Genomic DNA, 144,179 nt, shown 5'->3' with positions numbered 1-144,179 from the left:
CAATTCCTATCCTTGCCGCTAGATGGGGGCTTTATTCATTCCATTTCTGACCCGATCTAATGACCGGAAATAGCCTGTGGATTTTCATTTTCATTCACTAATACTGTAACAAATTTAGACAACCATAGTTATCAAACTAGACATGAAAATGAATTGGACTTCTGCCCCATCCCCTCTTTTCAAAATATGTGAAGAATAGTAGTGAATTTTCAGCATTTCAAGCATACAACAAACTTCTCACTGATATTTAAAAAAAAAAAATAATAATTGGTAGTCTTACAAGATCAACTTGATGAACTAAACAAGAAAATTGAAAAGTATGGCATGAGAATCAGCGCAAAGAAAAGCAACAGGAGAACGACAAGGAAAAGCCATTGTGAATATTGGTGGTCAAAACCTTGAAATTGTGGACAGTTTAAAATACCTAGGGAGTGAATTAATGCAGAATACAAGGGTGGGCATTGTTCATGGTGTGGGTTACTGTAGTCACATCCTAGTATATGAACCATGGGCAACAGCTGAGTGGCCGAGTAAGTAGTCCTGAGAGTCGGGATACCAGTTATTATGAAATTGGAGTGAGCATCTTGGGTATATTCCGAGTCATGGCCTCTCTTGTGCTCGGGCGGCTTAGACTAGACAATCCACCGGTGGTCCTTAACGCGTTAGAGGAGAGATCCTCACTGGGACTGTGACAGTAGGGTAGCTTCTTGCTTCACAGAATTTTTACCAAGCACTCTCGGAACATTTTAAGCAAGCCTCGGACCTAATGGAGGCAAGGAGCTCCTTGGAAACAACTTGGCAAACAAAATTAAATTCGATGGAGAGCTATCAATATTAATGTGGCTTATGGAAGAAAGAACTGACCGAGTCAGCAAAGAGGATGCATCTGGATGTGTTAGGAGTTAATAATATTCAGGTAAGATGAGATAACTAGAGCCCCGCGCGGATATACAAAATATTATCTGCATCCGCGAATGGTTATCTGCAGATATTGTAAATATTTAACTACAGTATATTACACTCAAGGGATTGAAACGGTAAAATCTGTTAACATAATACAATAGGTGTGATACCAGGCACCAGACCCCCCTACAGTCGGAGTTTTATGAGGAATTTTCTCTCGTGACAGCTATCGATGTATTGACCTTTGTTCCTTACATTAATTGCAGGCTGGAGCCTGTTAGGCTTAGGTCAGATTTGCGGCTTTATGGTCTTAAGGCTCTTTGTATATAACCATTCTCCCATACCACTCTCAAGGTCACCTAACCACAAACAAAAATAAAAGTATGCCTGAGTGAAAATCAATAAACTACATTATTTATAAATTATCAGCAAAATTATCTGCACTGCCATACAGTTTCCACCCGCCAAGACACTACCTTTGCGGATATCCATATCCGTGTAGGGCTGTAGAGATAACAAGGAAGAGATAGGAGATTACAAACTGCACTTCACGGGTGTTAAAAAGGGAAGGGCAGAGTGTGGGGTAGGACTGTTCATCAGGAATACTATTGCATGCAACATAGTTTCTGTAGGGTATGTAAATGAGCAAATGATGTGAGAAAATTTAGCAGTTTGAAGAATTAATACGAGAATTGTCTCAGACTATTCACTATGTGAAGGTGCAGATGAGGATGACAAGTCTTATGAAGCACTGAGTGACCTCGTAGTCAGGATCAACAGCAAAGGTAGAATAGTGCTAATGGGCGTTCAATGCGAGAGTTGGCAATAGAACTCAAGGATAAAAAAGGGTGATTGGTAAATGTGGGTAAGATAAGGAAACTAATAGGAATGGGGAGAGTTTGCTGGACTTCTATACTAGTATGAGATTAGCAGTTATGAATACATTCTTTAAGCACCATTGCACATAGGAGGGTAGGGGCACCAGATCCATAATAGACTATATCATAACGGACTTTGAATTCAGGAACTCTGTTCAGAATGTGGTTTTCGGTGATACAGACCACTATCTGATCTGTAGTGAACTAAGTATCTCTAGACCTAGGATAGAAAAAGTAAAATTTGTAGACAAATAAGGGTAGAAAGTTTCCAGCACAAAGAAATTAGATTGAAGTACATGGATATGATTAGTGAAAAGTTCTAAACAATGGACAGCAAGAAGGTTCAGGATATAGAAAGAGAGAGAGTGGCATACAGGGATGCTGTATTAGAAACAGCAATGGAATGCCTAGGAACAGCAGTGTGTAAAGATGGAAAAGAGTAAACATCTTGGACAAATTATGAAGTGAGAGCAGCTTGTAAACATTAAAAAAAAAAAAGCGTATCAAAAATGGCTCCAAACAAGGACTGATGCAGACAGGGAATTGTACATAGATGAAATAAACAGAACGTAACAAATCGGTTTTGAATCCAAGAAGAAGTCGTGGGAAGATTTTGGTAATAACCTGGAAAGGCTAGGTCAAGCAGCAGGGAACGATTTCTGACAGTAATAATGAATCTAAAGGGAGGGGAAATGGAAATGAATAGGGTTTGGGGTAAATCAGGTGCACTCATAATAGATCCCAGGGAATCACTGGACAGATGGAAGGAATATTTTTAAAATCGTCTAAACATAAAAGGAAATCTTCCTGGTGATGTCACAAACAGCCAGGCTCATGGGGAGGAGGACAATGATGGCGATCACTTGAGGAAGTGGAAAGGATAGTAAATAAACTCCATTGTCATAAACCAGCAGGAATGGATGAAATTAGACCTGAAATGGTGAAGTTTAGTGGGAAGGGAGTGATGAAATGGGGTCATAGAATAATATTAGCAAGGAATCTCCTAATAGGACAAAAGCAGTAACTGCACTTATCTATAAGCAAGGGAACAGGAAGGATTGCAACAACTATCGAGGTATCACATTGATTGGTATACCAGGCAAGGTGTTCACTGGTTTGGAAGGGAGGGTGCAATCAGTGGTTGAGAGGAAGTTTGATGAAAACCAGTGTGGTTTCAGATCATATTTTCATTATACACCAGGGAACTGAAAAATAATGTGAGAGGAATAAACAATCAAGTTTGTTTTGTAGATCTAGAAAAGGCATATGACAGAGTACTGAGGGAAAAGATGATTGCTGTACTGAGGGATTACGGGATTAAGGGTTAGGTTATTAAAATCAATTAGAGGCATCTATGTTAAAGAAGAACACACCGAAGCAGTCAAAATCCTGAGAGGAGTAAGGCAGGAATGTATCTTGTCACCTATACTACTTAATTTGTATTGAGAATACATATTTAGAGAAGCCTTGGAAGATATAGAAGAAGGAATTTTGATAAATGGAGTGATTAAAGAACATCCAGAATGCTGATTATATGATGATACGATTGTGATACTATCCAAGTGCTACAATGACTAATGGATAGAATTGTAAGAGTCAGCAGCCAATACAGGCTAGAAATAAACCCCGCAGAGACAAAACTAATGGTTATAAGTAAGGAAAATATTTCCAGATTAAACTTGGTTATAAATCAAAAGAGTTTAGAAAGGGTAAAACAATATTTGTACCGTGGAAACATAATAAATGCAGAATGGGATTGCTCACAAGAAGTCAAGATATGCTTTGGAAAACCAAGAAGAGTGTTCCAGAAAATTAGTAATGTGTTTAAAAGCCACAATCTAACTTTAGGAACTAAAATCAGACTGTTCTTTTATATGGTGTAGGGACATGGACCTTAAATAAAAACACAGAGAAGAAGCTGGAGGCCTTTGACACATGGCTTTATAGGTGGATCCTGAGAATATCTTGGACCCAGAGGATGACGAATGTGGAGGTAATGAGAAGGATGAACACAACACCTCAGTTGATCAAGATAGTGAAATTCCGAAAGCTGCAATATCTGGGACACATCATGCGCAATACAGATAGATACGACCTACTCCAAAAAATACTGCAGGGGAAAATCAACAGCAAAAGAGGTCCTGGAAGAAGACGAATATCTTGACTTGACAATCTTAGAGGCTGGTGAAATATGTCATCAGCTGAACTGTTCCGTGCTGCCACAAACAAGACAAAAATAGCCATCATGATCGCCAACTTCTGAAACGGATAGGCATTGAGGGAAGAAGAAGAATGTTGACAATTGGGCTGCAGTGAGAATTGATAGTAGAAAGAGTTCCTGATTCAAGTTTCACTAAGGTGAAACTGTAGTAAAGCAGTGTGGCCTATGCTGATGGCTTGGTCTTAATGCAGATTGTTCAAAATGCCTGCATTCTAATATCATGCAACTTGAAAATAGGTGCAATGAATATGGTATGAAAATTAGCCTATTCAAGACTAAATTGATATCAGTAAGTAAGGAATCCAAGAGAACTGAATGTCGGATTGGGAATACAAAGTTCGAACAGATGGATAATTTCAAATATTTAGGATGCATCTTCTCACAGGATGCTAGTGTAGTAAATGAGATTAAATCAAAGAGCTGCAAAACTGATTCAGTGGGCTCGCAGTTGCGATCAACAGTGTTCTGTAAGAAGGACGTCAGCCCCTGAATAAAACTGTCTTTACATTGATCTGTTTTCAGACCAACTTTGCTTTATGGATGTGGAAGCTTATTCATAAGTTAGAAGTAACAGACATGAAAGCAGCGAGAATTATTGCTGGTACAAACCAGTCGGAACAATGGCGGGAGGGTTCACAATACGAAGAGCTGAAGGATAATTTATGAATTAACTCAATGGAAGAAGCTGTATGCTTCGGTGGTGAGGACCTGTGAGCCGAATGGAGGAGGATAAGTTACTTAGGAGAATAATTGCCTTTGTTATAAATGGTACCGTAACAAAAGTAGCATGTAAGCTTTGGGAAGGCATTCTTTCTGATTACATTAGATATGTTTGCAAAATTAATAACTGGTTCGATAGAAGGCAGTTCGGTTTTAAGAAAGGTTATTCCACTGAAGCTCAACTTGTAGGATTCCAGCAAGATACCGTATAGTAGATATCATGGATTCTGGAGGTCAAATGGACTGTATCGCGATTGACCAGTCTAAAGCATTTGATAGGGTAGATCATGGGAGACTACTGGCAAAAATGAGTGCAATTGGACTAGACAAAAGAGTGACTGAATGGGTTGCTATATTTCTAGAAAATAGATCTCAGAGAATTAGAGTAGGCAAAGCTTTATCTGACCCTGTAATAATTAAGAGGGGAATTCCTCAAGGCAGTATTATTGGACCTTTATGTTTTCTTATATATATACATATAAATGATTTGAGTAAAGGAGTGGAATCAGAGGTAAGGCTTTTTTCAGATGATGTTATTCTCTATAGAGTAATAAATAAGTTACAAGATTGTGAGCAACTGCAAAATGACCTCGATAATGTTGTGAGATGGACAGTAGGCAGTGGTATGATAATAAACGGGGTTAAAAGTCAGGTTGTGAGTTTCACAAATAGGAAAAGTCCTCTGAGTTTTAATTACTGCATTGGTGGGGTGAAAGTTCCTCTTGGGGATTATTGTAAGTATCTGGGTGTTAATATAAGGAAAGATCTTCATTGGGGTAATCACATAAATGGGATTGTAAATAAAGGATACAGATCTCTGCACATGGTTATGAGGGTGTTCAGAGGTTGTAGCAAGGATGTACAGGAGAGGGCTTATAAGTCTCTGGTAAGACCCCAACTAGAGTATGGTTCCAGTGTATGGGACCCTCACCAGGATTGCTTGATTTAAGAACTGGATAAAATCCAAAGAAAAGTAGCTTGATTTGTTCTGGGTGATTTCCGACAAAAAAATGTAGCGTTACAAGAATGTTGCAAAGTTTGGGCTGGGAAGAACTGGGAGAAAGGAGACGAGCTGCTCGACTGAGTGGTATGTTCCGAGCTATCAGCGGAGAAATGATGTGGAATGACATCAGTAGACGAATAAGTTTGAGTGGTGTCTTTAAAAGTAGGAAAGATCACAATATGAAGATAAAGTTGGGATACAAGAGGACAAACTGGGGCAAAATATGCATTTATAGGAAGGGGAGTTAGAGATTGGAATAACTTACCAAGGGAGATATTCAATAAATTTCCAATGTCATTGAAATCATTTAAGAAAAGTCTAGGAAAACAACAGGTAGGGAATCTGCCACCTGGGCGACTGCCCTAAATGCAGATCAGTATTGATTGATTGATTGATTGATTGATTGATTCATTCATTCATTCATTGGAGAAAGAATTGATAATTCTTAGACTCAGTTTCTAAGGATTTAAAGTAGTACCAGTGTATTTGGTCCGTTATTGGACATTACAAATTTTCCAGCTAACTCATTCCTGGTTGCCAGCGTTTTGCCCCAGTGTGCTAAGTTGGGCTCATCAGTTTGTACAAAGCACACCCACCAAGACGCATGACTGGTGTATACCGTGGAGGCCACTTAGAGCCACCGGCAATGCCAATGCACTATGAGAGAGCTTGTCTCATTTCCAAAAATTCGGAACAAATATTGGTTGGTAATGATCCCATTTGGTACGGCAAATGCTTTACCACGTCTTGCGATTTCATTCCTTCATTTTAAAAAAAATTTTTTTGCTTTACATCGCACGACACAGATAGGTATTATGACGATGATGGGACAGAAAAGGCCTAGGAGTGGGAGGGAATTGGCCGTGGCCTTCATTAAGGTGCAGCCCCAGCATTTGCCTGATGTGAAAATAGGAAACCACGGAAAACCATTTTAAGGCTGCTGACAGTGGGGGTTCGATTCGAACACTATCTCCCGGATGCAGGCTCACAGCTGCGCGACCCTAACCGCACGGCCAACTCGCCCGGTCCCTTCATATTTACACGTAATTCTACTTACATTCGCTATACAACGATAAATAGTTTCTGGTGCTAAAAAAAAAACGTACGTACGTGTATGAGGGTATAATAATACACCGCACCAAACCTCGGCTTTTCGGCTAAATTTGCTTAATCATAATTTCAACAATTAATTCCCTAAGGAATTTTCAAAAATTACGTAGCACAAGGGCTACACATGTCATTCAATGTATAATTAGTAACGAGACGCCGTGTGTCCTAATTTTATATTAAGCAGATTTTACCATCTGACCTACAGTGATAAATTACATTAACTAAAATGTCTCCATCACAAAGAAACCGTATGAACCGCTAGTCAATTAATCTCTTACTTCTAAATTATTGTCACCAAATCAACCTGTTGAAAATATATTTCAACATTTATGCAACGCCCTCAGCTTCATAGAGGTATCATTGGATTGTTGCTAGTGAGGGCGGAATCTTGCGCCGCCGCCATCATGCATCAACAAGGTTGTCACATGCTGCAACGAAAAATTCTTACTAACCGTAAAATATGCCCATTTTCAGAAAATATCCCTACAAAAATAGTCATTATTTCAGTATGAGTAAATACAGTAGAGACAATACGCGACACTGCGAGATATCGGAGAACAGCGATAAGAGCTGTATCTAGCGGAGTGACCTGAGAGTTACTGATTCTGTCATAAGGGCACGTGTATTTGTGAAGTTTTTGGGGTTATTTATGTGTTTGCATTAAGTTAAGTAAATAGTAGCATGTGTCATTCCTTTATATCTCCTGTCAATATGAGTGGAAAGATGTGTGCTGCGTTTGGCTGCAATAACTATGAAGTGCAGAAGAATTCGCGGTCTTTCTTCCGTTTCCCTCCTGACAAAAAAATGTAAGTAAATATTGTGTCTGCATATATATTCTTCAAGTGACACGGAATTTTTTTAATAGTAGGTACTTCCTAAATTCTGACCTGCGCGACCCATATTTTAAATGGCTTAAAATATAATAAGTTTATTTTATTGTATTAGTGCGGCAGGTAACCTTCAATGCCGTTGTTGTAGGTGTGACCTGTGGGTTTGGTTTAATTCATGAAAATGCATATGCATATGTGTGTGGCTGGTTGTGTTCCAAGTTACCCCATTTGGAATACCGTAATGCGTTGTCAAGCACCGAAGAAAATATGGGTGATTTAAGAAAAGTGATGATACCCTAATGTAGTGGCAAGTATTGCTTATAAGAATATTTTGAATGTTTTACGACTATATTTATAGATTTTATTTCTGTTAGTAGGCTTCAAGTTAAAAGGAAAATTGTCCAGCTCTTAGATGTAAATTCATTGAATCATGTGTGTGAGGAATGTGCCGATATTTTTATTGACAAGTCGGAAATCGCCCAGAACAAATCGAGCTGCTTTTCTTTGGATTTTTTCCAATTCTTGAATCAGGTACCGGTAATCCTGGTGAGGGTCCCATACACTGGAACCATACTCTAGTTGGGGTCTTACCAGAGACTTATATGCCCTCTCCTTTACATCCTTACTACAACCTCTGAACACCCTCATAACCATGTGCAGAGATCTGTACCCTTTATTTACAATCCCATTTATGTGATTACCCCAATGAAGGTCTTTCCTTATATTAACACCTAGATACTTACAATGATCCCCAAAAGGAACTTTCACCCCATCAACGCAGTAATTAAAACTGAGAGGACTTTTGCTATTTGTGAAACTCACAACCTGACTTTTAACCCCGTTTATCAACATACCATTGCCTGCTGTCCATCTCACAACATTATCGAGGTCACGCTGCAGTTGCTCAGAACTTATTTATTACTCTATACAGAATAACATCATCCGCAAAAAGCCTTACCTCTGATTCCACTCCTTTACTCATATCATTTATATATATAAGAAAACATAAAGGTCCGATAATACTGCCTTGAGGAATTCCCCTCTTAATTATTACAGGGTCAGATAAAGTTTCACCTACTCTAATTCTCTGAGATCTATTTTCTAGAAATATAGCAACCCATCCAGTCACTCTTTTGTTTAGTCCAATTGCACTCATTTTTGCCAGTAGTCTCCCATGATCCACCCTATCAAATGCTTTAGACAGGTCAATCGCGATACAGTCCATTTGACCTCCAGAATCCATGATATCTGCTATACGGTATCTTGCTGGAATCCTACAAGTTGAGCTTCAGTGGAATAACCTTTCCTAAAACCGAACTGCCTTCTATCGAGCTAGTTATTAATTTCACAAACATATCAATATAATCAGAAAGAATGCCTTCCCAAAGCTTACATACATCGCATGTCAAACTTACTGGCCTGTAATTTTCAGCTTTATGTCTATCACCCTTTTCTTTATACACAGGGGCTACTATAGCAACTCTCCATTCATCTGGTATAGCTCCTAGGACCAAACAATAATCAAATAAGTACCTCAGATATGGTACTATATCCTAACCCATTGTCTTTAGTATATCCCCAGAAATCTGATCAATTCCAGCCGCTTTTCTAGTTTTCAACTTTTGTTTCTTATTGTAAATGTCATTGTTATCATATGTAAATTTTAATACTTCATTGGCCTTAGTCTCCCCCTCTATCTCGACATTATCCTTGTAAGCAACAATCTTTACATACTGCTGACTGAATACTTCTGCCTTTTGAAGATCCTCACATACACACTCCCCTTGTTCATTAATTATTCCTGGAATGTCCTTTTTGGAACCTGTTTCTGCCTTAAAATACCTATACATACACTTCCATTTTTCACTAAAATTTGTATGACTTCAATTATGCTTGCCATCATGTTATCCTTAGCTGCCTTCTTTGCTAGATTCAATTTTCTAGTAAGTTCCTTCAATTTCTCCTTACTTCCACAGCCATTTCTAACTCTATTTCTTTCCAGTCTGCACCTCCTTCTTAGTCTCTTTATTTCTCTATTATAATAAGGTGGGTCTTTACCATTCCTTACCTCCCTTAAAGGTACAAACCTGTTTTTGCATTCCTCAACAATTTCTTTAAACCCATCCCAGAGTCTGTTTACATTTTTATTTACCGTTTTCCACCGATCATAGTTACTTTTTAGAAACTGCCTCATGCCTGCTTTATCATCCATATGGTACTGCCTAATAGTCCTACTTTTAAGATGGTGGTGGTGGTGATTATTGTTTTAAGAGGAAGTACAACTAGGCAACCATCCTCTATATAACACTAATCAGAAAGAAAAATGGAAGGGGTCCGACACTTCGAAAAATGAATGTATCGGCCAAAGGAAGAGAAGGGCCACGAAGGGCGTGAAAATGAAAGACTCCCTAGCCCTCGCAAACCTAATAGCGTCGGGGTCGGAAAAGAACAAGAGTTGACCAAGGAAGGTCGGATAGGATAGATGAAAGTGAGGAGCCTGACACAAGTAAGTGGAAGCAATGCCAGGACTCAGCTAAGGGCCCCGTGGTCGCCAACCCACGCTCCAAAGTTCAGAGCCCCTGGGGCCCCATTTAGTCGCCTCTTACGACAGGCAGGGGATACCGTGGGTGTTATTCTACCGCCCCCACCCACAGGGGGACTACTTTTAAGACCTTCCTTTCTATCACATTTATTTTTTACTACGACAAAAACAGCTTCATGACCACTAATACCATCTATTACTTCAGTTTCCCTATAAAGCTCATCTGGTTTTATCAGCACCACATCCAGGATATTTTTCCCTCTGGTTGGTTCCATAACTTTCTGAATCAGGTGTCCTTCCCATATTAACTTATTTGCAGGGGGCACTACGTGTAGGAGGGGGTTGTCCTTTTCCCCTGGCCTTCCATAGATACTGTAAAGGTTTATGGTAAATAAATAATGAATGAATGAATGAATTTGTTGGTCATGCTTCCTGTCGTTCGCATTTCCTTCCCAATTGACATCTGGCAAATTTAGATCTCCCGCTACAATCACATTTCTTTCCATGTCGTTTCCCACATAGCCGATTATCCTATCAAATAATTCCGAATCCGCGTCAGTGCTACCCTTTCCCGGTCTGTACACTCCAAATATATCAAGTTGCCTATTATCTTTAGAAATGAGCCTTACACCTAGAATTTCATGCGTCTCATCTTTAACTTTTTCGTAGCTTACAAATTCTTCTTTCACCAGAATGAATACTCCCCCTCCCTCCATTCCTATCCTATCTCTACGATACACACTCCAGTGCCGTGAGAAAATTTCTGCATCCATTATATCATTTCTCAGCCATGATTCAACTCCTAATACAATATCTGGTAAATATATATCTATTAAATTACTTAATTCTATTCCTTTCTTTACAATACTTCTCAAGTTCAACACTAACAATTTTATGTCATCCCTACTTGATTTCCAGTTCCCTGTTCCCTTATCACCGCTCCCTAGGCCACCCTGTTTCCCTCAATGTACCTCCCTATTACCCTTCCAAACAAATTTCCTAACTTATACGTACCACTGCGGTTTAAGTGAAGGCCATCAGAGCGCAGATCCCTATCTCATACCCACCCATTAGGATCTAGAAATGATCGAATTGAGGTTAATATTAGGTCGCTAGAATCAATGACAACGAGGATACGTGAATGATGTTGATCGACGAAATATCACTGTAATATTTGTCACAAATGGAAGATAGTAATTGCTTTTACTCAAATAAAGTCTCAAATCCCAGGTTGATTAAGAAATAATACGAAATATTTTATTTTAGAGAATACATACTTTACTGCCTTACAACTATTTCTGCTACGTCGCAGCGCTTCCGTGTGTGTTTTGTTTGTCCAACACTGTCGTCTGTGATGTCTTTGCTCACTGAAGTTCTTTGGTGTCGTTTTATTGATTTTTCTCATTCGATGTAATTTGATGGGGTGTCACTTCATGTGCATTAACTGATTCATTAAACGATTTATTGTTCCAGGGATCAAATTTTCCTTTAAATATATATATATATATATATATATATATATATATATATATATATCGGTCCAGGGATCATGCTATTTTTCAACAAAATACCCGCACTGCCATTCGCTAGAAGGAGATCTCGTTGATGCCGGCCCTGGACCTCAAGGAAAAAAAGAATAAAGAGTAAAAGCGCACAGATAACAAAAATGGCAGACATAGCCCTCCCATTCATCGGTGCCAGCCCTGGACCTCAAGAAAGGAGCAAAATACGGCGCAAGCAGCGGAATGCAACACCATGGACTCCTATTTACAGCCAGTAAAAACGTATACATATTTCTAGCTAGTAACGACGGTATGTCTTATTCAACCTGGGATTTGAGACTTTATTTGAGTAACTCAATGATTACCTTTCGTTTGTGACAAATATTACAGTGATATTTCGTGGATCAACATCGTTCACGTAACCAAAAGTCTGATGTTCCAACTGCTCAAGGTTTAGTTTACACTGGTGGTGTAGGTAATGCATGTGCTTTCTGCAAAGTAGAGACTCATGCTTCATCTCAATGCCAGCGGGTAAAAAATATGACTCTCGAAGAAAAGAACGGAGCATGCTTCAAGTGCTTCAAGGTTGGGCATGTTGCAAGATAATGTTACCCTCGCCTCTCCTGCAATGTGTGTAAGCGGCAACATTATCCCGTCATGTGTGATCTTCCAGAGAGGAAAGTTGAGAAAGAGTCACAGGGTTCACCTTAGTCTAGATCAGTAACTCATTTCTGCATTAATTCCTCGTATGTCTATCTTCAAACTGTCTTGGTTAAAATAATGCATGGATATAATCAGGAACTTGTGCGTGTCCTTCTGGACTCTGCTTCGCAGCGTTCTTACGTGAAAGAAGAACTGGCAGAGAGATTAGGTCATCAGGAGATTAGAAAAGTTACTATGGGCCATGCTGTGTTTGGTGGTATTACTGGGTCTCCTGTAGAGCATCGTGTATTTGAACTTGTTCTTCAGAATCTTGATAATTCCAATCAGTTAAGACTGACTGCTCTTAGCCAGCCTGTTACTTGCAGTCATGTTCCTCGCCTTACAGCAGAACACGTGATGCAACTGGGACTGTCACACCTACATGTGGGGAGAGATAAAGAAATAGAGATCCTTATCGGAGCAGATTTTCTAGGGTCAATTCTCTTGAATGAGCGTAGAATAGTGGGAGATTTGACGGCAATGTTGACTACATTAGGGTGGACGCTATTCGGCAGAAATCAGTGCTCAGGTTGTGATGAGAGAGAAGCGACACCTATTCTGCTGAATATAGAGAAAGTGAGTGACCTGCGGGAACTGGACGTTTTGGGGACAGAAGAGCCTATCTCTGAAAAGAAGAAATGTTAACTGGAAGAAGAACAAGACTAGATTTCCTGGAAACCGTACTGATAAAAGAAGATGGTAGGTACCTACGAAGTTCGACTTCCATGGCTGAAATATCATCTGCCCTTAGGTCCATCATACGAGACAGCAGAAAAGCGGGTAGAAATTACAAAGAGAAAGCTTGACAGCAACGGGCTCTTAGAAGAAAGTTTTTGAAGGCTGGCTTGATGAAGGGAAAATAGAAGAAATTCCGGGTGTGCAGGCTGGAATCTGTGGGCATTATCTTCCTCATCGACCTGTCATCAAGAATTCTGCAACAACACCAGTGAGGCCAGTCTTTGATGCTTCCGCGAGAATTGGTATAAATCATTCCCTCAACGATTGTCTAGAAAAGGGTCCCAATCTCATCAAACGAATTCCTTCTCTCCTCCTACAGTTTCAAAAAGAGTCAGTTGGGGTTATTGCTGATATCCGTAAGGAGTTTCTGCAAATTTCAATAGCACCAGAAGATAGAGATTTTTGAGATTTCTGTGAGGCAAGGAAGAAGTGAAAACCTATAGGCATAATCAAGTAGTTTTGGGAGTGATATCCAGCCCTTTTTTACTGGCAGCGGTGATTGACCATCTTCTAGATCAAGCCTTGCTAGATGCTCAAGATGAAAATAAAGTGACTGTTGGTATTATTAGACAACTTAAAGACAGTTTTTATGTTGATAATAGTGTGACAAGTGTCTCAAATAAGGAGGAGCTGGAACTATTTGTCAGTACTGCTCAAGAGGTTTGTCCCCAACACAAGGTTGAGCTCAGAGGTTGGGAGAGCACTGATACTTTGCTTGAAGATGATTGTAAGTTGTCACCCGTCCTTGGAATAATTTTGAATAGCAAGGAGGGTGTGCTTCGTTTGAATTGTGAGCCTCTGGAAAATATTTCACAAGAGAAGATAACTAAAAGGATAGTGCTGTCTACTATCCATCGGATTTATGATCCAATAGAATTTTCGGTACCCATTATGTTGCTGTCGAAACTTTTACTACAGTATAAAAATGAGGTCTCTTGGGACACGGAAATACCTTTGGAAATGAAAACCACATTTGGAAAATTGCTTTGTGAACTTCGAGAATTACATCAGTTGGAGATCCCCAGAAAATTCCCTGAGGTATATATAGAACGTAGCCTTCACGTCTTCTGAAAGTAGAGATGCATATACCGCAGTGGTATTTTTAAGTACGCATACGGAGTCATGAGTTGACGTCCAGCTCCTTCAAGCAAAATCAAGCGTAGCTAAAAATATTGTATTTTCCCCTGAAACAATCTCTGGTTTGAAAAGTATTGAGGTGGTTTGTCCCAAGATCATTAAATACAGTTGAAAATAAACTATTTGTTTTATGGAGCATTTTATGAAATTGTTCGGCGCGCATGACATCTGCAACACTTCACATGGGATATATTCCAGTAATGAGAACAAACGAGCATCTTTTAGTGCTGAAGATGAACGCCTCAGTTGGTTAATTAATGATTTTCTGTCATATATTAAGAAAATTCAAATGCATTCAGAGAAAGTAAAAAAAAAAAAGGTTCATGAGGGAAATGTATCAGGCATAGATCTTGACTACCCAATCCACTGTGGCCTGCATAAAATACTTCATAAGTATACATTTTCATTATGCAATGACGAGGAACCTAACAAGCGATGCCATCGAGCTCTTCTTCAGCTATCTAAGACTCCAAGCGGAATACAATGACATAGTTCGTGTGTCAAAAGAACAAACATACTGTAAAAGCTATTTAGTACGTATCTCTTCTCCAGTTCCTCAAAGTCCAACATTGTGTCTTATTCGTTTTCAAGATCGAGGAGCCCTCAGATACCGAAAATCATCGACTGTGGCACTTCTGCGGTGAACGACGGAATTTGTCACCTCCGCTAAGCAGTACTTGCCCCGAAGAGAGTTCCTAAAAGGTGTACGTTTTTTCCGAAAAACATGTTCAACAGCGAAATTAAGTGTAGAATGTGTAAAGACGACAAACCACCTCTTTTCCTACTATAAACATTTCTGAGACCTCTATTAGATAACATTGCTTCGAGCCAGTCAAGTAGAAGAGAGAAAGTTTCGAAACTTGATAAGAAGCCCCTCAAAAGGAAAGTTTTGAAACTTCAATGACATATCCAAGCCAATGCAGCACCGCTCTATAAATAAAGTACTGTCAATACTCGCAAAAACATTCAGTAACATTCAGTTACTTATTGACATGTACGGCCATGCGAATACAAGGGGACAATAATGCGATCCTAGCGGCTGAATGGTGAACTAGGATGGCACCCGTTTCCATGAGTGTAATTTGAAGGCCTTGTGATATAGCGTAGGCAACGGCTTTAGAAGCGACTGTCGAGGCCGGTATGAGGAGTGCAGCGAGTGATCCAGTCGGCCGTGATCATAAACAGGCAAGTGCAACCGTTGCCTACGAGATATACAACGCCGGGACATAGCTACTAATTTGCCGCTGAAAAGACGGCCTAACCCTGTTCACGGTTTGGGCGCTAGATATCAGGTTTCTGTTCTGCTCTTGGCGGACTTCAACATTGTGATGTGCTGATTTTATGCAGTTTATTGTGAGTATTGTTTCTGTCGGTGAATGTCCCTGAGGTTGAAAAGCATGGTGCACCGTTGAGTATCTCTATGTACTTCGTATACCACTAAAAAAAGAAAATGTGACGTTCCATAATTTGCCTTCTGAGTGTGGTTTAAAGGAGAAATGCAGGCAAGCTATTTCGAGACACGAGTATGTAGCTTGCATTTTAATACACCAGATTTCAGTGTAAGCATATCAATCAAGCGAATTCTTCCCAACGAAGATCCTCTGTTTTTAGTGTATATCCTGCTCACAAACAGAAAAGTGGCAAGCGCAGGAAAGACCAGCTCCCAGAAATGACGTATTGCCATCAAAATTTAGTAAAATTTCTGATTCAGATAACGATGAACATAGCATATCTTCAGCATATAACTATCCGACTCGTTTGGTGAATGGTCAGCGTACTTGCTTTCGGTCCAGAAGGTCCCGGGTTCGATTCCCAGCCGGGTCAGGGATTTTAACCTTCATTGGTTAATTCGAATGGCTCGGGGGCTGGGTGTTTGTGCTGTCCCTAACACCTCTGCAACTCACACACCACAATATAACACTATCCTCCAGCACAATAACACGCAGTTACCTACATGTGGCAGATGCCGCCCACCCTCACCGGAGGGTCTGCCTTACAAGGGCTGCACTTGGCTAGAAATAGCCACACGATATTATTATTAGCATATAACTGTTCTACGTCAGCCACAAACAAAAATGAAGTACAAGTCTCGTTTCTATGTCAAGGAATGGCTACAAGTATTTCTGTTAAATCTATATATACAGTATATTGATGGGATTTCAAATGCCAGATTACGGAAAACAGTATTTATATTGAGAAGCAGGATACGGTAATGAAATAAGAAAAATGCTTTAAGGTATTTGAACTTGACCAAAAAAGTAATAAAATAATGTTAGAAATGATCATTTAAGAGCGTTATTCCCGTGAGAACAAATTGAATCTTACGGGAAGAAAAAGTGAAATACGGAGAAACGACGCTAAAAATTTGCGTCTGGGATAGCAAAGCACTTACCGGCTACAGATTTGAGATCCTTGCACTGCCTAACTGTACCACATCAGATGATGCTGAAAAAATACATAGGATTTTCTAATGGCGAAATGGGCATAACAACGCTCTCCAAACAGCGGCTTCAATACTAAGGTCGCAAACATCATATGTATGGAGGAAAATATAGGATCGCTGAAAATTTATAAGATAGCGATTAAACCCAAAGTTATTTATGGACGCAATCTTGACCAGTTTATCGGATACACTGAGGCAGAATTAGGAAAATGGGAAGAAGTGACAAACTCGCTAACAGACTTCTGTGCTTCTTTCGTGAATTACTTATTTCGATTAAGCAAATTGTAAAATGCGTTCTAGGAGGTAAGGCATACAACTGCTCTTGGTCTATCTTTTATCTCACATCTGTTTGGTGTCTTCTAAAATTACTAGTTTTAATGCATTTTTATAGCTTTTTGTACTTGAACGTGTTGCAATGAGCGGGCGAGACAGCTCAGTAAAGAGAACTCTAGTGGCGTTGTTGGAAGTATCTCGAGGTCGACTTGATGCGACGCTCTAGTTAGCTCCTTGCCGGCCTTGACAATCGGGTCCACGCACTGTAATCAGAGTAGTTACACAGCTCGACACGTGGCGCTGGCGGCCTATCTGTTTGCGGTAAAAATGCATACTTCTTTATGGAAAAGATATTGACTTTGATTGCCGATTTATCGTAATTTAGAGTTATGGAGAATGTTGCGTAGGTTAATAATGTTAAAATGATTAATCTTAAAGGTTACTTTCGTAGATATTTGTCAAAATAATGTCGTGAAATGAAACTGCGGAAAGATGGAGTAGTCCAGATGACGTTTTGATATTGATCCTTATTGCCCATTTATCTTAATTTAGGGAATAAAGGAGTATGTTACATTGACTAATACTGTTAAAATGAATAATCCTAAAGGCTATTTCCATTGATATGTGCCAAAATAACGTCGTGAAATGAAACGGCGGAGATACGGAATAGTCCAACTGACGTTCCTTCACTGTGAGGAATAATAGTAATCGCTTATATTATCATAGCATTTAGATACATAGCAGAACTTACCACAATACTTTTGTCTTCTGGTGTTAACCTTGAGATTAAGAGTCATTGTTCAATTAGAGTTTTCAAATTCTTCAAGTGCTGCTCTCAGGAAGGGGGCTGGACAAATCATAAAAATCCTACTTTTTTCTATATTCGTTGTATGGATAACATAAGTATTTTGACTCAAACATTATAAAATTTCAATATATATATATATATATATCGTTTCAGATTACATTTCTTTCATATCTTTCACTAGAATTTTAAATACCGGGCGAGTTCGCCGTGCGGATTAGGGCGCGCAGCTGTGAGCTTGCATCCGGGAGATAGTGGGTTCGAACCCCACTGTCTGCATCCCTGAAGATGGTTTTCCGTGGTTTCCCATTTTCACATCAGGCTGTACCTTAATTAAGGCCATGGCCGATTCCTTCTCACTCCTAGCCATTTTCTATCACACCGTCGCTGTAAGACCTATCTGCTCCCTGTGGGTGGGGGCGGTAGAATAACACCCACGGTATCCCCTGCCTGTCGTAAGAGGCGACTAAAAGGGGCCCCATGGGCAATGAAGTTTGGAGCGTGGGTTGGCGACTACGGGGCCCTCAGCTGAGTCCTGGCATTGCTTCCACTTACTTGTGCCAGGCTCCACACTTTTATCTATCCTATCCGACCTCCCTTGGTAAACTCTTGTTCTTTTCAGACCCCGACGCTATTAGGTTTGCGAGGGCTAGGGAGTCTTTCATTTTCATGACCTTCGTAGCCCTTGTCTTCCTTTGGCCGATATCTTCATTTTTCGAAGTGTCGGAACCCTTCCATTATTTCACTCTGATTAGTGTTATATAGAGGATGGTTGCCTAGTTGTACTTCCTCTTAAAACAATAATCACCACCACCACCACCGTAAGACCTATCTGTGACGGTGTGACGTAAAACAAATAATAAAAACGAATAACAATTTTAAATACAAATTCAATGAGAGAAAAGTATGTTGAGTAAATGCTTTGTGAACTGTTCATTGTTCAGGTAATAACACTTCATACGTTGGCTTTACCGTCATAACAGTAATGGTTCTTACTTGTCAGTGTTTCAATTTTAAAGTTCAGATTATCTTGGATAAACATGTGTTGTGTTGCTGTCATATGGAAAATACGACTTCGCCTAAAGGATTATTCAATGAAAGAAAAATTAGGGGTAAAATTACCCGATTAGCGTGATTAGCTGCCACTCCCGGGAAGCCCGGGTTCGATTCCTGGCCCTGCAACGAAGTTCAAAAGTGGTACGAGGGCTGGAACGGGGTCTACTATACCTTGGGAGGTCAACTGAGTAGACGGGGGGCGGGAGGGGGGTGACGATTTCCACATCAGCCGTCCTCGAAGTGGTTTTCCATACTTCCCCACTTCTCCTCCAGGCAAATGCGGAGATGGTACCTAACTTTAGGCCACGGCCGCTTCCTTACCTCTTCCTTGTCTATCCCGTCCAATGTTCCCATCCCGAACACAAGGCCCCTGTTTGGCATAGCTGTTGCGGCCGCCTGAGCAAGGTACTGGTCACCCTTCCCACGTGTATCCCCGTCCCGAAGTCTCACGCTCCCGGACACTACCCTTGAGGTTGGATCGATCGCTGAGTCCGACGGAAAAGCCAACCCTGGGGTGGTAAACAGATGAAGAAGGAAAGAAAGAAGGAAAGAAAGAAAGAAAGAAAGAAAGAAAGACGATAAATGCCTGAAATAGAAACGGAAAACTAAAATGAAAGTGCTAACTGCTTTGAGCCACTCCATAGTTTTGTCTTGGTCTACAGGGAATTCATAAAATGATAGTAACCCTTTGCTCTTTTTTTCCTGTTCGAATTACAAAAAGGCACACAACAAAACGTATTCGAATATTTCAAAACACAGTTAAAGAAAAGCAAATCACTACACCATTAAAATAACGAATTAGCGCATACATTTAAATTCTTGTTTACTACGAAGTTACAGCGGGAGAACACTTTGAGCCACTCATTACATTTGTTCTTGTTGTTGCAGAAAATGTCTGCTCGAAGTACAAAAAGGCGCACAATAATGTCACAAATTCCGAGAGTTGTAAGCATAATTTAAAAAAAAAATATATCACCACACTTCACAATAAAATATTAAAGTCACTAGCGCATAACTATTAGCTCTCAATATTAAGCCAACAATCACCTCTTTGCGAACACATTTCCAACATTTAAGACAGCAAAACAATATATAAGTTGGTCATAACTGATTGATCATATTACACGGTAAAAATTTATGTCCCATTAAACTACAAATAAAAGTGATAAAAGAAGAAACATTAAATAGTGAATTGACTGTAAGTCTTTTTAAGAAGGTCCCCAGTTCCTTTTCCCAACTGAAGTGACTGAGCAATTAAGTGACATTGTGCTACGCTTATTTAACACACCAATGTCCCCATAGTAAGTGCTGTCGCAATGCAATTTGTTTGAGGACCCTTATATTCTAGAACGGACTGCAATATTGAACACTTGTTATACCCATCGCCTGTGGCAGTAAACTAAGTGCACATTCCCAGTGACTGTGTGAACCCTAAAACCTACCGAACTCGTGTATTTTGCTGCTCTAGTGACTGTGTGGTGGCATATTTATACCTGTGTAGATAGCTCTTTTGGAAGGGTCTACGATGATTTCTGGGGCTCCCCCTAATGAGGGGGGAGATGACACCCCAGCACTTCCACCATTTGACGAGTTCCCTCCTCTCCCAACCGCTGTAGTGAAACCTGCTCCCGTAGATAGTCAGATTAATGCTATGAACTCTGGAACCTTTGGCTTTATTTCAGAGATCCTCTAGCTTCTTAAATTAGTCACAAACTCTACAGCCATCCCTTCTCAAGTCACTACCCAATCTATAGTGACAAATTGTGAACCTACTATGACTAGCAAAGTTGCTAAAACTACCCCCTCCACCTCCGAGTGGAAAGTAGTCAAATCCAAATCCACCAGAAAGGCTATATTCTCCGGAAGTGTTAGAAGGACAACGTTACCAATCAGAAAAAATGCGCCCATTAAAATAAATAATGCTTTTTCAATTCTGCTGGGAGCAACCAACCGTGCGGTAATCAGCAATCCTCTTCTGCCAGGAGAGTACCTGGTAAGACAGAAGCGACTCCCGCTAGAAGTGAACCGGAGGCTGTGGCCTCAACTTCACAGTCCCGGGAACCCGAATCGGTCCCCAGTGAGGTCTCACCTATGGATGAAGAACCCATTTAGGTGGTCAGAAGAGGTAGGGTCCCCCCAGTTATTGTTTTCGACAAAGTTAATTTTTCCTGTGATACTAAATACCTTAAAGGTATTCTCAGTGGGGAGTTAATAGTAATCAGTCAACGTGATTGCTTAAAATATCACGCTGATAACATCGATAATTACAAGAAGTTGAAAACATACTTCGAAAATTCAACTGCTCCCCACGACACCCATCAGATACCCAACCTCAGACCAATAAATGTTATTATAAGAAATCTAACCGAGATCCGTCGATATTGACGATGTAAAACTGAACTAACATAATTAGGATATGTACCTATAGACGTGCACCAGTTCTCAAAAGGAGACGACAGTAAAAGAGTTATCAAACTCCCAGTATTCTGCCTGACACTTCCCCGGGGGGAATTCTCGTTGACGATTTACAGCGTGCGGTATATATGCGGCTGTAAAGTGAAAATTGAGGCGTTCAGAAGTGGTAATACCCCAGTACAATGTCATAAGTGCCAGCGGTTAGGCCACTCAGCTAACTATTGCTACATGCCTTTGAGGTGTGTAAAGTGTGGTTCCGCACATGCTCCAAATCAGTGTCCGCTTAAACCCGAGGAAAAGAGGTGCACTGTGTAAACTGTGGTGGCGATCATCCTGCCTCCTGGAAAGGATGTCAGTTATTTGTTAAGCAGATGGAGGCTAGGAAACAGAAATCACCTGCGCAAAACGCAGCATTATCCAGCAAGTTAGACAGGCTACTAGTGACTTTTCTTTTGCGAATGCTGCAGTAGGAGACGCCCCTCCTGCCTCCTCTGCTCCAGGAGTGACGATATGTGACTTCTCCGGTAGGTATACGAGAAATTTTGTCTTTATTAAGGGAACTTAACCTCCCCACGTTAGTTCTCATATTACGAGAAACGGCTATTAACCTCAGACAGTGTACCGATATATTTAGTAAAATGGAGGTACTATTTAAAGCCTTCATGAGTAATTATGTCTCAGAGTAGGCGACTGTCTGATTATGGACGCACTATATTGCGCCGTTCCCGCGTCCAGGCATGGACTCAAGAGATCCTGACTAGCTCTAAATTCAATTAATCTGGTGACTGAGTTCTACGGGTGTGAGTTCCATAATAGAAAGACGTCCAGGTCGATTAATGGTAGTTTCTAACTAACGCAGAAAGACATCTCTTACTCGTAACTAGTTAGATACCATATTCTTATTAACTCTTATAGAAATTGTCGTCGCTTGAAACTACTACAGTCTTACAACTAATTCTTATTCTAAGAACACAGAGAAAGAGTGTTTAGGTTTCACTATTCCATATTTATTTTAAATATTAAGTCAAATATTCAAGAAAATTATCTCAAATTTTTACCAATGAAGTCGTTCTTGAAATGAGTGACTCATTGTCAACCCTATAGTCTATATCCGTCAAGAACTTTCAGAAAAATTACATCTTCCGAATTCATCCTAAATAAATGTCTTCTCGGATCATATTATTTCCTTTCATAAGCCCATTAATCTCCAAAATCATAAATTATTAGCATAAATTCCATGTAACATCTGGGAAATTTTTGAAAAAGCTATGTTTTCCTTCGTATACAACTCACCTACAAAGCTGGGTGATAACAAAATAAATTAATGTGAATACAGATAATGGTATTTACATGTGCCATACTGGCAAGAAAATAAACATTAAAATCAAGTATACTAAGAATATAGGATCTATCCTCAAAGAAGAAAATAAAAATTGTATTAACTACTATTTACAGTATTTTTAGTGACACTCTCTTGAGAAAATAAAGAAACGCTAGTAGAATTGCCGATTTTTAATGTTCAGTCAAGAAATGGAGTTCAAGTTGTCTGAATCAATTATTCTGGGAATCAGCATTAGATTCTGTTAGTTACCACCTAATCCTTACTCTATAAACTGTCACATTACTCAATTTTCACTGACTGTTTGTCTAGATGCAGGTTTAGGACTCTCAATGAGGCTATCACCAAGCTCTTCTTCAGATTTGATTTGACAAGTACTCTCTTGTATGTTTTACATTTTAAACATTCACTTCTGCCTACTTAGTTGCCTCTTAGACGCTCATATTTCCTTGTGTCACACACCATGAGCCAAGCTACGTCCATTGTAAGTCGTAATCACCCTACAAGTAACATTATCGCAAGATTTAATTTATGAACTTAAGGTAATATGACCTTAGCTTATTGATTATCAGACTACGTGCGTACATGGTTGCAAAAAAAACAAAACAAAAAAAAACGTCCCCACACATATCATATGTAGCTATCATAACACATACTATCAACGGAAAATCTACATGGTCAGATGACACTATCTCCGACTAAAAAAATTAATTCTCTTTTGAAAATCTAGGTCACCAGTGATCAGCCTATAGGTTGAAATTTATCCAGAAATAAAGTTATACACCGTGAGAATTTTCAAGATCATCCTAAGTAAATCAGTGAAAGCTCAAATCTTATCTTGAGTACATATATGATTCTCTAGGTAATCCTAACATGGATGAAAAAAAAACATTGCACTACTCGTCTCGAGATCATATCCTAAGCTATGTACAATGCGTAAGATCCAGAATTATTACATGGAATTGGCGAGAATTCTGTGACACCCTCCGAAACATCATTTGAAATGACTAGATCTCATTTCGCACCACTATGACTATTTCTCTCTCGAAGAAAACAATAACTACCACCATCATAAATCATTAACATCCATATATCATATCTATGACGCGTTAATATACACATATTTCATATATAACAACTCTTTCACTTCATCATATGTAAATCACAACCTTAACTTACACATCAACGTGCCGTGACATTCATAAAATGCCTACTTTACTTACTACTGTCATAGTGCCAAATTTAACATGAACTTGGAATAGTCGACTGCCATATTCCTTCATAAAACACATCCTATATACGATCTCGAACTGATTGACATTGCTTAAATTAGGTCACACAGGTATTAATGCCAACTTCACGCATTACTCAACACTGGTAATAATAATAACTCTCGCTGTCTCTCCTCACATATCACTGGAAAACATTACGATCGCACAATCACTTGGTGACCACGCCTACAAGTGGAATTAACATACCATATGGATGAATACCTACTTCCAATCACATCAGCCATACGTTTATCCACGCACCGTCTTAGCACAAAACAACCATCAACATGCAATAAAAGAAATAATATACTCTTACTTACGAAAACGACTTAGGTAATGGACTTAGCTTTGCTCAAGATGGTCTCGATGTTTCCTCATCTCCGGTCATCTGAGATTAGGATCTCGTCATCTGGTTCCTCCACAAGTGGTCGGGTACATCGTAGCTTCTCAACACTGATCACAGGTCATCCGGGACAGCTAACATCGTATCGCCTCATCAGGACCCAAGCAGCATCGCCTTGCTTCCTTACAGACCCATGGTGAAGACTCGTGCGTATGAAACAGAACAATAATAGAATATTTTATTCATTGCTGACATCTTCCAATTAATATATCTCTTGCGTTGCTCAGATGGCATAGATTTCGTTGGGGTACAGTTGATCCAATAAACTAGTTCAAAATCGGCTAAGACAGATGTTCTGTATATATTCCAATTTGAAAATAAATTTCTTTCCGCTATCTTTTTATTGGCGTAAATGCACTCAACAACTGGTCAGTAGGTGTCCTTCAACATTAAACAGTATCGGGAAAATTTTATTGAGGACCTGCGCCACTTCGTGACGTAGTTCTACTGTAGGCTATTTATCTCTTCTTTTTGCGTATTTAATCTCCCGCGCAGCGTTTAAATCTTGATATCAGCAGATTGGCGTGTAGTCGCAAATTATCTTTCGTTTCCAATTTATAGTATTTAGCTCCGCTGGATAATCCCTTTCAAATCTAGTCTTGCGTCTTCTTAACACATCGAAGTCAGATTATATAATAAGTGATGAGCATTTTTTTCTTGAATAATGGTTTTAAATAATGTCCATTTGTCATTTTTTCTGCGCCTTCTATACGCGGTCATTTCCGTAACCGACCGACGAAAAGACTTACATTTCGGCCCGTACTGACGTTAAATGCATTTTATTTGACATTTTGATCGCAGAGACTCCATCTTTGTTACTACAGCTCTTAAAAAGAACTGTGAAACGGCACATTAACTTCCCCTACGTTGAAAGAAATATATGGCTTGCTATATATTTATTATATTCGCCTTCCTTCTTATAATGGGACTTTTCACTGTTCTTTATAAGTTCTCATTTATATTATTACTCCTTTCTTCGGAACAATCTGTTCATTCATGATGTAAGTGGCTTCAATCAACACCTCCTAGATAATAAGGCCTAACAACAGCGTAGTGACGTCACGCTACGGAGGCGATGGCAATGCAGAGAAACGCGGAACATAGTTAAACACAGACATGAATTTAATATTTTTTGCCAATGGAATAATTTATTTACTAACAAATAGCGTTTCAAATTTGAAGGGCATTGAATTATACTGTCGTTATTACCGTATTTTAGTGACTTTGCCATTAAAGATAAACAGCAGACAGTTGTAAAACACGACAGCATTTTGCAATGTTAACTCACTTAGGCCGAATTGCTAACATCACAACAGAATGTTACAAACATATTTCAATTTAAATAGGTATCACGTGATCTTAAAAGAAAACTAGCACGTATAATATTAGCATAGGCCTAACATCTAAGCTGATGTAGCATCACTGGCAGTATTTGCACATGAGCCTACAATGTTTCCTCTCTTGAAGTTCATGTATGGTTTAATGAGAATTTCACCTGCCATCGATGTTACTAATTTGTAATTCTGTTCGAAACCTTTATGTATTCCAGAAAGTATGTAAGTTTCTAACCTAATATTGGACTACCATTCGGACTGGAGCCTACTCTTTTAAAAGTATTGACATATTGTGGCAACATTAAATTGCTACTGTCTCATAAATTTGTAAAAATCGCACGGCGCAACAGCCCTGAAGGGCTTGGCCTTGATCCTACTCAGCCCGAAGGCCTGCAGATTACGAGGTGTCTTGGGTTCCGCATGACGAATCCTTTCAGCCGTTATTCTTGGCTTTCTAGACCTGGGCCGCTATCTCACCGTCAGATAGCTCGCAAATGTAAACACGCAGGCTGAGTGGACCTCAAACCAGACCTCAGATCTAGGTAAAAATCCCTGACTTGGCCTGGAATCGAACCGGGGCCTCCGGGCAAGAGGCAGATATTATATCCCCTCACCACGGGGTCGGCCATAAATTTGTAAACATGAGGAGATATCAGACAGAAGGTTGAACAAATAACAAGAAAATCATGCACATACTCCTTTATGAACTAAGAAATGTTTTAACTATGGCTATTAAATTAACTGTGGGGACATCATCCTCGGTGTCCAATTCACCAACTAGGACTAGAATTAACTTATTTATTGAATCTTTCTACACATTGTTACACTCATTCCTTGTGATGCAGCTATGATGTTTTGTAACTAAAGAATATACCGCATTTATATTAGTAATATTGTCCACATATACATTAGAAATATTTTTACTTTAATAAAACCCGTTTAGAATAAAGGCCATATCTTATAAGATGATTACATATGCCATGCAGTATGGTTGCCTTGATGTATCGACGTACAGAAAAATTACTTACGTTCCCTTCATCACAGTACAACAACCATCAGGTAACAACGTGCTTATTGTACTTTTCAGCTGTGTTGAAATTCTGTGTATGAGATATGTACTATCTTCAATGGCTCTGTTTATTGCTCCTTTCTATTCTACATTTTTGCCTGGTTCTTTTAACTACTCCTCTTCCAAGACCATGATTGTCAGAGACAGCAGTGGCTTATATCTTTTCCAACTGCTCATCATATTTATAGTCACATTCTGGCAGGATCAGAACCAGTTACTTCCCATAAAATATCACCGACTTTGAAATGTCTGTGGCATACCTGTAAAATAATGTATCACCGTGAGCGAAATTCGTGCATTTACAGAGTGAATCGGCCTACACCAGCAGCTCCTGTAGGTGGTATGTTTTAATGCGTATAATAATAATAATAATAATAATAATAATAATAATAATAATAATAATAATAATAATAATAATAATAATAATAATAATAATAATACCGTTGAAATAATGTATCCCATGATTGTGATCTAACATAACCTTATATCATTAAAGAGTAAATATGCCTACATATCACCAGCTGTTGCGTGTAGTTAAATACGTCAAAGGCCTATACTCATTATGATTGTGTGAGAATGTAATAATAATAGTTACTCACCATTGAGTTATTAGTAAATCTGTAGTCTTTTCTTGGAATTGCACGTAAACATATCTGCCGCATAACCTCGTCTTTCGTAAACTTAATGCATGCACTTCGTTATCACTGCCGGAAGTATCCTTAAAGTTGAGTACGCAACACATCAGTACCATTACGTACAACGGTATTAACAATTGGCACCATTAAACGAATTAAAACTCTTCAAATTTCAGCGTTACATGGCCAAACTCATTGCTGTGTTATTACTGAAAAGGTTCAAGCTTGCCTCCCGATTTTGACGTCACAGTATATTCCCAGAACAGTTGTGAGGCCTTATATATCTAGGAGGTGTTGCTTCAATCTATACTTCTTTGCTTCGTCATCACATGAGATGGTCTGCCACTTCTCTATTCCTTGAAATATAACTTGATGTTTGCACTGTTATGTACTCCTTTACTGTTTCCATTTAAGTCGTGAATTTCGTATGCATTATTTCTGAATGAACGGTTGATCATAAATGGTCCTTCGAATAAATGCAAGAATTTCGCGAAGATTTTGTTCGTTACACTGGAAATTGCGGGTTTCTTTATTAATACAAGGTCGCCTTTCTTCAACTCAGGTTTGAATTTCTTATGCTGTACTCTCCTTAACCTTCTCTGTGCTTTCTACAATGTTTTCATCTGCCAAAGATATCTCTCCTTCCTCTGATTGAAAGTTTGGATGCTCTTCCGATGGTAAGTTTTCTTCTTCCGGTACCTCCTTGTTATCTATGATCATAATGTCTTCATTGATCTTAATCCGTTCTTGGTTTTCCCTGGTGTGTTCGTCAGATATAGGGAATCTTATTTCTTGTTTCTCCATATCGATCGTCATTCCAGTTACCGTCATGAAGTCTATTCCTAGTATAATATATTTAATTTTGTTCATGACGATGAATGGATGTTCAAAGTGTCTGTTTCCAATATTGATTTCCAAATATGTTTGTATATTGCATTCCACCGTTTTATCCGGAATTATACCTCTTATTTTAATTTTCGAAACTGGGATGGTTAATAATTTCATTCTTCTACTCATATCTTGGAATAATTCCTTCGAAAGCACACTGATGCTAGCCCCAGAATCAACTAGGCAACGTACCTTCAGCTCTCCAACTCTTGCTACGATAATAGGCAATTCATATTTTCTTTTCATGTGACGTACTGTCAAATCCTTTATCAGTTCTTCCGAATCGATTTCCCATGAATCAACCTGCGTTATGAAATAACTGTGAATTTTGGAATCCAATGCGTTCTTTATATTCTCAATCTCACCTTCTAATTCAAAATCGGCGGTTTTTTTTTACGTGCTACTTCCTCCCTCGGACATGACTATGGAATGATTCGGTGTAGAGGTAAAGTTGAACCACCTCCACTATCGTATATATTCCGTTTACTCAAGACCTAAAAGTCCTTTGCAACCAGCAGACTTGGACTTTTTACTAAATCAACAAGATAGGGTTCCGATAATAGTAGCCGGCGACCTCAATTTAAAGCACATAGACTTTAAATGTAGAACTACTAATCTAAAGGGAATGATTCCAGCTAGTTTTTTGCATGATAATAATGCTCTGATTTACACCTCTAATGAACCCACGTACTATCCGTGGTCATTAAGGTTAAAACCAGACATTCTAGACGTTGTTATGTGTAAAAATTATTACAACCCAATTGAGGTTAATGTACACCGAGTTCTAAATTCAGATCATACACCAATCATTTTTTAATCTTACGTGGACATATCAGAGAGCGCCTCTACCTCACGTCAGACCTGGTATTAATTTTGCTAGATATAATCGACATATCTATAAACATATTAATACCAGGCTCACTTTCGAGACTTAAGACAAAATAGACTTTGCCATTACTCATTTTATTCATAAAATGCGTAATGCAATACGACACGCAAAAACAATTACGGTGACAGGCTCAAAAACAAGAAATAATGAGCCGAAGTGGCAAGGCCAGTTAGGCAACTCCCATGACCCGGCTAACACAGGGATACCTCCACCTGATGCCAACAGAACAGGGTTTCACAACCAGTCATCAGACAACCAAACTCAGACACCAGATCTCCTTAAGGAATTGATCCAAATTAAAAATAATGTCAGAAAGCGCTGACAGAGATTTCGGGACCCTGCTGATAAAGAAGAATTCAAACAATTAAAGAAACTTGTACAGGCCAGACTACTTGAACGTAAGACTGAAAGATGGGAGTCGCTAACTGCGATCTTAACTAAGAGCGACAGTGACTTTTGGCGCGTCACTCGCTTCCTTAGAAGATCTAAAGCAACAAAACATGCTATTCATGGGCGTCATGGGCTAGCCTTCTCTCCATTGGGAAAAGCAGAGGCTTTCCCAGATACTTTAGAGAGTCAATTCACAGCCAATAGGGCTACGAACGACGAAGACATTGTTAACATTCATGACGATATTCTGCGAAATGTTTCGAGACTTAGAAGACAGTGGACAACGACCATGAACGAATTTGAGAAAATTATTCCTATGGAGATTAGACGGGTCATCAGACAACTACAAAAGGGCAAAGCCGCAGGCCCAGATAGTGTAACGACAGAGCACTTAAAACACTTTCCCTCTAATGCATTGAAATTTTTGGCAGATATTTTCAATGCTTGTATTCCCATTGGCTACTTCCCCAGTGAATGAGAAATAGCAAAGATAATAATGATCCCAAGACCGGAAAGGACCATCTTCTCCCTCAAAATTATAAACCCATCTCATTGCTGTCCCATATTTCAAAGATACTTGAGAGATGCCTCTTACGACGCCTCAGTTCTCACCTCAACAATCATGACATAATACGACACGAGCAGTTCGAGATAGAGGAGGAGACTAAGGCCAAAGAAGTAATAAAATGTACATATGATAACAATGACATTTACAATAAGATACAAAAGTTGAAAACTAGAAAAGCGGCTGGAATTGATCAGATTTCTGGGGATATACTAAAGACAATGGGTTGGGATATAGTACCATATCTGAAGTACTTATTTGATTATTGTTTGGTCGGAGGAGCTATACCAGATGAATGGAGAGTTGCTATAGTAGCCCCTGTGTATAAAGGAAAGGGTGATAGACATAAAGCTGAAAATTACAGACCAGCAAGTTTGACATGCATTGTATGTAAGTTTTGGGAAGGCATTCTTTCTGATTATATTAGACATGTTTGCGAAATTAATAACTGGTTCGATAGAAGGCAATTCGGTTTTAGGAAAGGTTATTCCACTGAAGCTCAACTTGTAGGATTCCAGCAAGATATAGCAGATATCTTGGATTCTGGAGGTCAAATGGACTGTATCGCGATTGACATGTCTAAAGCATTTGATAGGGTGGATCATGGGAGACTACTGGCAAAAATGAGTGCAATTGGACTAGACAAAAGAGTGACTGAATGGGTTGCTATATTTCTAGAAAATAGATCTCAGAGAATTAGGGTAGGTGAAGCTTTATCTGACCCTGTAATAATTAAGAGGGGAATTCCTCAAGGCAGTATTATCGGACCTTTATATTTTCTTATATGTATAAATGATATGAGTAAAGGAGTGGAATCGGAGGTAAGGCTTTTTGCGGATGATGTTATTCTCTATAGAGTGATAAATAAGTTACAAGATTGTGAGCAACTGCAGCGTGACCTCGAAAATGTTGTGAGATGGACAGCAGGCAATGGTATGATGATAAACGGGGTTAAAAGTCAGGTTGTGAGTTTCACAAATAGGAAAAGTCCTCTCAGTTTTAATTACTGCGTTGATGGGGTGAAAGTTCCTTTTGGGGATCATTGTAAGTATCTAGGTGTTAATATAAGGAAATATCTTCATTGGGGTAATCACATAAATGGGATTGTAAATAAAGGGTACAGATCTCTGCACATGGTTATGAGGGTGTTCAGGGGTTGTAGTAAGGATGTAAAGGAGAGGGCATATAAGTCTCTGGTAAGACCCCAACTAGAGTATGGTTCCAGTGTATGGGACCCTCACCAGGATTACCTGATTCAAGAACTGGAAAAAATCCAAAGAAAAGCAGCTCGATTTGTTCTGGATGATTTCCGACAAAAGAGTAGCGTTACAAAAATGTTGCAATGTTTGGGTTGGGAAGAATTGAGAGAAAGAAGAAGAGCTGGTAGACTAAGTGGTATGCTCCGAGCTGTCAACGGAGAGTTGGCGTGGAATGACATTAGTAGACGAATAAGTTTGAATGGCGTTTATAAAAGTAGGAAAGATCACAATATGAAGATAAAGTTGGAATACAAGAGGACAAACTGGGGCAAATATTCATTTATAGGAAGGGGAGTTAGGGATTGGAATAACTTACCAAGGGAGACGTTCAATAAATTTCCAATTTCTTTGAAATCATTTAGGAAAAGGCTAGGAAAGCAACAGATAGGGAATCTGCCACCTCGGCGACTGCCCTAAATGCAGATCAGTATTGATTGATTGATTGATTGATTGATTGATTGATTGATTGATTGATTGATTGATTGATTGAGGACAAAACTCAGTGCCCCGCTATAGGCACTACGACTGGTATACGACGTAACAATTGCCATAGACATCAGGCAGCCGATCCCGGCTGTATTCATGGACATCGAATACGCATTTGATACAGTGTGACATCCATTGTTGTTATATGAAATGCATTTTGATGCTATGTACCGCCTTACCTGACTCGAATGGTAGCCAGCTTCCTGGACAGAAGATCGTTCTTCGTGAATGTAGGTGGTGAGCGTTTCTCCATTCGCGGAGTGGAAGCGGAAGTACCCCAAGGCAGCACACTTTCACTGGTGCTATATAGCCTCATGGTGAACGATCTTCCAAGATTACCGCACGTACGTACAGCGCAATACGCAGACTATGTTGCACTTTACGTTATAGCTAAACGTCATCTGAGCTTTACATATTTATCTGAATATTTAAAACTCTTTGAGGACTGGTGCGATGTTAACCGAGTTAACGCGTCGAAGACGGTTGCTATGAACTTTACTAGACTCAAAATTGATCCCCGCCACTGACTTTTAACAATACCTCTCTGCCATGGCAACCCAGGACAAGATATTTGGGAATGACCCTGGATAGGAAACTTTTATGGAGAGATCATATTGCCCAGGCCATCGCTAGAGTGAAAGTCCGAATGTCCGCTCTGTACCCTCTCTTGAGAGACAGACATCTGCCTGTTCAACTCAAAAAGAGGATGTACCTAGCCTGCATTAGGCCTGTCTTAATGTTCGGCTGCGAAGCCTGGGGATATATCCCCAAGACATATATTAGAGCACTACAGGTCGTGCAAAACAGGGTCATATTCGTTATGACCAACTCTCCATGATTCACGGATCTATGAAGACTACACTCCTCCCTACAAACACCAACAATACGCTGGTTCATAGACAATACAGCTCTAGGTATATTAGGTCGTATCCCTGTCGGTACTCAAGATCGCGACATCAACATGATTAGAAGACTTTTCCAAATTTCAAAATTGCCTACTAGGCGTAAAACCCGAGAGCCGTGGCTAATGTATATAAGATAATACTGATGCGTGTTAAAGCAGGGGTTTTTCATTCCGATCATGTCTTTTATACATGATCGGATACGATTTCTCCCCGATAGCGAATATCTTTAAGGTCAGAAGAAACTTACCTTAGGGAGTTTCTCTGTCCGTAATTTTAAAAAAAATCAGATACATCCATGTAAAGGGACCAGGTTTATGTCCTGGGAAATGGAGAACTATATGTGAGATAAATAGAACATAAAACGATATAAATAAAACTGGAAATGCGGCAATTTGAGGTATACAGCTTCCTGTCAGTTAGTAGGAGGCCAGCGCTCCAGCGAGATTATTGTTAAACTTTCGAATTACAGCATTTTTGCTGGTCTTCACAAGCAATTGTCAAGGCCGGTATAAGGAGCGCAGCGAGGGATCCAGTCGGCCGTGGTTGCTCTATCTAGCTTAGATAGCAGCACTAATCAATCTGTTCCACTCGTAAGATGCCTGCTTTGTTGTGTGCATATCAATTTCTTCTTTCCTATAAAAACACTATCTTACGCACTGCTTCTTCCCCCGTTTATTCAGTAAATTTTGATTGTTTATTTTTTGTCCCTTCTATCATTATCTCCCCTCCATCTTCTTTTTCCTCTTCTATTCCTGGTTCTTCGTTGACTGGCCCTCCTTTTAAGAAGCTACGTTTTGCTCTACGTGATTCTGGCGTCCAGATATATACAGACGGCTCAAAAAACTCTTCTGGCGTTGGAGCAGCGTTCTATATTGTCAATACCAATGTTGCTGAACTCTATCGTTTACCCAGTGACTTTTCTATCTACACTGCGGAAATTTTTGCTATTCGTCAAGCTCTCCTGTACATTAAGCATCATTCTATACCTAACGCAGCTATTTATACGGATTCCCTCAGTGCAGTTCAGTCGCTCAAGTCATCTCATCTTTCTTTTAACTGGTATTTGTATCATGTTAAAAGTCTCATTTATACTATGCATCAATCTGGGGTGGTTCTCACTTTTGTCTGGGTCCCTAGTCATATAGGTATCTATGGGAATGAACAGGCGGATTTATTCGCGAAGCGAGCTGTTCGTGATGGCAAATCCTTACTTAACCTTGCAGTTCCTCTACCCGATTTTTATCGAGTTCTTAAACATTATGCTTATGTTCAGTGGCAAGAAGATTGGACTAGATCAGCTTCTTATAAAGGTCGCTATTATTACAATATTCAGCCTTGTATTCCTCCCTATCCTTGGTATTTGAAGGGTAACTATTCTCGCCGTCACATTACCAACATTATTCGTCTTCGCTTTAACCATGCTCTTACTCCTCTGTATAAACATCGTTTTAACCTCGCCCCCCACTCCTCCTGTATATGTGGTACTCTGAGTGCTTATGTAAATCATTTATTATTCAAATGCCCTGTGTATGATTCTTTTCGTCCGGCTTTTATTTCTCGTCTTCTCAGTCTTCAGAAAGCTCTCCCCACCAATGTCTCCTGCTTGCTTACCGATATGTCTCCTGCTCTAATACATGCTATCAATCAATATTTGGATGACTCTCATCTTCATTTGTAAATTACTGTCTGTTTATTGTTCGCACCGTTACATACTCCTGCTTCCACTGTTTTTTGCTTCTACGCACTTCCTTTGTTATGTTGCGCGTTACTTAAGGTGTGTACATAGACCCGATGCTCAACTGTTCTTGAGACCTTCGTAGTGAAATTCATTGCGTGGGGCCTTCGTAGTGGACTAATTGCGTGTGATTTCGCATTATAAGTGTAATATCACGATAATAAGTGTAGTGGCTGGGTGAAATAATAGAGCCCATAACCTCTCCGACAACAACAACAACAACAATCTGTTCCACTGCCTGCTTATAAGCAGCCATCGGATGCAGATCAAGCAGGCAGTGATCTGTTCAGGTTTTCGCATGGCCAGCTGTGTCTGAGCTCTCAGGCTCATGTGCATGTGGTGGTATTTGACATTACACATCCTCTTTGTTTGACATTATTATGGACGCATGGTTTAAAGGCGTTAAAAGAGAGAGCAAAACTGTTAACCGTCCTTGTCCTTTTACAAAGAAGAAAGGTAAGGATTAACCTGCTTCTCACTGCTCGTTTGTTAGTATTTCCATTCTCTTTCGTTAAACATATATATTTATCTGTTATGACCACACCAAGGTGATATGCTGATTCCAAATATACCTTAGTTACTGAATTATGGCATTCATAAAACTGGGCCTTAGATATTTGTAAGTCAGCAGTATTTCGTGATGAAATATTGTCTTGGAGGCTGATTGCTCTACCATCGTACAGATGTTAGTATTAGATCGTTGTTTATTATGTAGCTACGTAAATTGGACGTTCCATTGAATGATCACTCAGGTGATTACTTAGAAACGGGTTGACTCTTAGAACATGAACATTTTTGTCAAATTTTCAGAAAATGGCATTTTACCGCTTGCGTCACCGGAATTTGTATTGTGCAGTATAATGTTCAAAATGTAATTCATAAAAACGTATATGTACAGTTGGTGAATTTTATTCGCTCCTTGCACATGCAAGTTACATATTCTAGAGAAAAGTACAAAATGAGGAAGTAGCGATTGTTGTAATATTAGTGGCCCCTTGTCACACATTCAAGGAAAAGTAAATATCAAATTGAACTGCAATAAACATATTTGTAAGACAGAAAAACAGTGGTTCGTGGTGTGGCCTACTGTAGTCACATCGTAGTTCTTGAACCATGGGCAACGGCTTAGTGGCCTAATAAGTGGTCCTGATAGTTGAGATACCAGTTGCAATTGAATAGGAGTGAGCATAATGGGCATATTCTAAGTCATGGCCCTCCTTGTGCTCAGGCTGCTAGGACTATAAAATCCATCGATGGTCCCTAACCCGTCAGACAAGAGATCCTCTCTGGGACTGGACTGTATGTAAGTAGGGTAGCATCTTGCTTCACAGAATTTTTTACTGAGCACTCCTGGAACGTATTAGCCTGTCTGGTGGCCTTGATTGTTTTTTTTTTTTTTTTTTTTTGCTAGGGGCTTTACGTCGCACCGACACAGATAGGTCTTATGGCGACGATGGGATACGAAAGGCCTAGGAGTTGGAAGGAAGCGGCCGTGGCCTTAATTAAGGTACAGCCCCAGCATTTGCCTGGTGTGAAAATGGGAAACCACGGAAAACCATCTTCAGGGCTGCCGATAGTGGGATTCGAACCTACTATCTCCCGGATGCAAGCTCACAGCCGCGCGCCTCTACACGCACGGCCAACTCGCCCGGTGCCTTGATTGTTAAGGCGCTGAAGTCTAAACAGGGTATCCAGTATTCGGGAGATCGTAGTTTCGAACCCCACTGTCGGCAGCTCTGAAGATGGTTTTCCGTGGTTTCCCATTTTCACACCAGGCAAATGCTGGGGCTGTACCTTAAGGCCACGGCCGCTTCCTTCCCACTCCCAGCCCTTCCCTGTCCCATCGTCGCCATAAGACCTATCTGTGTCTGTGTGACATAAAGCCAAAAAAAAGTCTAAACGGTCTGACACCAAGGTTAGCCGGTTTGAGTCCCGTTGGTTGAAAAAAATTTCACCATCAAAATGTGGTGGTGTTATACAATTTCTAATCACTAGATTGCGTGCCAAAAGCCTGGATTAAATTCCAAACCTTTCCGCAGTGCTCATGTGGAGTGAGGGCATATGACGCTGTTGATGGTGATTTGTCCATCGGATGGAGACGTTAAGCCTTGAGCAGACCCCTTGGTGCTATTCAACAGGAGTAGGCTATGTGCTGGCACCAGGTTTCACCCTCTCCCTACTATCATATATCACGTCATTCATTTCATCTCATTAACTCCTCTGATGAGGTTGACGTCAGGAAGGGCTTCCGGTCATAAAAACTTGCCACGACAGATTCGTCTCGCCTCACACCCGACCCCGTAGGGAAACGGAACAAGGGTTGGACGAACAACAAGAAAACTCTTGGAACATATTAAGCAAGCCTTGGATCTATGGGAATAACTGAGTCCCACTTCCATTTGACAGGCAAGGACTCTTTGGAAACAACTAGGCGAACAAATTAGAATTCAATGGAGGGCTATCAATATTAATAGACCTTGTGGAAGAAAGAAAGAAAGAAAGTAGAACTTTTTATGAACTCTGAAGCCATCTCTTTTCAGTTTCAACTCAGCTAATGTATAACTAATTTTTTCTTCAGTCTGCTGAAACTAAGTTTGAGTAAATAAATTTATTAACTAACTGAAAGAGAAAACATGTGGTAACAATTAGTTTTGGCAGATTGACAAGCCTAACAGTTATTTTTTTTTTTAATTAAAAAAGTAGAACATGCTTAGTCAGCAAGTAGAATGAATCCGGATGTTTTAGGTGTTAATGATATTTGGATAAGGGGAGATAACGAGGAAGAGATAGGAGATAAGTGTTCTTGACCGGTGTTAAAAAGAGAAGGGCAGAGGGTGGGGTAGGACTGTTCATCAGGAAAACTATTTCATGCATTGGTTTCTGTTAGGCAAGTAAATGAGCGAATGATGTGGGTAGATTTGTCAATTGGAGGAATTAGGACAAGAATTGTCTGAGTCTATTCACCTTGTGAGGGTGCAGACGAGGAGGAAATTTGTAAGTTTTATGAAACGCTGCGCTTCATAATAGTCAGGGTCGATAGCAAGGATAGGGTAGTGCTAATGGGCAATTTCAATGCAAGAGTTGGAAATAGAACTGAAGAGTATGAGAAAGTGACTGGTAACTGTGGGTAAGAAATGGAAGCTAATATGAATGGGAAGCATTTACAACTTTTATTATAATTTGGATCCACCTTATTCAATACATAAAAACTGTTGTTTAGATGAAATTACAACATATATTTCAATCAGAACTAGTTTCGACAGCCTTTTTTTTTTTTTTTTTTTTTTGGCGTCATCATCAGCTGATATAGGTTCTTGGAAAAATTGGCAATCACAATTTTAAACCATATTAACAACCTAAAACTGTGTTACAATTATACTGTCTCAAAGTCCATATTTTCTACAAGTCCGAGACTTGCGAGTCTTAAACCTTAAATTGGTGAAAACATAATATATAAACCGGTTTGCTCACTAATAAAATAACGTGGATTTAAAAGTATGCTTAAGGAAATAGATAAAATTAGACTTGAAATGGTGAAATATCGTGGGAAGGCAGGTTTGAAATGGCTTCAAAGAGTAATAAGAATAGCATGGATTATAATTATAATAAATTATAATAAAAGTTGTAATCTTGGTTCAATACGGACAAACAGTGAAATTTATTAACTTAACTGGGAAGCATTTATTGGACTTCTGTGCTACTATGGAATTGGCAGCTATGAATACATTCTTCAGGCATAAGGCTATTCACCGCTACACATGGGAGGATAGAGGCACCAGATGTTCGGGTATTCTGGAGATTTTTTTGATGATAAAGACCACTATCTGATGTGTAGTGAAGTATCTCTTAGGGCTAGGATAAAGAAAGTGAAATCTGTCTGCAGACTATTAACCTTTTAAGTGCTGAGTTAGCAGTTGACTGTTTGGCACCTCAGTGCTGAGTTTTTTCATTTGTAGGTGAGAAAAGTATTTAGAAGCCTTAATTTTTAACTTATCAATCAGGTTATTAGCTTAAAATGTTTATAAATGTTTGTTCTTTATAAATCTAATTGTAAATGAAAAATCCTACACTTATGTTCAATATTATTTTGAGTTCTCGTGCACCGTCTATATATGGGCGTAGCAATGCTGGACCGGCCGCGTCAACCCGTCTATAGGCGGGCGTAGCACTCATCGGGTTAAAGGTAGAAAATCTCTGGGATGAGAAACTTCAACAGAAGTACATGGACATGATTAGTGAAAAGTTCCAACCTAGAAAGGACTGTGTAAAGATGGAGGAATAAAAAACCCCATTTTGGTGGAATAACAAAGTGAGAGCGTTTGTAAACGAACAAAGGCGTACCAGAAATGGCTCCAAACAAGGACTGATGTAGACAGGGAATTGTATGTACATGAAAGAAACAGAGTGAAACAAATAATTTTATTGTTGAATCAAAGAAGTCATGGGAAGATTTCAGTAAAAACTTGGATAAGCTAAGTCAAGAGGCAGGGAAACCTTTCTGGATAGTAATAAAGAATTTTGGAAAGGGAAGTCAAAAAGGGAATGAATAGTGTTTTGGATAAATCAGATGAACTCATAATAGATCCCTGGGAATCACTGGACAGGTGGAAGGAATATTTTGAAAATCTTCTCACCATAAAAGGAAATCTTTCCGGTGATGTCACGAACAGCCACACTCACAGGGAGGAGGACAATGATGTTGGTGAAAGTATGCTTAAGGAAATAGATGAAATTAGACTTGAAATGGTGAAATATAGTGGGAAGGCAGGTTTGAAATGGCTTCAAAGAGTATTAATAGCATGGAATATTAGTCAGCTACCTTGTTAATTCATGAAAGCAGTAATAATTGCACTGAAGTATAAGCCAGTGAACAGGAAGGATGGTAACACCTATGAAGTTACTTGATTGATCAGTATACCAGACAGTGTTCACTGGTATTTTGGAAGGGAGGGTGCGATCAGTGGTTGAGAGTAAGTTGGATGATGAGAGGGGCTGTCAGCATCAGATTTTCAGTATACCAGATAATTGAAAAATGCTATAAGAGGAATAGACCTTTATGTTTCATAGATCTAGAGCAGGCATATGCCAGAGAACTAAGGGAAAAGACTGGGGAACTACCATCAGTCAATCATTTAAGTCTATCGCCCAGGTGGCAGATGGGATTAAGGGTGGATTATTAAATGCATTCAAAGGCATTAATGTTGATAATTGGGCTACAGTGAGAATTGATGGTAGATTGAGTTCATGGTTCAAGGTACTTTCAGGGGTTAGACAAGGTTGTAATCTTTCACCTTTGTTGTTTATAGATTATATGAATCTGCTGAAAGGAAGTGGCAGAAAGGGATTCAGTTGGATGGAAATGTAGCAAGCAGTTTGACCAATAAGGCACTTTTTAAAATGTGGTTGTAGTCAGCTTGTGCTGTGCTGCAAGGTACAGTGAGTTTCTCTCATCGGCTGGCCGGCAGATGTGCCCAACTTATCTGTCTCTCGTTGACTCATCATTCCTCACTCCGTGGTATAGTAAGAAGGACAGTACTTCGCTCACTTTATCCGTGCATGACATGAGATAACAATTAAAATGAAGAAAATAAGAATTAAGAAATTTAGTAATTAAGAATTAAGAAAATAAGCTCGTACCTTATGACAGGAGATGTTGGAAATGTCCTCGTCCGGCATCCACACATTTCTGGCATTGTCTTAGGAACTCTGATCCACACGCATAAGTTTGTTTTCTGTAATTGACGCTATTTCACTCTGGATATGTTCTTTCATTTCCTCCAACGTGTGAGTGTTTCATGCATACACTTTATTTTTCAAGTTCCCCCATAATTAAAAGTCACAAACAGTTAAATCTGGATTATGTGATGGCCATAAGTCCATATTAATAACACGGTCTTCAAAAATGTCCCCAGTTAAGCTTAATGTGTCATTAGCTGTTTGTGCAGTGGCATAGTCTTGCTGAAAATATCCATTTCTACAGTCATTGTCAGTCAATTTATCAAAAAATGGTTTTAGTATATAGTATTATCCCTGTATCTTTGTGCATTAATTGCGCTCTGAAAAGAGATAGGTCCTATAATTCAGTATCCATTCACTGCGCACCATACTCCTATTCGTTCAGCATGTAGAAGAATTACATGTTACAAATCTCATGTTATGGTCCGTATTGAAATGTAGTTAAAAGTCAAAGAATAATACTAGATTATAAATTCCACCTGTTCAATACATAAGATTTAAAAAAAATTAAATTTAAGAAATAGATCTTAACATATTAGGTACAGGACATGTTTTGCCCATAAATAAAAAAGTTCTTATGTATTGAATAGGTGGATTTTATAATCTAGTATTATTCTTTGACTTTTATGCAGAAGAATTTCTTATGTATGATGGTGGTTTTCTGTACTCCAATATGTTATTCTGTGTCGAAACATACTCATGTAAATGGAACCATGCTTCTTCAGAGAAAAATATTAAGCGTGGATCAATTATTTCATCACGAACATTTCACATCATTCAATTACAAAAACGTATATGCTTATCATGATCACGTGGATGCAGTTCATGTACTACAGTTACCTTGCATGGTTTCAATTTTAACGTTTTTGTAGCCCGTGATGCTGAGCTCTTCGAAACGCTGACTTCTTGTCCAAGTCGTCTGCAGGATTTTGTTGGCGTATGTTCTAATCTTTCTGTGATTTCATTTATTTTTTCCTTGTTAATACATGGTTTTTAAAACTTCGCTTTCTTCGTGTAAAGAACCAGTTCCTCTCAATTTCTTTACAAGTTTCCGCACAGTCTCTATGTGGAGGGTGTACATCAGGAAATTGTGTGTTACAAATTGCTTAACGACTTCCCTGCAAGATTCTGCGTTTACATAATTATTGTACATAAATACCCTTACCTCTGCTGTGTACACAGGTGGAGGCATTATGAGAATTATACCCCAGAGTAACACTTCACAACTCAAGAACATTTGGAGCAACAGGTGAACAGTTAATATCCGTTCTAGGCACGGACCTGAACTGCGAAGTGTGGGAATTCCTGTGCTATCACTGCACTGTGTAATGGGAAGTGATGAGTCAACAGGAGGAAGATAAGCTGGGTGCACCTACCTGCCAACCGATGAGAGAAACTCGCTGTATATGAGGATATGTTTTCTCCAAATGTACTAAAACTAACAATGGGTCCAACAGCTACTATTAAGTAAAGCCTAGATATGTATGCTCATAAATGTATTTTATTTTTGTTTGATTTTCATTATTATTTTACCAAGATTACATGTAATATTATTTTTAACAAGGTGCAGACCCTGTCAACAGTCATGGAGGAGGAAGTTAACTTTATCAAGTGTGAACCTCCTTGGCTTCCAGATGATGAAGAGACTCAGCTTGAGGTAAAAATACTTGGGTGGATTTTTAAAATAAATAGTGGACAGTGTATTACTTTGCATCCATAAAGGCTTGGTTAGATAGAACATAGTCTACCATAGTTAGAAGAGCGTGCACCTGTGATACACATTCTATCTTCCTTGCCAGATAGACGGTGGCTTGGCTCTATGGTCTGTGGGCAGCTATCTCAACTTTTGTTTGAAGACAGTTGAATCTGTTCATGCAAAAAGGGCCTCAGTCCACTTTTTATGAAAATGACATTTTTATGTCAGCATTTTGAACAATCCTAAATGGATGCATTCATGCTGATAAGGCTGTAATCTGGTTTCAAGGTAGTCAGTAAACGAGGAGTCGACCAACAACTATTCAAGGCAAAAGGCCCTCAGTCACAGACTGCCTTTTCCCCATAAAGCGAAGTTGCAGCTATCTAGGTAATTTTTGCACAAGGGGCCTCAGTTCAAAGACTCAGAAAAGTTGAGAGCTTACAATAATCAATAATTGTAACACTGAAACATATTTATTGTATTGATTAACATTTTAAAATTCATGTTTGTGTTAATCTTGACATTTCACTTTTGTTTGTTTTGTTTGTGATTTTTGCAGAAGGGGCCTCTGTCCAGTGACTTTTACAGCCTTTAAATGGAAAATGACGTAGCTGAACATCGTGTTCTTACACAATCCATAACGAGCTGTAACTTACCTACTGCACTCATTTTAAATGTAATTCGGGTGGTGTATTATTTTAATTTTATGGTTTTCCCCAAAAAGGTGCTACTTTGGACTTAGGCCCTTTCTGCATGAAGAGATTCAGTTGTAATGTCGTGGCATGGATACGGGAAAGCTTATAGAAGTATTGGGAGCTACACTGTCTGACAAAAAAATGTTAAGCACATAGGAGTGGTTGAAAGTTAATGAAACTACATATGCTGAAAGACCATGTGTCTTTATTGAACTGATTACAATATGGGATAAAAGAGACAAGGCCATTGGCAGTTACAGTTGGAATGTTGGTACCAGGTCAGTAGGGTGTCGCACTCCTCTTGGCAGCAATGCGTGCCCTTATGCTGCCAAAAGGTATGGTCAAATGTTCCACCTTTACAATACTAAAAGTTTTTATTTAATTATTTAAATAACATTTAAAAAATAACGGAACATGTTTCATCTACCTTGTAGACATCATCAGCCGAAAAGTTTTAAGATTAAGCACGAAGGACAAGGACAAAAACACATTAAAAAATAATAATTCAGACGCCGAATGCGTCGGTTAAAATGTTTAAGAATGTGCTGGAATGTTCTGAGCACAACACTTGAATGCTGTTAAAAGCGAAATTAAAATATTGTGCACATGAGATGGTTCAATAAAATTGGTATTAGTCCTTCTTAACTTGATGATGCTGTGTTGACATACAGTTTGCCGATGCGTCGGTAAAAACTTGTTGATATGGAGCACAATGTTTAGTTCCAGTAGAGTGAAGACGATTGATAAACATGTTAAGCATGAGCAAGGATTCCAGTAAAATGATATTGAGTTCGTCTTATTGGCGTGATGATGTTGACAATCTATATATATAAAATAAGAGTTTTGTCTGTACATTGCTCAGAATTTGAAAAGAATGGTATTTCTGTATCGGACATGTCCGTAGTAACAAGGAACTGCACTTTTCAGTAATGTCTGTCTGTATGTATGTATGTATGTATGTATGTATGTATGTATGTACACGCATCACTAGAAAACGGCTGAAGAGAATTAAATGAAAATCGGTGTGTGAAGTCGGGGGTTGAGCCTCTACAATCTAGGCTATAAATAATTTTACTCACGCTGAGTGAAATGGTAGTTTAGGGGAAGGCCTAAAATATAATTCTCAAATATTTATATTATCAATGGTCCTATTGATAATTACTGCATAACTAAAGTTATATAGAATTAAATTTCCTATCATTTATGTCATACATTGTTACCGTACCGGCTTTGATAACACAGATATTCAAGAATTTATATTTTTGTTGCTATCAACTCCAAGCCACTAGAAAATGGGTTAACAGAATTTAATCAAAATCGGTATATAGAGTCGGGGAATAAGAAACTACAGTCTAAGTTATAAACAATTTTATTCACCCTGGATGAAATTGTAGTTTAGGGGAAGGATCCTAAATTTTAATTTTTAAATACCAATATTATTGGTCCTATTGAAATGTACTACATAACAAAAGTTACAGAAAATACAATTACCGATCATTTATGTGTTATTCACTTTAAGCGTACCGACTATGATATCAGTGGTATTTCGGAGTCATAAGAAAACTAAATGTGAAGGTCTACAATATCGAAAGCGCATAACATTGATCAACAATAACATTACATTGACCATTGTTTGTTGTGATGTTCTTTGTCTCTTACGCTGCTGCTCAACTCTGATAGACGGGATTACTGCTGCGTACCGAGTATAACAGCCTGACTGAATATTGGCGGGAAATAGCTGGGGAGTTAGAAAACTTTCTTCTTTAGCATGTTATTCCTCTGGTTCATACATTTTCTGATACCATACTGCTGGTACGTAACACACTGGTGCATCATAGTATTCCAGCTATTTGATCCCCACTCTGACGCACCGTTTTGAATGAGCAGTGTGCAGAGTAGTATGACCTGATCTACAATAACAATTTAGGCATATCCCAAATTATAGCACCACAACTCACTAAATTTAATGAAAATCGGTAGGTAAAGTCTTGGAATAAGTCGCTGCAATCTAGGCCATAAATAATTGTATTCACGCTCAGTGAAATGGTAGTTTAGGGGAAGGCCTAAAATTTATTTTTCAAATATTTGTGTTCTTACTGGTCCTATCGACAAATGTCTTCTACATTTTTACCGTAACACACTGGTGCATCATAGTATTCCAGCTATTTGATCCCTACTCTGAGGCACTGATTGGAATGAGCAGTGTGCATATTTAACGGAATAATGGCAGAGGAGTGCTCACGGCTGTCTGCGGTCAAATCATTCCAGCACTGGAACTTTGGACTGTTAGATCGGCACTGTATTACTGTGAGAAGATGTGCAGTTTTTCGTTTGATCGAGTATTTTATATGATAACATTGCTTTTAATCGCTACAATCCCACTGACGTTTTTGTAATAGCGTAAGTTGACTTCAGTTGGGAAAACCACAAAGAGAGTCTTTCTGAGAATCCCGTGGCGAAGCACGGGTACATCAGCTAGTTCTTGATAAAAAAGTAGGCTGAATATCTGATCGTGATTCCATAAGTGGAATGTGCAGTGGAATGTCCTACAACGAGAATCACGGCTATTATTAATGTTAAAAGTAGGCAAGTTTATGAAGCATCTTGTAATACAAAAAAAGAATGAATGAAAATAAAATGGGCACATCTGATTACTTACGTTCTCGCCTATCCAAGAATGGCTAGCTCAGTGTGTATGGATGTTTATGGCTGACTGGAGGCAAATTGTGGAGGCCGTGTGTGATGGAAGCTGGTGTGAGGGGAGAGTAGGGGAAGGCTGGAACCAATAGGCGGAAAGCGACTGCGTGGAGGCTTGTGAAAAGGTTTGTCAAAATAGGAACTGTTCAGCAATGCCTCGAAAATTATGTTCACAGTTTCTGAAATTTCATTCAAATTGTAAGCAGGATTGCATTTTTGGTGTATATTAATAAAGATGTTTTCTAAAACATTGAGCAAATTGCCCTTGTTATGAAAATAAAGAATTTTTAAGTCCTGCTCTATGGAGGTGAATGAATGATTGGACTCTGTTATATGAGTGCTCATGGCAGAGTATTTTTTGTGCTTGGCGGCGTTGACATGTTCTTTATATTTAATTAAAAAGCTTCTTCCGGTTTGCCCAATGTAGCTCGTGGAATATTGGTTGCAATTTAACTTATATACACCTGATTTGTTGTATTTATTCACAATGTTATTGATTTTATGTTGGTTATAAAAAAATTAGTATTGTTGTTGACTGTTTTAAAGGCAATATCGATATTATGTTTCTTAAGAATATTGGTGATTTCGTAAATCTTTTTATTGGTGTAAATTAATGTGGCGTAGTTATGTTTTCTTTTTTGTTTCTCTGAGAAGAGTTGAACTGGATTTGTTAACAATTTTGTTGACTATCCTATCTATGAAATGCCTGCCAAAACGGTTTATTCCCGCTATTAAGTAGATGGTATTGAGTTCTTTTTTACGATTTCCGTCAGATAAAGGGACGTGAAAAGCTCTGTGAATTAAGCTATAAAAGGTTGTTCTTTTTTGAGAGTCCAGATGCATCGAATCTTGATGAATGGTATTTACGGTTTGGGTGGGCTTTCTAAAGATAGTATAAGAAAATTTGTTGGAGCTATTGTTAATAGTAATATCTAAAAAGTTTAAAGAATTATTGATTTCGACTTTGGAAGTAAACTTGATCCATGGATCGACCGCATTTAACTGTTCATTAGTGGTGATGTGATCTATTATGGCAAACATATCGTCAACATAGTGTGTCCAGAGCGCAATACCTTTAATTTTATTATGAATTTGGGAGTTTTCCAAAGGGTCTAAATAAATTTCTGCCGGGCTGAGTGGCTCAGACGGTTAAGGCGCTGGCCTTCTAACCCCAACTTGGCAGGTTTGATCCTGGCTCAGTCCGGTGGTATTTGAAGGTGCTCAAATACGACAGCCCCGTGTCGGTAGATTTACTGGCACGTAAAAGAACTCCTGCGGGACTAAATTCTGGCACCTCGGCGTCTCCGAAGACCTTGAAAAGTAGTTAGTGGGACGTAAAGCAAATAACATTATTATTAATAAATTTCTGCCATTATTCCTGAAGACTGTCCTGCTTGTAAATTTTTCCATTGAAAGTGAAATAGTTGTTGGAAGTTACAAATTCTAAAATATTTAAGAACTCTTCTATTTCCTGTGTGCTTAATTTACTGTGTTTTCGAAAATTGTCCTTGATGATCTTTAAAGTTTTTTTGACCGGTATATTAGAATACATTTTTTTAATGTCAAAAGAGTACATTATTTGTTGTTGTTGTTTTTGTAACACTAGGTTTTTAGTCAAATTACAAAATTTTATGGTTTTCAAACTCGTAGTGTTTTTTCAAAACGTTGTGGTTAAATTTGGAGGTTTTGTAAGTTGGGCTGTTCCTATAGTTAACTATGGGTCTTACGGGAATATCTGTTTTATGGACTTTAGGCAATGCTTTGGCCGTAGGAATACTGGGGTTCATATTGATTAGTTTCTGAGAATCATGTTCACTGAGAATGAAGGATGTTTGTTTCAATATTTGTTTCAAGTTACTTTGAATATTATTAGTTGGATCTTTCTTCATCAGTTTAAATGAATTTTTCGAAAGAAATGTTTCGGTTTTTTGCACATACTGTAGGTCTCTTTGTACATGATAACTGTAGCATTGCCCTTGTCCGCTTTTGTGACTATCGGGTCATTCTCATTGATTTTTTGTTTTAAAGAATCACTGGCTTTTTTAGGGAATAATGGAGCTGTGGATTTGTTGATTTCAATTAGGTTCTAGAGTTTTTTACGAACTTTGAATCTAATTTCTGTTTGATTGTCAACTGGCAATTTTTGTATAGCATTTTCAGCTTCAGCAGTAATGGCAATAGCATCTTTTAATTTAAAGGCAGTAGGCCAATTAAATTTAGGGCCTTTTTCCAAGATGTTGATATCTGAAGTGCTAATTTGGGTATCAGAAAGATTTATAACAGGGTCATGGAACTTCAAGTCTCCTGAGTCGGATTTGTTAATATGCCTATTGTGTGGAGGCGGATTTTTACTAGAATTATTACGCATGAGTGTGTTGAATTTGTTGTCTGGAGTGGTCTGTTTTTTGGTAATAACATTTTCTATTTTCGTAAATGCAAATTTCTGAAAAGAATCCCATTCTAAAGGGGTTAGGGTGGACGAAGCAACCAGATGTGCTTCATATAATTTAGTGTTCCTGTATAGGAACTTGATTTCATTTCTAATCCATAGTGAATTAGACTTAAACTGGGTTTTTCTGTGCCAAAAAGAAGTATTGTTCTTGTTTTGATTAAACTTCAAGAAATTAGGTATAAGTTCATTATGTAAACATTTCTGATGTCTACAAGGTAGATGAAACATGTTCCGTCATTTTTTAAATGTTATTTAAATAATTAAATAAAAAAACTTTTAGTATTGTAAAGGTGGAACATTTGACCATTCCTTTTAAGTATACGTACGGCAATACTCACTTTATAATGAAATTCATTTTATGCAACCCTTATGCTGTTCGGAATGGTGTCGGACAGCTTTTGGATCCTCTCCTGAGGTAAGTTCGTCCATAGTTGTTGCAGCTGTCCCTCCAGATCCCGCAGGTTGGTACTGGGACAGAGCCCCCTTCCAATGTCATCCCACATGTGCTCAATGATGGATAGGTCTGGGATCTTGCTGGCCACGGGAGGACCTCAACATGCTCTAGGCATTCCATAGCCACATGTGCTGTGTGTTTACGTGCATTATCTTCTTGGAACACTGTCCCAGGGAGCTGTGCCATAAAGGGGAGGACGTGCGGACGCAGAATGTCTGTGCCGTATAAAGGTGTACAAATTTTACTTCAGGCTTGCCTGCCCCAAGCTGCTCTGCAACAAGCAAAGCAGCTTAGCTTGAGCGTCAGCGAAGCAAGAGTGCACGCGTACTGAGCACGCTAGTCATAGCAAACCAAAACCTGGGTTTCCCTAAGCCTGACAGATTGCCTGGGACCCGTTCGGACTGCCGGACTTGAGAAGAGCGAACGTGAAGTTTGCTATCGATGCGACGTGAATGTGCCGTTATATGTTAGTGTAGTTATGTATTGCGTCGAGTGCAGCTCTGTTGTAGTTAGAGGTGCAACCAGCAGGAAAATGAACAAATCAACCGTAAAGGAAATCGAAGAAAAATTCAAAAGGAGTGAATTTATTCTAGCAATAAAACAGGGCTCAAGTCTAGCATGGGAAAAATGCTCATGTGTTTATAAACAGGTATCAAATAAGCCAGTAGGTTACTCGCAATGCAATTTTTACAAAAAGCTACTCAACACCCATTCAGGGACCATAAGTATGTTGTGACATGTCTGCAAATTTGACCCAAATTTCCCACAATCTAAAAATATTCTGAAAGAGGACAAGGACTTGGTGACTGACAAGTGCGTGGAAATGTGCGCCAAGGACTTGAGACCGTTTACAACTATGGAGGGTGAAGGAATTTGAAATTTAGGGCAAACGCTGATAGAAATGGGCAAAAAGCATGGCTCGGTGGATATTAAAAATGTTATACCCTCTCGAGTCACAGTTGCTAGGAAGGTACAAACCTTCGTGGACAAAGTGCGCAGTAAAACGCTTCCCCGATATAGTACATGCTATTACATCTGGTATCTGTGCGAGTACCACCGACCTGAGGACAGATAATTACAAGGGTGTGCACTATATGTCTGTCACAATCCACTATATAAATGCAGATTGGTCTCTCAATAAGTATGTATTAATGTGTTTGGTCTTCCCTGACTGTCCAAAAACTTGTGAAGATATTCGCAGTGAATTGGAAGATCGTTTGAAAGGACATGACGTTTCTCATGAAGATGTTTGCAAAATTACATTTGTAACAGACCAGGCAAGCAATATTGTTAAGGCCCCCAGCATATACAAGCGTCTTCCATGCATGGCTCATATTATTAATACGGTCATGAAGCATGTTCTGAACGAACCCTTTTTGAAATAAAGCGTTCCTAATATGTTAGCTGTTATCCATTCAATGAAATCTCTGGTTTCGTACTTTAAGAGAAGAGGCTTGTTTGTGAGGTTACAATCATCTTTGAAACCGCAAGTTTCCACTCGTTGGAACAGCTATTTTGACATGCTGCAATCAGTTCACTACCAAAAAGATGCTGTGAGAACTATTTTAGAGAAGGAGGGTGCCTCTGATAAAATGCTCGATTATGATCAGGACATTACTGGCCTGCTTATAACATTTCTTAAGCCATTTAAGGAAGCCAAAATTGATCTTGAGGGTTATGAGGAGCCGACTTTGCATCTGGTCCTTCCGTAGTTTTATGCCTTAAAAGCTCATTGTACTCTATAGGATGAAGATAAACAGGTAATATTTCATTTCTTACAAATTTTAATTGTAATTTTAATGCGATATTTAAGTGTAAACATGTTTTCATACTATATGAATTTTCAATACTTGAAGCTTTTGAAACAAACCGGTGCTGTCTTCCTGGAGCAGAAAATGGAAGTCACTATATTACACAAAATTGCAACATTTTAGGTGCTTAAATATCGCACATTACAGAAACTAAATGCAGGAGAATAAATGTCTGTTTTTGAGGCAGCTCCACAAATGAGTGCTGAAGGTAAGATTCTGTGGTTATTTCTTTATTATTATTATTATTATTATTATTATTATTATTATTATTATTATTATTATTATACCTATGCAAATTAGATGTTTTTAATATTCAAACATTAGCATAAAATATCAATAACTTGGCCATATATATTTTCAGAACAGCTATTCAATGAAAATATACAAGAAGTCCCATCTTCTTCAAATGAAGAAAATTCAGTGCAACGTAAGGAAGCGAAATTTGACGATAGGGCGGAAAATTCGCCAATGATACATGATGAGGTCAGCAGGTACTTGCAAGAAGGGTTTATTAGTGACGAAAATATACTGCAGTGGTGGAAAAATAATTCACACTTGCCTGTGTAGCTAACAGTGCTTAACATTCCCGCTAGGAGTGCCTCCAGCGAGAGGGTCTTCAGCTGCTCGGGAAATTTAATCAGCGAAAAACGTCCCCGTCTTGATTCGCAAATACTTAATGACCTCATAGTAATACACACAAACGATAATGTGACCATGCATTAAATATTGGTATGCAGTATGCACAGTATGAGGCTACCACAAAATAAGATAAAAGTGATAAAATTACACTTCTAAGCTGATTAGGTTTATAATTATTTCTTTTGGTTTTGTGGAGAAGGGGTTCCTAAATTATTAAATGTATTTAAAAAAGTGACCTATAAAATTAATTTTTAAAGATATTTATGACCGGTACCTACATTATGTATATCTTTGCTTCTAATTTTCTCGAATAATAAATAATACATTATATTCATTGTCATATTTCCATCAAGTGTCATAATGTATACTTAAATATTCAAATATTTTTTTCAGAGAACCTACTTTTTATTAAGTAACTATTTTTGACAGAGAGAAATATTAAATGTTAATTAGTTACATAAGACGTCTGAATTACGAAATAAATTTAAACATAACTTCGTAATGATTAACATAGTACTAAATAACCACATAAAATAACATTTGTGTTGACGAATCCTATATAAATTTTGGCATGTAACAACCCCTTTCCTGCCTGCATTCACGCGAGTCTCATATCAGCACAATCAATGAGCAAACATGGATTAATGCAGCAGGAAGAAGAAAGCAAGCAAGCAAGCAAGCTAACCTGAAGCCTGCCCAAGTTGGGCTGAGCTTGACCTGGCCAGGAGTGCAGCAGCCTGCCTGTACTGTTGTTTACGTGCGGCTAGCTTGCTTGCCTGCTCTCCAGGCAAGCATGGGCAAGTTAAATGCGGAGTTTGTACACCTCTAGTGCCGTATTGTTATGCTGTCAAATTCTGCCAAAGCACTATTACAGGTGACCTAAACGCATATCCTATGGCTCCCCACACCATGATGACAGGGATTACGCCTGTGTCTCTTCCCACAATTTGGGCACGATCTGCCCTTGACGCCGCCAAACTCGCACACGACGGTCATGGATGGTATGGAGAAGCAGGACCCGATGCAACGCAGTTGTCCTCTGACCATGCCTCCCGGGCAAGGCACCACTCCAAACGCAGGTGTTGATGTTATGGTGTCAATGGCAACCGACGCATGGGTGGTAGGACCCCAGTCCGGCTTACGTAAGTCGTCGAGACACTGTGCGGGAACTCGCAGGATGTTGTCGAGTCTCCAGTACACGTTCGCCGATGGCAGGGATCCCGCAATGCTTGGCGCACCATACAACGGTCCTTCCTCGGCGTGGTGTTTCTTGGTCGACCCGAACCTGCATGATGCGTTTGGATGCCCTCATATACCCATTGAGTCTAACATCAGGCTACTGTGACATCTGAATGGCCCACATGCCTGGCAGTTGCACGATACAACCAACCAGCCTCTTGCAGTCCCACAATGAGGCGTCTGTCAAATGCTGTCACTTGGTGGATAGGCTGTCTAAAGCGTCTGCGAGGCATTGCGGGTGTGCTTCGTACTGTACGTAGTCCTCTCCACACATCTTGCTTAACTGTCTGACTCACCGCAGCTGACTGGTAACAACTTATCAACAACAGGATGGTGTCATCACGAATGCACTTGGTGGGTGTTCTACACATGACAGATCATTGTAAATCTAATCATTTATTCACACATCAAAGGTATGCATGTATACCAAAATGGGATAATATTGGACCACTCCTTCTGGTTGCTTAACTTTTTGTCAGGCCGTGTATATTTTCTTTTATAATACAGGTCATCAGGACTACAACAATTTTGTGAAAAAACACAGAGGCATGGAAAGACATCAGTACAAGGATGATCAAAGTAAAGAAATACTTCTCATTTTATATTTGAATGTGTTTGCACAGTGTAAATTCTTAAAGCTCTCTAAACATGTGAAAGTAACTGAAGAACTGGTCTTCATTAGTTTCGAGTTCGTAGTAGTTAGTGCAGTGACATAACACGCTGCCTCCATTCCTTTACCTAGGCCCTTTACGGCATAGAGTACTGTCAGGGCTGCCAACAAGTGGTGATACTTCCTATGAGAGCCATAGGCTGTTCCTAATCAAGCTTTAACTTAACACTGTTACTAACAGTGGTTTCTGTTGAACCAGAATGTAACCTGTCATTAACAGTAATCATTGGAATCATTAGAGGAGGGCCTATGACCTCCTAGAGACATTATGAGAGTAAAACTTTGCTAACTGGTTTAAAAAAAAAAAAAAGGCAGAAAAGCAAACATGGCCCAGCTCTGCAGCTCACATGACACCACCATGTGCTACACATGGCTGCCAGCTTAGGAACTTAGGTCAGGCTAGTGACAAGACCGTTAATCTGGATTAGTTAGGTCCAGCTAGTGACAAAACCATTAGTCTGGATTGTTCCAGCTAGTGACAAGACCATTGGGTTACATTGGTTAGGTCCTGCTAGTGACAAGACCATTAGTCTGTATTGCTTATATCCAGCTAGTGACAAGACAATTAGGCTGGGTTGATTATGTCCAGCTAGTGACAAGACCATTGGGTTACATTGGTTAGGTCTGGCTAGTGACAAGACCATTGGGTTACATTGGTTAGGTCTGGCTAGTGGCAAGACCATTAGCCTGTATTGCTTATATCCAGCTAGTGACAAGACCATTAGGCTTCGTTGATTAGGTCCGGCTAGTGACAAGGCCATTGGGCTGCATTGGTTAGGTCTGGCTAGTGACAAGACCATTGGGCTGGATTGGTTAGGTCCAGTTAGTGACAAGACCATTGGGCTGGGTTGGTTAGGTCTGGCTATTGACAAGACCATTCGGTTGGATTGGTTAGGTGCGGCTAGTGACAAGACCATTGGATAGTTATGTCGTGGGTACTGCTACTATATCCAACACTCACCATGACACATTACTTTCAAACTCTGCAGTTTCATTATTTTCACGGAATGTGGTAGCAGTGGGCTGCATGTGGGGTAAGCCCTATCGATGACAATAGGAACTACTCTGCAGCCAATAGGAACACAGGAAACGGCCGCATTTCAGTGATTGACATAGTGTCGGTTTTAATTTTTCTATATAAGTAAGAATACTTCTAGAGGTGGGTTTGATGGGTTTTTGGTAAGCAGAAAGGAAAGGTCTCTCCTCTCATCTTCTTTAGGTATCGTTCTGTATCATTTTTGCATGATTTTGTTCTTCCTAAAAATTCAAACAGGGTAGTAAAGTGTAACCATTATGACTAACACTGCAGTTAGTACATTGTGCTGGCAGCCATGCAAAATTCATCATTCACCACCGCCCTGAACGGAGAACTGCAGAATGAGGAGAGAGCGATAGGGAAGTTGGCGTATGTCAGTGTTGGGGCAGATATCTTATAAGCGATCAGTTCAATATTCGCAGGTATTTCAAGATGGGCATTGCGACAACTACATATTTACAGAAACTTACAACAATAAAAATCTTCCACCTTTTTGAAACTGGTGGAAGATTTTTATTGTTGTAAGTTTCTGTAAATAGGATTTGATATGGAAAATGAAGCTGATTTCTTGCAACTACATATTTATTCTGCAAACTAAGAGGTTCTTCAGTCTGTTGAATCTAGTTCAAAATCATATCTTCTTCAGGTATAACATGTTACTAAATGTTTTCTATTTCAGGTATTTCCTAATTTTATTTACAATGTTAAAAAAGAGAGCTAAGAGGTTCCACCTATTCATTACACTGATATACAGTTGCACAAACTTATGTTCAACATGTTAAATTCAGGACTGGATTCGACACATATTTGGTGCCATCATCAGCCAATTAAAAGAGCAGGGCAAAAAGTATGCAATTATCAACACACATAACACAAAATATATGACAATGTTCACATTGTGTTATGTGTGTTGATAATTGTATACTCTTTGCCCTGCTCTTTCAATCGGCTGATGATGGCACCAAATGTGTGTCGAAACTGGTCCCAAATTAAACATGTATGTCAGTGTATTGAATAGGTGGAACCTCTTAACTCTCTTTTTAACATTGTGATTCTCATTTCAATACGGAATAATTATGGAGTTTCTAACTTTAAATCGTTTTATTTATCCTGAATTAACCCCTGTGGGTGGGGGGGGGGGGGCGCAGACAATGAATACACACACAGTATCCCCTGCCTGTCGTAAGACACGATACTTGCGATTAGTACCACCATGTGGGGAACACCACGGGACTGGGCATTGCCTGTGGTTAGTACCATCGTGTGTATCCCACCAAGGCGGGGTGTGGGCACTCAGCTGCGCGGACTAATGTCCATGGGAGAAAAGGTGCTGTACACTACGCTGGAATGTGTCAGTTCTCCTGTGCTCAGAATGGGTTTGTGTTATCTGTGAGTAGTATCACTATTTGTAAAACACCATGCATCTACATTGCCTCTGATTAGTACCACTATGTGAGGAACATCATGGTTTGGCCGTTGCCCATGATTAGTACTATTCTAGCTGCCTCTGTGGATCAGCGGTAGAGTGTCGGCCTCCGGATCCCAAGATAGCGGGTTCAAACCCGGCAGAGGTAGTCGGATTTTTGAAGGGCGGAAAAAAGTCCATTCGACACTCCATGTCGTACGATGTCGGCATGTAAAAGATCTCTGGTGACACATTTGGTGTTTACCCGACAAAATTCATTAAATTTCAGCCATAGACGCCCAAGAGAGTTTCGGTTTACTCGGTCTGCCATCTAGTGGGGGCCTAGAGTAAAACGGAACGTCGAAATTGACGAGCAGACAGCCAGATGGCGTCAAATTGAAATGTCTGCACACGGTAGCTGAGGCCATACGATTATTATTAGTACTATTATGGGAAGAATAGCGTGGGTCAGCGTTACCTGAGAGTAGCACTATTATATGAGGAATACCATGCATCTGTATTGCTTGTGGGTGGTACCATAATGTGTGATATGCCGTGGGTTTGCATTGCCTGTGATTAGTATCACCAGGCGAGCAGCACCAAGAGTGTAGCAGACATGCGATTAGTTCCACTATGTGAGGAACAGTGTGGGAATACCGGCACCCGTGATTAGTCCCACTATGTGAGGAGGAACACCATGGGTCTGCATTGCTTGTAAGTGGTGCCCTTATGTGAGGAACACCACGGGTCTGTGTTGCCTGTGGTTAGCACCACCATGCAACGAACACCATTAGTCTACGTTACCTGTGGTTAGTACCACTATAGGCAGAACACCATGGTTCTGCTCTACCACTGATTAGTATTATTAGGAGGGGCCTATGACCTGGATTTTGGATCCCTTTTTATAACGAGCATCATCTCAGAAGTGAATTGGATCTACTGATTGTTTTAGATCCATGGTCATTTTTTCATCATCATTCATTTTATATTTGTCAGTGGATACATTTTAAAGTTTTAATTATTGTGTCATTTCGTTGCACCTTGCATCATTAAGGGCGATGACCTAGCTGTTAGGCCCCTTTAAACAGCAATCAACATCATCATCATATCTTGAATTACTTTTGATAGACTGAAGAACCTCATCGTTGTAGGTTAACCGAGTCAAAACTAGAAAGAAATGGCTTCCACTAAAACAAACTTCTGGTCATATTTTCTCCAATCAGAATAGCAATAGCAGTTCTTGTTTATCTCAATTACATATTTTGAAAAAAATGCACAGCACAACAAACTTGAACGTGAACTTGTCCGTATACTCGGCCTTTGGCTGCCACTGGTAGGTCGCTCTCTATATGGGCGTCCTAGAGGGTGATTTCCCTTCTCAGGCCATTCTCACCTCCTCCTTTCAGCGCCATGTGGAAGAACAGCCAGCGTCGTTTACTGAGAGGTATTGTAAACTAAATAAATCCAGTTCAACCCTTTTCTTCTAAAGTATAACAACTACGTCCATACTCATGATTTCGTCCAAGCAGCGGGCTTGCAAAAAATCAGGCAATGGATGAGGGGACCTGCTGAAAATAAAACTCTGCAAGCAGTAGGCGAGGGTACCTGCTGAAAATAAAACTCCTTATGAAAAATTATACATACGCACACCCTCGTGGTGTTTCTTAGGTCAATATGGGTGCATAATACATTTTGGACAATTTCTCTTTACACTTGTTTGGTACTTCCGTATTCCAGACAAGGTTTCTTACACTCTAGTAGAATTCATTTCTCTGTGTCAGCTTTGTATTTTGCATTAATTCACTCCCTAGCTATTTGAAAGTTTCTTTCTATCACATTTAGTTTTTTTTTTTTTAACTATACAACTAAAACAACTTCATTATCACTTATACCCAGGGCTGAATTTAACTACTGTAATGTCCCCTGGGCCCAAATAATTTTACTTCCTTAAACTTTATAAGGCAAAATTGCAATTACGTGTACTATTATTTTAATATAATGAATAAAGTAATACAGTAGAATGCCACCAAGGTAAAATATCAAACATTAATGCAATTAAATAATAATAATAATACCAACTGTGTTGGTAGTTACAATATTATTACAGACACCTTTCACGTAAGCAGAACGAAAATTCCATTATTCATGTTGGAAGGTTTCGCTTTTGAATACTGCAAAAGTGCGTGCCTTCTAAAAAGTAGTTTTCAGACTATCAGAGATTTAAAATTTTGCCGCCCTGGTCCCAGGCCCATAAAGCCCATGCCTAAATACGACTCTGCTTACACTAGAGTCTCGTTAATCCGAATCCCCTTAATCCGAAAGTCCGGTTAATCCGAACTAAAATATTCAATTTTTTAAAAAAATCTCCTTGTTATAGAATGAAGATTTACTTGCATTTTATTAGTCATATTTTACTAGAATAACTTAATGTTATGTAAGGAGACAAGTTGTAGACTAGTTTTAGTCGTTTTTCCCTCTACGGCTTCTTAACTACCCTACTCTAATTTTTACAGTGTTTTATTAATGAAACTGCTAAAGAATGGACATTTAAAATTACAGTATGTACTGTATTGTAGAAACTATTTTCCTCACACGGTTGAGGTGCTGGCCTTCTGACCCCAACTTGGCAGGTTCGATCCTGTCCGGTGGTATTTGAAGGTGCTCAAATACTTCAGCCTCGTGTAATAGATTTACTGGCATGTAAAAGAAATCCTGCGGGAGAAAATCCTGGCACCTAGGCGTCTCCGGAAACCATGAAAGTATTTAGTGGGACGAAAAAACAATAACATTATTATTAGAAAATATTCTCCAGTTAATACGAAAATTTCGTAATCCGAACAGACTCCGGCCCCAATTAGTTCGAATTAACGAGACTCCACTGTATATGGTATATCGCATCAAATCAAATCAAAATCTCTTTATTTGCAAATGAGGTGTCTACCTCGGTGGCAAATGGTACACTAAAATACATTATTGTCAAGCACTAAATATTAAATTAACAAGAGAAGAAAATTTTCCTATAATACAATATTATACAATTTACGCTAACAATGTTTTCTATTAAACACACAGCTCATCCTTAATAAATTTATATTGTTTACAAAATTCTACTTATATCTCCTGTACTACTTACAAATATAGTCAACTGATATACAGTATGTGGAATTACTTCAAATGATACTATACAACTGATATAAGATTAATATTTACATTGCATTTATTTATTTACCTTTTTTTTTTTTACCCGTTCTGGATCCTAAGTAGCATAACGACCTGCTGCGTCTTAACCTGAGCCCCTTTTGCCACCACTTTTCAGAGTTCCTGAAGGGCCTTCACAGCTACCGTAGCAGTCCCAGGGCCCTCAAAGTCCCCACTGTACTTCACCCTTACAGGCAGTCCCCTACTTTGGCTGTCCAAACTCCTTAGACCAGGGGATGGAATTAATTTATTCACACACATTTTTTTTATTTACAATAACCTGCACTGGTCGAATGCCCTCTAACACTTCATTTATTTTCTCTGTTGCTGTTTATTCTCTTCTTGAATATCTGTACAGATTTTGGAAAAGGTTCAAACACTACCCCTGGTAAACTGTTCCACTCCTTCACACCCTTCCCAATAAATGAAAATTTACCCCAATCGCTTCTGCTAAAATTCCTTCTAATTTTATATTTGTGGTCAGTCCTGCCGATATAATTATTTTCCAACTGAAGCTTCTCACGGATATCTCTCCATGCTTCTTCTCCTGTATAGGCTCTATATAATCCTATGTCTAGTTTTCTCCCTTCTCTTAAAGTTTCCCACCCAAGTTCCTTTAACATTTCTGATACACTACTCTTTTTCCTGAAATCCCCTGTTACAAATCTTGCTGCTTTCCTCTGCACACTATCTATTTCTTTTATTAGGTATTCTTGGTGAGGATCCCAAACACTGTTTGCATATTCCAATAATGGACGAACCATACTCAAGTAACTTTTTTCTTTTAATTCTTTGTTGCATCCTTTAAGTAGCCTCATTATGACATGTAACGATCTGTATGCTTTCCCAACAATGTCATCAATATGACCCTTCCAGTGCAAATTACTTTCAAATCTCACACCTAAGTATTTGCACTTGCCATCTTTTGGGATAACTACCTCATCCAAAGTGTATTCAAATTCAGTTTTAAAGCTCCTGTTTGTAAAAGTTGTAACAGTTGATTTGCCTCCATTAACCTTCATATTATTTTCTTCAACCCATTGTTGGATACTTTCAAGGTCCCTTTGTAATTCTGAACAATCCTCAATGTTGTTTATTTCCCTATAAACAATTATGTCATCTGCATACAATCTTATTTTTTATGTTATATTGTTCCCAAAATCATTTGCGTATATTAAGAAAAGTAACGGACCGGTTATACTACCCTGTGCAATTCCCTTCCAAACTTTCTCTTCCTGAGATACATTATTTCCTACTTTGACTTTCTGAACCCTTGAATTTAGAAATGTTTTTATCCAACGTGTAACCCTTACGTCCAATCCTATTCCCTCCAATTTCTTTAATAATTTTCCATGTTCCACTCTATCAAAGGCTTTGGAAAGATCTATGGCTATGCAATCTAACTGCCCTCCTGAATCCAACTGATCTGATATGTCCTGCTGAAATCCCACCAGTTGTGCCTCACAAGAAAATTTCTTTCTAAATCCATACTGGCTCCTCATGAACCAATTTTTATCATCACATATCCCTCTGATGTACTTTGCTATTAAAGTCTCCAGTATTTTACAAACTATACTGGTCAGGCTGATTAGTCTGTAGTTGTCTGGTTTCCTTTTATCACCATTTCCTTTATAAATTGGTATTATTATAGATTCCTTCCATTCCTTTGGTATTACACTATTATTTATGACATAGTCAAAGAGAAATTTTAAATAAGGCACTATGTACCACCCCATTGTCTTTAATACCTCCCCAGTAATTTGATAACTTCCTGCTGCTTTTCCTTGCTGAAGCAGTTGGATTTCTCTGAAAATATCTTCATTTGTGAATGAGAAGCTTCTTGTTTCCCTCTGTCTCTCTCCCTCTCTATCTTCTGTTTTGGATTCCAACTCTTGATAATCATCTACTGAATCTCTAAATTCCCTTCTAAATAGGTTTGCTTTCTCAGTATCTGTTTAATAGTGTTCACCCCCTTCTCCCCAGGGCTGAATTTAACTACTGTAATGTCCCCTGGGCCCAAATAATTTGGTCAGTTGGTTTTATCAGCACCACATCTAGAATATTGTTCCCTCTAATTGGTTCCATTGTCAGTCGGTAACAGTCATTTATTTGTGTTTCACAGGAATGTAGTGAGGAAGAATATCAAGCATCGGATGACCCCATTTGCTTTGAAAATAAAGATCTAAGAGAAGACTTCTGCACTGGTAGAGGAGCTAATGTTGAATGCTTGAACATAAAGGAGGATCCAGAGGCATTCATTAATGACAAAACCTCTGTAGGAGATTCAGATTGTGAACCTGTAGGTGTAAAATTAGCTACCAAGAAGACAGAGGATGGAAAATATTTACAGAGCTCCAGGCCTGAAGAAGTAAGCTCTTTATGGAACTCAGGTGAAAATATATTCCTTCCTAAATACAGCAGGGCACCTGGAGCTTTTTTACTCTTATTTACAGAGTTATAGATCATACAACAAAGTTCTTTCTCATATTTAAGTTTGTCCCAGTTTACAGATAAAACTTTAAGAGTGATTAATGAAACATATCTTCATTTGCAGAATATCGAAGAATCAGAAGAAGATGAAGAGGAGGAGAAAGAAGAAAGTGGTGGTGGTGGTGGTGGTGATGATGATGATGATGATGAAGAAGTTAGTTTGGGAGTAGAAGTTATTTTGGAGGAAGGTTTATCGTAAGTATAATACTTCCATTTTGATTAAATTATTCTCTATCTCAGCCTTACCCTGTGTCATACTGGGTCCGTACTAGCTTCTCTAATTCTCACCATCTAGTGTACCCGCCCCTACCCAAAAAGGCTCCGGCAAGATATTTACAGGGTGTTAACGGGTGGAAAATATAATAAAATAGGCGCTTATCTAACATTACCTTAATGGCATACAGGGTAGGAGAAACGGGGCATACTTAACTACAATGAGAACACATTCAAATTAAAATTTAAATTAATACAACCGGTTTATTAAACCTTGATGATGATGGGGATGATGCATCTATATTCACAAATGAATTACATTAATTATTAACAATTGTTGTGGATTATTTATTGCTTTGTAGTCGTGTGTGTGATAGATCCGAGTATTGTTTATCACAAAGCGATTTGACGTGACATGAACGGAAACATTTACCATAAACACTGAGGCTATATGACATTATTGACAAATGAAATAAACATTCATGCAACAAGTCTGAGCGATCCCTATTCTAAAAGCACACAATTACTTCCCAACGAAATACCATGAAAGAAATTATACAAATGTGGAACAAACACCCAGGTTTGAACCGACCCTCACTGGAATAAAATTTGCCGTGCCAATGGCGTAGAACCATCGCTGACGCTAATTATATTCACAACATGTCACATAAAACAACATAAAGAATCACATATTATATACAATAAACACGTGAGGCACCCCATTCTTCATTTTAGCATTATGAAATACCAATGCCTGCATAGAGAACTGAACTGATGACCCCTGGGATGAAAATATGGCACTGAAATCCCTAGCTAAATTATACTCAAATGAGTAACAATAGTAATCTAACAAATACTAGTACCAATCACCGTGTCATTTGTCAGTGAATACTTCATTCTGGCGTGTTGAATATTTCCCATTATTAGCCGATTCATACAGGCCTTCTTTTCTTAGCTCAAAGCCCCTTCCTATAGAGGCGGACACACACAAAAAACACGTCTGTTTGCAAGGTCGAGCGCTTCAACCCCCTACCACGGGCGGTCAATAGCCTTGCCCTCCACAGGCATAACAAGCCATTTCTTTAAACAAACCACCTCGTCCCGAGGTACGTTCACAATAAACTGAGGTCTATTCCTCATTAAGCAAATTGCATCGGCTTCCAATAAATCACCTCGATTCAACACATATATTTTTCATGGCCCAACCATGACTTTGAATATCACACCTATCTTACAACACATCGGTTTTTATAATGCCAATATTTGTATGATTACTACCATCACTGTTATTATTATTATTATTATTATTATTATTATTATTATTATTATTATTTATTTTTTTCTTTGCGTTTAGGCCATCTGTGGACCACGGTGCTTGTGTTCTAGCTGTGTTTTTGTCGTCGTCTGCCCCTTTTAGCATACTGGATTGTGTTCTTAGTGGCCTCTTGAGCCTTCCTGTTGGCCCAGTATTCCTTCATTTTCTCGCTGAATTCTTTCCTGCGTTCCTCTGACCAATTCCCGGCTCCTTTGTGGCTAGCTGATGTAAGGGATGTTAGGAAAGGTTTAGTTTTGACCATTAAACGGTATGCATTTCTGTCAGTAATGGCGGCTTGATTAATATTAAGCTCTGCAAGATCTTTGTCCACTTGTTTGGTCCAGGGGAATCCAGTAGCTTTGCCTTTGTTAGCAACCTTGAAGATCTTATGGGATAATCTATTAGGATCCATTCTGTATAGGTGTCCATAGAAAGTCAGACGTTTTCTCCTGATGGCATCTATGAGGTTTTCTTGGTGCTGGTAGAGCTCATTGTTGGGTTTGTACCATCGCCTTCCATCTGGTAGGATCCTTGGCCCTATTATTCTTCTCTATTCTTCTCAGGAATTTCCGTTCTTGCACTTCCAGGGCTCTCAGTGGTTTTTTTTAAGTTAGGGATAGGCATTCTGCTGCGTAGAGGACTGATGGTCTGACTACTGCATTATAGTGTCTCAGTTTTACATTCTTTGATAAATGCTTTGAGGCATACAGTTTTCTGCAGGCATGGTAGGCCTTGTCTAATTTGATTCTCCTTTGTTCAAGAGCCATCGTTTCACTTAGGTCCTCCGATATCCACTCTCCGAGGTACTTCACATTTTTAGCTCTCTTGATGTGTTTTGTATCACTGACTCCCATTGTTGTAGGGGCATCTTTGATGTTGGTCATAAACTCGGTCTTTCCAATGTTGATCATGAGGCCCGCTTTAGCTGCTATAGAGTGCAGTGTTTGAAGCTACATAGTGGCCTCATGCATGTCGTTTGCTAATAAAGTAAGGTCATCAGCAAAGGCCAGGCATGCAATCCTCAGGTTTTCTGGTTTAAACCCCATTCTTAATCCGGTGTTCTCAGGTAATGACCTGGTCCATTCTCTTATGATCTTTTCCAGGACACAGTTAAATAATAGGCATGAGATACCATCTCCTTGCCTCACCCCTGTTTTGATTGTGAAGCTCTCTGATAATTGACCTCTAAACTTAACTTCGGAAGTGGTGTTGTGCAGGGTGACTTGCACCAACCTATTAATTTTTTAGTTTAGTCCCAGTTCTCTTAAGGTGGTGAAGAGTGTGATCCTATCCACGGACTCGTACGCCTTCTGGAAGTCGACAAAAGATAGCTACCCACTGTCGGCATCTTTTCTTGCTATATTGAAGGATGGTCTTCAGATTTTGTATCTGTTCAGCACAAGACCTTACAGTTCTGAACCCTGCTTGATATTCTCCTAATTCTTTATCCAGTTGTCTTGTTATGTGCTGTTCCAGAATCTTGGAAAAGACTTTATACGATACTGAAAGGAGTGATATTCCTCTATAGTTGCTGGGATTTGTTTTGCTTCCCTTCTTGTGGATTGGATGGATAACAGCTGATGTCCAATCATCTGGGAGCCTTTCCTTAGCCCATATGTCCAGGATTACTTTGTGTATGTGCCTGAATGTTGGCTCACCAGCTTGTTTCATCTTTACACTGTCTTCCTATGTGATTTACCTGGTAATTAGATCATACCGAATCATCACATGGAAACTTCCTCGTAATTACGATGTAATTAAATAACCCAGTGGCAATTAATTCATAATTAAACCCTGATCAATTTATGATTAACACATAATTAAATTCTACTTAAATCGTCACACGGTAATACAATATTGAATTAAATATTCACACGGTAATTAGCTCAATCAAATATTCACATTGTAATTAACTTCTAATTGCACTATAATTAACCCAATTAAATATTCACATGGTAATTAGCTCAGTTAAATATTCACACTGTAATTAACCCAATTAAATTGTAATTAAATTATGATAAACCTGATCAAATAATCCAGGTTAAATTGTAACACTCTTTAGCTAAATATTTCAAAGGAGGCCTGGGGTATCAATTCCTTATACATTTCTCGTGACTCTGGGACCTCACGTATAATACTTATATTACTTACCAGTCATGCATTTACTAATACTGAATCAACTACAACTTACCTTGAATTTACTAAAATACTAGTCTCCTGACTCATTAACTGACCACAAATCTCCCAAAATACTGCATGCAAACCTGTTAGACTATTGTTTCCCTTATTTACAATTAAATCACTCAGACCTGTTATTAATTAAATTAAATAAGAAATAAAAGCTACGTGCCCCATTTTGGCACTTCTACATTTAAATAAAGTTATTCCTAACATGATAGCGTCAGCTTATGATAAATAATTCCCGTCCCCTCTAATCAGGCCATATAAATATGAAAAATACTCATCTCCATCACTTGACGACACCTTGGTCAGCTCGGGAAATCCATTTCAGGTTTTACTGCTGACCCATTGGCACCAAGGCGATCACTGGCAGTTCCATTCCTCCTTCAAGCTGGAAGTCCATAGTTCCTGGTCAGTGAAGCCACTGGCAGTAATCCTGAGCACACAACACATCACTATTTATTTCAAAATCTGTTTAATTGCGTTCAGCGTGAACGTCCGGCCGCGATTTCGGATATTACTTCGTAATCCGCAGTTCAGTATCGAATTGCATGTACCTCTCAGCCACTCTACTTTTGTTACTACCCGACACAGTCGTGCCGTAGTAATAATAATAATATTACGATTCGCACTGAATGTTCGCGTCACGTCACTGTTTTTTTGAAAAGTTTAATCACTGGCGTCATGTACATCAAATCTATGCAATATTTACATGAATTACACTATTTCACTTGAAATTTAAGTTTTAAGTCACTTAAAGGATCAATGGGAGCTTAGTTAGACATAGCTCTGCCCTTAGTAAGCTGAGAGTTCCGAATGACCCGCTTCGCCCTTGGCAGTGCTTTTTACAAGGAGGCAATTTCTCCTACTCCAAATCTGCATATAGCCTATCCACGGCCCACTAGAGGTCAAATAGTACGACTATCACGTGACCAGTATTCACCTGATGTGATTGAGACATGTCCGTACGATTATTCTTCGTAGGATCTCCTGTAATTAATTAAAGTTTGTCCTGCTTCCCCTTCCATGCTAGGGTGAACTCCTGTGTCAAGGAGGTGTCTTGAGAATAACCAGATGGCCCCTGGTATTTTTCCACGCAGAAACAACACAGTATTCTTTCCCCATCTGAAAATTATCGAGCAAGAGGACATTAGACACTCTAAATAAATGTCCCAATTATAGTTATCTCTTTTAAATCAGAAGACGACTTCAGAATTCGGATTTCATTAATTTTTACATCGTGGATAATTAAGTTGGCTAGTCTGAATTAAAGATATTTTGTTTCGGAAAAGTTTACTTCCCCTCATTCTCTTAGTCGTGAGGAAGGGATGTCTTCTCTCGAGTTACGTCATGGTAAACCACCGATTGCAGACCCACCCGGGTCTAGATGGGCTTGACTTCTGCTGCAGGCCCCCGCTACACAAAGGAAGGTATTGCACAATAGATCACAAATAATGAAATCCTGTAGAATAAATTTAAAAGACTCATTTTACGTGTCTTAATGATATGGATATTAATTAGTTTCAGTTTTATTCCCTCAAAGATTATTGCGTCTGTAATTCCAAAGACCAGTATTAACCAAAGGTGCTCAGATCATGCCCCTGTCGGGTGCACTAGGTGCATCTCCAGTTTCCTTTCGTTTTCAGCCTTTCTCTCACAGGTCTTCCATTATCTTGTTTCTCCATCTCAACTTTGGCCTTCCTTGTTTTCTTCCACCATTTACCACCACATTTTGGACACTCTTCCCTGTGTATTCCTCCTCTCATCATTGCACATGACCATACCATCGCATTTGCCTTTCCTGAATTTTTTCTCCTAGCATCTCACTTTAACTGTATCTTTAATGCGTTAATTTCTTATTTTATCGTCTCTGGCGACTCCACACATACAGCATAACATCTGCATTTCTGCCACTTCCAACTGCTTTTCTTGGGCCTTTGTTATGGGCGATGCTTCTGCATTGCACATCATAGCTGGACACACTACTGTTTGTGCAACTCCCTTTCAGTCTGCAGTTCAGAGTACTCTGCTTATCGTTCTCCAGTTGGACCAGCCACATTGTATTCTGTGTTATATTTCATCCTCCTGCTCAATAGCCCTTTGTAAGCATGACACCAGGTACTTGCATTTAGGTACTGCTGGCAACTGCACTTCGTGGAGCACAACCCAAAGGCCCTCTTTCTTAGCAGTACTCGTTTATTCTGCCTTTACCCTACTAATTCTCATGCCTCTCACTTCTAAGGATTTTCTCCATTTCTCCAGCTCCCCTTCTAATTTATCTTTACTTTGAACACACAACACAACATTATCACCGAACAGCATGCATCAAGGTACTGGATTCAATTTGCACATTTACGTCCATAATCCTATTAATTAAACTACAGTAGAAGTTCGCTATAGCGAGTACGGTATATAACAAGAACTCCGTTATAGTGAGAACATTTTTCTGTCCCTTCAAAATTCCTATATTAAACTGTGTATCGTCCTTCGGTTACAGCGAGAACCCTATCACTGGCGCATCCGTTATTACGAGCGATTAGGCGCGCGCGATTTTTTCCGTTACCAATATTTATGCACCCCAGCGATGATATTGCATGTGATCGATTACCTTCGGCATCGTTTCCTCGCTATGTGCACTAGCGATTTCTCTCATCGAGATTCGAAGGCGATGCCGGAGTCGATTAGTAATATCCGTCGACAGTTGTTCCGTAAAGAAAATTCGAAATGAAAGAGAACATATTTTCATAATAAATGCGTAAATAACGTGTCCAATAACGGTTATCTCGTTTAAATTAAGGCTGACTAAACAACCGCTTAATTTTGAGGCTAAATACTGCAATTAAGTAAGAATGGGATACACCTTGAGATATGGAAGAGTGCTTAATTGATTTCAGAGGTTAGTTTATATTTTGTCGCGTCTGGTTAAATTACGGAAAGGCTATTATGAAAATTTATAGTGGGAAAGGTATAATTTCTCTACTGGCGCTTGAAGTGTGTTTTCATCATACGCATTGTACGGTTAAGTTAGGATACGTGACGCTGTTTGAATAAGAAAACTGAAACGTTTGCAACAAAATGCTATCGATCATCTTCGGTACGGTATAGTTTTCTCACTACCGGGCGAGTTGGCCGTGCGCGTAGAGGCGCGCGGCTGTGAGCTTGCATCCGGGCGATAGTAGGTTCGAATCCCACTATCGGCAGCCCTGAAAATGGTTTTCCGTGGTTTCCCATTTTCACACCAGGCAAATGCTGGGGCTGTACCTTAATTAAGGCCACGGCCGCTTCCTTCCAACTCCTAGGCCTTTCCTATCCCATCGTCGCCATAAGACCTATCTGTGTCGGTGCGACGTAAAGCCCATAGCAAAAAAAAAAAAAAAGTTTTCTCACTTTGTGCATTTGCGAGCTCTCTCGTTGACATTCAAAGGCAATGTTGGAGTTTATTAGTAATACCCATTGACTGCTGTTCTCTAAAGAAAATTCGAAATGAAAGAGGAAAACACGTTTTCGTAATAAATGCGTAAATAACGTGGTCGATAGCAGTTGTTAACTCGTTAAAAATAAAGACTGAAATAAACGATGTCGTAATTTTAATGTTATATATGGAAATTAAGTAAGAATGTGTTACACCTCAAGATATGGCAGAGTACATCACCGATTTCAGAGGATATTTCATACCTTCTCGTGTCTAGTTACGGCTATTTACACGTAATTTCTCTACATTCGTTTCAAATATGTTTTCATGGTAGGCTACATATAAGGTTAGGTGACGCTGTTTGAAGAAGAAAGCTGAGGTGTTTGCCACAGAAATCTCTAGAGTGATACCGTATTTCTCCGAATCCAAGACTTTTTTTTTTTTCTCAGAATCTCATGCGAAAACTCAAGGGGTGTTGCATTCACGGCCTAACAGTAAGTTAATGGATACCATTGGCAACTACCGCGGTAACCACGCTGCTGCTTTTCACACGCGCACAGAACTCGTTGACAATAAACGACCGCCTCTTTACTACCCATCGCTAGCTGCGACAACCAGTTGTACAGAGCCTGTGTGTTTCTCAAATCTGCAGAATGGCATCAAAGCATGCGACCCTTCGAATTCTTAGAAAAGCCATGGCTACTCAGTGGCAGAGTCATAACATGTCTATTGTACTTGACACTTAGTAAAATTAACTTTACAAAAGAAAAGGTCATCTCCATTCGAGATGACAACTTTTAGTTACAAGTAAGTCATATGAGTTTTCTTTTCGTACATCATTTTTAACTTGTTTTTGTTTTTCATCCACTCATATATTCCTTTTTTTCTCATTACAGATGTTATACACGTTTTATTCATAGTATTGACGGTCTCACTACACTCCTCAGCATAGTGTTTTCATTTTAACAGTCGTCGAGATCTATTATACGAGAGGACTTTGTACCTCAATGTGTTTTTAACTCGCTAATCATGATCACTGTCTCTTCATATCATTACGATTTTTAATTTGTTTGTATATTATTGTGCCCCGTGGTAGCACGGTCAGCAAATTATTTTCCCAGCGGCTCAGTTTCTTCTCAGGGTATCTATCAGTCAAGTAAAATCTGAGATTTTACATTAAGTTGCATTTTACGTGAGTTCAGAAGAATACCGGTCCACCGAAGACTTATCACCGAAGAATTAATTCACCTAAGAAAGTACCGACTGCCGAAAACCTCGAAAAATTCTTACCATGCATCAATTCAATCAATAAATTACTCAACAACTAACTTATAAACTAAGTGTAAGAGAAAGAATTTATAACACATTCGTTCTAGAAAAATAATATAATAATATTTATTTAAATAAAATATCGACCTATGAAAAAGTAGTGTGAATTTGGGTAGTATTTTTATGTTATTATACCTGAATAATAGTTCAGAGTCAGCGCTGGCTCAAATAAAATAAAAGTAATTGCAACGTTAAGCTATTTACACATATTCATACTCATATTCATGTTCATATTCATGTTGAGATTCATATCCCTGTTCATGTTAACATTCACATTCCGAAATGAGATCAGAATGAATCTTACTATTCACAATTGATCACTGAGCAATCACAATCCTCCATTGAAATACTTCATTAGGTTGACGAAAATACTGTCATGTTAATTATATTACTTATTCTCATCACATTCAAATCAATTACGTCTTAATAAAACGTTTAGTTTACCAGAATGAAGCACAGAAATAACTAAATAGATTAAAGTCAGAATGTAAATATAAATTTGAGCATATCTTTGGATATATGTCTCTGAAAATAAACCCTAGCTTAACTTTTAACTCATAAATCTGATCTCATAACTCTGCATACATAAATTTGAACTCATATTGTTTGGTCCTTCTTCTTAAATACGCTTCAGTAACAGCTTAGAGGCTAAGGCAATACTTCCCTAGTGCCTGTGACATCTGGCTCCTAGCCTACCATTTACCTATTCATTATATTTTTCAAGAAACGTCAATTCAAATAATCTCTGTGTCAAAAGAAACAAATTATCTAACTATGTATGCAGTTTCTGATCCACACACACACATCTATTCCAGGCTCAATGTGCTTTCCTTTTCTCATATTACATAATATTTCTCATCCTTGCAAGCTACTGAGTTCATATGGTCAGTCAGAATGAAAATAATACGCATTCATGTTTGGAAATGTGTGACCGCATCAAAGAATATCATGAATACATTTGGCCATGAACATAGTTAAATAATACATCAACGTACTCTCGTATTTAACATGCAGCATCCACAACTGTCATATGATTCTGTCACGAATCTCAATTCTATTATAGTACATATCAATCTTACCTCAATTAGGTCATCCACACGATGTGCTCTCTTTCACATACTCTTTTCATTTGACACGAAATCTCACCTCATATAAATGTAACATAGCGTTTCCTCAGCAAATAGCATTCTTATCCACACCGAAGCACATAAATAAACATCCACGTTTCAATATTCATAAATACATTCCGTCGAATAACCATATTACAACTTCATTTCAATACACAACTCTCACTTCATTTGCATAATCTCTACCACAAACATATCGCCGATTACTCTTATAATGCTATGCTAAGTATCTCAGAATTGCTTTTCTATTAAATGCATTTCAATAACCATGTATATTCAAATCCAAAACAGAGTTCAATGCCCTCATGTTACAGAGCAAAGAGTACGTTACTCAAATACATTCATATCTGACGTGTGTGCCAAATATGATGTAAACATTGTGCAAATTAATACGAGATCTATCGAAGTTCCACAATATCTGTTAACTCATTGCTATCAGCTCTTAATACAAACACTTCATTCATTTACTCATGCCACATTCTACTTATTCTGACCAAGTGCGGTAGCGGGTATATAATGTAATAAAAATCTATTCTACACTGCCATATTATATTATAGCCTTAAATATCTCACACTTCACTTGTATAATTCACTTGCATTCTTAATTAAACGGTCAATATTACCAACTAATCAGCACATGCCAAACTTAGAGTGCGCATGCAGATCAAGAAAACTACGCAACTAAAAAATTGTAAAGACTTAGCTCGTTTGACGTTATATCTGGTCCAGTTGTCGCTCCAGTGCTCGGATGTGGTTAGACCCGCGGTTGGAATCCGGGTCTGGTTATCCTCCGTCCTCCCGTTCAGAACCGCCTTCTGGTGGGTTGAGATCCTCCCTCATCATGGTCTGGACATCAGGTTGGACATCACCTTCCTCGTCATGTGCTGGTCGTTTGGTTGGGATGTACCTTTCCCCATTTCAGTCCATCTTGCATTTTTAGCAGGCACACATCATTTCAGTTCTGTAGGCAGCAAAGATATTCATTTTGGAGAAGGAATCTGTCATTATATTTTCCATTTTTACGATGATATCTCTTCAGTTGATATTCTTTTCCTTGTTCTTTGGGATGTAAATTTTTCTTTGGTCGGCATTAAGTTCTCCGTATATAAGAATTTATATATCAGCTTTTTCTGTAGAACTTGAAATTTACTCTCCTCCTTCTTGAATTGAGCTAGGATAGTTTTCTTCCCATTTGAAGTTATTTCTCCTCTGTTACAGTTGGTCCTTCTTTACCAAATGTAAGACGATTGTTCACGGGATCCTGCTAGATCTAGATCACCGTATTTTACTTAATTTTTTATTTCTCGGCTCTTCTTATATCGTCCGCTGGTGAATTATTCCGTCAGTTTTTGAACGACAATCCTTATTCTTAGATATTTTCTTAATTCTTATATATTCTTCCGATATGAAGCTCGTTTGGCAGATGCGTCTTCCCTCTTGCAATGCAAATTTTTAAGGTGCTATATTTAAAAAAAAAAAAAATCACCTTGACTCTCTACTGTCCCGTAGTGCCTTCCAAATTGGTTCATTCCGAGACGTGTGGCCTTCTATGACGTTGCACTATCTAGAAATTCATAGTATCTCATAGATCGCATGGGCCATGCCTTCCTACGCCGCCATTTTGCAAATGGTCTGCGAGATGCGAACGGGCACATTATGTAATCACTGTTTTACTACTGAAGATGGGCTTGAGATTAAGCTGAAACATGTATAGACTTTGCTTCTTCTAACAGATGACTTGACTTGTATTGATAGGAGGATTTTATAAATATTTTCTTTTGTAAAGTGATAACCGTCAATACGGAATGAGATTCATAACTTGCAATAGTAAAATTAAGGTTTATAGACAGCAGGAATTGTAAAGATACATGGAAAAGGTATTGCCGGCAAATTTTCAACGGGTTCTAGTCGATATTATGATGCCAATCATAAGTTAATGTTTATTAAATACACGTTAATGTAGAATAATTGTGCAGCCGCAAGAAAATACGGTATAGGCCTAACTAAAGCCAATATTTGACGTTAGCGTGAAGACAGAGAGCTAAAAAAATGCGTACTGTACAAAAAATGCATTCAGTGGTCCGCAACAAGGACGCTTTAAAGAAGTCGAAGATGAAATTGTGAGGTATGTGCATGAAAAACCCAAGGGCGGAATGGCCATACCGTGGCGCAGTAAACTCATTCGTTGACTTTCAACGTTCACGATTAGGCCAATACATCACTAGCCGCTGAATGTGGCCGAACCCGGCAAGCGAGACGTGCGTGTAGCGGCAGCCGGTTATATCTGACGCTGCGTAAAAGAAACAGTTTTATAAATAGCAAGAATAATTTCCTGATGGATCGTTGTATTGTAGAGACGCATGGAATAGGTATTGCCGGAAAATTTTCAACGAGTTCTCTTCGGTATTATGATGCCAATGTTGAGTTAATGGTCCTTAAACCCGCAGAAATAAATAATTGTGTAGCCGCCAAAAATAAAGAAATACGGCGTGACGAAAGTCAATGTTCGGCGTCTAAAAATAGTCTAAAAATGCGTAGGCCTACTGTAAGACAAGGCATTCATATGATTTTACAAACTTCTTTTGAGCCTGATTTAAAATTTTTAAAAGAAAATGTGGGGTTCATCCTGGATTCGGAGATATACGGTACTATATATTTTTCAGAATGAAATTAAACATACATTTTCACGTACTATCGGATTACGAAAAATAACAAACAAGTAAGCCGTAGTGTGGATATCATCTACGGAAACGCAAGTTTTGAACAAACTGATTGCCGTTTCATACCGATTTTAAAGTGCATGAAGGGTTTTCCGACTTTTATACAAAAATCGGATATAACGACAATCCGTTATAGCGAGTAAATTTTTCGCTGTTATGAATTCTCGCTATAACAGACTTCTACAGTATGTGCTGATGTCTGATCCGTGCTGTAAACCAATTCTTACTGGGAAACTCTGTCCTTTCTGTACTGCTCCTCACTTGTCACCACTCCTTCATACATAACCTTCAACAATCTTACATATTTTTCAGTTGATCGTTTCTGTTGAAGGAATGTCCATATCTCCCGTCAGGGGACCTAGTTATATGCCTTCTCAAGATCTATGAACACCATGTGAACGTCCTGCTGTACCTCACTGTAATCTTTCCACAAGCTGTCTCAGTGCAAAGATTTCATCAGTTTTTCTACATCTTGGCATAAACTCAGATTGTTCATCACTAATTACTGTCTCTAAACAAAGTCTTCTTTTAGGTGACCCTTTCCCATACTTTCAGTGTATGTGACATCAACTTAATCCCTCGATAATTACCATAGTATTGCACATTTCCTTTTCCTTTGTAGATTAAAACAAGAATGCTACTCTTCCACTCCTCCGATATTTTTTCTTGTTTGCATATCTTTCTCATTAAATCCCACAAGAGGTCAATCTCCTTCTCCCAAGATCTTCCACTTACTTGTGCCAGGCTCCTCGCTTTCATCTATCCTATCCGACCTCCCTTGGTCAACCCTTGTTCTTTTCCGACCCTGACGCTATTAGGTTTGCGAGGGCTAGGGAGTCTTTCATTTTCACGCCCTTCGTGGTCCCTGTCTTTCTTTGGCCGATACCTTCATTTTTCGAAGTGTCGGACCCCTTCCATTTTTTTCTCTCTGATTAGCGTTATATAGAGGATGGTTGCCTAGTTGTACTTCCTCTTAAAACAATAATCTCCACCACCACTCCCAAGATCTTCTTCCACACATCCACTAGTATCTGGTTGACTCCTTCCTCAGATTTCTCCCTCGGCTTTTCCTCATTTAGTAGTCTCGACGTACTCTTTCCATCTTTGTAGTATTCTTCCATTATCTTGTATCGCTATTCTTGCCTCATCCTTTGTTTTTATCTTTTTCACTGATGTGATATCTTTGGATGCCTTATTTTGTGCCTTAGCTGTTTGAATCAGCTGGTTGACTCCTTGATTTCTATCTAACTCTGTAGATGCTGTATCTACCAATTTTGCTTTCACCTTGGTCAGAGCTCTTTCTGCCTGTTTCTTTGCTAATATACATGCTTCTTTTTCTACCAAACAGACTGTTCTGTCTCATTCTTTTCTAGGTATCCTTCTTAATACATTGGAGATGGCCATATCTGAATGTGCTACCCTACAGAAATTGCTGGATATTTAGTGGTTTTTGACATTTTTTCAGTGCTAGGGAAAGCAAAGATCGTAATAACTTTTGGAGTATTTAAAAAGACCAAACCTTCCTCTACATGAAAATGAGTTTTAGTTATCATAATAATGCAGTAATTTGTAAATATAAATTTATGAAGATAATAAGTTCTACAAATGAAAAATATTCTGATGCAGCTATGGTTGCCAATTAGGTAAATATTTTGAAATTTGACAGATATTGAGGATCCATCTACTAAAACATACTAATACAGATTCTAAACTAAGTGGTCAGTTGGCAAGGATATCCTTGTTTATAACCAGTAATTTCTTTCCTGCCATTTGTTTCTTGACAACAGAGTTGCATTGAGTTGCTGCATTTTTTTAGGGAGCGGTATAAAACTACCGGTATAGTACAGAACCCACTTCACACCAATTTGAAATTAGCTTGTTATCGAAGTTTGCTTGCCTGAAGTGTCAGAATCGTCATGTTCACTTGGTGTGAAATTGTTATCCTCGCCCTCAGTTTCAGAATTTGTGCGGGACAAAATTTCAACATCCCGGTGTCTGTCAAGAACTAGCATTTAGGATGGATGTAAAACTCTTTTTATTCAGTGTAATTTAGATACAAAGGTAATTGGGACAACATACCAAAGGAAATGCAATTACTTTGTAATGAGCCTCTGGAGACCATGGGTCCCTTAAATACCAATAAATTCAGGAGGCATCCCCGAACAATCCCTGAAATTTCATCAGTAGGGTTCGGATTCACCCTGTATAGTTTGTCATTCATGATTTCTGCTGATAAAATACGTTATCTGTTCATAAAATTATCATACATCGAAAATAACTCTTGAGGAGGCTGACTTGCTGCCTAGTTACCTTTGTCTCCTTTGAAGTACTCCCTCCTCTATTAATACAATGCTCCCAGTGCCATTTCCATTTATGAAAGCAGTCCTGGTGGGCAACTTGAGGGATCTTGTGCAGTTCCGTCTGCGATTCCAATTTGATCTCTTCAGTTGAATGAAATCGTTCCTGGAAAGGTAAATTTCAGTTGGGAATAGAAAAAGTCTGCCAGGGCTACGTCATGTGAATAGGGTTGATGGGAAAGCACAGTTGTCTTTGTATTCATCAAAAATTCACAGATCAACAGAAGCGTGTTGGCTGGTGCATTGTCATGGTGGAGGCTTCAGGAATTATTTCTCTACAAGTCTGTCTCTTTGTCCTAACATTTTCTCCAAGACTTTGAGGTAATACCAATTTCTTGTTCTTCGAGGTACACTATCATATGCTTTTCCATACATCATAGGATATAAACTTCATGGTTTTGATCCATATTGAATTGCGATCACAATAATAAATAAACTTATGTCATAGTGGTTCACCTTTTCAATACTGTATTATGCAATGTTTACATTACATTTTCAATCTAGGAACTAGTTTCGGCCTTGGCTGGCCATCATCAGCCTTCATGCAAAACTCTACAAACATATCTAATAACTAAAACAAATGTACAAACACACACAAATGACGTTAATAAGTGTTTAAAATATCTGGGATGAACTGTGTGCACAACACGTAAAATATGACAAAATTAAAATCAGGCTCTAAAATTCTTAGATGAGTTGCATCCTGTTAAAATATTCCATTAGTGCTTGTTACTAAAATATGAAATTGCTGAAAAGTTTCTCTGTTGGAAATTGTCAATGGTTGAATCAAGGACAGCATACGAAGATGTGATTAAATAACTGGCATGTTCTTAAATTGCAGCTGGTAGAGATTCGTAATCTAAGAACGTGCCAGTTATTTCACACCAGGCAAATTCTATGGCTGTACCTTAATTAGGCCACGGCCGCTTCCTTCCCACTCCTGGGCCTTCCCTATCCCATCGTCACCATAAGACCATCTGTGTCGGTGCGATGTAAAGAAAAAAAGTGTAGAAGAAGAAAGTTTGTAATAATGTTATAAATAAATAATAATTTTGTCATTAGGAATTTTCCTGTAAAACTAACACTATAGTCCTTGGCATGCAAGTGTAGTCAATAAGGGAACAATCTAACTCTTTCTCCCCTATTAATACTGAAGCTAGTTATTTTCTGTAACTGTTGGGTTTGATTCAGTGTCGTTGACTGTACAGTTTAGGGACTCTACTTGCCAATATGACGTCTTACAGTAACTGTTCATCTCGCATATTGGCACTATGTAGTAATAATTTATTTTCGTGACTTGTGAGATTATACATACTGCCACTGCCATGTTTTGAAAATCACTAGTTACGCTTGCAAGTATAAGTAAAAAATATTTTCTTTTTTTTTTTCTGTAGGATTACAAATCTATTTGGATAATACCATATAAGTAGAATTGTGAAATGTTCAAATAATGCATTTAATAACGTTGTTGGTGTGAAATGAAGAATGCAGCATTTTATTAATACGGTTTTATTTCTTCCAATTCTTCATTGAGTGTTTATTGCAGAGAGAAGAAAACATTCATGCAAAAGGAAGGAAAGACATAAGTAAGTTCTGGAACTTTTCAAAATCACGCAAATAAAGATTAATTAAATAAACCGCATTTTTCAAGATGTTTCCCTCTTTTCAAGAATACGGTTGTAGTAATAGTAAAAAAAAATAAAGGCAGAAATGTATAACATTGAACTGAGTGAGGGTGGGAGAGTGTGTTTCTGTCCTTAATTCCTCACTGAGCTTGAAAACTGACTTTATTATGAATATCTTGATTTATTTCATAACTTTTATGATTTTCTTGGATAAAGGAACCTTCATTATTGATGCTTACATTGAAGTTTGTTATGGTTATGTCTGGTGACTTTTAATATGTAACTAGTCATGTTGGCAGCAGTGATGAGCCATTAAATAAAAAAAAAGAGAATAGTCGGCAATATGTGCATTTTTGTAACTAGTCTTGCGTGCCGAAGACCATAAAATAGAAACATCAAGTTGTATGTTTAAGACCCTCTCTGAAACCCCCTCTTGGTGATGTTTTTAAATGATATATAGATAAGATCCTACTCACCCTTATTCTAAACTTAAATACCTAGTCTCATGAAAATCCCCCACCTGTTTTTCTGTGATGCTGTGACAAACGGAGTGAAATAAACTGAACCCTGCCAGATATCCAGTACTCAGCCGACGGGTGCTCTGAAATGTGTGATTTAACACGTACAAGCATAATTTTCTGGAGACCTGTTTATCCTGCTGGCATAAAAATTAAGTATCAGGTTAATATTACAAACGTACAGACAGAATGCATATTTTACGTATATATACAGACTGTAACAAGGTATGGCCAAACTTTAAGGACATATTCCTCACATGCAGAGTATAAAATGTTATATGGACATGGGTCTGAAAATGCTTTATTTTCATGTTAACACGTTCCCTGCGGTAGTGAATTTTGATGACTTAATTTTATGTCGTATCAGCCCACTGGTGACCCGATGCTGCCTTTAGTTGTCGGTTCGGGTCACTGTTGACCTGATGAATTTGGCTTAGGTTAGTCACTGCTATGAAATCAAAGAAACAATGATTGGTGCATAGGTTGTGTGCATTATTGTTGAGGAGACATTCCGATGTATTTACCTCCGCGACAGTTTTTCTATTCAAGAAGTGCGTGACCCAGAAATGACCCCGGAATTAAATGTTAGTTTCTTATTCATTGATCTGTTTTTATGGGAATATGATAGGCGTATGGTAATTATTTTCATATTATGCTTAGTAACAAAATAATATCAGAAAACACGAGGTTGGACGTAAGGTCATCATCAGATACTGGAGAGAAATCTCCATCACTGTCATCACTTTGTTTCAAATCATGAGCAATTCGTCCGGGATCCAGTGCTGTCCTAAACCTCTTTCTTTTCCGTGCCATCGGTGAGTCCGATGTGAAGGCTCCATGCCTGAAAAAAAGGACGTAAACTTGCTTGTAAATGTTATCTGTGGAAGATAATAAACATATCAATGACTACCCCAATAAATAAAATTCTGAAAACTTACATCCGCTTACCTGAGAGCAATGTAGAAAGCAATAAGTTACACGAGATGTCAGAAGGGTAGTACTCCTCGTATTAAACAGCAATCTGCCATCTGAAGGCAGCAACATTGTAGGCTCATTCACCGTAACTATGCAAGCAATTTCCATGTAAAAATATAAGACAACAATCTGAACAATGGGCAACTCAAAGTGATATGGAGTAAGGTAAGTGTGTATTCTGCCCGAAGGCAGGTCCAACCCTCCGCAAAGACATGCCTGAGCCGGAGTTTATGTACGGTAAGCTGGCCAGTTCCTTTCTGCTCCTCCATTCCCTTACGCCCCACCAACAGCGCGTGTCAACCCATTCACTTCTTGACCACGCCCAATGTTGCTTAACTTCGGAGATCTCACGGGATCCGGTGTGTCAACGTGGCTACGGCCGTTGGCATATGAATGGAAGATGCAAAAATATTCCTTCAGGTCACTGGTGGGCCGATAGCAGTATGCCTCAATCCTTTACTTTAAAAGGAACACTATGTTGCCATTAGTTATCGGAAATTTGTAACTAGGACGTATAGTTCCGTTTCTATGAGTTTCAACTTGACAGTTACCTGGAATTTAAAGATAAAAATTTCATTGTTGCGTATTGAAAAGTATCACAGTTAAAATAAAATAATAAATAAAGAGGTTCAACCTATTCAATACAAAAGAATAAGAAATGCAGTGATTACATTCTTATTTAATAATAAGCAGAAGTGGTACCGGTTTCAACCCTAGTCCAGGTCATCATCATCCGATTAAAACATGAAAAACATTGCATAGGAAAAAGAAAATAAAAGATAAAGTTCAGTATGGCACTATGGTACACGCTGTTCAGAAAATTACGCACTGTTTCTTTTAAGTGACTTACATTTTACTTCTTCTGAATTTTACAGTGTCTACCTCCGTCATTTTTAGATCGCCTCTTCTACTGATCCGGAGTGAACTTGATCTTTTATTTTCTTTTTCCTATGCATTGTTTTTCATGTTTTAATCGGCTGATGATGACCTGGACTAGGGTCGAAACCGGTACCACTTCTACTTGTTATTAAATAAGAATGTAATCACTGCATTTCTTATTCTTTTGCATTGAATAGTTTGAACCTCTTTATTTATTATTTCAATTTTAACTGAGTTACCTGGGAGTCAGACATTGGTGTCAAATTGTTAAGAGTTCAAACAGCTGATTCACAACACGAACGGAAATGTATGTACTCGGGTATAAGTCCAGAATCGATTATTCTTTGTAGCAACATGTATAACTCGCATAAAATTTGAACCACGGAACCCAGCGATTAGAGGCTGGTGCACTGCCCCCTGAGCCATGGAGGCTCTGAGATGTATCCATACCAAATTTCAGCCCTATTGGTCCAGTTGTTTAGGTGTGATAGGATGAAAAAGAAACAAAACATCTCATTTTTTGCTATTTTGTGATTTTTTGCAGATAAAATATGTTCATTATTTTGAAATAAGAGAGTCGTGTGTCAATTCCCTCTCAGAATGTTAGTGCAATATTTCATGAAATTCCACTTGGTGGTTTAGACGTGATATTTCAGGAGGTGGACAGCCATACAGACAGCTTTTCATTTTTATTTGTGACGCTCTCTAGGACACCGTACCTTAAGTTGGAAAATCACATTTTTCTTTTCTTTTATGTTTTGATGGAAGATATGTTTGCGATCATTCTTGTGAAAACCAGAAGTCTCTAGCTTAAGGTGACACTCCTGTGATAAACAGATTATTTTACCTAATGCATGGATTTTCACAAAACTTTGTGGGAATGTCATCTACTGTACATAAAAGTAGAGATATCATGAACATTTCTTTCATATACAATTGATAGTTTTTCAAAAAAAAGTTTTAAAATTTTTAATTTCATTTTTTCATGAAATTTAATTATGTTAATGGAAATTTGTAATTAAAAAGCAGTATGTATCAATTTTTCTGTACATAATTTATATAAGAAGATATATCGTACTAAAGTTTGTGTGATTTTTATGTTCTGCAATCAAAAATTACACATGCAGATTTTGTAATATAGCTGTGATACATATACCATACAAATTTTGTTACATTTGGCAGAATATTATGAGAGAAAAATGGGATTTAAATGTAAAATTACATTTGGCGGGGGTAACTCTGGAAGCCTGACTCTTTTTCTCCTTCTACAAAGAACAGAAAATGATTCACCTGCATTTTGTTTTTCATGATGCAACTTTTCCTTTGTCGAAGTTATGGGAATTGTAATTTCTGTCATGTCGTGATTGTTGGTTATAGGTGCAGGACTTACATGGCTTGAAGTTGATGCGGCACTTTCCTGATGAGAACAATCTGATTCCAATAACATTTCATGACCTTTTGTCCCGGGTTTCTTCAATGGAAACTCGTGATCGGTAATAGATGATTCCCATCTCTTTCCTATCAAAAGTTCAGCAATTCATTGCTTAGCTAAGTCTGATGTATGTTTTTGCATGTTGTTTATTCTCATGGATACAAGCAATCAATTACTATGGCACACTATCTTTCAGTAATAATAGTATCTTAATACGCAACTACAAGAGGTTACTTGCGCACGTACTTCACAAAAGTTAACCGACTGGCTACCACCACAGAACTCACAAAAAAGATTAAACATGCAAGAATAACAAAACTTAGTTGTCGGCACTATTGTAGTACAATCAGGAATACACGCATACAATATTGCTCAACGACAGTCAAGTACTGAAATATTAGTCCGTAACAGGCTTTATAAATTCAGTCAGAAATATGGTAGATCTTACAGCTGGATTCTGTATAAATATATCAGGAGATGGGGGGCGGGGGTGCTGTTGGCCCATCCCATAGATGTGTAGTTGCAAAGAACAGGCACGTTTGATTGAATGGAAACATGACAACGACATCATTACCTAACAAAGCAGTTCAGTAGATGCCACACCAATTTCCGCTGTGTGAAGACTGACAGACAAAGCATTTTTTAAGTGATAAATTGTTTGAATTCAGCAGAATAACGTTGTGACAAGGTAGAAGAAACTCACTCCTTTCAATTTCAGTTATTAAAAAAATTTTTGCCAAAATGACCAAAATATTGATTTTTAACTCCGGAGTGTCATCTTAAAAACTAATCACTTTATGAAACTTTGAAGTCCCATTGTGACTTAAGGTATGGTTTTGTTACACTCGATTTCAAGGTTATTTTTAAGACTCTTGCCATATGGTCACGTGACTGTCACTCCTTTCATCACGTAGTACAAGGATCAGGCTAACAGATGACATTAAAATCGAAAAATCGATATTTCTCGCCCTTTCCACCTTTTTTCCTTGTAGCATAAAATTTTGTCATGCAGCTTAACGTATGGTTTCCTGGAGAGTGTCGCACATATAAATACGATGACACTGTGATCTCTTGTTCAAGCTACTGAAGAGAGCAAGGGTTGTTCCTGTACAGTTTCTGTTTTGTCCCTTGTAGCATAAAATTTTGTCATGCAGCTTAACATATGGTTTCCTGGAGAGCGTCGCACATATAGATAGGATGACACTTGTGATCTCTTGTTCAAGCTACTGAAGAGAGCAAGGGTTGTTCCTGTACAATTTCTGTTTTGAGGGTGCACCAAAGGTGATCATCACAAGCAAATTGCCTTCATTTAAATATATTACTCTAGTGTATTATATTACAGCTCTCCTCAGCATGGCTGCTTACTGCGTTGGTTACTTGGGACCTACTCCATCCCTTGAATTTCCCACCACAATTGGTTTGCATGTCTCGGTACATTTGACTACAATCGTTGTGGTATCAGAAGCTTCTCTTTTGCCTCAGCCATGTCCAGAATAAAATGCTATCAGTGGACATTTTGAAATCTTGTTCTGCTTCTTCCTCACAGTATCCCAATTCAGGGGTTGGCTGCAACAGCGAGTCTCCTCCATTCTTGTTTGCCTCTCGTGTCCATGTCCCAAAGTTATTTCTCCTCTGGGTTATCCATGATCTGGTATCACCACTTATCTTCTGTCTCCCTCTTTATCTCTTTTCTGTCACAGGTTTATCCCATGTCCTTTTCATGGCATCTCTGTCCTCCTTCCTTACAACATACAGTATCCATACCATATCAATCCATTTTCCTTTATCTTTCCTGTGATAATTGTCATAGTAGCTGTTCACCAAATACCTTCTTTCTCTCAGCGATACATTCCCCATTGTCCTTCTCTCCACCTCCTCCAGCTTGCTTTTATGCTCTCTAACATACTTTCCAAATCATCCTTCCTTATCTATCACTGATCAAGAAAATATTCACAACTATCTACTTGCTTTTTAGCATGTTTGTTCTTTTTCGTTTTCTAAAATTTTAATGTTGAAAACATTTCTTAGTAGACAAACTAGAGATCCCCATACTATGAAAAGCATAAAATTAAGCAATTTCCTCAATTATTCTGGAAGTTGAAGGGCTAAAAGGCGTGGAAAAGTTTCAAAGGTTTCTTGGATAGCTCTGTCAGACTAAAAATACAAATTTCGAAAATCGCTTCCGGCGTAAATGCAGTTCCGGAAAAGCAGCCTAAAATCACATGTTTCTGTACCTGTTTTCTTTTTGATTCAAATCCTAGCCAAATTAGCTTATTTACTTAATCCTCTCTGTAACATGTTCCTTGGTTCAATACCTTCAGGAGTTTTTTTTTTTTAAATCTCCACACCGAATGTAGTTAAAGAGCTCAAGTGGTGCTTAAGTGAAACAATGCATTGACTCACATTAGCACTTCTAGAGGTAGAAAAAGGCAAATTGCTAATCTAATCGACTGTATAACGAGATTAAGAAAAGTATGGTAATATTTAGGAATAAATAAAGAATATATTTTCATACTTTATTATATTTTATCTACCTAAAATTTGTAGGTCATATCCCTAGGATGGTTTTAACAATGAGTTGCTTGCCTGAAGGGCTGGAACTGTGGATTTTTGTATCCTTTCCCTTATCTGTTGGCTAACATTCATCTTTTCTGTCTACACTTTCACTCCCATCTTTCCAGCATTTTGGAATGCAGGTATTCTACTCCAATTTCAATTAACACTGCAATTATACAGAATGTGAGAAAGCATTCATACCAGTGATGTTTAGGGATAAGAACCGCGTAATATATACCTCCTAAAACATTTATGAAGGTGAAAGACAGTCCTTGTTCAATGCCAAATGATGTCGCTTGCTAACGAATCGTCTCCATTTCAGGGATCAACAGGGAGACCAATTTTCGAGCAGCACCTGCAGTAAGCACTCGGGTACATCAGATCCCTCATCTGAGGCTTGTTCTAGAAAATCAGCGGATTCAACAAAGGCAGTAAAGAAGTCCAGATGGGAATGTGATATCTGCTTCAGAACTTTTTCAAGACCTGGTAATCTTAAAAGGCACCTTGATGTTCACTCTGATGAGAGACCTATTAAATGTGAATATTGTTCCAAGGTCTTTACCCAAAAAGGTAGTTTGAAAAGACATCTTTTAACACATGGACAAAAGAAAGAGTATGTATGTTCAATTTGCTCTAAGGAATTCTGGGACACAAATAGACTGAAGCAGCATTTTATGATGCACACACAATATAAGAAACTGGAATGTAGCTATTGCGGAAAAGGATTTACATATCCTTGGAATCTGAGAAGTCATGAACAACTTCATGTAGAAGGAAAGAAATTTCAATGCCCATTGTGTTTAAAGTACTTTTCTACGCAAGGTACTTTGAAGGGACATCTTCTAGTTCATTCTGGTGATCGGAATTTCCAGTGTGCATTTTGTGCTAAGACTTTTGTTCGGAACTACCATTTGAAAATGCATGAAATTTGCCATACCGGGAACAAAGAATTTGAATGTTCCGTGTGTTCAAAGCGCTTTAGTCAAAGATGCCATTTGACGGCCCATTTGACATCGCATGATCCAAAGCCTGGTGTAAGAATAATGAAATTTGAGTGTAAAGAGTGCCCTAAGCGTTTTAGTAATAAGGGAGCTTTTAGAGTACATTTATTATCTCATACTGGCGAGCGTCAAGTTTCATGTCCTGTTTGCAATAAAATATTCCCCGTTAAAAAACGTCTCACTGAGCATTTGTTGATTCACAGTGGTGAGCGGAAATTTGGGTGTTCTATTTGTCCCAAACGATTCCTCACACGGTCTAAAATGAATACGCACATGAGGACTCATGACAAGCTGACCGTTGATTAAAGGAAGAAGGGAGTATCTTGCTATTGAGTGCATATTTACGATTCAGAATCTGAAGTTGATTCTGACTTGAGCTGTGGCGGAGCACAGGATGCAGGTCTTGTTATCCTCTAAGCATCATTGACGAGGTCTGCTGTATGGATCAGTGAACGCCACTTTCTTCTATTGGGTGCACGTGTTCAGGTCACCACTGATGACAGTGTTCAACCACCGCAACTTTGATCATTCACAGGGTCTTCATCCATCAACATTCAAGTAGTGTGCAGTTTTGCTGACTGTGTCAGCTGCTGCCCTTATGACATGTTCATACCAATAAAATCAGCACTTGTGCATCTTTCCATGAATTGGTACCTCCCCAATCTGCTGTCTGATTGATTACAGACATGACTCTGTATGGAAATTACCATTGTCTGCATTGTCTTTGTAGTATGGAGAGAATGTTCAGCTCTTTTCGAGGAGACCCAGCACTGGATGCTGTACAGTGCAACCGGTCTTACCATAGTCCAATAAATCTTCATATCATAGTCGTATTAAATTAATACTTATCTTCAAGTCGAACTTAAATCTGGACTCTATTCCAGAAACATTGCAAATAAGTTGTACTTAATAACGATATACTTTATAAAGTCTAACTTGATGAAAACTGAATTTATTGCAATTCATAGCCATTTAAGTGTTGCCTGCTTATTTGATGAAATAAGTTGAACTTCATCAAGTCAAGGGGACCCTTGTCTTATTTCACATCTTAACCTATAAAATAGATGACGATTTTGTGGAATTAGGAGGATAAATTCCGGTCTAGAAAGCCATGAATAATGGCAGAGATGATTTGTTGTTCTGACCACATGACATCTCATAATCTGCAGGCCTTCGGGCTGAGCTGCAGTCACTTGGCAGGCCAAGGCCCTTCATGGCTGTTGTGCGATGGGGGTAGGGGGCGGAGGAGGATAAATTAATGAAAGGCAAATCTTCACAGCGATACTTACAAATTATTATGGACCTTTTGAATTCAACAGTGAAGTGGAATTCAAAAGGAGGTTTCGTTTTCATAAAAACACAATGTTGGAGTTCATCCTACCGAAAGTGGAACCTGTTCTTGTAAAATAAAACCAACAAGGCTTGCCTCTTCCTTCACTATTGCAGTTTCTATGTAATGGAAATATTGCAGTTAAATATCGTATAATGAGATGCTGTTCGGTAAGGTCATGGTTTTTTAATACGGAAGTATATGCATACATTTCTCATTCATGTACTTCAGGTCAGTAATAACACTGAATGTGAAATAAAAGCCTCTTCTTGCTCGTTGAAAGACATACTGTATATTTTTCAAAATTAAGGAAATTTGGGTAAATATAGCCTAACTTTTTTAAAATCTTCATATTATGTGTAGTTGTTGAGGACATCTGATCACTTTTACAACCTACAGTATTGAGTATGCAGACTAAGATGTCAAGAATTCTTGCATTACACATAGGCCACCACTTAAAGATGCCATTCACACAGCAGGAGAAAGCAGCCAACCATTTACTTTTTGAGGAAATGACCCGAGGTCATAATCCCATCAACTCTTCTGTTCCTGGAGTGGAGGGAGTTATTGACTGCTCCTATACCCATTTTTTGCCACACAAAGTTTATGGACCACGCAATAGTATTGTGAAATGGAAAAGGCTATTTTTCTTTGACGCACAGTTATCTTCTAAGTTACATGTTCTTTGATTACCTTTAAAGTACTGTCTGACAAGTATTCATTCTCTCTTTCATTTAGGCATTTCTGAATCCAAAGGCAAATTTTTGGATATTGTATCAAGCTGGACTGGAGGTGAACACGATAGTACATTCAACTCTCGATTAACCGGGATAATGTAGAGTTCAAGCTTCCCAGATAAGTAAAATTGCGGTTAACCCGCAAAAAGTTAAAAATAAAACAGGCGTACTGAAAGTATAGTTAAAATGATAATAAATTATACTACTGGAGTCTCTTGAGCTCGCTGCTGTGAAACCACTCCAACATGCATTGGTGAAGCTCCTCAAACATTGGTTTCTTCATAGTTTTTCAGTTTGCCATACCACTGTTTGCGTCGGATAAACAAGCAAATGATAGAAATTTGTCTTTGTTGTGTAAAATATCCTGCACTGTAGAATCACCAACATTATATTGGATTCTCACCTGCTTAACAGTAGAACCTCGTTCTATATTTTGTACAGTATTCAACTTCTGTTGAATCGTCAAAACAACACGCTTCCGTTTGGTTGTCATTGTTTGCGAACTGAACTGCACTTATTTAGCGTATGATGAATACAATATTATATACAATATATACAACTACCATCTCAAGTTCATAACTAAAGTTCCATGTCAAAATTTAATAGCCAGAGAAGAGCTTCGTTTGAGACACAGTTTAAGTCCTCTATAGAGCCTCTGTAACCACGCAAAGGACACTCAAACGCAATGTGATCCACTGTCTGCTCTCCTTGTCCGCAGTCACATTGCGGTGATGTCTTCCATCCCCATTTGAAGAGAGTGGCTCCACATCTACCTTGGCCGGTCCTAATTTGATTTAGCATCCTCCACTGCTGTCTGGGAAGAGAAAAACCATCTGGGCATTTGCATGGGTTCTCAATGATGTGATGATGTGGTAATGAGGATTGCTGTTGCCACTGTTCTTTCCAGGTGTCCGATGCATTAAAGGTGGTGTCCTGTAAATTCATTGCAGGGTGTCTGGATTTCAGTAATTTAGCTGGGGAAGGTGCTATATCAGAATCAATAGGGAGGAGAGGATTGTTTTCAATTTTCTTCCACAAGTTAAGCAGTGACTGTGATCTTCTTAGGGATGGAGGTGGTATGTGGCTTAGGGTGGGAAGCCAGTGTGTGTTAGTTGGTCGGATGCATCCTGTAATGGTACACATTGCTTGGTTCAGCTGGGTGTCTACTAATCCAGTGTGAGCACTGTTAAGCCAGGTAGAGCAGCAATATTCAGCGACGGAATAAGAGAGTGCAAGAGCAGTGGATCTCAGGACTTGAGCATTAGCACCCCAGGATGTACCTGCCAGCTTTTGGAGGATGTTATATCTGGTCTTGATCTTGGCTGACACATTATGGTGGTGATTCTTGTAGGTCAAGGACCTGTCCAGGGTGACTCCCAGGTATTTTGGGTTACTACAATACTGTAGATTCTCTCCTCTGAATGGTATGGTTGGTTTGTACCGAGCACTTCTATTCCGCAAGTGGAAGGTAGACACAACAGTTTTCTTGGGGTTTGGTCTAAGGTTGTTCTGATAAAAGTAACTGTCTAGAATCTTTAAGTCTGATGTAAGCGTCGACTCAGACTCATCGAAGCATTGGTGTTGTGCAACCAATGCGATGTCATCTGCGTAGATGAATTTTCTGGATTTGGTTACAGGAAGGTCATGTGTGTACAGGTTGAATGGAAGAGGGGCCAATACAGAGCCCTGAGGGAGTCCGCCATTTATCTTATGTACTTTACTTCTGGAGTCTTCGGAAAAAATCTGGAAGTACCTATTACTCAAATTCGTAACATTGGCCCTTCAATGAAAATATGCCAGCTTAACATCGAGGGCATAAGCAGAGCAAAGTGTGAACTGCACTGAACGAAAACAAGACAGTGGCTGAGAGTGGGGCAGTGTGGAGTAGAGCAAGTGCTCGCAACCGGTGACACACCAGCTACAAATAACTTCAAGGTCGCGCCACCCCTGCTACTATTACGACTCGGGGATATTATACCGACCCTTTGTAATTCTATATTACTGTAACTGCTAACACTCGTGCATTTGCAGTGTTTTTGATATTGCGGTTAAGCCGCAACAGGGTTGATCCGATTCCGGTAAATCGAGAGTTGAGTGTAGAATATTTCGGAACTCGCTGCTCTATGCCTGTTATGTTCAAGGAAAATTCACATGTCTGGTAAGGGACTCGGGATATGCCTACCGAACAATTCTACTTACTCCTGTGTTAAATCCTGACTCTCCAGCTAAACACAGGTAGTGTTTTAAGTCAATTACTTTTTACGGAGTTTGGACATGTATCCTATTCTAATTTATACGTAACTGTTAAAATGCTTTGAAATTCATAAATATAATAGGGTTCACAAAAGGACAGAAAATGTGATGGAGAGACTATAGGGGTATGGAAGATGATGATCTAGATTACCATGAGCTGGCATAGTGGATCCCTAAGTACTTGAAACGGTTCTTTGCCTGAAGCTGGTTTCCATTCATGTGAACAGTTTCTTTCCCAGTTCCTCCCATGCACATGTGTTCAGTTTTATTCCTGCTGATTTTAAATACCTATTTCCTCTAAGGCTCTTCTCCAGCATTCTAGTTCATATTCAAGTTGTTCTCTACTTGTCTTGCATAGAACAATGCCATGTGCAAATAGCATACATCGAGTTGGATCTATTAGATTTTCAGAGAAAACATCAATTATCAGGTCAAAAATACGGACACTCGGTGTATACTAACGCCAACTAGAGTTGGAGTCTGACGTTTAGTACCACCGGTGAGAAAAGGTTGACTAACCTTGCTCGAAAATTGTCCGTTGCTATGGCAATGACAACAGCGATGCCACATTTAAGGAAGCTAGCACCACGCGGGTTGGCTTGCTCTCAGTCGCTTTTGTGATATTATTTGGAGTGGTACTGTGTTAGTTGTTGCTGCTTAATGTATTTACATGTTTGTTTTCTGAATATTATTTTCGTTGTTAGTTTATTTTTATCGGTGGCTAGTTGTACAGTTCTATTCTGTATTTAACATTTGTTGAGGTTATTGTCAGAAACTGATGCTTTTGTTAGTGATTATGAAATCTCATATTTATCAGCAATGATGTGTTCTGTCTTAAATGTTGCAGTTATTAACACGAACTTAGGAACTGGTCAAAGTTTTTGAATTGCATTAGGCCTGCATGTTTTGTTAAACATTCAACCTGTATGAAAGGGTGTTATGATGGAGGTAACTACGACAACGCAGTGCACTTTGTAGTTACTGCTTTTACCGCTCAAATGTCAGACTCCAACTCTCTTGGGATCATTGATGATCTACTTGAACTGGTATGGCCTCTGCCAATCCTACACTGCTTCTGATTTGCATCTTTGCTCTTTGGGACATATCCTGAACAAGCCACACATACTGCGTTGGTACTTGTGCATCTCCATACTTCCTGATGGGGCACAAGACTCATAAGCCAAGTCTGTGAACACTGTATGTACCTTCTTTCTGCTTTTTCCTATAGTTTTCCATGACCTGCCTAAAAGAGAAAATAGCATCTGTAGTTCCTTTCCAGGGCATAAATCCAAAGAGTTCTTCCCCTATTGTTGTTGGTTAGTGTACTGGCCTTTGTTTCAGTGGGCCCTGGGTTCATTGCCAAGCCAGAAATTGTAACCCCTCACCGGTTAATTCCTCTGTATCGGGCGTTAAGTGCGTGTGACATCTTCAGCATTAGAATTCATCTTAGATAGGGCTTCATCCTAATAGATGTGCAGGGTGCCCATGAGCATTGACTCAAAAACCTGCACCAAGCCTCTCTGCAGGCATTACACCTTTATTATTATTATTATTATTATTATTATTATTATTATTATTATTATTATTATTTGTTAGCAGGCTCAGATGATTAAGCATTAGCTTTCCAACTCCCAACTTTGCGAGTTCAGTCGCGGCTCCATCAGATAGTATTTTAAGGTGTCGGTAGATTGATATAAAAGAACTCCTGCAAGACATTCTAGCAACTCTCCCAAACACTGTAAAAGTAAATAGTGTAAAACAACAACCAAACTTAAATTATTCATAAGCAATATTAATTAATAGTTTACTCCTTAATGCTCATGGAGTTATTCTCACTAGTGGTACTCGATTTGGTATTCTTTTATGTACAATATTGTTAAATTTTCACCATGTATAATAAATCATTTTTATCGCTGTTTATTGATAATTGTTGTTTTAACTTTGAGATCATTGGCCCATATCACTGTTTATTGTTGTTTAGTATTACATTGTGTTAAATGTTATGTACATAATAGTTGTTTTTTAAATCTCTTTTACCGATTTTTTAATAAAGAAAAATAAAAACAAGGAGTTGGTTGTTGATTGATTTTAATCCATAGTATGATGCAGATTATTAATTTCACAGCTTCCCACTATGTATATTTTCACAATCAGGCGTGTACAGTAATACTGGTAGGAAAGTGGTGTTGAAGTGTGCATGTTTTCGTATTTTGTGTCGTCTCGGTCTGGTAGCCCAAAGGTCAAGAAGACTAGGGGGCTATGTATGACTCGTACCTTGTGTTGTCAGGTGGTGGTGATTATTATTTTAAGAGGAAGTACAGCTGGGCAACACTACTAGGTTGGAAGAAAAGGGGGGGGGGGGGCAGGTTCAACTCTTTCAAAAATGAAGGTATCAGCAAAAGAAAAGAAAGGTCCACAAAGGGCATGAATACGAGACACCCTAGGCCTCGCAAACCTAATACTATCAGGTTCGGAAAACAAGTGTTGACCAAAAAAGGTCAGATATGAAAGATGAAAATGAGAAGACTGGTACAAGTGGAAACAATGCCAGACTCAGCTAGTGGAACCATGGTAGCCAATCCACAATCCCAAGTTGAAACTCCCCATTCCCCACCTTTTACAACAAGCATGGTATAGCGTGGATGTATTTTACCGCTCCTGCTGTCTGGGGGTTGTGTTGATGTCACTGAGGAGAGTGAACCTACAAACAATCTCTGACACATCATCTTACCCATATTGTCAACATTCAAAAGGTTGGCATCACATTTCAAAAAGTGCACGCTCCTTTTTTGCCAATGCTACATGTCTTCTGATTGTGGAAATAATTGCATTGCTGAATGTGGCTGCCTATGGCTAATTGTATATGCAATAGAAATGAGTATAGTTCCATTTTTAAAAACTTTGTATCTTTGCCTGGCTACGTATTGAAGCCTGGGATGTCTCGTGTGCCCCTTATTAATTTAGTTTACCTGGCAAGATTAAGGCCTTCAGGCCTTTTTTCCATCTAACCAGGCACTGAAATATACGTATATTACGTTGTATTACTTTACACTAATTAGATGAAAAATTAAATTAATAATAATACAAGAATGATGAGTAATGAGATTAAATTAATATGAAATAAATTAGATATAATAAAAGGAAAAATTCTTAAAACTTTTTTTTGTTGCTTTGCGTCGCACTGACACAGATAGGTCTTATGGCAATGATGGGACAGAAAAGACCTAGGAATGGGAAGGAAGCGGCCAGGGCCTTAATTAAGGTACAGCCCCAGCATTTGCCTGGTGTGAAAATGGGAAACTACGGAAAACCATCTTCAGGGCTGCCGACAGTGGGGCTCGAACCCACTATCTCCCGGATGCAAGCTCACAGCTGCATGCTCCTAACTGCACGGCCAACTTGCCCGGTAAATTCTTAAAACTAATAACTCTACATGTAAGAGAGATAGTGTGTATACAATTTAATAACATTTGAGAAACAAAAGGGTTAAGAATTTTAAACATCTTCTACCAGGACATCCAGGACAATAGAGTGGTTGTGAGTAGCAGCATCAAGTTTACAGATGATCCTTACTGGTGCATAAAATGTCTCCGAAGTGCTTCCTTGAAAGTGCGAATTGCGCTTAACCCTCTGCTACTTTCAGGAAGGAGGTTCCACTCACGGCAGGCAATTACTGGGAATGAATTATCGTAGATGACAGTTCTATGAGTAGCTTATTATTATTCAGGTAAGTGAAAACAGTCTGTTGCTACGTTCAGTTAGTTGGAAGATGTTTGAGCTGAAAAACTTAGGTGAGCCACCCTGTATTTAACATGTACAGGATACTTTTTAAGTGTGTTCGGGTATTTTTTAGGAAATAATTCAAAACTATCTTCCATTTGGAAGGAATAGAAGTATTTTATGATATGATTGATAATATTTGAGTAAACAATCAAAATTTCTTATGTTTGAAACTGTGTATTATGAAAACAGCTGGCTGAAGAGCATTTTTTTCTCTACCAATGCAGAGAACTTAAATATGTGATAAAATAATTTTTGATGATACTAGCAGTTTTTAAGAAATGAAGTGAGAAACTTTGAGATTATATTAAAATCGAAAATGATGGTCCCTGAAAGGAACCATAATTTAATTTCACTCATGGTAAATATTAAATGCCAGTCCCATGGTGTAGGGGTAGCGTGTCTGCCTCTTACCCCAGGTTCGATTCCCGGTCAGGTCAGGGATTTTTTACTGGATCTGAGGGCTGGTTTGAGGTCCACTAAACCTATGTGATTACAATTGAGGAGCTGTCTGACGGTGATGTAGTGGCCCCGGTCAAGAAATCCAAGAATAATGGTCGAGGGAATTCATCATGCTGACCACAGGACACCTCGTAATCTACAGGCCTTCGGGCTGAACAGCAGTGACTTGGTAGGCCATGGTCCTTTGAGGCTGTTGCACCATGAGGTTTGGTTTGGTTTTCATTGTGAATATTAAAGTATTCAAGCTCTTTATGCCTTTTGAATCATGGAATTACCAGTGTTTCTCCCTGTCTACAAATTCTTTCGTATTAAAATTATTTATAGATAGGAATATTTATTAGGATAAACATAATAGCAAGTCACTGTGGGAAGAGGGAGCGATGAAAAGAGTACACAAAGACATGAAAACTAAAGAGGATAAGGATTGTCTCCACATCTTCACAAAAATGAACTCTCTCCTCATCCATCCCAATATCTGTTACTATCAAAGTTTATTTCCAGTACTCATATTTTGACCTGCTGGACTCTTCCTCCTGTGTTTGCCTAATATTTGTAATTTACTATCACCAGTATGAAGCTTTCTCTTTTTATCTCTTTCCTTTTCCTGTGTTTTTGTAGACTTTCTTTAGATACTTGCCTTCCTGAGCCACACCAAACCTGCCAAAACTGTGTTTTGACGATCACTATCACAATCTCGACTCCTATCTATCATCACAAAAGTAGAACTCTATGAGACTAAAGAAATGTCAAATTGATCCTGAAAATTGGGGGGTTGTGGTATCCACTCGTCCGCTAAAGGCATCTGTCCTTTGAAATGCAGCAGAGAAAACTCCATTCTAACAAAGAGCGTATGAATAGCAGAAGTATCAACCCACAAGGACCAGCAGCTACCCAAGACACTGTGTGCCAACATTGTGGAAGAGTCTGTGGTTCCCGAATTGGATTTCACAGCCATCAAAGAACTCTGGTGATTTGTACTGTACTTTTGGAAGACAATCATACTTTGTAATGAGTGATAGCCTAATAATAATTGTTCTGGGGTTTATCCATGGAGCAGAAAGAGGTAAAAGAAGGTGCTGGTGTTGAATGGGTCTAACTATGACATCAGAAATTGAATTAAAACTTTAAACAAAGGTTATATTTCTTTTAGAATTTCAAACTGAGTGAACATAACATGACAGGTACAAATAGCAATCTTGAAACAAGAATTGGAACTCCAACAATCGGTAATTTAAATTTTAAAAAAATTTTTTTTTAGCTTCAGGCTCCAAATTTACAGTCTACGTAAATGGTGCGTTAGTCAGATAAGGAGAGATATCTTCCAATACACAGTGTTCATGAGCACTGGGCTCCAACAGTAACAATTTATGGCCTTCCAAAGGCACCTCTCAATAATATGGAAAACTTAGATAAGAGCTTACATGCTCTCCAACATTAACAGATTTTTAACAGCCCGCTTGAGGCAACATTACACAAAACCTTACGATCTCTGGCCTCTCTCGGCCCAATTTACAATTTAAATTTCTTTTACACAGGGGTATCTATTACCCAACCTACTGGGCTTTTGTGGAAAAAGAACATGTTAGATTACTGGCCCGATCACAAAATGAATGGAGGCGTACACTAGCACTCCTAGAACTTCTAAAACCCTAATTGGGCTCTCGGCCTGATGATGCAGGGGCTAATCCCAAGCTACTGAGGTGACTAGAATGGAGATGAATCTAACATTTTACAGAATAGAGAAAAAGTTACAAATCATAGTCGCCTCAAACCTCAGAAGAAGGGGAGCTGGAGAGGGTAACACACTCTCTATCCTCGATTTACAGTTTTAAGAATTTATGAAATTTTACATTAGCCGAAAGGTTTACATTTTAGAAAACAGGTTACATAGTTAGAAATTAGGACCTTCCCCTCATGTAAGTCTGCGGCGGTAGCTACAGAAAAATAAGTCTGGTGAACATTACCTTGGCTGCTGGCTCCTGTCTTAACACACAGACTCACTCAGAAATACGGCGATCAAGAGACAAGGTAGCCAGAAAAGCCGCAGTTTATATACGTGAGGGGACGGTTCTAGAGGGTTCTGGACTAATCCGGACACACCCTCTCAATTATATTGGCAGACACAAAAGTTACACCCAAAGAACCAAAAAGAAGCCTGTGAAAGGCTGAAAAATAATTGCAGAAAATTCTAGTTGGTCAGATTCAGAACTGGCGGAATGAGAAGAAAGTGTTGCAAACTTTGAAATATATATAAGAAACAAATGAAAATTAATTTACTTCAGAAAACCCATAAACACAAGATTTCTTGCAATACAAATTCTTTTACCTTGCACCAGAGTGCATGACCTCAGTTTTTGTAATGACCTCTATGGAGAAATGTCTAAACTACTTGATGTACACCAAAACAAAACAAGATAAATTCAATCAGTTTAGGAAACTTAGAGATGACAAACTTCTCAATTATACCGTAGTGACATCTTCTGATTAATGTCCCAACTTCCTGCAGTAGCAGTTCCATGTTTTGTTGGATAGATAGTTCATTAAGGCGCTTCTTTTGAATGTGCGGAGTTGAGGTGTACCTCCGGTACAGACCCCCCTCCCCAAAAAAAAGTCCTTCCTTGGGGTGACACAGAAGAAATTTGACAGAAGAAAAAATTTTCCATTGAATTTTTAAGGAGATAAATATTTTCCGAAAGTCCATTTGTAGAAAATTTGGAAAACCAGATTTGAAGACTTCTTGTGATTGTAGACGTTAATTACAGGCTGGTAAGGGTTGACGGCAAGACTTGCTGCCGCTGCCGATACCCAGGCGAAGGTCGCCCGGACCCCCCAAGTACCCTCAGGTACACCTCTCCCGCTACAATGAGAGGGGTAGTCCTGGTGATGGTCGCCGCAGATCAGATGTAAATGTGCAGTCCCCAGATGGGTTGGCGGTGGAGATACCGCACTTCAGCCCTTGCCAGGAGGATGGACTCCGGTGCGCCGTCTAGGAGGAGACATCACTAGAGTGGAGTGGGCCCATTCCCCACTCTGGTATCGCTCGCCAGATGTTGATCCACGGCTGAGGGGGTACTGAAACAATAATATCTGGGCGACAGGGATGTGTTGCTGGAGTTTCGAGAGTTCGATTTTTATTGTGCAAGGCAGAGTGGCCGGCGGCGTTGGTGGTGAGTGTGTGTCAATAACGTGTGGATGCAGGAGACGGGGGCTTGGTAATGGCCACCAGGGAATTGACTACAGGAATAATCAGAGGGGAAGATCGTACATATCAGGTAATATACAAAAGCAGGGCAGAAGGCCTCAAATCAATCATTAACATTACCTAATTTTTAAGCAGTCTCATGCTTCTTGAAAAGAAACATAACCTTCGATTCTTGACAATGTTTGGTGACCAATGTAAAACCATGAACTCTCACAGGTTTCACCTGAGACAGGTGAACCCTAAATATCCTCTCTGTGGTTGACTTACTGACTAACAATGTAACTGGTGTGAAAAAGTCTAAAATGAAGCACGGCCCATGGAATCTGGGGGCAAACTTGCTCGCAGGAACAAAAGTTTTTACCATGACCTGGTCTCCGACTTTTAAATTGGTGGGCCTCCATCCACGATCATGTCTTTCTCTAACCTTTTCATAGGAAGACTTTGAATTATGTTTAGCCTTCTTCTATACATCTCTAAGATTATCGGGATCTATTGTCTCTGGTAATATGTCATCAAGTGACCAAAGATTAGAGAGCAGCATGTTGGGAACAAATTTAAACATGAGAGATGCGGGAGTGAACTTACGGGATTCATGAACTGCCAAATTTAAAGCAAAAGCCAACCAATGCAGGGAAGTATCCCACCTGGAATGATATTCACGATGCAATGCAATTAAAGCAGATCTAAGAATACGATTGACCCGCTCCGCCAGAGATGGTTGAGGGTAATAAGCTGAAGTAGTTACATGTGATATAGCCAGATCAAAACAGAATTTACTTAATAAGTTGGATGTGAATGCTTTAGCATTATCAGAAACTATATATTGATAGGGGCCAAAAGAAGCAAATATGGTATTCAAAACAAGAAAGGAAAATCTCGTAAAGCCGTCTACACACACCAGATTAAACTTATTAGCGTTCCCCTTTGATTGAGGGAAAGGTCCGATGTAGTCTATATATAGACGTTCCATGGGGCGCGACACTTGACGCGATGACAATAGACCTAGCTTAGTGGACAAGGTGGGCTTACTAAGCAAGCAAGATTTACAAGCTTTCACCATTTCTCTAATTTCACCATCCATACCTTTCCAAATAAACAGCTCTCGGATCTTTTCCCGAGTTTTGAAGATGCCTAAGTGCCCCCCTAGTGGGGTCTCATGATAGTACTTGAAGATCATAGGCACAAGCACAGCAGGAACTACTACTTTCATCCTTTGATCATGCCTTGACAGGCAACACAAAACCCCATTTCTCAACACATAAGGGACGACGTGTTCCCCAGAAGAAAGGGTTTCCATAATAGGAGCCAGCACTGGATCTTCACGTTGGTATATCATGGGGGCATCAGTTACAATAGCATAAATGCCCGAAGGAATGGGCGTGGGAAGAGAAGAACTATCTTCTAGTTCGGAGGTCTCCACTTCACGAGAAAACCTGCGGCTTAGTCCATCCTTAACTACATTTTCAGATCCTTGAATATGCCTCACATCAAATTGAAAGGCAGAAATCCTGATGGCCCAGTGGGCTATACGACCAGTACGACGCGGCCTAGCTAATACCCAACTTAAGGCTTGGTTATCTGTTTCTAAATCAAATTTGACATGTTCCAGATAGACAGAACTTCTCTAGAGCAAACAAAACTGCCAAACCCTCAAGTTCATAGATGGAATATTTGGCCTCTTGAGCCGATAAGGTCCTAGAAGCATAGGCTATGGGTCGCCTTCCGAGTTCCGTTTCCTGAAGAAGGACAGCAGCAACCGCCGATGATGAGGCATCTGTTTGGACAATGAGTTTCTTTGAAAAATCTGGCATTGCTAGAACCGGGGCGTTACAAAGAGCTAATTTCAGGTCTTCGAAGGCGGCTTGCTGAGACGGCTCCCATTCAAATTTGACACCTTTCCTATGGAGAAAGTTCAAAGGCGCCGCTCTATTAGTGAAGTGAGGAATGAATTTTCTGAAGAAACTCGCCATGCCTATGAACCTGGCAATACCTTTGATTTCCATAGGAGGTTTAAAATCACGGATGGCCTGTGTTCTAGAATGATCAGTGGAAACCCCATCAGGCGACACAATATGCCCTAAGAATGACATGGAAGGCTTAACAAAAGCTACCTTGGATAACTTCACAGTCAACCCAGCCTTACAAAGGCGATTGAGCACTTCCTTTAGATGATCTAGGTGTTGTTCAAAGGTCTCAGAAAATGCAACGACATCATCAAGATACAAGTATTCAAATTTGATGTCCGAGAGGACCCTATCTAGCAGTCTAGTAATTACAGCTGTCCCCCCCCCCCCCCCCCCGCTCTCCCCATGGGGAGCACGAAAGGCACACGGTTGTACTCATACAAGTTCCAATCCATGGCAAAAGCTGTTAGATGTTTCGATTCTTTGGCTAGAGGGATTTGGTTGTATGCCTGATTCAGGTCAAGGATGGTAAAGAACTTGGCTTTCCGAAACCATGAAAAACAAGAGTGAAGATCAGGAAGGGGCACAGATGGTAACACCACCTTATGGTTTGAAGCCCTATAATCAATCACAGGCCTGAAACAACCTTGCAGTTTAGGCACAAGGAAAAATGGGCGATGAATATGCTGACTTAGAGGGTCGAATTATACCATCCTTCAACATGTGATCAGTGATCTCCTTAAGGGCCTTCATTTTAGGTGAAGAATAGCCTATAAGGCAGAAACTGAACTGGAATCGAATCTGTAACCTCAGTCTTGTATTCAATAAGGTCAGTAACACCAAGAGTGTCAGAAAATACATCAGGAAAAGACTGACACAATTTACGAATACTTTCAGCCTGCTGCTCAGGTAGATGTCTAAGGTCTACCAACATCTCATCCTGGGTAGGCGAAACAGATGAACATGATACAGAATTACACTTTAAAAGAGGAATCTTACAATTGTTTGCAAATTTGAAGGTGCATGACTTACTCTGAATGTCGAGCATGAGACCAGTAGAAGACATGAAATCAGCTCCTAATATTACAGGGCAAGACAAGTACTTTGCAACAAATAATTTTATTCTCCAGGTAAATTTGAAAAAATACGAATTTTAGCAAAGATGAAACCAAAACTTCTAATGGAGAAGAGTTAGCCGAAACGCGTTGGACAGAAGATGAACAGCAGTCAGGAAACTTGCAAACATTTTTAAATTTAGAATACCATTCAGCCAAAATTATAGAACACACGCTCCCTGAGTCTAATAGAGCAGTAACAGGTTCACAGTTCACTTCAATTTTAAGGAATGGCACACAAGCGGGGGTCTCCGCCGCAGTTCTGAGGCATTCTTTGGGGTCTTCAAATGATAAATTAGAGGAATCTTTACCCCTACCAGAGCTTTCACTGGGTTCAACAGGGACTGAGCCTTGGGAAGATGAACATGCCGACTCAACCGATGACACTAGTCACTTTCTATTATCGGAGATTGCACCAGAAGTTGAGCAGGACGGGGTGCTATTGACATTAGTACAATTCTTGGCGAGGTGAGTAAATGAGCAACATCTGAAGAAACCTTGGTATGACCCTGCTCCATTCTTTGTCCCACTCGATTTTATCAATGAGCACTTATTGCGCAAATGTTCCGTTCATCCACAATCATAGCATTTGTGGGTGGTGAAAGTTTGGTGAGGTCGAGGCCGAAAACTATTAGAAGACAGAGGGGGCTCCTTCGCAACTCATAAGGCGTCGGAATATTTTACTCCTTCAGCTTCAACAGCCATAGCCTTTAAGAGGATAGTTGCCTAGTTGTACTTCCTCTTAAAACAGTAATCACCACCACCATAGCCTCTAATTCTGCCAAAGTTTGGGGACGAGACGCAAAACATAAGTAAGACCTATAAGGCGGAGAGATACCTTCAACAATAGTTTGCACTATTTGGTCTTCCGAAAAATGGAGTGCAAACACCCTGGTGTAGAATTTAATGTGTTGGATAAAATCTGCAAGATTCTCATCCAATCGCTGTACTCTAAAATAAAACTGTTGTATCAAAGATGACATTGCTCTAGCCAGAATAAAGTTTGCCAAAAGGTGGGCGTAGAAGTCTTCTATGGATGATCTATCAGCTATAGCTCTGACTATCTTGTCCGAAAGGATGCCTGCGGAATATGGGTACATGATTTGAAGTATCTGAGAATGAGAGAGAGAGAGAGAGAAAATACTAAAGCGTGATCTTGAAATTCAACTAAGAACCTTAGAAATGAAATGACTTTGTTAGTGGAGTTTACTGAAAATTTAGAAATTCCCTTAAGCAACATAGCCAATGGATGAGGAAGACTACTGAACCCAGATGACATAATAGGTGACGGCATAGAAATTTGAAATGAATCCAACAGAGCATTATTCAAAAAGAAAGGCGGAATTTGTCTGGGATGACCACACTCGGTATCCAAAGGGGCAGAAGTTTGTTGAGTAGCCACAGATTTTCTACTTTCTACACCTTTAGATGAATCCTCCTCAGTAGGCAAGTTCATTAAACGGACTTGGTCCGTTTTGGGAGCAGCGGCCCCAGTCAACAATTAACTAACTCTATTTGACATTTCCGACAGATGTTCGACCAAATTGCTAGCCTCCTTAGCATGGTTCTCTTTCAACTTTAGAGACAATAGGTCCCTAGTCCTGTTGTAAAAATGGAACAGTCTAGCCTGTACTCTCTTAAGCTGGTTAGCTGATGGATCGCTTACTTCAAAAGAACTAACTACAGATGCTAACTCGGTGGTATTGTCAGTGATAGTGGATAGAACCTCATCCGTTTCCTTTTCCCCAAAGACTGGGATACCAATAGGCAATTCTAGGGATTCTTTGAGTTTGGCAATATCTGCCACAACCGTGCCTCCAGATTGGACCTGTCTAATGAGTAACTTATAAATCAATACCTCCTTGCGCAAGTACCCGGGAGCGAGGACTTCGCGAGGGTCAGACATGTTGACAGAAAAGTTAATAATTTGAAAAAAATCCCAGCGGCCGAGAAAATTCTTAGAGTTCGGCGCGGATTCAATGTTTAGCCGGCAAAAGGGGCTTAATTTAGACCCATTCAACCACGCACTGCTACCACTTGTTCCGGGGTTTATCCATTGAGCACAAAGAGGTGAAAGGAGGTGCTGGTGTTGAATGGGTCTAACTACGATATCAGAAATTGAATTAAAACTTTAAACAAAGGTTTTTTCTTTTAGAATTTCAAACTGAGTGAACATAACAACATGGCAGGTACAAATAGCAATCTTGAAACAAGAATTGGAACTCCAACAATAAGTAATTTACAATTTTTTTGTTTTTGTTTTTGAGCTCAGGCTCCAAATTTACAATCTATGTAAATGTTGCGTTCGTCAGATTAGGAGAAATATCTCCCAATACACAGTGTTCACGAGCACTGGGCTCCAACAGTAACAATTTACGGCCTTCCAAAGGCACCTCTCAATAATATGGAAAACTTAGATAAGAGCTTACATGCTCTCCAACATTAACAGATTTTTACCAGCCCGCTCAAGGCAACATTACACAAAACCTTATGATCTCTGGCCTCTCTAGGCCCACTTTACAATTTAAATTTCTTTTACACAGGGGTATCTATTACCCAACCTACCAGGCCTTTGTGGAAAAAGAACAGATTAGATTACTGGCCCGATCACAAAATGAATGGAGGCGTACACTAGCACTCCTAGAACTTTTAAAACTCTAATTGGGCTCTCGGCCTGATGATGCAGGGGCTAATCCCAAGCTACTGAGGTGACTAGAATGGAGATGAATCTAACACTTTACAGAATAGAGAAAAAGTTACAAATCATAGTCACCTCAAACCAAGAAGAAGGGGAGCTGGAGAGGGTAACACACTCTCTATCTCCGATTTACAGTTTTAAGAATTTATGAAATTTTACGTTAGCCAAAAGAAGGTTTACATTTTAGGAAACAGGTTACATAGAAGTTAGGACCTTCCCCTCATGTAAGTCTGCGGAGGTAGCTACAGAAAAATAAGTCTGGTGGACATTACCTTGGCTGCTGGCTCCTGTCTTAACACACAGACTCACTCAGAAATACGGCGATCAAGAGACAAGGTAGCCAGAAAAGCCGCAGATTATATACGCAAGGGGACAGTTCTAGAGGGTTCTGGACTAATCTGGACACACCCTCTCAATTATATTGGCAGACACAAAAGTTACCCCCAAAGAACCAAAAAGAAACCTGTGATAGGCTGAAAAATAATTGCAGAAAATTCCAATTCGCCAGATTCAAAACAGGCGGAATGAGAAGAAAGTGTTGCAAACTTTGAAATATATATAAGAAATAAATGAAAATTAATTTACTTGAGAAAACCCATAAACACAAAATTTCTTACAATACAAATTCTTTTACCTTGCACCAGAGTGCATGACCTCAGTTTTTGTAATGACTTCTATGGAGAAATGCCCAAACTACTTGATGTACACCAAAACAAAACAAGAGAAATCCAATCCGTTTAGGAAACTTAGAGATGACAAACTTCTCAATTATACCGTAGTGACATCTTCAGCTTAATGTCCCAACTTCCTGCAGTAGCACTTTCACGTTTTGTTGCATAGATAGAGTTCGTTAAGGCGCTTCTTTTGAATGTGCGGAGTTGAGGTGTACCTCCCGGTACAATAATAATAATAATAATCTCTATATCTTGGTGACATGGTCTGTGAAGAAGCTCCATTGTTGCTGCTTGGTTGTCTTCAAAAAACAAGGTGCTGAAATGGTTTTATGGTCATGAATTCAGCAGTAGGGTGTCAAAATGGCACAGATATTCGTGCCGGACCCAGCACCAATAATATAATTCGCACCAGAATGCTCCAGTCAATCGCCATATAGACTGGGTGCCTGACGACGCGGCTGTGAAAATGATTTTAGGGGGAAGACTGGAGAGGTGGGAACCTCTGGGAAGACCCAGAAGATATTAGCATGACCAGCTGATAGAAAACCTGGCAGCTGGGTGAGTGATGACTGGTGACTGGCATGGTATAGATGTTGATTCCCATAGGGAATCTGAAATATTTGTTCCAAATGAGTAAATTTATAACACCAATATAAATGGTCTGTTATTGGACATTATAAATTTTCCAGCTAATTCATTCCTGGTTGCCAGCGTTTCGCCCCCGTTTGCTAGGCTGGGCTCATCAGTTGGTACCTAGCACACCTACCAAGACGCTTGGTCTGAGTGTAATGTCCTCTTTATGGATTTTTGGTAGTCCATATAGTCTTGGTAGCACCATATCCCCTGGAGTCAGATGTTTAATAAGTTATCAACCATAACCCTTCAGCAAAATGTAGCCTACTTTTGGTGAGTTTTGATGTGGTGTCCGTGTTCACCAAAGTGCTGGTTGACTCAGTCATGTCTCATTGAGCATCTGTTCCCTGAGAACATTACTAAGCTATTTCACCACTGCATAACTTCCAGCTGTTTTGTGTGGGATGGGCAAATTTATGATTTAGTGTAAGTATATTGTTAATACATTTATGATCGGGCGAGTTGGTCTTGTGGTTAGACGTGCGCGGCTGTGAGCTTGCATCCAGGAGATAGTGGGTTTGAATCCCACTGTCGGTAGCCCTGAAGATGGCTTTCCATGGTTTCCCATTTTCACACCGGGCAAATGCTGGGGCTGTACCTTAATTAAGGCCACGGCCGCTTCCTTCCAACTCGTAGGCCTTTTCTATCCCATCGTCACCATAAGACCTATCTGTGTCGGTGCGACGTTAAGCCACTAGCAAAAAAACAAAATACATTTCTGGTCTGGACAGAAGGTCGTGAGAAACTTCACCTAAATCAGCAGCATCCTTCAATTAAATTCACTATGAAGATGGAGTTTAGCAGATGCCTTCCTTTCTTAGATGTTCTAGTAAGAAAGAAACCAGTCATTTCCTTATGGCAGGTGGTGGTGGTGGTGGTGGTGGTGGTGGTGATTATTGTTTTAAGAGGAAGTACAACTACGCAACCATCCTCTTTATAACACTAATCAGAGAGCAAAAATGGAAAAATGAAGGTATCGGCCAGAGGAAGGCAAGAGCCACTAAGGGCATGAAAATGAAAGACTCCCTAGGCCTCAAGAGCTCTAATACTGTCAGGGTCAGAAAATAACAAGAATTGACCAAAGGAGGTCAGATAGGATAGATGAAAGTGAGGAGCCTGGCACAAGTAAGTGGAAGCGATGCCAGTACTTAGCTAAGGACCGCGTGGTCGCCAACCCACGCTCCAACGTTTAGAGCCCCTGGGACCCCTTTTAGTTGCCTCTCATGGCAGGCAGGGTCTACTGTGGGTGTTATGCTACCGCCCCCACCCACAGGGCATCCTTACGGCACACTGTCTATTGTAAACCTATCCACACAAATTACTACCTCCATGCAAATTCTCACCACCAGCCAGCACAAAAACAGGGTATTCTCATGACACTCACTACAAGGGTGAAACAAATTTGTGAGCCGTCAACTATCCAGGAGGGGATGGGCACACTCAGTCATGTTCAAGGGTAATGGTTACACCTATTTACTGATTTATAGAGCCTTGTATCCCGTTGGCACGTCTAAGTAAAGTTCACAGACTAAAGAATAGAAGGGAACTGCCTGCCTTCCTTTCATCCACAATACCACAGACCGAATTGCCAAGATCTTCAGCAAGCAGAATATAAAAACTATGTTTTGCATGGTCACAAAAACTGCTCACAGTTTACAAATTGTCCCCACTATTACACCCTGGGGTATATGAAATTCTCTGTACTTGTGGCAGTGTACACATTGGCCAGACATGCTGGTCCATTTGTACTCATGTCAAGGAACACCAAAGAAATATCCGTCTCAGCCAGACAGACAAGTCAGCAATGACTGAGAATGTCCTATCATTGGGTCATGATGTCCTGTTCAAAGATATTCCCACAGAAAACATTACAGGCCTAGAATTATGTGGAAAGCAGTGGGAATACATACAAATCCTAATAATTTCGTAAGGGACACTGGCTATCTATTAAGCAATATGTTGTTGCCAGCCATTAAAGATTTACGTGGGTAGGTCTCATCCCTGTCCTTCAATATTTTTTTTTTCCTTTTCAAATTCATGCTCTCCTCATTGCTGGAGATGGTTCTCTCTAGGCTGTGTTATACTTTCATCATAGCCTTTGTACACCTATTACTCTATTATGCTTACTCCTTTTTAGTCTCGTGTCTTCAATTTCATTGTACAACGTCCTCCTTCACCCCCTGCCGCATCATGCACGCTTACTTTTTCTCTTCTTTTTTCCTTTCGCACACTTTTCTTTTCATCTTCATTTCTGCTCTATTTTTCTATCCTTGTCAGTGTTTTGTTGCATTTTATTTTATTTATTTCTTCTACACATTCCTTCCCCATCATCTTTTCATCCATCTGCTGACCTTGCTATCGGTTTTGCAATGCACATACGTATTGAACAAGTAACATCTTAATTGGAGCTAAGGTGGCATTGTCACTTCCCACTCGGAAGGCTAGCGCACAGTGAGCCATCGCGTGACGAACGAGAGTACCAGTTACATTAGACCAATGGTAAAGTATTCTTAAATTCAAACCATCATCATTAGAGCAGTCTTCCTCATAGACAGACGAGTTTTTCTTATAAAGACACAGAGTAAAGTCTCCACTAAACTTAAAGAATTTCTACTTGTTTTCTTGACACAGCAAAAGTTCAAAAGGTACATTATCATATCTATCATTTCATTTGCCAAGTTTCCAGTGAGTCCCTCGACTGTCAAATGGAATTGGAACTTTCGATACTCCCATAGTTGCTTGCTTTTTGCTTTTTGCTTATTTTCTGTTCTTAAAAACTATTCACTTTATCAAGAACATTAAGTACTATGATTTTGTCACAAACTATTTAAATTCTGTGTGTGGACACAAAGGAATGTACCTAGAAAAGAAAAGAGCTCTATAAAGGAAGTGAAGTGATAGATGGTGTAAGTGATCATGAAGGTATTTTGGTTGCAGTTAAAGAAAAAAAACAGGTTGTAAAATTAGGACCATTAGGCGAAACCATAGGGTTGATAACAGAAACTTGGGGAAATTAAAAAAAATAATAATTAGCGCTGGATCAGGTGTACACAGAAATCATAAAGCTGGTGGACGACTATGGCACTGGGCATTGGCAATGTAGGAACACATAAAGCAATCAGGGCCAGCCCTATCTAAAGTGCTACTGCGCTCTAACACACTCACAATTTTATTGATTAAAATAATTATAAATGATATTCAGTAATTACAAATTAATAATATTCTCCAAAACATTTCACTTTAGGGCAGTCTTTCCTTTTTGAGGCCAGGCTAGCCCTGGATGCAGTAAGAGTAACTGCGTGTTGCGAAGCTTCTTACCACATTAGGTTTCCAACTACCATAGTGTGTGCTACACCTAACAGTAGTATCTCCTATGAAGGCTAACAATAGCATCAGGGAGACTGATTCTCCTCTTACCACTTCTTAGAACTGGCCTGTGGTGTGCTATTCTCAACATTAGAGCACTTTTGCTCACTACCTGTGTGTAGAAAAAGTGTCTTACAAGTTTGATCATGTAGTGTTTTTTATTTTTTTATTTTTTATTTTTTACTCCATAATGTATTCAGGTGATAGTTTACTGACTAATCCATTCTCTAGGAGAAGTATAAAAGAAAAAATAGAGGTGACACGATTAGAGAGACCAACACGTGATTTGATTATAAATCAGAAAGCAAAAGGCAGTAAATACTGTGTTTATTATTTACATATTTTACGCCCACATTGGAGCACTTAAATCAATACATTTGAGTTCATTTCTTCTCCCAGAACTTTCTCATGCTCTCCGACCTGGAAGCCCTTTGTGTGTCCGATATAGTATATTGTTTCCATTCAACTGTTTTTAGTTTGAGACTTATGCTTTTGTTCTTCAAAATCCTCTTCTCTTTTCTGTCTTTGATTTGTTGCCTTATACCCAATTCTTCCAAATCATCCTGAACTTCTTTGAACCAATTATTATTGATTTTATTTTTCAAAAAAGAAATCAAATAGTTTTTTCATTATCCTGGTGTCTGGTAATCTTGATATGTGACAGAAAAAGGAAATTCTTCTGTTACGCATTGTAGATATTACTGATTCACATTCATGATAGACAATGTTGTTAGGCAACAATCTCCACTGTCCATCAACTTGGTGTTTTTTATTAATAATTGTTCTAAGAATTATTCTATCAGTTTTCTGTAATTTGTCTGTTGTAGATTTTACATTTAATTTGAATAAAGTTTCACTAGCGTACATTGCCTCTGGTTTAACTATGGAATTATAGTGTTTCAGCTTAGCGTTTATCGAAAGAGATTTTTTTTAATAGGTTGGCCAGATAAGTCTTTGTGCTTGTTTAAATTTAGTTCTTCTGTGTTCTGTTGCTTCTTTTCTATTTGTGTTCCATGTTATTATTTCCCCAAGATATTTGAATTTCCGAACAATTTTAATCTCTTTATTACTGTTCAGTTGAATAACTGGTAAATCAACTTTAAAAGTTGGCATCATTTCTGTTTTTCAAATGAAACTTGTAATCCCAATTTTTTTTCTGTAATTTCTAGTTGTTCAGTTTGAAATTTAGCCTCTTCTGTTGTATTTGCAAGTAATGCTAAATCGTCCGCAAAAGCAAGGCAGTTGAGTTTAATATTTCTACCGATCTGGATAGTTGGTTGGCATTTCTTGTTCCATTCACGCATAACCTTCTCTAATGCACAATTAAATAACAATGGTGAAAGTCTGTCTCCTTGTTGAAGTCCAGTTCTTATAGTGAATGATTCTGATAATTCACCTCTAAATTTAATTGTATTTTTAAAAGTCATACTGTGTTTATAATAGAAAATTTCATTGGACAATGTACAGAAGGAATTGGATATGCGGTTGTGAAATAAGGTGATATAGATGTTGATTCCCATAAGGAACCTAAAATATTTGTCCTGAATGAGTAAATTATCATCTGATGGCCTGGCAGGCATCAATTTTTGAAAATGAGATGAAGTCTCTCATAGTGCATTGGTGCTGCCAGTGGCTCCAAATAGCCTATGCAGTGGCTTCCACGGTATGCACCAGCCATGTCTCTTGGTACGAGTGCTATTTACCAACTGATGAGCCCAATTTAGCACGCTGGGGTGAAATGCTGGCAACAAGGAATGAGTTAGCTGGAAAATTTATAATGTCCAATAACGGATCAACTATATTGGTATTGTGAGATAAAGAATGCTAGTTTTTGTTTCCCTGAATTAAATGTTTAAAAGGACTTCCAAAACTATTCAGAAGGAACTGTTGCAGTGTATGCTAGAAGTTTGTCATGAAGCTAAAATGCAGAAAGTGAAGGAAGAAGATTTAGTTGCAGTAATGGCAGACGAAACATCTGATATATCTCAGCAGTCACAGTTGATATTGGTTATGAGAATAATGCCAAGCCATATGAAAGGTTGTGAGGATTTTTAAAACAGAGGGTCAAAGTGCAGGTACAGTTTCTGAATGCATTTTAAATGAACTAAATCTTTGTTTGAAGATAAACCTCATCAACTAATTATGCAGACTTTTGATGGATGTTCCATGATGAGTGGCACAACTGGGAGAGTTCAAGCAAAATTGAAGTTTCATACATACATTGCTATGCTCATCAACTGAACTTAATTATGGAAAAAGCTGTTTCACAAAACAAATCTGTATGGGCGTTTGATTTACCGGCTTTCCCCGGGTACGTTTTAAGGTCACCACAACGCTTGTCTGTATTGCAATCACTGGTAGCTCATCAAATTCCGAGCTGTCCTGTGACTCTATGGAACTCTAAGTAATATTTGAGAACAAGGAAAGTTTGAAAGAATGATTGCTAGAACTAGAGAAAATGCCACATGACAAAACTTGCCATGGAGTGATTGGTTTGCGGCGTTATTTGAATAATGAAGAATTTATTTACTGGTTAACTGTTTTTAGCAAAATAATGCCACAAGTAGGTCTTTTATACAGTTCCAAATAAGATCGATAGATGCTATCAAAGTGCAGATTGCACTGTCTAATTTCGTAGGTGTTGTGAGGCAGATCAGAGATGGCATAGGTCAGAGCCATGCAGAAACAAAATTTTCATTAGTTTGTAAGGAAAGGCAGGCAGATTGAAGTGTGTGAGATAGAATTACATAGGAAGCTCGCCATCACTTTAGTTCATGAAATCATCTTGATGCAGCAAATTTATTTAACTCTGTCAACTTCCATGACTACTCTGAAAACTTTCCAGAAAGGGAACTTGAAGCAGCTGTTGAATATTATTCAGCTTTGGATACGAACAGGCTCCCCTACATGTTTTGTAGGGGAGGCGGGACCTCTGTTCCATTGCTTCAGCATATACTGTATTTACACGTGTATATCGTGCAAAACAAGAGCTCAAGGTTTTCTTGTATCTGTTGAAATGCTTCAACTTGAAGCTCGAAAGATAGCCAGTAAACAGAACATTTTGTTTACTGAATTCCAAGCCAGCTATGGATGGGTAAGGCATTTTATGAAGCGACATGATCTGGCAATAAGGCGGTGGAATCAATGGCGCAATGTCTTCCGGAAATGTATCACGAGAAGCTACTTGAGTTTCCAAAACACATTATCACACTTCGAAAGAAGAATGACTACAATGTGGCGGCCATCGGTAATGCTGACAAAACTCCTGTGTTTTTCGACATGCCAGGAGGTGCAACAGTAAATGAGCTTGATGTTAGTACAGTTCAGGTGCGTACAGCCTGTGAGGAAAAGTAAAGGTGCATTGTGATGTTAGTTATCACTGCTGATGGATGCAAACTTATACCATACGTTATTTTTAAGCAGAAGATTCTCCCCAAAGAAAAGTTACTATCAGGTGTTATTGTTCGAGTGCAACAAAATGGCTGGATGACTGAAGACCTTTTCATAGATTGGTTAAAAACAGTGTAGTTTCAGCAACCGGGTGCACTCCTACGCCCATGTTCAGTGCTTTTACTTGATAGTTTTCAAGGTCATTTGACAGATGGCATTAAGGAGAAGTGTCGGCAAAAAGTGTGATATGGTGGTGATTCCTGGTGGAATGACTGGAATGTTGCAACCTCTCGATGTTTCTATCAACCGCTCTTTCAAGGCAAATTTGAGACCGCTGTACTTTAACTGGATAAGCAGCACAGCAGAAACAACTCAACCAGATGCCTTAGAGAGAAAATCCACAAAGGATAGCTTGCCTAGAAAAAGGGGTTCTGTACAGTAACAGCATCAGATTTACAGTAATTTTCACACTGTTCATCTTAGGATAAAATGAGCTTACATATTTTTTAATTTTGAAATTCATGGATATGTGAATGGATTGCTGCAGCATGGAAGGAAATAACTCCGGACATTGTTCACAGATGTTTCAAGGTGACATCAATTTGTAATGCAATGGACGGAACGGAAGATGAGCAAAGCATTAGTGAGTGGTCGTTAATTCAGCAAATGTAACAGTTTTTTTTGTCTCAAAATACTGATGTGAAAAGTGGGGCTATACACGTGTAAATACGGTAATGTACTATCACACAATCTTCAGGATATGTTCTGGGAAGTGGCGAAGTAATCAAGATTTTCATATTCCCATTACAACCCCAATGACGTCAGCATAACCCGAAAGATGTTTTTCATCACTGGCAAGGAAGAAATCTTTCTTAAGGAACACCCTGTCCCAGGAACGCTTCACTGTACTTGCAGTGGTGTCCATCGAAAATAAGGTGGTGCCATACAGAGAAGGCTTCAACATCAAAGTGATAGAGAAGTTATGCGCTAAGAAGGACGTCATTTTTCAGCATTAGGTGATTTTCTGTTGTTACTGTGTGTTTTTGTTTTTACTGTAGAACTTTCGTCGTCAGCCACCACTGGAAGCAATCCTGACTTTACAGTAATTTCAGTCCTAGAGGATCGAATTAAGGATGACAAGCCTGCGTACATGGCATTCATAGATCTAAAAAAAATTAAAAAAAAAGGTAGTCAGTACAGTAATGTTGAATGTACCAAGCTGCTTGAGATTCTGAAGGTGATCGGGATCAGATACCGTGAAAGAAGAATTATCTATAATCTGTGCAAAAATCGGTCTGCATTAATAAGAAACAAAGGCTATGTAAAACAAGCAGCAGTCCAGAGAGAAAAGAAACAAGGCTGTTGTTTGCCCCCTCTCCTTTCCAATGTTTATATAGAACAGGCGGTAAAAGAAATAACAGTCCAAGGAGAGGAAATCAAAACTTAGATTCGTTGATGATATTGTTATTTTATCCGAGTCTGCAGAGATCTCGAGAAATGCTGAATGGTATGGATCGACACAGTCTTCGAGAAGGAGTACGAGATGATAAATAAATCCGAAAATAATGGAGTGTAGTCGAACAAAATCAGGTGATGGAGGAAATATTAGATTAGGAAATGAAGTTCTAAAGGGAGTAGATGAATATTGTTACTTAGGTAGTAGATTAACTAATGATGGCAGAAGTAAGGAGAACATAAAATACAGACTAACACAAGCAAGGAAGATCCTTTTTAACACATTCACTCCCATATCCAAGCATGGTCAGATTAGGTTTCACATGTATAAAATACCGTATTCGACCTTAGTTGGATTTGAATTCGCACCAACTTTTTACGTGCATATGCACGTTAGATGACACAGTATCAGTTTGCCGATAGATAGCGGGCAGATAAATATTTTACTACAGCTTGGAGTAATTTGCCGCATTGTGGGAAGTGTGATGTGTGATCTAAATAAACACATGCAAATCCTGAGGTCTCTAAAGTGCGAAGTTTGAATTCAAGTGATGAAACGAATAGTCATGGCAAGTAAAAAATCATACTAGATCATTTTGTGAAGATGTGTACAATTTTCAGCTTATTAGGGTTTATAGTAAAGGACTGATACTATGTTAAATCATCTGTGTGTTACATGTTACCTAGCAAGTCAAAATGGTATCTAGAAATCGCTGGGCTGCATGATTAATATCCGTGGAGGGAGCTGGGAGTGAATGAGTTAAGAAAAGTAATTTACTCACTTCAAACACTGATATAAGAAATAGAAAGATGTTTTTGAAGACGTTTATCTGGAGCGTGGCATTGTATGGAAGTGAAACATGGATGATAATTAGCTCACAAAGAAAGAGAATTGAATGTTTTGAAATGTGGTAGTATAAAAGGATGCTGAAGGTGAGATGATGGGTAGTTCGAATTAGTGATGGGCAACGCTCTCGCTCGGTACTCTCGAGACTGGCGTCACGGATCTCGAGACTCTCGCGAGAATCTCGAGACCGATTATCCTGTGTTGCAATCTGTGTCACGTCCCAGTAACTACGAGTGTAAACTTTATAGTATGCCACAAACATTTATTGCGTGAAATAACGTTTCCATATAAAAACGTGTGAGCCGATAATTTGTCTCAAAAGCCTGGAAAAGTACTTCATGTTCAGCAATGGACCCCTTAATACCATTAACGAAAGTGAAAACAGAATGTCAATATCTTAAGCTGTTCACGACTTATTTGAGGTGTGCATCTTAGCTGAATAATCCTGTATAATTTTTGAATAACTGCAGATAGGATGTATACCTACCCAGGTACTAGAGGCGCGCATTATTCGAACTGGAGACGGGGCAAGATGTGCATGGCTGCATATGCAACCACCATTACACATGAGTGGAACGTATAACCTAAACTGCCCGATTTGCTCCAATTCTTTCGACAGGGGTAATGGGCAACGCTCTCGAGACAGATTATTCTGTGCTGCGAGCTGTGCGACGTCCCAGTAACTCCGAACGTAAGCTTGATTGATAGTATATCTTCAGTAGTTCTCATCTGGAAACGTGTGTGCCGATAACTTTTGTCAAAAGCCTGGAAAAGTACTACATGTTTAACTATGAGCCCCTTAATACCATTAACGAAAGTGAAAACAGAATGTCAGTTTATTAAACGGTTCAAGAGTTATTTCAGGTGGACATATTAGTTGAATAACCCTTACGTTGTAATTTGTTAACAACTGTAGATAGGACGTACACCTGCCAGGATACCTGGCAAGTGTTGTCGGCAGGGTAGCTTCTTGTGGTGCAGACCAAGCCGGAGGTGTTCTGTGACAAATGGTGCTGGTGGTAATTATTTTAAAGAGGATTTACAACTAGGAAACCATCCTCTACACAACACTAATCAGAGAGAAAAAATGGAAGGGATCCGACATTTCGAAAAATGAAGGTGTCGGCCAAAGGAAGACAAGGGCCACGAAGGGCGTGAAAATGAAAAACGCCCTAAGCCTTTAGTGCTGTAATACCGTCGGGGTCGGAAAAGAGCAAGAGTTGACTGAGGGAGGTCGGACAGGATAGATAAAAGTGAGGAGCCTGACACAAGTAAGTGGAAGCAACATCATGACTCAGCTGAGGGCCCCGTGGTCGCCAACCCACGCTCCCAAGTTAAGAGCCACTTTTAGTCGCCTCTTACGACAGGAAGGGGTTAGCGTGGGTATTAGCATACCCCCTTTCCCACAGGTTTTTTTGGTGACGATTCCCCTTCATAGATATTATGCGTTTCTAAGCAGTAGCGGCGATTGGGAATTAGAAGTGATGGGGCAAAAAACTGCACAGTCAACAAAAAGTACCCGGGATTGTGGGATAATGCGACGGGGGGTGTACATAAAATTGAAAAAAATCTACAAAATGCTAAGTTTTTGAAGCTCTTTGAGCGAATTTCGACAGAGAGGTAACAGTTTACGAACTTACGTGTGATAATAAGAGTTTTCTTGGGATTTTGATTCAATACTATACAATAAAACTTTCATCAAAGGAACACCTACACATATATTACAATTTCATAGAAGAAAGGCGTGATAAAACAATTAAAATCATTGATTAATTTACTACATACTAAGAAACTAACAGAAACTAAGGAGACTGTCAGACTGACGAATGCGCACGGCAAGCGGGTGAATCATACCTCAGTGTCCATAACTTTGGCACATAAAATACTGCTACCCTTCCTCACTGCACATGCAAATTCAAAGTCTTCACTGCTTGTTGTGGTGCAATACAAATCGCTTAGCCGCGGCAAACGACATTTTTTGCGTATTTCCGCCAAAACGTTTGTAATAATTTAAGAAAATGGAGTAAGAGCTAAAAAGACAACAGGGCTTGAATAAATTGCTTTTAAAAAATAATTACCAGTTTCAGCCGGATAAAATAGAATAGAAATGCAATGTTTTCTTCACAAAGTGGTGGCAACTGCCTCCACCCCCCCACCCCCTCCCCTATCGCTGCTACTGTTTTTTAGTGCCGGATTATTCCAGAAGTATTTCTGCTGGCGTATTTTATTCCTTTTGAATAAACAACACAGCTGGCTGTGCTGTGTTGTGTGGCATCTCTTCAAAATGACATACATCCATGACTTACGTTGCCGTTCGGACATTATCTTAAAGTTGTCGCGTACAATATAATAATTTCGTGTTACTATTTCTAGCCGAAGGAGCCTCCGTGGCTCAGATGGCAGCGCGTCGGCCTCTCACCGCTGATACCGAGATTTGTGCTGGACAAAGCGGAGGCGAGACAGGTTTTTCTCCGGGTACTCCGGTTTTTCCTGTCATCATTCATTCCAGCAACACTCTCCATTCTCATTTCATAGCATCTATCAGTCATTAATAAATCACTTCGAGAGTGGCGACCCCAACATAATTGTTACCGTGTTTTTGCGGTAGTTATGCGTGAAAGAAGGTGCGGGTTGGTGAACAGGTCTCAAGCTACGAAAGTAAAATTAATTTAAAATTTAACAAGGTTATATTTTCTTTTCAAAAGAAATAACAAGCATGGCAGGTACAGAGTAGCAAGTCAAAAGGTAGTTACAATATTTACAGGATTTGGGCTTCGCGCCCCGACTTCACAATGCTTGGGCAATCAACCCAACCTTACTTCAAAATAAGAATTAACAGAGGGGCAGAAAACCCCATTCATGCTCAGGAGCACTTGCTCCAATTTACACCGAAAAGCCTCCTCGAGGCATACAACACTCAATTTTCGAAAAAGAGCCACTCGCTCTCAATTTTAAGCCTCTCAAAGGCCACACCAAACTCCACCTTCAAGTTGTCCTCTCTGGACATAGACACAGGGGTAACATACCCAACCTACTGAGGTCTATTAAATGAAAAAGGGTAATTACATGACCTCTAAAATAACAATTTGAGAGGAGGCGATCTGCACTCCTAATGTATTTGCTTCAAAACCTAATTTGGCTCTAGGCCACTGATGCAAGGGCTAATCCCATACTACGGAGGTGACTTTAGAAAAGAAACAAATTTACATAATGTTAAGGGAGAATAGGTTGAGAAAATAAGTTCACCTCAAAACAATATGAGTGGGAGCTCGAGAGGGTTAAGCACTCTCTATCCCAATATGTAGTTTAAAAGATAGAATAGATACCAGTTTCTTTACATTTTAAGGAAGGTTACATAATGGAAAAACTTCGGACCCGCCCCGAGAGTTAAACTGCTGAGCAAGCAAGAAAAGAAGTAATTAATCGGCCATTACCTGGTTGTTGACCGCTGCCGGAGAAAGAGGCGCTTCCCGCCCCCTGCTATGTACTTTACACACTGAAAGATGGAACAGAAGTGGCACAGAGACCCAAAAATCAGCAGTTTATATCCTCTCGCGGAAAGTTCGAGGCGTTTAGGGGAAGAAAACACCCGCCCACAATCACTTTATTGGGTAGGGTACAGCAACATATCCCAGTTGGGGGAAGATACATCGGATTGGTCAGAAATTAATTAAAGAAATTCGGGATTGGCTAAATACAAAACAAGGGGAAAGAGAGGGGTATACAGCCAACTTAAACAATAACAGAAAGAAATTTAACAAGAAACAAACTTTTGAAATAAAATATTTCTCAAAAAAAAAAACCAGTTCTTTCACTCCGCACTAGGGTGCACTATTGTTGATCTTCAGTAGTGTCCTCTAGAAGAGAAAGTTCACACTTCTTTCTACAAGCAAAACAAAAATACGTCGAAAATGACACAGTTCAAAAACTCCACATTTTCCACGTAGTGACATCTTCTGAGAAATTTGAAAATTAATACCGTCAATAAAGTTCAGACTTCCTCCAGCAGAGGAGTTTCAATTGGCGCACATTTTAAATTAGCGGCGTGGAGGTGTACCGCCCGGTACAGACCTCCCCCCCCCCCCAAAAGTTCCTCCAGGGGTGACACATGAAATTTGTTTGAAAACAAGGTCCAAGTTTTGATGTAGATATGGAGATTAATTGCCGAAGAATTTATAAGATTTTCTTAATGTGGTTTGATTCAGTTTCAAAATTTTTGTTGTAACTGGAGAAGTAAAGTTTTTATGTTGGTAGAAGTTGAATTCAGAAGATAAACTTTTAATACTTGAAAGTGAAGAAAAATTTTGCAAGGTCCACCAAATATTGCTGTTGAATTCCCAAGTGCAGTAATTGCTGATAGTAATAGTTCATGTAGTTAATGTTGATTAAGTTGGATGGCCAGACCGGCCGTTGCAGCTTGCTTCCAGAGGAGGCCGCTCGGACCCCTCAAGTACCCTGAGATACCGCTCGCCCGCACTATGAGGGGAGCAGTGGTGTTGAAACACGCCGCGCCCGCGGTGAACATATACAGGCTGCGGGCAAGTAGCAGGTCGTGCGCCGCACATCAGCCTTGGCCGGGAGGAGGGCTCCGGCTCGCCGTACACTGGTCGACCTCGCTGGAAGAGAGGGGGCCCATCCTCTATTCCAGTAGCGGTACAGCGCCGCGCGGCTGCAGGGGCACTGAAACATTAAAGCTAGGCGGCAGAATTTTGTTGGACCATCATCTTTTTTTTGAGGGCACAGGCTTTGTGGAGAGGTTGAGGGGCCAGCGGCGTGCAGAAATTCATTTCAGACGCGAGCCACTGTGTGTAGTGGAGCAGGAGACGGGAGCGTGGTAATGGCCGTGGCAAGGATAGGACGGCAGTTTAACGGTGCGGGGAAGGTTTACAAAAACTTACATATGAAACAAAATATTATAGAAGGGGCAGAATGCCTTAAAAGTGAAAACTCAAAAAAAAATATAACCTTAATATTCCTTTTACGATTATATGAAGCAAGTTAACCCAGAAATTACACCGGTTTCACCTGTGACAGGTGAACCCTAAATATCCTCTCGGTGGCTGGATTGCTTAATAATAATGTGACCGGCGTAAGGAAATCTAGAATGATACACGGCCCATGAAATCTGGGGGCAAGCTTGCCCGCGGGAGCAAAATTCTTGACCATTACTTGGTCACCTACCTTCAAATTGGTGGGTCTCCGTCCACGATCATACCTTTCCCTAACCTTTTCATGAGAGACTTTAAGATTGGCTTTAGCCTTCTTCCAAAGATCTTTAATATTATCCGGATCTATTGTCTCGGGTAGAATGTCACTCAGAGACCAGAGGTTAGAGAGCGGCGTGTTGGGAACGAACTTGAACATCAAAGAAGCTGGAGTAAATTTATGTGATTCATGAACCGCCGAATTCAAAGCAAAAGCTAACCAATGCAGGGACGTGTCCCACCTGGAATGATCTTCATGGTGATAGGCAATAAGCGCGGACCTGAGATTACGGTTAACCCGTTCAGCCAGAGATGGTTGAGGGTAATAAGCAGAAGTAGTTACATGAGAGATGGACAAATCAAAGCAGAATTTACGAAATAAATTAGATGTAAAAGCCTTAGCATTATCAGATACAATATATTGGCACGGACCAAAAGAAGCAAAAATAGAATTTAGGCAAGTAATGGTGGACTGAGCGGTAGCCAGCTTAGTCGGAAATAACCACGAAAATCTAGTAAAGCCATCTACGCATACAAAGATGAACTTGTTGGCATTTCCCTTTGACTGGGGGAAGGGTCCTACATAATCAATATACAGGCGTTCCATGGGGCGCGACGCTTGATGCGAGGACAAAAGGCCTACCTTGGTGGACATGGTGGGTTTACTGAGCAAACAAGATTTACATGCTTTTACTAGTTCACGGATTTCACCGTCCATACCTTTCCAGATGAACATTTCACGAATCTTCTCACGAGTTTTAAAGATACCGAGATGCCCTCCTAATGGGGTCTCATGATAATACTTGAAGATCATAGGTACAAGAACAGCAGGAACGACAACTTTCATCATCTTATCATGCCTCGATGGGCAACATAAAACACCATTCCTCAGAACATAAGGGACCACAAGTTCCCCAGAAGAAAGGGTTTCCATTATCGGAGCCAGCGTCGGATCTTCACGTTGGTATTTCTCGATATCCCTAAAGAGCATGGGAGCATCTGTTAAGATGGCATTAACATCAGATAGTATGGACTTGGAAGGTGATGAACTGTTGACCGGTTCATGGGTTTCGACGTCGTTGGAAAACATACGGCTGAGTCCATCAGCAACAACATTTTCGGTGCCTCGGATATGCCTGACATCGAATTGGAAGGCAGAAATACGGATGGTCCAACGGGCTATACGACCAGTACGACGCGGCCTACCTAAGACCCAGCTTAAGGCTTGATTATCTGTCTCCAAGTCGAATTTGACATGTTCCAGATAGAGACGGAACTTTTCTAAGGCAAATAAGACTGCCAAACCTTCGAGCTCATAGATGGAATACTTGGCTTCTTGAGCCGACAAGGTCCTAGATGCATAGGCGATGGGTCGCCTCCCTAGTTCAGTCTCTTGAAGAAGGACTGCAGCTACTGCTGACGACGACGCGTCGGTTTGGACGATGAATTTCTTTGAGAAATCAGGCATAGCAAGTACAGGGGCATTACGGAGAGCTAATTTAAGATCTTCAAAAGCGGCTTGTTGAGAAGGTCCCCACTCGAATTTGATGCCTTTCCTACGAAGAAGATTTAAGGGCGCCGCTCTATTAGCGAAGTTAGGAATAAACTTCCTGAAGAAATTCACCATACCAATGAACCTGGCGATACCTTTAATGTCCTTGGGAGGTTTAAAATCACGGATGGCCTGTGTTCTAGAATGATCGACTGCTACACCATCAGGTGACACAATATGCCCTAGGAATGACATAGAGGGCTTAGCAAAGGCAACCTTGGACAACTTGACAGTTAACCCAGCCTTACGAAGGCGATCGAGAACTTCTCGCAGATGATCTAGATGTTCTTCAAAAGTCTCTGAAAATACGACGACATCATCCAAGTAGTGATATAAGTACTCAAATTTGATGTCGGAGAAGACCCTATCTAGCAGCCTAGTGAGTACAGCTGCTCCCGTGGGGAGCCCGAAAGGCACGCGGTTGTATTCGTATAAATTCCAGTCCGTGGCAAACGCTGTAAGATGTTTAGACTCTTCGGCAAGGGGAATTTGATTATAGGCCTGATTCAAGTCCAAGATAGTAAAGAACTCTGCCTTACGAAACCATGAAAAACAAGAATGAAGGTCAGGAAGGGGCACGGATTGCAACACCACCTTCCGATTGAGAGCCCTATAATCAATGACAGGCCTGAAGCCCCCTTGGGGTTTCGGGACTAGAAAAATAGGTGACGAATACGCCGACTTAGAGGGCCTAATAATACCGTCCTTCAACATCTGATCGATGATTTCTTTCAGAGCCTTCATTTTAGGTGGAGATAGCCTATAAGGTGGAAAACGGACAGGAATCGAATCCGTGACCTCAATTTTGTATTCAATAAGGTCAGTAACACCAAGAGTATCAGAGAACACCTCTGGAAATGACTGACATAATTTACGAATACTATCAGCCTGCTCCTCAGGTAGATGTCTAAGGTCTAACAACATCTCATCCTGGGTAGGCGAAATAGATGAACATGATACAGAATTACACTTTAACAAGGGAATTTTACAATTGGACGCAAATTTGAATGTGCACGACTTACTCTGAAGATCGAGCACAAGACCAGTGTGAGAAATGAAGTCCGCTCCCAGTATGATGGGGCAAGACAAGTGCTTAGCCACAAACAGTTTGGTTTTCCATGTAAATTTAAAAATACGAATTTTGACCTGTACAGAACCTAGAATTTCTAATGGAGATGAATTAGCCGAAACATATTGAACAATAGATGAGCCATAGTCAGGTAATTTACAAACAGACTTCAATTTTGAATACCATTGTTCCGAAATAATTGAACAAACACTGCCTGAATCTAATAGAGCGGTTATAGGCTCGTTATTTAACTCAATCTTAAGAAAAGGAACAGGTGCGGGGGTATCCGCCGCAATCCTAAGACATTCTTTGGGGCATTCGAAAGATGGATTTGCAAATTGAACGTTCCCTGAATTCACGACCTTTTTGCCAGGGGCTGAGCCTTGGGAAGCAGAATTAGTCGACTCAGCCGAAGCCGCTAGTCACATTTTATTATTGGCATTGGTGGAATTTGCACCAGAAGTTGAGCAGGAGGGGGTGCTATTTGAGTTTGGGCAATTCTTGGCGATATGTGAGAAAGCCCCACATTTAAAACAGCCTTGTGCTGAACCAGCTCCATTATTTGCCCTACTAGACTTGATCAGTGGACACTTATTGCGAAGATGGTCAGGCGACCCGCAAGCATAACATTTACGAGGTGTGACTGATCGGCGAGGTGGAGGCCGAGTATTACTAAAAGAAGGCGGGGGTTCTTTCGCGACACGCAAGGAATCGGCGTATCTCACTCCTTCCGCTGAGGCGGCCAACGCTTCAAGTTCAGAGAAAGTTTGCGGGCACGCCGCGAAACACAAATATGACCTATAGGATGGTGAAATTCCTTCTACAATAGCCTGTACAATCTGGTCTTCAGGAAAATGAAGAGCAAACACCCTAGTATAGAATTTAATGTCTTGTATGAAATCAGCCAAATTTTCATCCAAACGCTGTACACGATAATAGTACTTCTGAATCAGAGATGACCTCGCGCGGGCGGGAATAAAATTTGCAAGCAAGTGTGCATGAAAATCTTCAATAGATGACTGTTCGGCTATGGCTCTTACTATTTTGTCAGAGAGAATACCAATTGCATAAGGATAGATGATTTGCAAAATTTGACATGGAGAAAGAGAAAACACAAGGGCATGATCCTGAAATTCAACTAAAAATCTTAAAAATGAAATTACGTCACTGGTGGTATTAACGGAAAACTTAGAGATACCTCTGAGCAACATTGCCAATGGATGAGGTAAGCTGCTAAACCCGGGTGACATAGTAGGTAAAGGTTTCAATGGCAAGGAAGTTAATTCAGAACGTACATTATTTAATGAGTTACGGCGTCCAGACTCGTTGTCCAATGGGGCAGAGATAGTTTGAGCAGCAACGGTTATCCTATTAACTTCTCCCTTAGGAGGCTCTTCCTCGCTACCTACATTCATCGTGGTGGGTTGATCAATTTTGGGAGGAACTTCCCCAGTTAACAATTGAGTGACCTTGCTAGATAACTCAGAAATATTTTCAAGTAGCGTACTAGCTTCCTTCTTCTGAACGTCATTCAACTTTAGAGACAGCAGATCGTTAACTCTATTTGAAAAATGAAAAAGCCTGGCTTGCACACGCTTAATTTGATTAGGAGAAGGATCATTTTCATAAAAAAAACTAACTACAGATGCTAGCCCAGTAATATTCTCGACGATCGTGGAAAGAGAGTCGTCAATTTCTTTCTCTCCCAAGGTGGGGATGGAAATGGGCAAATCAAGGGACTCTCTAAGCTTGTTTGTGTCTACCGCAACCGTGCCTCCAGATTGCACATTTCTAATAGTCAATTCATAGATCAACTCCTCCTTGCGCAAATAGTTAAGATGGAGAACATCGCGAGGGCCGGGCATGATGACAGAACAATTTTGAAAAAATCAGGAGATTCCAGCAACTGAGAAAATTGTTAGAGTTCGGATCAAAACAATGTTTAGCCGTCAAAAGGGGCTAAAATGAGACCCATTCAACCACGCTCTGCTACCACTTGTTACCGTGTTTTTGCGGTAGTTATGCGTGAAAGAAGGTGCGGGTTGGTGAACAGATCTCAAGCTACGAAAGTAAAATTAATTTAAAATTTAACAAGGTTATATTTTCTTTTCAAAAGAAATAACAAGCATGGCAGGTACAGAGTAGCAAGTCAAAAGGTAGTTACAATATTTACAGGATTTGGGCTTCGCGCCCCGACTTCACAATGCTTGGGCAATCAGCCCAACCTTACTTCAAAATAAGAATTAACAGAGGGGCAGAAAACCCCATTCATGCTCAGGAGCACTTGCTCCAATTTACACCGAAAAGCCTCCTCGAGGCATACAACACTCAATTTTCGAAAAAGAGCCACTCGCTCTCAATTTTAAGCCTCTCAAAGGCCACACCAAACTCTACCTTCAAGTTGTCCTCTCTGGACATAGACACAGGGGTAACATACCCAACCTACTGAGGTCTATTAAATGAAAAAGGGTAATTACATGACCTCTAAAATAACAATTTGAGAGGAGGCGATCTGCACTCCTAATGTATTTGCTTCAAAACCTAATTTGGCTCTAGGCCACTGATGCAAGGACTAATCCCATACTACGGAGGTGACTTTAGAAAAGAAACAAATTTACATAATGTTAAGGGAGAATAGGTTGAGAAAATAAGTTCACCTCAAAACAATATGAGTGGGAGCTCGAGAGGGTTAAGCACTCTCTATCCCAATATGTAGTTTAAAAGATAGAATAGATACCAGTTTCTTTACATTTTAAGGAAGGTTACATAATGGAAAAACTTCGGACCCGCCCCGAGAGTTAAACTGCTGAGCAAGCAAGAAAAGAAGTAATTAATCGGCCATTACCTGGTTGCTGACCGCTGCCGGAGAAAGAGGCGCTTCCCGCCCCCTGCTATGTACTTTACACACTGAAAGATGGAACAGAAGTGGCACAGAGACCCAAAAATCAGCAGTTTATATCCTCTCGCGGATAGTTCGACGCGTTTAGGGGAAGAAAACACCCGCCCACAATCACTTTATTGGGTAGGGTACAGCAACATATCCCAGTTGGGGGAAGATACATCGGATTGGTCAGAAATTAATTAAAGAAATTCGGGATTGGCTAAATACAAAACAAGGGGAAAGAGAGGGGTATACAGCCAACTTAAACAATAACAGAAAGAAATTTAACAAGAAACAAACTTTTGAAATAAAAAATTTCTCCAAAAAAAACCAGTTCTTTCACTCCGCACTAGGGTGCACTATTGTTGATCTTCAGTAGTGTCCTCTAGTAGAAGAGAAAGTTCACACTTCTTTCTACAAGCAAAACAAAAATACGTCGAAAATGACACAGTTCAAAAACTCCACATTTTCCACGTAGTGACATCTTCTGAGAAATTTGAAAATTAATACCGTCAATAAAGTTCAGACTTCCTCCAGCAGAGGAGTTTCAATTGGCGCACATTTTAAATTAGCGGCGTGGAGGTGTACCGCCCGGTACAATAATAATAGCCTATATCTGCTTCATTCATTCCTTCCCTGACTCAGTCAATGACTGGAAAACAGGTTGTAGGTTTTCATTCATGTCTAGCCGAGTGCAGCCCTTGTAAGGCAGACCCTGCGATGAGGGTGGGCGGCATCTGCCATGTGTAGGTAACTGCGTGTTCTTGTGGTGGAGGACAGTGTTATGTGTGGTGTGTGAGTTGCAGGGATGTTGGGGACAGCACATACACCCAGTCCCCGGGCCATTGGAATTAACCAATGAAGATTAAAATCCCGACCCGGCCGGGAATCGAACCCTGGACTCTCTGAACCGAAGGCCAGTACGCTGACCATTCAGCCAACGAGTCGGACGTCGCGTACAATTAGACATAATTACGCATTGCACCGTCATATACCGAACTAGCTAATTATGACGCGAATACTCTATGACATTGTAAGGAATTCTTTCCTTCGTCACCAAAATATCGGTAAACACAAACATTGGTCATATGATATTGAATGTGGGGTCTGATAGCCTAACGATGTTCACCTACCTGTCGAAAGAACTGGAGGAAACTCAGGCATTTTAGATTACACGTTCCCCTCATGCGTAATGATAGTTGCATATGCAGCAAGGCTCATCTTCGTTTCGTGTTCGAATAATGCACGTCTCTAGTATCCAGGTATATGTACCTACAGTAGCCATCAGTTTTTGTACTTAGCCTGCTCATTCGTGTACTCCCTGCTACATACAATGCCAGAATGCTTATCCTTTATAATTTTGTTACACTGCCTCGAAATAGACCTCGCTAGAAATGAAACAAATGAACGCCCTGTCAGTTTTTTACACGTATTGATGGCATGGAGAAGGCCCGTTGTTGACTATTCGCATACTCGGCACAAAAAACATTAAGCTCAGGCTACCTGTAGGCCTACGACACGCTGCTCGCCACACAGTGCGGGGACAACGCTCTCGAGATCTCTCGAAATTTCTCCCGAGAAATAGTGTCTGGGCTAGTGTCGAGAAGAGGCACATCTCAGTTGAGGCGAGGAAATCATTACACACGTAGTTAGTCCTCTCTTGTCAACATTATGCAGAAGCATTGTGACAATAGGTACACTTCAAGTTTTCTGAAAAATAACAAAGTGGGATGATGAGAATGAAATTGAAGATTGATTCAAAATTGTGTTAGTTTTTTCTGTGATTGGCAAGACAAAGTAATGTATCTCAACAATGAAACTGACAATGCCTGACAACAACAATGAATGGCGAACACCTCAGTAGGTAAAGTGCCGGTACTGAATATTAGACAGCTTTTGAATTTATATGGAAATGAGCATGCAAAGTACCTTTAGGCTAAGTTTGGGCCCAGCGAATATATTCTCTTAGAACGCCCACTGTATTTTGGGCAGGGTTGCCATCTTTCCCTTATTATATGGGATTTCCCGTATTTGAAGGTCTGAAGTACCGTCCCGTTTTAACAGCATATTGTCTTTTTTCCCATATTTAAAGAACTCTTTTTTTTTATTTTATTTTTTAGCATGGTTAAATTTTAAAGTGGAGCTTGTAATGAAGCAATACTTGAGCTTGAAAAAATAAACTTACCATTGTTGAAACTTATGATTCAATGTCAAAATTTAGGTCTAAGTTAATTTTTAGGAAAGGTGATACTTTTTCATTGGGGAAGTTAAGTCATAAATATATCAACTCCGTCCAAACCTTCAGAATGAATGAAATATTCTAAAGAGCTTTTACAATGCTGCAATAAATTAATCTGAAAAAAGTTTATGACTTCAGTGATGTTAATACTTCTAAGAAAATAGAGGCTTTACTTTTGTAAGATTTTCAGGTTTTGAAGAAAGGATTAATTCTTTGAAATGTACTGAAATGTTTCAGCTCTTAATTTGGGTAATGCCGGGCTGAGTAGCTCAGACGGTTGAGGGGCTGGCCTTCCGACCCCAGCTTGGCAGGTTCGATGCTGGCTTAATTAAGGCCACGGCCGCTTCCTTCCAACTCCTAGGCCGATCCTAACCCATCGTCGCCATAAGACCTATCTGTGTCGGTGCGACGTAAAGCTCGTAGCAAATAATAATAATAATAATAATAATAATAATAATAATAATAATAATAATAATAATAATATACCAAAACATTAGGAAGAATGAAAGCAGAGAGTACTGGAGAGCCTTCAAACGCAAACTCACTGGCTATAAACCACCATTCCTATGCTTTGAGCGAAAGGACGGCACACTGGCGACGTCGAATGAAGAAAATTGTAGCATTCCGACAGACTACTTCAAGAATTTACTTAATTGCTCTAAACCGCAAAGCCTCATTGAGACCAAGGAGCCCTTACTCAGGTACCCAGATTACAGAAACCCGACAGAGATGAAATCAAACGCCACGTTGCCCGTCTCAAAAACAACAAAGCGCCGGGCGAAGACTCACTAGTAGCAGAACTACGGAAATATGCCCCAGAGAAATCACTTGACATCTTGCAAAAGCAAAGAAGAAATTTGGAGCAAGGAGACCCTACCCGAAGATTGGAAAATAGCTTTGATCCATCCATTACACAAAAAAGGCAGCATGAAGAACGTCAACAACTACAGAGGAATCTTTGCTACCCGTGACTTATAAAATTCTATAATTTGTCATTCTGGAGCGTTTGGAAGAACAAGTCGCACATCAAATGGGTGAATACCAAGGAGGGTTCAGAAAAAGTCGCTCAACAGCCGAACAGATCCAAAATCTCAAAACGATCATCAGATATTGTACACTAAGGTCCAGGCAGTATGTGTCAGCCTTTTGTGGATTTCAAAAAAGCGTACGGTTCCATTGACCGGGAAGTCCTGCTAAACATCTTAAATGAATTTGGAGTTTATTTGAAACTGTTGGCATTAATTAGAGCCACCATGACCGATACAAAATCCAAGGTGAAGTTCCACGGATCTCTCTCGCATTTTTTTGACATTAAACAGGAGTCCGACAAAGTGATGGGCTATCCCCGATACTCTTCAACTGTGTTCTTGAAAAGATCATCAGAACCTGTTGGGTGAGATTACAGGAAGCCAGCTACAGTCCACTAAGAATTGGAACCAAATCCAAGTGGATCACAACAGACTGCTTAGCATTTGCCGATGATATTACTGTTCTCTCAAACGACATAGAAACCGCTAGAGCTCAAGTTGAAACGTTAAAGGAAATTGCCGGTCATCTGAAAAGAATGGACGGAAGGAAGTTAACTAAAGAGATCTTCCACTTTTTTAAATTCAAACCCTAAAACCACAATTCCCTGGTTTAGAAATACCAAAGAAGACCTGCAAATGCTACATATCTCAGCTGAAAACGCCCTTAACAGAGATCGCTTCCGCAATAAAATATTGACGAACGGGCTAAACCGAGACGAACATCTGAAGAGAAGACACGGTGCCCCTTGTACAGAGCAGCGTAAGCAGGCCCACTCACACAGAATGAGGGAAATTTGGGTTCTAAAGAAGGCCAAGTTCAGTGTCAAATGCAACTAGACTTGTGGTCCTTGATGGCCCCATCGAATTATATATATATAACAACGCAAAATTACGACACTACAACACAGTTGTCAAACCAGAAGCCCTTTATGTATCAGGAACTCTGATAATTGGTGGCAGATCACAAATTAAAAACATCGAAAAACAAGAGAGGAAAATTCTAGGACCTAAATGCGAAAATGGCATTTGGATGAAAAGGAAATCACAGGAAATCTATCAAGTAACAGAAAAAATCACAGACACCATTAGAAAAACAAGATTTAAATCCTATGGTTACCTGATCAGGATGGATAGCAATAGGCTAACAAAGAAAATACTAAATCTTGCAGTATCTTTAAAAAATCAAAACAATTTGCTTACAGAAATAAGCAGACATCTTCATGATGTTGGATAAATGAAGAAATCATGCAAGACGGAAAAAATAAAAATCTCATAAACAAATACGAATTTGCTGATCAACAAAAACACAAGCTACAGGATGGACGGAAGAACGCAAAAAAGAAGCACAGCGAAAGGATGAAGAGAATTTGGGAAGACCAGAAGACAAGAAGGATTGTTGTGCTAAATAAGTTCACACGCGCTTCTTAGTTGGGCATAACGAATAAAAAAAAAGAAAATCTCCAGAAAATATATGGTCCCACGAGAGAAAATGGAATGTAGATTAAAAGAGGAGAACAGCGGATCTCTACTCATTAACTGACAGGTTCACTGATGCCGTACGCAAGAGACGCCTGAAATTCTACGGCCATATCTATAGAATGGACAGCGACAGATTCATCAAAAGATTATTTAAAGTATTCAACTCAAAGGAGGTCAAAATAATCTGGCTGGAAGAAACTAAGGCGGACCTCCAAGAAATAAATATCACGGACGACATCGTAGAAGGTCATGGAGCCTTTAGTACCATAGTAGCCAAGCACAAATTCGTGGAGAAACGTAAGAAGAAAACGGGTAGGAAGTGTTCAACAGAACGCAAAATGAAACACAGTGCATTCATTAAGAGATTTGGGGGGGGGGGGGGTGGATAAAAAGGTGAAAGGAGCCTCCGTGGCTCAGACAGTAGCGCGTCGGCCTCTCACCGCTGGATACCGTGGTTCAAATCCCGGTCACTCCATGTGAGATTTGTGCTGAACAAAGCGGAGATGGGACAGGTTTTTCTCCGTGAACTCCAGTTTTTCCTGTCATCTTTCATTCCAACAACACTCTCTATTATCATTTCATTGCATCTTATCAGTCATTAATAATCGCCTTGGGAGTGGCGACCCCATTGTAATACTAGCCTATATATGTTTCATTCATTAAATTCCTGATCCGGTCTAAGACTGGAAAACAGGTTGTAGGTTTTCATTCATTCAAAAAGGTTAAAACCATGAAGCTAACGAACAAGTTCAAACGCGCTCTTTGAATGGGCATAATGAAGAAAGAAGAAGAGGAAGAATACCGTAATAATGGTTTTAGTTTTTACATTCCACTAACACGACTTTGAAACTTTTCGGAGATGCCGATGTGCAAGAATTCTATTCCGCAATAATTAGATGTGAAGCTTTTCAGGCGTTTGCTCTATAAACCAGCGTTTCGTCAGAGGCCAACACTACCACTGATCCACAGAGTGGCCTATTGAGGAGCTATCTGACTGATATACACTGACTGAGCAAATGTCATGGGATAGCGGAGCACTGATGTGCAGGTGTGTTGTCTGCGCACCACACGCCCCCTGTGCCAGCGGCAGTTGTATAGGAGACCTTGTGAGCAGTGTCTGTGCATGTGACAGGTTTACATGGAACGTCGTCGTGAGCTGACACCGTTCGAACGGGGTATGGTGGTCGGTGCCGACGGATGGGGAGTGCGATTTCGGAAGTGGTGCGGGAATTCGGCTTCACACGATCAACCGTGTCCAGGGTGTATCGTGAATGGTTGAATGGTTGAATGCGGGTGTCACCGTCCACAACAGACGAACGACTGACCATCGAGCCACCCTCGATGACCGTGACCGGCGACATCTGAGACGGATTGTCAATAGTGACAGACAGGCAACCGTGCAACAAATCACGGCTCAATTCAACACAGGCCGTGCTAGACACGTCTCCCAGTGGATAATCCGTAGGAACATGGCTTGTATGGTGTATGGGAGCCGGCGCCGCACACGGGTGCCACTGTTAACCCAACGTCATCGGGCACAACGACGCGCATTTGTCGCCAGTCACCAGGGATGGACACTGGAACAATGGCGTAACGTGATATGGTCGGACGAATCACGATTTCAACTGTACCATGCCGATGGGAGGCACCGTGTATGGCGCAGACCACATGAAGCGATGGAACCCGCCTGCCTCGAAGGTGTGGTCCAGGGCGCTGGTGTCTCTGTTATGGTCTGGGGTGCATTTTCCTGGTATGGAATGGGCCCCCTAGTTGTTCTGGAAGAGACTTTGAATGGTACGCGGTATGTTGAACTGCTCGGAGACCATCTCCACCCATTTTTGGCCTTCCAGTGCCCAGACGGTTCTGCGGTGTTTCAAGATGATAACGCGCTGCCATTTCGCTCCCACGTCGCCCGGGAATAATTTCAGGAACATGCAGCGGAGGTCCAACGACTGTCATGGCCACCCAGGAGCCCCGATATGAAGCCTATCGAGTATATCTGGGATGTCCTGGAACGCAGGCTCCGTACCATGGATCCTGCACCCACAAACAGACCAGCATTGGCGGCCGCTCTGCGAACGATTTGGTGTCAGCTGCGTCCAGGGGACTACCAGGGACTTGTCGACTCACTTCTACGGCGTCTCACTGCAGTTCGCGGGGCCAGAGGAGGCCCCATACGCTATTAGGTGACTATCCCATGACATTTGCTAAGTCAGTGTATAACGGCCCCGGTCTTAGAACATAAAAAATAACGGCCGAGAATTCGTCGATTGACCACGCGTCACCTCGTAATGTGCAGGCTTTTGGGCTGAGCAGTGGTCACTTTGTAGGCCAAGACCCATCAGAGCTGCTTTATGCTACTGGATTTACATACCAATTACAATAACATTCCTTCTGATACATTATAAAATTACGAATAATCGTAACGATATTCTCTAACCTAATGCAATTAAATGTGAGCTATTTTAACTTTAATATAATCTAACATGTTATTATGGTCTTGGACGTACAATAAATTGTCCCAGAATATTCTTTTCAATATATGTACACTATGCCGTGGCTTAATACATTTATTTTTGTCAGTGGAAGACATCGAAGACGTGAATTTAAAAAAAATGTTCACGTTTGTGCTAAAATCAAAACCATTATTTTCTCGTTAATACATTTATTTTTGTCAGTGGAAGACATCGAAGACGTGAATTAAAAAAAAAACATGTTCACGTTTGTGCTAAAATCAAAACCATTATTTTCTCGAGATGCACTAATCTACATACTGTACAGTCTATGTAGTGATCAATTTTGATAAGTAGATTTTTTTAACCATCTAATTTTAAAATGTTGAATTATATGCTATTCTAGCATTTTCTTGGAGTGAAATGGCAATTCTACGGAAAGAACTCAAGCGTATCCGTTCTGTGATCTAAACCTTATTCGTTTTCTTGTGGAGTAGAAGAGTGAAAGAAGATTAATGTAGACCTTAATAATGCCAAACAAGAGAGTCTAATTTTCAGAGAAAACAAAATTATTTATTTGACCAACCCTTTTCCCGTTTCTCTGCGGGGTCGGGTATGAGGTGAGATGTATCTGTCGTGGCGGGTTTTATGAGCGGATGCCCTTCCTGACGTTAACCTCATCAGAGGAGTTAATAAGGTGAAATGAATGGTGTGATTATGATAGTAGGAAGCGAGAGGGTGAAACCCGGTGCCGACACATAGCCTACTCCTGTCGAATAGCACCGAGGGGTCTGGTGAAGACTTAACTCGTCATCCGACGAACGAATCACCATAAACAGCGTCATATGCCCTCACTGCGGAGAGGTTTGGAATTTAATCCAGGCTTTTGGCATACAATCTAGTGATTAGAAATTGTATACCACCACCTCTCCTACCCTGCCGTCCAACATTCTGATGGTGACATTGTTTTTCGACCAACGGGACTCGAACCGGATAACCACGGTGTCGGACTGGTTAGACTTGTAACACCTTAGCGGTCATGGCCACGAGGCGGGCTAAGAGAAAAGAAAATTACGGTAAGAAAAGAAAGACCGAACGAGTAGGCCGTGCGGTTAGGGTCGTGCAGCTGTGGGCTTGCATTCGGGAGATAGTGGGTTTGAACCTCCCTGTCCGCAGCCCTGAAGATGGCTTCCCATTACCTTAATTAAGGCCACGCTGCTTCCTTCCCACTCCTATCCCATCGTCACCCTAAGACCTATCTGTTTCGGTGCGACGTAAAGAAGAAACTGTACTGAAAGCAGTTTCCTTGGAAGCTGTTTCTATATTTAGAGTTATGCCAGGGGATACAGAGGTCAACGAATGGGATGCACGAGCTCCGTCCACACAGCCCCTAGCAACGTCCATGGTAACCAGACTGTTGTAGCAGTAGCCTGCCTACCTTTACCCGGGACACGATCTGTCCACTGGGAGCAATTTCCTGGAAGAAACGAAATGCTGATCAATACTGCATGGGCATGAATACAACATCAGTGATAGTTTTAAATTACTGCAATAAAAGCGATCAAACATTTAATTTCTGTGCTCTGTGGGTGGGAGCGGTAGAATACATTCACACTATTCCCTGCTTGTCGTAAAAGGCGACTAAAAGGGCTAACCCCGAGGGATTTTCAACTTGAGAGCTGAGGTTGCGACCACAACGCCCCTACCTGAATCACGCATTGCTTTCACGTAATTGCGCCAGGGCCCTGGCCATTGGTCAGCTCTTGTTCTTTATTTTTTTGTTATTCTCTCTGAGTCGGCGAAATATCTGGAGAAATTGCTGAATGGTATAGACAGTCTTGGGGAAGGAGTACAAGATGAAAATAAATAAGTCCAAAACAAAAGTAATGGAGTGCAGTCGAACAAAGTCAGGTGACAGGAAATGAAGTCTTAAAGGAAGTCGTTGAATATTGTTATTTGGGTAGTAAAATAACTGACGATGGCAGAAGTAAGGAGGACATAAAATGCAGACTAGCACAAGCAAGGAAAGCCTTTCTTAAGAAAAGAACTTTGCTCACTTCGAACATTGATATAGGAATTAGAAAAATGTTTTTAAAGACTTTCGTCCGGAGCATGGTATTGTATGGAAGTGAAACATGGATGATAACTATCTCAGAAAGAAAGATAATAGAAACTTCTCAAATGCGATATTATAGAAGAATGCTGAAGGTGCGATGGATAGATGGAATCACGAATGAAGAGATACTGAATCGAATTGGTTAGAGGAGAACGATATGGCGAACTTCTTCAGTTTGTTTTTGAGGGACGTGTAGGAGCGTAAGGACGATAGGGGTAGACCAAGGTATGAATATGATATATTTTTTTTTTTTTTTTTTTTGCTAGTGGCTTTACGTCGCACCGACACAGATAGGTCTTATCGCGACGATGGGATAGGAAAGGTCTAGGAGTTGGAAGGAAGCGGTCGTGGCCTTAATTAAGGTACAGCCCCAGCATTTGCCTGGCTTGAAAATGGGAAACCATGGAAAACCATCTTCAGGGCTGCGGACAGTGTGATTCGAACCCACTATCTCCCGGATGCAAGCTCACAGCCACGCGCCGCTAATCGCACGGCCAACTCGCCCGGTCGACAAACAGATTAGAGCAGATATAGGATGTGGTAGTTACGTAGAAATGAAAAGGTTAGCACGGGGTAGAGTGGTATGGGGAGCTGCATCAAACCAATCTATGGACTGATGATTCAATCAACAACAGTATCACTAACACAAGTAAGGTCTTTGGCGACGCAAGGATGGGAAAAAGTAAGCATTGGGGAAGGTGGTGATGGTAGAGATGTTGATGATGGTGATGATGATGATCATAATGATGGTATTATTATTATTATTATTATTATTATTATTATTATTATTATTATTATTATTATTATTATTATTATTATTATTATTATTATTATAGGAATAAGTACAATTGGGCAACATCCTTCTCTTAACGCTAAGCAAAGGAAAAATGGTGGCCCTTCGGCGAATAAAGGAACCGACAACAGAAACGGAAGAGCTTGAAAATGAATGACTCCCTAGGCCTTGCAAATCTAATATCGTCGGGGTTGGAAGAAAACAAGAGTTGACCAAGGAAAGTCATATAGAAAATTTAAAGTGAAGTGAAATGACCTCGTGTCCTCGTCCCGACTTGGTGCAGCTCTTTTTAGGCACACTCCCATTGGAGGTGAGCTGCACGTATCATTTTAACCACATACATGGGCGCCCGCAGGATCTTTTTCCAAGGGGGGGGGGGGGCACATTAACAATTTTCTTGAATATAAATACCAATATAACGTCAGCAACATTAAATTGTTTACAAAAATTTGCGAATATAACAGATGCTAGATGACTGTCAGTAAGTTCAGTTTATGAAATAATCTGGTATGATATTAAACAATTGAACATCAACTTTTTAGAATTCCAGGGGGGGCGGCAAGGGGGCCCCCCTTGCGGGCGCCCATGACCACATACCAGCCCTCCTGCCATTCTTAAATTTCTGGCAGTTCCGGGAATCGAACCCAGGTCCCCGAGGACGGGAGGTAATAGTGCTAACCGTTACACTACGAACAGTTTAAAGTATGGAGCATAGTGTAAGTAAATGGTAACAATCCCAGGCTCAGCAAGAGGCCTCGTGATCATACCATGGATGTATTATACCTCCTCCACATAGCCTTCTGGGCGTCAGGGTTGGGAAGGTGGCGGCCGTGGCCTTAATTAAGAGACACTGCCACCATTTACCTGAGACGAAAATGGGTAACCACTGGAAAACATATTCAGGGTCTGCCGACGGTGGGGTTTGAACCCACCACCTCCTGAATGCAAGCTCACAGCTACGTGACCCGAAGAGCGTAGCTAGCTAGATCGGTTGTGTTATATACAACTGTTACGTCATTGCTGTTAGGCTGGCGAGGACTACTTAAGGACTGAATGGACTTGATTAGGCCTAATTATACAGATCATAAGAGCCGACTTGTATAAGTTTGGGAAGTAATCAAGTAAAAGTAATCGTATTACTTACAACGAATACTGTTTCAGACATATTTACTTTCCAAAAAATGTAATTCTTTACTCGTACTTTACTTCTTGAAAATAACTGTAATCGTTACATTTCGGTAATTAATATACGTTATACCGTACATCGCATCGAAAGTTGGAGTTCCAACGCTTGCAAGGCTTCACAAGTGTATAAAGGAAAAAATGTCCGACTCGTTGGCTGAATGGTCAGCGTACTGGCCTTCGGTTCAGAGGGTCCCGGGTTCGATTCCCGGCCGGGTCGGGGATTTTAACCTTAATTGGTTAATTCCAATAGCCCGGGGGCTGGGTGTTTGTGCTGTCCCCAACATTCCTGCAACTCACACACCACACTTAACACTATCCTCCACCACAACAACACGCAGTTACCTACACATGGCAGATGCCGCCCACCCTCATCGGAGGGTCTGCCTTACAAGGGCTGCACTCGGCTAGAAATAGCCACACGAAATTATATTATAAAGGAAAAAATACGAGTACAACGCGCACTTGTTGATTTTCTCGCAGCTTGTTGTGGTTATTGGTTGAGCTGTGGGTAACCGTGCACTACTACTTCGTGAGTTTGCACGTGGTCGATAATAGAACAGTAATAAACATGCGACGGCGAAGAGATTAAGGAAATTCCATTCCCCTGTTTGAATAAATATTTTGAATTAGTTGGCCCTGAAAAAAATGAGAACATGAGTGTGAATGCAAATTGTGCTTCAGAATAATTATTTTGAAAGTCTCGCGGTATCACATTTATAGTCTCATTAAATAATGATAGCCTCTTAATTAGGGTTGCCATACGTCCCGGAAAACCGGGATTGTCCCGGATTAGAGTGGTATAAATAATGTCCCGTCCGGCTGATTAAAAGTCCCGGATTTTTAAAAAAGTAATCCCTTTACTCCTAAAGGAAATACAATTTAAACGCCCGTCCAATCTCTTAAAACTTCGAGTAAATTGAATGGTCGAGACTCAAGTAGTATCCATTAAATTTTACCTTATCGATCTTATCCATGAAATAGTCAAAGTAAACTATCGAATTATCGCTTCTTTCTACGTACTTCCGGTGTTACAGATTGTTTTCAATTAGAATACTGGAAAGAATCTTGTTCTATTCTATGTTCGAAGAAGAAAAATCTGTAGGAATCGATTAAATTCAGTGTGATATTCTGAGTCAGTGAATATTTAACATTTTTAAGCATGGCATCGAATCGGAAAACGAAATTTAAAGATGAATACGCCAAAGATTTTCCTTCAATAAAACAAGGTAGAAGTGAATATGAGGCGGAATGTAAACTATGCAAGTAAGTTTCTTTTATTTTTTTATATAAGAAATAGAACAAATGATTGATGAAAGAATTTCGTTTACGGTTTACCGTTTACCTGAAGTCAGACTTGGTAATTTAAAAATAATATTTGTCTTTACAGTTGCTATTTTTCGATTGCACATGGGAGGGGAAAAGTGACATCAAAGATCACGTAGGTACAGTGAAGTACAGGAATTATTTTCCAATATGTATTTGTCCCGGTTTTGTGGCAGACAATTATGGCAACCCTACTCTTAATGTCGCTATGCTAACAGACACAAAATGAATACCGTAGGGGTAACGTAATATATATGTAATTTCTGGGGTCGCATGAACTACCCAGGCTCATTTTGGTTTTGGTCGGGTGGTCGGCCACTGAGCTAATGACGCCCCCCCCCTCCCCCTCCAAATGAAGTATTATATTTATATATTTGTCCTTGCAAATTGTGGAATCACCGGGCGAGTTGGCCGTGCAGTTAGGGGCGCGCAGTTATGAGCCCCACTGTCGGCAGCCCATGATGATGCTTGCTGTTTAAAGGGGCCTAACATCTAGGTCATCAGCCCCTGGTACGAGGATTGGAATGGGGTCCACTCAGCCTCGAGAGGTCAGTTAAATAGAGTGGGTTCGATTCCCAACTCAGCCATCCTCGAAGTGGTTTTCCGTGATTTCTCACTTCTTCTCCAGGTAAATGCTGGGATAGTACATAACCGAAGGCCACGGCCGCTTCCTTCCCTCTTCTTTGCCTATCTTTTCCAATCTTCCCATCCCCCACAAGGCCCCTGTTTAGCATAGCAAGTGAGGCTGCGTGGGCGATGTACTGATCCTCCTCCCCAGTTGTACCCCCGTCCAAATGTCTCACGCTCCAGAATACTGCTCTTGAAGCGGTAGAGGTGGGATCCCTCGTTAAGTCCGAGGTAAAAACCAACCCTGGACGCTAAAGTGATTAAATAATAATAATAATAATAATAATAATAATAATAATAATAATAATAATAATAATAATAATAATAATAATAATAATAATAATAATAATAATAATAATAATATCTGTGAATCCTCCGTGGCTCAGGCGGCTGCGCGCCGGCCTCTCACCGCTGGGTTCCGTGATTCAAATCCCGCCCACTCATATGAGATTTGTGCTGGACAAAGCGGAGGCGGGACAGATTTTTCTCCGGGTACTCTGGTTTTCCCGTCATCTTTCATTCCAGCGGCACTATCCAATATCATTCATTTCATCTGTCAGTCATTAATCATTGCCCCAGAGGAGTGCGACAGGCTTCGGCAGCCGGCACAATTCCTATCCTCGCCGCTAGATGGGAACTTCAATCCATTCCTGACCCGTTCGAATGACTGGAAACAGGCTGTGGATTTTCACTAATATCTGAATGTCCGACGCATTGGCTGAATGGTTAGCGTTGATGCCTTCGGTTCGGAGAGTCCCGGGTTTGATTCCCGGCCGGGACGGGGATTTTAATCGCATCTGATTAATTCTTCTTTTCCGGGGACTGGGTGTTTGTGTTTGTCCCAGCACTTTCCTCTACATATTCAGGCAGCGCACTACACCACCAACCACCAGAGAAACACGCGATAGTGATTGCATCCCTCCATATAGGGTTGGCGTCAGGAAGGGCATGTGGCCGTAAAACAGAGCCAAATCCACATGTGCGACACAGTTCGCACCCGCGACCCCACAGATGTGGAAAAAATGGTAGAAGAAGAAGAAGAAGAAGAAGAAGAAGAAGAAGAAGAAGAAGAAAGTCTGGTTGTAATTATAAGTCAAGGGGACATAGCTGAATGAAAATTATCGAGCGCCGGAGCAACCCAGGAAATGGGAGCGCACGCGCTGAATCGATACAGTGATATGCCACTGCCAATGCGACAGTTATAAAAAGAAGGCGGTGCTGCTGAGCACATTCTTGTTCGATTGGATTTATCGCTACCGTTAGCATCACAGCTGCTAGAGAAGAGCAGCGCGCAGCGGAGCGTTGTTTCACTTTCTCTCTGTCTCTCTGTCTTCAGGTAGCGGAATAGTTGTTTGAATTCCGCGCGCCTACGTATGTGGCATGTGGCTGTAAGTGCGATTGGCCGAGTAGTTCAAGAATGACAGCAGGTATGAAAACTCGGCTGCTGTGACAACTGTTTGCGATAAACAACGTTTTTGCATTGTTCTGAAGTACTCGGAGACATTCAACTGTATCGTGCAGTATTTTTTTTTATCAACTTGTAATTCTTGATAGGCCTAATTCCATTCAAAATGATGTGGCTGGAGAATGAAAGACGAAAGTTATTCAGAATGCAAGGTACGGTGCTGTATAATCATGTTTGTCTAGTGACAGATAAATATTGATTTACCGTATGTTCAGATATACTTTGGAGATCCCCATACCTCAAAGCAATATTTATTTTATTGACGTGTTGTTACGAGAGCAATGATGCTTTAGACATCAAGTAGGCTCTGTGACATTTGCGATTTTTTATATTTTTTAACCATCCGCAGACAACAGGTGAGACGTGAAAATCCACCGGTCGTCGTCACGATTCTGACCCTGGGTTCGTCTTTTTTGTTAAATGATTCTCTTTCATTTTTCCTTTCGATCTCTCGTGATCAGTTATCGTCCTCTTCCAACTGTACCGCTATTAAACTTCCGGAGCAGAAATTATATGTGATGTCTGTCTTGTATTGAGTACCGGTATAGTTTTCGTTTTTTTTTTTTTTTTTTTTTTTTTTTTTTTTACGTTGAGCAGAGCTCGAATCATTGTTAAAGGAACAACTGCCCTTCGTATGAAATTATCAGCATGCAATGAGTTAAGATTCTTTCAATAACAAATGTGTGTTTATGCGGAGGATGTAGAAAGAATTTTGTTTCGAAAGTTTTCTATACATTCTAGTTATTCTTTTCATTTTAAAGTATTTTTTTTTTTACATTGAAGTTGACCCATTTTAACATTTTTTACCCCCTCAAACTTTAGATTACTGTATATCATAATATTCTACTTATCAGTTTACTAGTTTTTGTTAGGCTTTCATTTTTATTCTTTCAATGTAGCCAATTTTTAACTAACTAGTCTATTCTTTTATTTTGTTGAATTTTAGTTTAGGTTTGAGTATGTACATCAAAAATTTTCATTATAGGCTGTTATGCCTTTCAGCATTCAGCCTGCAAGCCTTTGTGAATCAACTGCGAATGCTCTGTTTGTAACTAGCTCTGTGGCCTCGTTTAGTTCCGTATCTCTTATCATTAGATCATTGGAAACTGAGTCCAATTGTTGTCGTCTTAGTCTCCTTGTCATCCGTGTCGGAGTCCATTATTCTCTTGTGTAACCTATCCCCCACCACCGAAGCCAGTTTATACGTACTGCTTCATCCATCAAGTTGAAACTTAGCCTTTATCTCTTTGTTCTCAATCAATCAATCAATCAATCAATCAATCAATCAATCAATCAATACTGATCTGTATATAGGGCAATCGCCCAGGTGGCAGATTGCCTATCTGTTATTTTCCTAGCCTTTTCTTAAATGATTTCAATGAGATTGGAAATTTATTGAACATCTCCCATGGTAAGTTATTCCAATCCCTAACTCCCCTTCCTATAAATGAATATTTGCCCCAATTTGTCCTCTTGAATTCCAACTTCACCTTCATATTGTGATCTTTCCTACTTTTAAAGACGCCACTCAAACTTATTCGTCTACTAATGTCATTCCATGCCATCTCTCTGCTGATAGCTCGGAACATACCACTTATGGAAAATTCTAAATTCCCATGGAGGGAATTAGATATTTTTCACCAACAGAGCATGTCAAAAATGTAAAAAACATATCAGAAGCTTTTCAGGCATTTGCTCTATTAACCAGCGTTTCGTCTTAGGTCTGACACTAGACTCATCAGACACTACACCCTACCCATTGACACTGGGGTATCAGTGGGTCGGGTCTGACACATCCCACTCTGATGAGTCTAGTGTCAGACCTAAGATGAAACGCTGGTTAATAGAGCAAACGCCTGAAAAGCCTTCCATCTGATATGTTTTTGACATACCACTTAGTTGAGCAGCTCGTCCTCTTTCTCCCAGTTCCTCTCAGCCCAAACCCTGTAACACCCCTGCAACGTCACTCTTTTGTCGGAAATAACCCAGAACAAATCGAGCCGCCCCTCCCTGGATCCCCTCCAGCTCCCAAATCAAGCAATCCTGGTGAGGGCCCCACATACCGGAACCACACTCCAGTTGGTGTCCCACCAGAGACCCACATGCCCTCTCCTCCACATCCCTACCACAACCCCCAAACACACCCACAACCATGTGCAGAAATCTGTATCCTCCATCCACAATCCCATCCATGTGACCACCCCAATGAAGATCCCTCCCTATATCAACACCCAGATACCTACAATGATCCCCAAAAGGAACTTCACCCCATCAACGCAGCAATCAAAACTGAGAGGACCCCTCCCACTTGTGAAACTCACAACCTGACTCCCAACCCCGTCCATTATCATACCACTGCCTACCGTCCATCTCACAACACTATCGAGGTCACCCCACAGCTGCACACAATCCCGCAACCTATCTATATTCTCTACAGAACAACATCATCCGCAAAAAGCCCCCTCTCCGATTCCACTCCCCCACTCATATCGGTTAACCTCCTGCCATTTTCCCCATCTCTTTATTCCAGCGATCATTCTCACTGTTTCCATGTTTGTTACTTGAATAAGGTACCCTGAGTCCGTCCAGATTTCACCCCCATACTGCAAAGTTGGTCTGAAAACAGACCGATATAAAGATAGTTTTGCCTGGGAGCTGACTTCTTTCTTACATAATACTGTAGATACTGTTGATTGCAAGTGTGAGCTCACTACAGTAGTTTTGATGCACCTTAATTCAGTCCAGCATTATACTAACATCCTGGAAGAATGTGGTGTGGTGGTGGTGGTGGTTTATTTTGTTTTTACACATACCCTAAATACTTGAAATTATCCACCTATTCCAGTTTTGTCTGCCCTACCTGACATTCAGTTCTCTTAGGTTTCTTCCCTACTGACATCTTTTTAGTTGTGGAAAGCCTAATTTTCATTTCATACTCACTGTACCTATTTTCAAGTTCCAAGATATTAGATTGCAGGCTTTCAGCATACTCTGCCATCAACACCAAGATGTCAGCGTAGGTCAGAGTGCTTACTACATTTCCACCTAACTGAATCCCTCCCTGCAACGTTATACTGGTACCTTTCAGTAGGTGATCTATGTAAACTATGAACAAGAAAGAAAGGTGAAAGATTACTCCAATTCCTATAAGTACCTTGAACCAAGAACTCATTCTACCATTGATTCTCACTGTAGCCCAATTGTCAACATAAATGCCTCTGATTGCTTTTAATAATCTACCAATAATCCCTCAGTACGGCTAACATCTTGTCCCTCGGTACTCTGTCATATGCCTTCTCTAGATCTACGAAACATAAACATAACTGGTAGTGGTGGTGTGCTGGTGGTGGTAGTTATTTTAATTTTAAGAGGAAGTAAGTCTTATAGGCCTAAACATAACTGCCTATTCCTCTCATAGCATTTTTCAATTACCTGGTGCATCCTTAAAATGTGATCCTGACAGCTCCTATGTGGTCTGAAACCACACTGATTTTCATCCAATGTACACACAACCACTGATCACACCCTCGCTTCTGAAATGCCAGTGAACAACTCTCCTGGTATACTGATAAATGAAATACGTCAATAGTTGTTGCAGTCCTTCCTGTTGCCTTGCTAATAATAGATAGGTGCAATCACTGCTTTTGTCCAGTCAGTCCTAATCTTATTACCCTGCCATTTCATCCCTGCCTTCCCAGTATATTTCACCATTTCAGGTTTAATTTCATCTATTCCTGCTGTTTTGTGGCACTGGAATTTATTTATCGTCCTTTCCACTTCCTCAAGTGTAATTTCATGAACATTATTATCCTTCTCCCCATAAGCTCGGTTGTTTGTTACATCAACAAAAAAAACTTCCTTTTACATTGACATTTTCAAAATATTCCTTCAACATGTCCAGTGATTCTCTGGGATTTTCTGCAAGTTCACCTGATTTACCCAAAACACTGTTTATTTCCCTTTTCCCTCCCTTTCTAAGATTCTTTATTACTGTCCAGAAAGTTTCCCGGCCACTTGACCAAGTCCTTCCAGGTTATTGCCAAAATCTTACCATTACTTCATATTGGATTCTACAAGGATTGTCAGTCTGTTTCTTTTATCTATGTTCATTTCCCTGTCCTCTGCTTATATTGTCAGTTTTTAAACACTTGTTTATCTCTCTGCAGTTTCTTCTTAGCTTCCTTGTTGGCCTCCCTGTAGTTTGTCATTGCTGCTGCTTTCTGGTTTCTCATTCTACTGGATTTCACCAGTGCTGTGCACTCTCTTTGCTTTTGGATTGATTCCCAATCATCATCTGATGTCCATTCTTTCCTCCCTGGTTCTCTCTGTAGCCTTTACATGTTTCAAGAAAGAGTTCTTTGACTGTGTTCTATTTAGTGTTTACCTCATTATCTGGTTGTTCAAGGGTCTCAAGCCTGTTCTTCAATTGTATTTTAAATTCATTTTGGACCTCTGGTTTTTTCCATTTTTTCTGAGTTGAAACATTTTATTCGTATAGCTATCTGTTTTATTGTCACTGCAACTTCAGTCTAATATCAGCTATCATAAGATGATGGCCACTCCCTACATCTGCTTAAAATAAAGCTACATAATATGATATTTTTGAAATTTACATACACCTACATACCGTACATGACATTTATGAAGTAAGCCACAATCACCTGTAGAATACAAAACTAATAATTTATGTAAGCCATACAACAAATATCAATTAAAAAATAAAAATTAGGCCTAAGTTATTTCCATTACCTGTATTAAAATCAGAATTAGGTAGACACAAAAATACTCAGCATAAACATCATATGTTTAAATTTATGTACATAAACCTGCATACATAATATTTTTGAAAATAACTTAATCAAATTTCACCTAAAGAATACAATACTTTTTTTAGCTAGGTAAGATTTTTAATGTTTAAATATGGAGCCTGACAACAGTTTAATTTACTGAAGGAGTTTATTGTCGAATTACCCCCTTTTTAAGAAGTATCCTGTTTAATATGTTGTTTATTTTCCCTTACTGCTAAGCCCACTGTGGATCCGTGGTAGAGTGTCGGCCTCCGGATCCCAAGATAGCGGGTTCAAACCCGGCAGAGGTAGTCGGATTTTTGAAGGGCGGAAGAAAGTCCATTCGATACTCCATGTCGTACGATGTCGGCATGTAAAAGATCTCTGGTGATACATTTGGTATTTACCCGACAAAATTCATTAAAATCTCAGCCACAGACGCCCAAGAGAGATCCGGTTTACTCTGTCTGCCATCTAGTGGGCCTAGAGTAAAACGGAACGTCGAAATTGACGAGCAGACAGCCGGATGGCGTCAAATCGAAATGTCTGCACACGGTAGCTGAGGCCATACGATTATTATTATTACTCTGAAATAGTTGTCTGATCTCTAATTTCATAATTGTGAATGTTATGGTTAGTTACCATCTTACGTGCATTACTCCTTACCAGTAAAATAACTTTAAATATGTACAAAACATACCGTAGTGTTAATATATAATTTTGCTGAAATGCAAGCCTACACGATTTTCTCTGTCTCAGTCAGTCCAAATACTGGTATGAGTCTAACTCAGGGCGACCAGGTGGTATTTCTAGAAAAGAGGACAGAACATTAAAATAAGCTGAAAGAACACTATTACAGTATACTGATTTCATATGTTTAATATAAAACTACAGAACCTAATATTGTATGATGTACTCAGCAATACAGTTCTGACAGACACTTAAAATACAGTTGAAGGAAGACAAAATTAATCTTTCAAATGGAAGTTTACTAGTAAAATTGTGTATGTTCAGTCCTCAGCATGAGGGCTGGTTGCATCCTCAACAGCTTCACCATTAGCTGTCATAGATGGCATAGGCATCACTGAAGAGGGGTACTAGGGAAATGAGAAGTGAGGTAGTTTTCCTGTTGCTTTCCTCACCAAACCAGAAGTTGCCATTACATATCAGTCTGCTAAGCCCACTGAAATGCATGCACCAACTGACCTTATGAGTAACATTTTTACACCATTTATAGCAGGGACTGGCTGCATAAGGAATAGCGTTACTAGCTTTGCACATACCTCAGTCACTTTCATATTGTCAAAGCTTAGGATAAGACTGAGACAGGTCAATGAAAGTAACAACATTTTTCTAGCCCATTCCAGACATAGTACACTGTAAACACTAGGTCTCACCAGCAGAGGCATAAGAAAAATGATTATACACTAAAAGCAATACAGCCTATCTTTAGACTAATGAGGGGTACATATTCATAAAAATAACTTATTTTTCAATACCGGTACCTAACTTACCTTTATGGGCCATAGGTATGTTTGTTCCCTCTGGAAAAACAAAGCAATCAGCTTGTTTTGCATTTGTTCCACATTTGAATGATTTTGCTTTATTTGCCAAAGTTTTGCAAAATTGCCAACTATGTTTTGCATTCTTCAGAGTTCCAGTTTTGCAGATCACCAATGAACCTATGACACCCTACTTACCAAGCAAAGCAACTTCCAATTTGTGTGAATAGAAATGAGTGATTTTATCACATGATACATTGATATGAACTGTTTGCCAAAATCTGAGTATTTTGACAAAAAATACACTATGAATGTTATTTCAACTT

General features: G+C 39.7%; 1 protein-coding gene across 1 annotated transcript; it reads left to right on the top strand.

Annotated features, from left to right (window-relative positions):
- The first annotated feature begins 34,713 nt into the window (after positions 1-34,713).
- Positions 34,714-84,610, top strand: LOC136883570 (zinc finger protein OZF). Its single transcript, XM_067155961.2, has 5 exons — positions 34,714-34,902; positions 41,747-41,839; positions 60,297-60,542; positions 60,729-60,859; positions 83,626-84,610. The coding sequence occupies exons 2-5, from the start codon at positions 41,768-41,770 to the stop codon at positions 84,608-84,610; spliced, it is 1,434 nt and encodes a 477-aa protein (XP_067012062.2). The 5' UTR covers positions 34,714-34,902; positions 41,747-41,767.
- The last annotated feature ends 59,569 nt before the right edge of the window (positions 84,611-144,179 follow it).

Source organism: Anabrus simplex, chromosome 11, assembly GCF_040414725.1.
Source record: "Anabrus simplex isolate iqAnaSimp1 chromosome 11, ASM4041472v1, whole genome shotgun sequence".
NCBI classification, from domain to species: Eukaryota; Metazoa; Arthropoda; class Insecta; order Orthoptera; family Tettigoniidae; genus Anabrus; species Anabrus simplex.
The sequence above is the reverse complement of the archived record's forward strand: the minus strand, read 5'-3'. Positions and strand labels throughout refer to the sequence as shown.

Coding starts and splice junctions, on each gene's coding strand:
- LOC136883570 (XM_067155961.2), top strand. CDS start 41,768: ATGGAGGAGGAAGTTAACTTTATCAAGTGTGAACCTCCTTGGCTTCCA. Junction 41,840..60,296: donor ATGAAGAGACTCAGCTTGAG/GTAAAAATACTT, acceptor TGTGTTTCACAG/GAATGTAGTGAGGAAGAATA. Junction 60,543..60,728: donor AGAGCTCCAGGCCTGAAGAA/GTAAGCTCTTTA, acceptor CTTCATTTGCAG/AATATCGAAGAATCAGAAGA.